The 139,086-nt window shown below is 40.0% G+C and overlaps 5 protein-coding genes and 3 long non-coding RNA genes across 16 annotated transcripts; all 8 read right to left on the bottom strand.

Annotated features, from left to right (window-relative positions):
- Nucleotides 1-1,257: 1,257 nt before the first annotated feature.
- Nucleotides 1,258-19,637, bottom strand: LOC733714 (novel solute carrier family 18 (vesicular monoamine) slca18 protein; the record flags this gene model as incomplete). The annotated part of the gene is given in 14 exon segments (NM_001044491.1): nt 1,258-2,185; nt 3,627-3,760; nt 4,012-4,154; nt 4,638-4,716; nt 6,865-6,960; nt 8,390-8,450; nt 8,546-8,589; nt 9,516-9,605; nt 10,297-10,389; nt 13,812-13,895; nt 15,431-15,489; nt 15,627-15,882; nt 17,154-17,275; nt 19,625-19,637. Coding segments are annotated over 13 exon segments (1,278 nt in total). The 5' UTR covers nt 17,254-17,275; nt 19,625-19,637.
- Nucleotides 19,638-24,040: 4,403 nt separating this feature from the next.
- On the bottom strand, nt 24,041-43,900 carry slc18a2 (solute carrier family 18 member A2). Its single transcript, NM_001005688.1, is given in 15 exon segments — nt 24,041-25,209; nt 25,490-25,623; nt 25,824-26,007; nt 27,090-27,141; nt 27,228-27,306; nt 27,964-28,059; nt 28,897-28,957; nt 29,062-29,105; nt 30,202-30,291; nt 30,998-31,090; nt 33,479-33,562; nt 34,177-34,235; nt 34,473-34,791; nt 37,350-37,486; nt 43,814-43,900. Coding segments are annotated over 14 exon segments (1,455 nt in total). The 5' UTR covers nt 37,465-37,486; nt 43,814-43,900; the 3' UTR covers nt 24,041-25,164.
- A 5,296-nt stretch (nt 43,901-49,196) lies between these two features.
- On the bottom strand, nt 49,197-51,587 carry LOC101731435 (protein kinase C delta type-like). The gene is made up of 6 exons (XM_031898233.1): nt 51,511-51,587; nt 51,053-51,191; nt 50,535-50,726; nt 50,236-50,364; nt 49,715-50,033; nt 49,197-49,539 (listed from the first exon to the last, which is right to left on the bottom strand). Exons 1-5 carry the CDS (start codon nt 51,585-51,587, stop codon nt 49,920-49,922), a joined length of 651 nt encoding a protein of 216 aa, XP_031754093.1. The 3' UTR covers nt 49,197-49,539; nt 49,715-49,919.
- Nucleotides 51,588-60,907: 9,320 nt separating this feature from the next.
- On the bottom strand, nt 60,908-61,836 carry LOC100487547. 2 transcript variants are annotated; one of them, XR_001924267.2, is made up of 3 exons: nt 61,728-61,836; nt 61,518-61,621; nt 60,908-61,405 (listed from the first exon to the last, which is right to left on the bottom strand). It is a non-coding gene; the product is annotated as an uncharacterized LOC100487547 (long non-coding RNA). The 2 variants fall into 2 exon arrangements; XR_001924266.2 differs by having other exon boundaries at nt 60,908-61,621.
- A 10,435-nt stretch (nt 61,837-72,271) lies between these two features.
- On the bottom strand, nt 72,272-88,268 carry slc18a1 (solute carrier family 18 member A1). Of its 2 annotated transcripts, none has more exons than XM_012959124.3 (16): nt 88,088-88,268; nt 85,826-85,927; nt 82,743-82,882; nt 81,756-82,065; nt 80,692-80,750; nt 80,358-80,441; nt 79,514-79,606; nt 79,320-79,409; nt 78,273-78,316; nt 78,120-78,180; nt 77,180-77,275; nt 76,370-76,448; nt 76,227-76,278; nt 75,295-75,478; nt 73,784-73,917; nt 72,272-73,288 (listed from the first exon to the last, which is right to left on the bottom strand). In XM_012959124.3, the coding sequence occupies exons 3-16, from the start codon at nt 82,858-82,860 to the stop codon at nt 73,208-73,210; spliced, it is 1,485 nt and encodes a 494-aa protein (XP_012814578.1). In that variant the 5' UTR covers nt 82,861-82,882; nt 85,826-85,927; nt 88,088-88,268; the 3' UTR covers nt 72,272-73,207.
- A 3,709-nt stretch (nt 88,269-91,977) lies between these two features.
- On the bottom strand, nt 91,978-119,696 carry LOC100495571 (chromaffin granule amine transporter). 7 transcript variants are annotated; one of them, XM_004912544.4, is made up of 18 exons: nt 119,413-119,695; nt 118,874-118,977; nt 108,002-108,056; nt 106,793-106,875; nt 105,916-106,055; nt 105,482-105,743; nt 101,171-101,229; nt 100,338-100,421; nt 100,011-100,103; nt 98,934-99,023; nt 97,691-97,734; nt 97,547-97,607; nt 96,623-96,718; nt 96,189-96,267; nt 96,017-96,068; nt 94,370-94,553; nt 94,033-94,166; nt 91,978-92,832 (listed from the first exon to the last, which is right to left on the bottom strand). In XM_004912544.4, the coding sequence occupies exons 5-18, from the start codon at nt 106,028-106,030 to the stop codon at nt 92,779-92,781; spliced, it is 1,407 nt and encodes a 468-aa protein (XP_004912601.1). In that variant the 5' UTR covers nt 106,031-106,055; nt 106,793-106,875; nt 108,002-108,056; nt 118,874-118,977; nt 119,413-119,695; the 3' UTR covers nt 91,978-92,778. The 7 variants fall into 7 exon arrangements, with proteins under 7 accessions (XP_004912601.1, XP_002932789.2, XP_012814877.1 ...); XM_002932743.5 differs by lacking the exon at nt 118,874-118,977; XM_012959423.2 differs by lacking the exons at nt 118,874-118,977; nt 119,413-119,695 and adding an exon at nt 109,392-109,410.
- A 9,022-nt stretch (nt 119,697-128,718) lies between these two features.
- LOC116409790 lies at nt 128,719-129,588 on the bottom strand. The gene is made up of 3 exons (XR_004222071.1): nt 129,498-129,588; nt 128,895-128,973; nt 128,719-128,773 (listed from the first exon to the last, which is right to left on the bottom strand). It is a non-coding gene; the product is annotated as an uncharacterized LOC116409790 (long non-coding RNA).
- Nucleotides 129,589-130,744: 1,156 nt separating this feature from the next.
- On the bottom strand, nt 130,745-131,934 carry LOC116409791. The gene is made up of 3 exons (XR_004222072.1): nt 131,853-131,934; nt 130,884-130,927; nt 130,745-130,803 (listed from the first exon to the last, which is right to left on the bottom strand). It is a non-coding gene; the product is annotated as an uncharacterized LOC116409791 (long non-coding RNA).
- Nucleotides 131,935-139,086: the final 7,152 nt, after the last annotated feature.

Here is a 139,086-nt window from a genome sequence, read left to right on the forward strand (position 1 = left end):
AGGCCAAGAGCATTCTAGATAACAGGTCCCATACCTGTACAGAGAAAACTAGATTGCATGGATGCTAAGTAAACACAAGGGGCCACTTACTGGGAAATAAATAATTAGAAGGAAATCTGGATACTAAAACTAAATCTAAAGTAAACCTTAACTAAATAAAGTTTTAAGCCTTTTGCTCATTTCATTGATGATAAAAAGGAAGCTAGAAACTCCCGGATATTAGTAAAACAAAGCTCTGTAAACAAACTTCCTATAATACCATGCTCCTGCACCAAGACCGAAGTCAGTGTTTAAGACTATGAGGAAGCTTCCTGCTGATTGGCTCAAATCACACATTTCTAAGTGTGGGGGGGGGGGGGAGCAGGAGAGACTCTGGCACAGGAAAAAAGGAGACAGGAAATCTTGTGTTTCTTTTGATAGAGGACTCTGAGTACTTATGGCTGTATTTACATAGATCTTGATAAAGCTTACTTAGTTTGTACCTTTCCTTCTCCTTTAAAGCCAGGTGAAGCCAAGGTATAATTGACAAGTGTCAGTGGTCCCCAATGATTATCAAACTACATCTGTTGTAGCTATAAGGGCAATGAGCTCTAACACCCTTCTGACTTGCTAATTTGGATGGACAACTCCCTTCTGAATCCTTTTTCTTATCAAAGTAATACAAATCTCATTTTTCTACAGGTTCACTAGAATAAGTTTAACCCTGGAACCATAAGCCAATGCTGTGGGTTCAAGAAACAAGACATTTTCTAACAGGTCAACTTTTTATTTTTTTCATAAATAGAGTTTTCTAAGAACATTTTCAGAAATGATATTTCAAACTTTATATATACACATATTATATTATTATAGAAACAATGATAAGTATTGTAGAAAAATGCAGAAGCAGACCTATAATCTGAGCGGAGTCAAAGGTGGTTTATTTAGCCTGAATACATCAGCAATAAGGACAACATTTCAGTCTCCTTTATCAAGGCTTGATTAAGGCCTGATAAAGGGCCCAGAGGGCCTAAAACATTACCCTTCTCGCCTATGTATAAAGGCTAAATAAACCACCTTTGACACACCTCAAATTATTTATGTGCTTCTGGGTTTTTCTCTACTGATACACTGACCCCTTTGCAAGGGAAGGGTCTTCTGGTAAAGCGCCAAACACTTCTACAAATATGGTAGATCCAGCTCTCCATCATTGTGCCTTGTTTTTATAGTTATATCTGTTCTTTTCACATTTTATATTTTTAAGGACTTGTCACACTTTAACACACAACATTTATATTCCATTGTATAGATAGCAAAGATGGTGGGATCTACTGCCCTGCAAAGCAGGGAGAGCGGGGAAGTAGCAGGTATCAAATCATCACAGCAGGGCAGATGGACAGCAGCAGTGTAGTATACATATGTGATCTGTTATCCGGAAACCTACTTTCCAGAAAGCCCTTTTGCCATAGACACCATTTTAATCAAATAATACAATTTGTTTTTTAAATGATTTCCTTTTTTCTGTAGCAATAAAACAGTACCTTGTATTTGATCCCAATTAAGATATAATGAATCCTTATTGGAGGATACACATATCCAATTCAGTTTAATTCGTGTTTACATTTTTTTTGTGGACTTAACATATGGAAATATAAATTACAGGAAGTTCCCTCATCCAGAAAGGTCCCAAGCATTCTGGATAATAGGTCCCATACCTGTATTAGAATTTCTTATCCCATTTCTTTCACAAAAAGCAGGTTTCCTTTACACTTGGCCACCATGGCGATGACACTAAGTCATTTAAAGAAGAAAAGGTTTAAGCTCCAGAGAAACAAATATTACCCAATTGGGAAAACAAAATTGCACAGGCTAAAATGATCAAACTACAATAGAAACTAACAATTTAGGTTTTTGCACCTTGACAAAGATGATTTCTATCCTAAATAGAACCAAGAGGCTGGTGGCCCGGAACATATGTCCTATGTGTACATAAATAAATAATTACCAAATATGAGTCAGTTTTAAGCTCGTAAGGGATAAAACAAGAGACAAGCAGCAATGCTTCATTTTTCTAAATGAGTATTGTTGTCCATCAGCAGGTTTGTCCTTAGTATAGAGTTAACCCCCTCGCCACTGATGTGTGAGGCACAAATCTGGGAAGCTGTGTTTAGCATGAGTCGGGCTTCTCCTTAAGGCTTAGTAAAGGCTGAAAGACACAATATCCGGTAGCTTAGTACTTAGTGTGATTTACAATAACTAAACAGCCTTGGAAATGTCATGCTTATCTGATAAAATATATACAGGATAGGGTTCTTTCATTCTACAATATTATATAAAAGGATAAATATACACAATAAAGATAACAGGAATGGCTGCAAAAAATAAATCAACAATTTGGGAATAAAACTTTTATTTGTAACCCTATGATACTTTATGAAGGCCTAAAGAGAAAGGACATTATTATAATTCATTTTAGTTTTGGGAGTAAAGGTATCAGACCCCTTATCCAGAAAGTTCAGGATTATGGAAAGACCATCTCCCATAGACTCCATTATAATCAAATAATAAACACTTTTAAAAAGGGTTTCCTTATAAATTGTAATAATAAAACAGTACCTGTATTTGATCCTAACTAAGATATAATTAATCCTTATTGGAGCCAAAACAATTCTAATGGTTTTAATTACTGTTTAAAATTTTTTTTTGTTTTAGCAAACTTAAGGTAGGAAATCCAAATTCTGGAAAAAAACCCTTATCCAGAAAACCCCAGGTCCCAAGCATTCTGGATAACGGGTCCCATACCTGTAATAAAATACAAAAAAATTCACAAATCATTTACCACTCCAGTGATATAGGCAAAACAGGCAACTGCATTGTATATTCCCTAACGGTGGTTGCTTCAGGCCTAGCCTGAGAGTCAGTTAGGGACAGATCCAGGGACAATGCCTATTAGCTCTCCTAGATACTACTGGTATGAGCTCAATAAAAGTAAACACTTCTTTGATGTCCTCACTATTCTTGGAACTGTGGGTGAATCCCTGATTCAGCAATGTTGCTCTAAACTTAGGGTGGCCATACATGGGCCGATTGTAGCTGCCAATATCGGTCCCTTAGACCGATTAGGCAGCTTATCAGCCCGTGTAGGGGCAGCAACGACAGGCATGCCCGACTGATACCTGGCCTGAAATTGGCCAGATATGGATCTGGCAGGTTAAAGGATTTAGTCGGATCGGATTTAGATTTCGTCGGAACCGACTGCGCTTATTGCCATTGCTGTGCCCATTGCCTTGGCGAGGTCGCCAAGCGAGCAGATCTTAACATGTATGGCCACCTTAAGGTTGGCCATGACAAATGGTTGGGCCTAAACTGGGGAGCTTGAGTTATCTGTACAACCACCACTGACCTATGTACTGGATGTGATTGACAGTTTTCCTGTAGATGCACAGAATATCAAGAAAGATAAAGATCTTCCAACCCTACTGTTCAGAGACTGTCTGATACACAATACAGAAAATAGCCATATTGTACATGTCCTGCATCAGTTTAGAAACCTTGCATCTCATCTCCCAGATATGACCAAGACCAATCCAGCTTTTTCCAGCACATGTGACAAGGAAAGGAAGTGTGAAGAAACTTTAATGTCTCACCTTCGTCTCCTCTTTTCCAGGTGGGTTGCGCAGTAGAATGAAGAGAGGCGCAAAAACAAGGTTTATTATACCTAATATAATCATTAACCATTTGAACCCAACAGCCTTGGCAATGGCTCCTCCACATGACGGGCCTAGGAATTGAGTAAAGAAAATAAAATATAAATAGGTAAAGAGCCATGATAACGTCATTAGTACGGTCAGATTTTGTACACATGGTATTATTGTTGGTTGCTCAATAGAACAGTAAATTTCAGCTATATAAATGCACATAAGTTTGAGAGCTCTGGTGTAGAAACCCATATTGGCTGCTCCATGTACAAGTCAGAAGCAAAATGAAATATGCACACGTTAGTACAGAAGGAATATTTAAATGGTTACATACCCAGTGCATAACCAATACACAGAGCAATATCAGAGATGGCGTATATGCCCCCATAGTTAGAAGTGTGCCGTAAGTCTACCAGATGTGCCATGAGTGGCATTACTGATGTCTCCATCATTCCAAAGCCAATTCCCAGTGCAGCGCTAGGTCCAATGAGGTAATAAATATTTAAAGCTAAAGGCATCTAGGATAGAAAATGAGCAACACTTTTCATTAGACATAGCAAGGAATGGCCTAACACATTTCATGACTGAAAGGGCAACTACTCTTTATATTTACTCTTTATTTTTTATTCTAGTGTTGCAGAAAGCTGTATAATGGGAATAAACTGCCACTGCCACTTTAAATGCAGCTTTTAAGGAGAAAGGCTCCATAGTAACAAGAGGGCTGAAGGTGAGCCATTTCCCCATTGGCTTATTTATTATGCATATTAGTACAGTAGGTGAACCCATTTTTATTGATGCTTGTATTTAGGGAATGGTACTTACACATATGACACTGATCCCTAGAATGAGCATTCCAAGCATAATGCATAACCACCTAGTGTAGGAAAGATAATCAGGTGAAACCTTTAATAATAAGATATGGCATAGTAGGGCAGCTCTAACAAAATTAAAATGACTGACCTCCCAATTTTTTGTGCAAGCTCCGCAAATACATTCAGACAAATGAAATATGCGACAATACAGGGTAGAAAACACAGTCCTGGGAAAAAAAATATTGATATAAAGTGTCAAATCATAACCTCAAATAAAAATATTTGAATATTGCTTATCTCTGCAAAAGGAAAAAATTGCAAGAGGGCAATGTGCATTTTCAGTCTTGCATAAGTCTCCATTTTTCTCAGGTTATCCGACTTTTTTTTTTTTACCCATTACGATAATTTATTGTGAAAAATGTATTTATGCAATTCTATACCCACTAGCTCATAAAAAGCAAGCTTGGGTTGGGCAGAAGCGGGAAACCACTTTAAAATACTTCATTAAACCATGATAACTGCCTAAATAACTACCATAAGACCATATGCTGATCTTTACTGGTTGCTGCGTCTGTGTCTTGGCTTGCATATTGTTACTCCAGCAGCTCAGCTGTATTTTTGCTATTGGGATGTACCATTATGCACTGCTAGGCAGTGTGAATTATTTCTGTCAATAAGCTTTTTCCTCCTTGATGGAGAGAGCTTCAGAGGGAACAAGGAAGCCAATTCAACACATTTTTTTCCTAATGCCAGTGGAGCTGTAGCATATGCTATATGCCACTGAATATGTGAATATGCCACTTTAGAAATAAACAGTGAATGTGTTAAATATAGTGCACATAATACTGTTAAAGGGGTTGAATCAACTTTTAGTATGTTATAGAGCAGGGATCCCCAACCTTTCATACCTGTGACCCACATTTAAATGGAAAAAGTGTTGGGGAGCAACCCAAGCATGAATAAGGTTCCTGGGGTAGCAAAGAGAGCTAAAATTGGCTACTTTATAGCCCCTATGTGGACTGGCAGCCTACAGAAGGCTCTGTTTGGCATTATACTTGGTTTTTATGCAACCAAAACTTGTCTCCTAACCAGAAATTCAAAAATAAGCACCTGCTTTGAGGCCACTGGGAGCAACATCCAAGGGGTTGGGAGCAACATGTTACTCACGAACCACTGGTTGTGGATCACTGATGTAGAGAGTGATAGTCTGAGACAATTTGCAGTTGGTCTTTTATTATTTGTAGATTTTTAGTTATTTCATCTTCAGTTTAGCAGCTCTCCAGTTTGGAGTTTCATCAGCTATTTGGTTGCTAGGGTCCAAGTTACCTTAGAAACCAGGGAGTGGTTTGGGCGAGAGACTGGTATATGAATAGGAGAGGGTCTGAATAGTAAACAAAGTTACAAAAAGTAACAACAACAATACAATTGTAGCCTTACAGATCAATAGTTTTTTGGCTGCCGGGGTCAATGACTCAGTTGGAAGAAGGCAGCAAATAATTAAAAAAAACTATAACAAATAAATAATGAAGACCAATCGAAAAGTTGCTTATAATTGGCCATTCTATAAGTCTAAAAGTTAACCTAAAGGTGAACCAACCCCTTTAATGCAATGCTAGGATGCTGGTGATGCCTTCTGCTAAACTGAATGAGTAGGGTAGCATGTCTGGAATTATTCCACACATAAATTAATATATAGGATTCTGCAAATTTAAAATGTATGTTTTAGCTTGACAACAAAGGTATTCCAAACCCTGCAGCTATCTTGTAGCTATCTTGTATTCCTGCCTCACTGTGAAACTTTGTATATTTCTTTGTATATTTTTTGGTTAGAGAGGAATGAAGGAACTGGATAAAAGCCAGAGGGAAGGCTATTGGAACAATAAATGTAGGGGTTACAGTACCAGAAGCATGAATATCTCTCTTGTAAAACCCTTAGCAAGATGAACATGGGCGTGCATTCAGTAAAATACACAGAGAACAAAACTGGAAAACCAATCTTGAATTAAATGGCATGTATTCCTTATGGTTTACCCTATGGTTTAGTCTTATGTGAAGTGAAGGGAGAATGTGGATAGCTACAGACCCCATTAAAACCAGTGTCTGACTGGAGCACCAGGGGCCCACCGGAATTGGTGCCTGGGGCCCCCCATCCCAGTCACAAGCTCACGCACCACCCCCTTTGCAACAAGGGCTCCTGGTGGGGGAGTGGGGAGGGGCAGCGCACATCTTCCATGTATGGGGAGCGGGTTGGGTTGGGTTGGTGGAGGCCGTAGGACCCATCAGGTATTTTCCAAGTGTCCCTTCGGCCCAGTCCGACCCTGATTAAAACACAATGATCCATCTTTTATTGACACACTTAACAGAACAGAACTTACCAAGTTGATATCGGGGGGCACACATGGTTTCCATCATTCTAATAGGTAAAGTTGTCTCCAGCATGCCAAAAGTAAGATTACAGATACAGAGACCCACTACAGAAGAAAGAGTTTATTACACAAATACCTGGTTAATTGGCGCACAACTTAATCTTTATTACTTCTCCCTATGGTGCTTATCAGCTATGGTAACAGGGCAACAGCAACATTAATTTCCCATTCACTCGAATAGCCAAAATATATCTAAAAATTAAATACAAACTTAAAACTCAGTCACACTAATACCCTGAATTCTGTACTTGAGGCGGCACCTATGTTAAGTCAGTAAGTTTTTGTAGTGGCATTGTGTTTCCTAGTAGTGTTATGTTCAGCTTCTACATTGTTAAGTAAGAACTGTTGCATGGAAAATCTTATGTAGGGAGTGATAGGGAATTGTGGAGATGTCTTCCCTTCCAAAGATGTGGAATACTGTATCCAGACATATTAGACATTAGAATACTTGGATAATATAGATATATATATATATATATATATATATCTATATATATAATTTTATCCATATATATCTATCTATCTAATTTTATCCATATCTATCTATATATCTTTATCCATATCTATATATCTATCTATCTATATATCTATCTATCTATATATCTATCTATCTATATATCTTTATCCATATCTATATCTATCTATCTATATATCTATGGATAAAATTATATATATATATATATATATATATAGATATATCTCTGTATATCTCTGTATATCTCTGTATATCTCTGTATATCTCTGTATATCTCTGTATATCTCTGTATATCTCTGTATATCTCTGTATATCTCTGTATATCTCTGTATATCTCTGTATATCTCTGTATATCTCTGTATATCTCTGTATATCTCTGTATATCTCTGTATATCTCTGTATATCTCTGTATATCTCTGTATATCTCTGTATATCTCTGTATATCTCTGTATATCTCTGTATATCTCTGTATATCTCTGTATATCTCTGTATATCTCTGTATATCTCTGTATATCTCTGTATATCTCTGTATATCTCTGTATATCTCTGTATATCTCTGTATATCTCTGTATATCTCTGTATATCTCTGTATATCTCTGTATATCTCTGTATATCTATATATATAGCATGAATTGGCTGTAGTTTTGTATATCTATGCTTTGTTTGCAGGAGCTACAGGGCCAACCAAAAGTATTCATATGCACTACATCACTTTTTTGGCAATTCCATGCTTATTGGTCATCAAACTCTTTAGAAGACTCCTGGCATTTATATTTCAGCTGTTTTATCTCTGTACCCAGGGTTTGCAGGAGAAAGGATACAGTACAGTGATTAGTTTAAGATATTTATAGTCATATCTTGTGACAGAAGATGGATATAAAGGGAAACCTTATTCCCATACAATGTAGGTCTCTATAAAAATATATCACATAAAATAGCTTATGATATAAAGTGTTGGTTAAGTATTCATTCTGGGGGCACAGTTTCCCTTGTTCTCACCTGCTGCCACCAAAATGTAAGGATCCATGAGAAGATTTTTGTAGGGTGTTGCAGGAACATCCTATTTGAAAAGAAAGAATGGTTTAATCTTCCCTGTCTTTCCTTTACCCTTTTATAACCCACTGATAGCAGGTAAGCAAAAATGTAGTTACTTACCACTGTGGAGAATCTTGTAGGTCGAAGTATACAAAGCTGTAGTACTATTAATAAAGAGAAAGTAGGTAGTTATTATATGATAATTGGATACATGTCACAAGAGATAGCTAATAGAACTGCAGGGACAGGTGCCAAAATTTTGTCAAACTAGAGTTAAATAGGTAGCTGTCCCTCTATAAAGAAACACCATAAACCAATACAGAGGCTCCAGTCCTCGTAGCCTAGAATTGTGTGTCTCTATGGAAGGTCCTCAATAAATCAAATAATTTAGCTGGATATGGTGAATCTGCAGGGCAGGTACTTCACAACTGTCTTAAATTGGATTGTAAAACAACAGAACCACCCGCTTAAACTCAGGTTTTTTTTTTTGTTTCTTTTTTTAATAGGCCAGGAATTTGCCTATTGTATTGTATTAGTGATTGAGCTATGAATTATTTCTCAGTACTTGGATACGGATCACCACAATAATATATGTTGTTGACCCACCCTCTATAGGGTTATAGGGCTGTCATGTTTCAAGGTTTTAAATTACATAATGGGTCAAGGGACTACTAACTTTTGAGGAAGTGGCACAAAATGCGCCAAGCGTGTGGTCCGGTGGGATATACATATATATGTTCACTATATTAATTATTTTAGAAGTCCCGGTGGTGCTCCATGTACATAGACTTTTAATGTCCTCTGTTCTAAGGGCATGCAACATTACGGTAGCAAATATGTGACTCCAGTCAGTAGAATTTACAGTGCTTTTGTTCCTAAGGGAAGAGTGTACATGTACTTATATAGTCAGTGGGAAAGCCAAGTTGATAATCAAAGATTAAGTAATAATTCACATGATTCCCAATTAATAGATGGCTTAAAAAAGGCAAAAAGCCCCAAATCTACTTGAGTTATTTCCCTAAGACGCTAAAGTCACTGCGGTATGTTGGTTAGCTTTCTGTTGCCATAAAGTATCAACGTATCTTCTCACCTCCATCAAGAAGAGCCAATGCTGCTATAGCTAGAAATGGAGCAGACTTTCCAACAAACTCATACATGGCAGAACCAAAAGGAGGCCCCGCTGCAAGAAGAGAGACAATATGTAAGAGCTACAATAGAAATATGTATTATGGTGATCCCCACATTTGTAACCATTTTTTTCAGACACATATGCTTTATTACATATATGTCAAACACAAGGCCCGCGGGCCAAATCCGGCCCACCTGGCCATTTTATGTGGCCCTTGGTGAGTGTGTCTGACCATCCAGCCTGATCAATTTCCATTTTCCTCACAAAGTAACTAAGACTAAAGGGTATATTTATCATGCTGTGTAAAAAGTGGAGTGAGGGATTACCAGTAATGTTGCCCAAGGCATCCAATCAGTAATCAGATTTCAACAGTAGCAAAGCATATATTGGCTGCTATGAGCAACATCACCGGTAATGTCTTACTCCACTTTTTATACATTGTGATAAATATACCCCTTAGTAAAATACTAAGTATATTAATAAAAAATTTGGCCCGCGACTAAGCCTGTGTTTTAGATTTCGGCCCCCTTATGTGATTGAGTTTGACACCCCTGCTTTATTAAGACCGAGTGAATACAGGCAGGGCTGTATTCACGGGGGCAGTTGCAGGCCTCTGTGCACCAAAATGGAGACACTTAAGGCAAGTCAAACAAAGTGGGGGTAAAAATGTGGATTACACCGATTTAGAGAGTCTCCTCTGGAATTACAGCTGGACTTAGAGCATTAAGAAAAAATAACTTACCAAGCACCCCAATGGCAACACCACTCAAAGCTATACCCATGGCTTTCCCTCTTTCGGCATCATCTGGAAACACATGTGCCAGCATGCCCAGAGCTGAAGGGACAGATATTTACAATAAAACCAAGAAGCAGGAATAATGTCTATTTGCTGAATATACAGGACTTAAGATACAATAAAGAATTTATTCACACATGAGAATAATTTGATTAATTCTTGATGCTACTCAATGCTCATTTTTGTTCTTGCACACATTTGAATAGACCTTCTGCAATATCATTTTTAATTCTTAACTAGGGTTCACATGCTTATGCTACACGCTTCCAAAATTTCAGATACTTCCACAGGTATCTGCAAACATCCCTGGTATACAATGATTGGGGGGCACAGTTTCAAGATCACAACGATGGCATCATTTACCCCTTTATTTTTATTAGCAATTGCACCCGGCAGTGAGAGAGCCCATTTTGGAAGTGGCACAATCGGGCACTCAGATTCTGCTTTTGTGCTTCCTGTAGTACAGGTATGGGATCCCTTATCCGAAAACCCGATATCCGGAAAGCTCTGAATTACAGAAAGCCTGGCTCCCATAGACCCCATTTTTTTTTGTATATTCTTTATTTTCAGTTTTGTATTTATACAGTACACATCAGAACTGAACCGCTTTTTACTATAGGCGTAATAGATACTTCATATATTGAGATGAGACAAATATGCTTAAATTATTTGCAATCATGCATGATATTATACCAGTTTTCATAATATTCTGCTTTAACAAGATTATTTACAATAGCTTTTTAGTATTTATTATACTTAGTTAAGCTGTGACGGTGTTGTCTCCTGTTGCTGTCATTATTACCCTGTTGTTGTCTGATATGGTACTGAAGGAAAAAAGAATGGTAAGGAGGGGAAGGGAAATAACTTTTTCCAAAAACCAGAGAATGAAAGGGGAGAGAGAATATCCATAATAAGGGGGAGAGAGAATATCCATAATAAGGGGAACAGAACTTGGAAGTGCTCAGTCGCTCAGCCGCTCCGTTGTTAACCTCATATCGTTTCCAGCAGTTAACGTTAGACCTTTTCATGTAAATCTGCTTTTTAGTAGTGCTCCTAGTCCGGTTTCATTCATTTATCTTTATAAGATTCTAGGAACATAACCCATGGGGACCATGTCAAGACAAATTTGTCTGGTGTCCCCTGGACATTACTAAGTAGTTCTTCCATCCGCATTACATTTCCCATCTCTTTAACCCATTAATTTATAGTTGGGGGGATAGTAGATTTCCAGTGGCGTGGTATCACTGTCCTGGCAGCCCCCAAGCAGAAGCCTAAGAGGGACCTTTTATATTTGGTAACTGAACCTGGGAGGATTGAGAGGATGCCTATCAAAGGGTCGGGTTTCAGGTCTAGGCCTGTGCAGGAGTTAATAACCTTAAATATTTGTTCCCAGAATGGGATCAGTACTAAACATTTCCACCAGATGTGCAAAGGGGTCCCTATGTCTATTCCGTATCTCCAGCACTGGTTCGTAACCGTGGGGTAAATCTTATGTAAAATTTCGGGGCATTTGTACCACCTTGAGATTATTTTATAATTTGTCTCTTGAGCTTTGCAAGCTATAAGATGTGTCTGCAGCTCCCCCTCCCACCTCCTAGTGAATTTGGGTAACATAGTAGTTTTGCTAGCGGTAAGTAACTGATATAATATCGAAATTGTATGCTGCACCGGAGTTATTTGTAAGCATAATTCTTCAAAGGGAGTGGGGGGGAGGGCTACACTTTGTTTGTTACCTGGGCCATAGACCCCATTTTAATAAAATAATTCAGATTTTTAAAATTGATTTCCTTTTTCTCTGTAACAATAAAAAACAGCTTTGTATTTAATCACAAATAAGATATAATGTATCCTTACTGGATGTAAAATAATCCTATTGGGTTTAATTAATGTTTTATTGAATTCTTAGTAGACTTAAGGTATGAAGATCCAAATTACAGAAAGACCCCTTATCCGGAATACCCTTGGTCCCGAGCATTCTGGATAACAGGTCCTATACCTGTATCTGAAAAGCCTCTACATCTGCCTCACCATCTCTCTGTTAACCCTTTATTACCAGCTTACCAATTTGCTTCATATGTTATTTTTAAAAATACCCTATAATCATCTGTATTATAATTAACTCTTTGTTGGAAATGCCATCTTTACCCCTAAAATTCCCAGTCACCTACTCATTAATTTCCTATTATTCTGGCAATTTTGTATTATCTTCCCCCCCAATGCCTGTCGTATTTCTTGCCTGTTGACCTCTTTGCACCTCACCAATGAGTTTATTTGCATTAATCATCACATTGGCACTGCTTATGCTAAGCGTTATGTGGCAATAAGTATATAGCTGGCATTGCGTATATCTAGATGTGTCTTCTGTGGGCATTCAACCTGAAGTTGGCATTACATATATATTCCTGTGTTTTTTGTGGATATTACAAATGAAATTGGCACTGTATATTTATATATATATATATATATATTATATATATATATATATATACACATACACACACACACACACACACTGATATGTGTTCTGTGGGCATTAAACACAAAGGTGGCTCTAAATTCTGCTGCATGCAATATTTGTACCACAAAGAGCACCAAGGGCAGTTATCAAACTTGAGATTGGATAATGGTAAGGTGGGACCGGGGGGGAAGCACCTATTGAAGCAGTTGTCTTAGGTGCCAAAATACTTTGGCCCAGCCCTGACCAGCACTTCAGGTTATGTTCCATAATGAAGTAGAAACACAGATCACACAAGCTTTCCAAGTGTGCCTTATACAAATAAACACTGATATATTGTACAAGATTATTTTTTAAGAGTTAATATCCAATGGTAGATTTTTACTTATTTGTTACCTGCTATGGAAAAGCTAATAAACTATAACAAGTGCCATGAGGGACATGTTTAGCTAATGCATAACTGTCTGAAGCATTTCTTTTTCCTTTCATTAACGTCCTAACAAAGGTTCTAAATAACACGCTGTCAGTCCATTATAGTTTTCATGCCTTCAATACCAAATTAGTATTGTTTATACTTCAGTTGTACACAGAAGTCAGAGAAAAAAACAAAGGCAGATACTGCACAGTCGCAAGCATATAAAAGGGGCTAAATATCATCATAAATCATCCATACAATAACTCCCAATATACAGAACTCAGGAGACATGTAAAGGAATGTAAAGGAATTGCATGGTTATCATTCAGACACCTTATATAATTCCTGTCCAGTATTTCACAATTTGAAGGCAGGACCACATAATGTGAAGTAGATTGGCTTGAGGGTGATGGCAAGGCAGTGTGGGCAAGCAGGAGATCTATCTGGGTACGTTTTACTTATTTGAATGGGGCTGTAGTAAAACCGATGTAGAATTTTAAAGTTTACTAATTTATCTCTAGTGAAGATTAAAAACTGGTATGCAGAATCTCAGTATGTCAGATACCCATTATCATAGGTTGAAAATATTACCTGGCACAGCAGTAAAAGATGATCCAATTCCCTGCAACCCCCTGGCCACACAGAGAAAGGCATAGGAATCGGCAAAGGCAAACACTGCAACATACAAAGAGGCATCAATTAGAAATACAGTGCAAGTAAAGGCATCACAGTGAACTTACTGGCCACTAACTCATAACAGCCAATGAAATCAGCACATACTTTATTATTGTTTCATTTTAACACTTAATTCAAAAGGATTATTGATATTTCCCAAATATATACTGAATTCTTGTTTTTGTTAAGTTGTAACATTAAATTAGGCCTGTGTTTTCAGACTCTTAGGGGCACATTTACTAATCCATGAATGTCCGAAAAGCGCCCGAATGCGTTTTTTTTGTAATGATCGGTATTTTGTGACTTTTTCGAGCGCTCAATACGAAAGTCGCGACAATTCGCGAAAGTCGTACTGGCTATGAAAAAGTTGCAACAATTCACGAAATTTGTAATGGCAATGAAAAAGTCGCGACAATTCACAAAAGTCATAATGGCTATGAAAAAGTTGCGAAAATTTGCGAAAGTCGTACTGGCTATGAAAAAGTTGCGACAATTCGCGCAAGTCATAACGGCTAGGAAAAAGTCGCAAAATGTTCGTTTTCCAATCCGAATTTTTCCCATTCGGATTCGTGGATTAGTAAATCAGCCCCTTAGAGGCAGATTTACTAATCCACGAATCCAAATCCCGAAAGGGAAAAAATCGTATTGGAAACAAAAATTTTGCGACCTTTTCGTCGCCGTCGCGATTTTTCGTATTTTGTGCAACTTTTTCGTATCGAACGATAGCAAATGGTGGAAAAACCAATCTGATTTTTTCATGACAGTGCCGAAAAAGTCGCGGAAAATATGCGAAAAAATTGCGCCGGCTACGGAAAAGTCACAAAAATACCGATCATTACGAAAAAACGCATTCGGATGCCTTTGGACCGTTCGTGGATTAGTAAATCTCCCCCGAGTACTAGTTATGGAATAGTTAATGAACTGCTATAATCTGGCACAAGGTCCTATGTATTTAATTGCTACTGCCATTATATTAGAGGAAAACAAATTCACTACTTATAGTAGTACACTTACTTGTGTCAGATCAACCCTTTGGGGCCCATTAACTAAAGTATGAATAAGTACGAATGAAAAAAAATTGTTTTTTTTTTTGCGTTATTTCCACAATATATTCGTTAAACTACATGACGTTTTCGTGCTGTGTGTCAATTTTCGCGTCAAAATCGTATTTTGTCGCAAAGACTACAAACATTTCGGAATACATTCAAATATCGGTAGAGTGCCACTGAGTCCTGTGGAAGGCTTCCAAAACCATACATTGAAGTTTCAAAGCCAAAAAAGGTTATGCACCGTTTCCGATTGTTCGGATACGAAAATTTGTAACTTTTGGATCGTAAGTACGATATTTTCATACGTCTAGAAAAAGAATTTGTGAAATTTTCGATCATCAGAAATTATTGTATTTACTCAGAATTTTTGCCAATCGTACTTTTAAACATCCGAAATTTGGACTTTGATAAATGGGCCCCTTAGAGTTTGTAAATGCCTATTGTAATTATATGTAGGATACCAGGTGTAGATGAGAGCATACTTACTGAGAGTGGAGAGGAACATAATAATAGTGCCACAAAACAATGGGGCATCATATCCAGTTCTGTATGGAAAAGGTACATGAAGGAATTAATGTGGAGGAGACGGAGAGGCTCAATCAGATGTTGCAAGATACATTTAAATGAATATGAAGGATAAATAAAACTAAAAATTCAGCTAAATATGGTTTAATCAAGTTACCTGTTAATAATTTTGCCCACTATGGGGTTTGTCAGAAGCTGCAGCAAGGCTTTAATAGCAAGGAGGAGACCCACTAGCACATTCTCTTCATTTAAATAGTCCTTCTCCTCGTAGCACTGGGTTTGATTTCCAGCACTCTCTGTATTGTTAATGATCGAGTCGCGGTACAATGAAGAACCAGAGGAGTTGTTAAGCAGTACAGTTGTGTTTCTGTTCCCATACTCAGTGTCATAAAGTAAAGCTGGGGCGATTGGAGCTGCAAGAGAGATGCATGTTGGTCTCTTATTTTATTATTATTCTCTTTCATTCGAACTCTGACCCCAACTATAGAATTTTTTCCCCCCCTTCTTTACTTCTCCCTACAAGGGACTTCAAGTTCCAGAATCCATCACTTCACAATGAAACAAGGTGTGGGTAGAGTTGCAGGATTACATTGTGTGTCTAAGGAATGTTGGAAAATTGCTTGAGCGAGTATAAGGGTTTTCTTTACATTTTTGGAATTAGGTATGTCTATGTAGAAAAAAAATACATTTATATGCAGCTTTTCTATATAAACCCAGCTGGATGAGCTCAAGTCAAAAAGGAGGGCATATTTTCCCTTTAATAGATTCGCTAAAAGTAAAAGTAATAGTTAATGACAGGGGTCCCCAACCTTTCTTACTCGTGAGCCACAGTCAAATGTAAAAAGACTTGGGGAGCAACACAAGCACCATAAAAGTTCATGGAGGTGCCAAATAAGGCCTAAGATTGGCTATTAGGGGCCTCTATGCACACTATCAGCTTACAGGGGCTTTATTTGGTAGGAAATCTTGTTTTTATTCAACCAAAACTTGCCCCCAAGTCAGGAATTCAAAAATAACTCCCTGGTTTGGGGGCACTGAGAGCAACATCCAAGGGGTTGGTGAGCAACATGTTGCCCCCGAGCCACTGGTTGGGGATCACTGGTTAATGAGATAAACCCCTATATGTAATAGAGGTCTGCCCAGGTGCAGTAAGCCATAGCAACCAATAATATGTTTGCTTTTAAACAGGTGACCAGTAAATTCTACCTTCTGATTGGTTGCTATGTGTTACTGCTCCTTGGCAATCTTAGTGCTTTTTATTACAAAACCCCCAAAGACATAAGAGCCTATTTACTAATGCAATAAAATAATGTCAAATATTGGCACAGTCCACCATATTGTTCAACTACAATTTATTTAGAATTCCAGCATACACTTATTGTAATTGTAATTAAATGCTAAATTTGAGAGTTTAAAAGCATTGCACCAAAAAAAAGCCTAGTACTAAGGGAGTATTCAAAGCAAGACAGAGCACCCTTATTTCTTGTGTACAATGCAAGGTGAACTGGCGCTAAAGTTCATATATGGATAGAGGCGAGTGGTTTATTCATGGCTGGTTATGAATTGCAACTCTGTGCTCATTTTAGCAGTTATTGTGCCAATAAACTAGTAAATATCACTATAAAATTGCACTTGATTCAGTTATTACAAGACTTGCATATACCTGGAGCACATGGATACATACCTACAATAGTGAAGAGAATGTAATCCATAACCATAGCAACTGCAACCACAAACAGGATTAGCCATCGCGAGTCCCGCCGATATGCGGAGCATCCTGCCATAGTGTTATGGATTTAGGTACTCCTAAAATAAACAAACATATCTTAGCACAAATAAAACCAGCATTCTTTAATAACGTGTTGGTAGTCTATATATATATATATTCATTATTTATATGGTTTTATTTTTAAAGGGAAACTATACCCCCAGACAAAGCACATAGGTAAAACCCTGCTTCATCTAAATAAACCATTTTCATAAATATATACTTTTTTCGTAGTACAGTATGTGCCATTGGGTAATCCTAAATAGATAATTGCCATTTTAAGTACTAAGGGCCGCCCCCTGGGATCATAGGATTCATGTTGCACACAAACAAGCCAAGGCACACATGCATGCTAGGCCTCATCAGCCAATGAATGGGCAGAGTTCTGCCTTTTGCTCCCACACTACTTCCTGTTACAGTCAGAGCTGCATTATTTCCTGTCAGCTGATCTCTGAGGGAGCACACAGCCCATCACTAAATGGCGGCTCAAGGGAAAGGATGTAAAAGGGCAATATTTACTGATATATATGTTCCAGTTTGGCGAGATTTTCTTATTAGTAAAATTATTTAGCAGGCATGGATTTGCAGCGAATTTCTGAGTTTCCACCATTGGCCGATTGTTTTGCGAAACAGCTGAAAAATTTGTCACACGCGCCAAAACAATGCCACTTTTTTTTTTTTTTTTTTGAAGCACAACATTTTTGCCATCATTCACTCATCATTATTTTTAATAGGTCACTTAACATAATATAAACTATCTGTTGGTTACGTATTCATTTTGGGGGATATAGTTTCCCTTTAAAATATCGGGTTTTCTATTCTGCCTATGTTTTGGATAGGGAATGTTGTCTGGTTATTAGGGTCACTGCTTGTAATATATGTAATATATTATTACATAAATGCAACAGCCAAGTTGTATATAAGCCATAGCTGCTGCATCAAACATAAACAGCATGTTCAAATAATAATCCATGCTTTTAATTTATTTAGACACAGAGCCAGTGATGTTTGTTACACAGACAAACCTGGAAGCTGTATAAGCAAATATGACCCATAACATAATACCCATATATACACTTTGGATGCTTTAATTCTCTGAAACAAACAGCTGCCAAAATGTTACGTTCAGCTTAGTTGTAACATTAACCAGTGGCAGAACCAGAGAGACGTTTAAGGCTGATGCCACACGAGGCGTAGGGCTGAAATTTTTTCCGCTTGCCGAAAATTCACAGCCCTACGCCTGCTACTTGTGCCTGCACCCGAATGAATGGGATACGCTCGGGTGCAGGCACATGTAGCCGATATACGCATGAAAACGCGTGAGAATGCAAAGTCTCGCGTTTTCATGCGTATATCGGCTACATGTGCCTGCACCCGAGCGTATCCCATTCATTCGGGTGCAGGCACAAGTAGCAGGCGTAGGGCTGATTTTTCAGCAAGCGTTTTTCCGCTTGCCGAAAAAAATCAGCCCTACGCCGCGTGTGGCGTTTTTATGCTGCATATTTTCTAATTCTCTCAGCGGCTTAAAAACACCCGATATCATCATCCATAGAAATAACTTGAAAAGACTCTAGGCAAACCACACAAAGCGTAAATACGCTAGAAAACGCCTTAGCACGGATTTTTCAAGCGTTGGCTGAAATACGCCAGTATTTGCACAGCAAGCTATTCCTATGTATACACAAAGGCAGCTGCCAGACCTAGCTGAAATACGCAGCGTTTTTTACTATTTTGCACTATTAGCACCATGGAAACGGGATTTGCTACATCACCAGTTCTAGGCTGAAAAACGCCATAGTCTCGGGCTGTGTGGCTTGTGCAGCGTTTTTAGGCTGAGAAAATACGCAGCGTAAAAACGCCACATGTGGCATCAGCCTAACATGTACATTCCAGTTTGGTTGTCACATTATAGCTACGGCCAAAAACATTTTACCATATACATTCAGTTGCGTTAATCCATTAACCACTGCCAGGGCCAGAGAGGTGTTTAACGTGCACATTCAGGTTTGGTTGTTACATAAGACAGAACCACTGAAATACAGTTAGGTTGAATCATTAACCAGAATTAACCCAAACCAGAGATGTTTAACCTGTGTATTCAGGTTTGGTTGTTACATTAGCCAGCCCCAGAATCACTGAAATGGTTTAACATACACATTCAGTTTGGTTGTTATATTAAACAAGCCTGAGAGCACTCTGCTACAGAGCCAAGTGCTATACATCCTATGTGGCTCCCAATCCCAGGCTAGCCCATATCCCAACATACACATTGGCTGAACAGCTAGTTCTAAAACTAGCCAGACTCCCGTTGAGAAAAGCAGAATAAAAGAAGTTTGAGGCTATCAAAGCTATACTGTGCCTAACAAAGATAACAGAGAGCACCTTACCTGATACTCCTAGTGCTTCATTCTGAGCTGCAAAGGAAGGAGGGAAACCTACATACCCAATTACTTACAGCTGAATACTGCCATGCAGAGTAATTACCTGATTGCCTACAGCAGTGTCTGCACATACAGGCATTGCCCTCGCCCCGCTCACAGAACATACAGACGCACGTTGCCCGCAGGCATATTTCTTGTACAAATGCTAGTGAAGTTCTGTAGTAATATTGCAGTTGTCTGTATCCTGCTCCAGGGTGTGAGCCAAATGGATTTTATTTTAAAGGAATACTGTCATCGGAAAACATGTTTTTTTTCTAAATGCATCAGTTAATAGAGCTTTTTTTAATTTTGAAATTTCACACGGGGCTAGCCATATTCTTAATTTCCCAGGGTGTCACAGCCATGTGACCTATGCTCTGATAAACTTCAATCACACTTTACTGCTGCGCTGCAAGTTGGAGTGATATCCCCCCCTCCCAGCAGTTGATCAGCAGAACAATGGGAAGGGAGCAAGATAGCAGCTCCCAGTAGGTATCAGAATAGCACTCAATAGTAAGAAATCCAAGTCGGGCTTGGGACTCCTCCAGTTACATGGGAGTAGGAGAAACAATAGGTTAGCTGAAAGCAGTTCTAATGTGTAGCGCTGGCTCCTTCTGAAAGCTCAGACTCAGGCACAATGCACTGAGATGGCGCCTACACACCAATATTACAGCTAAAATACATTTGTTGGTTCAAGAATAAAATTTTAAATGATAGAGTGTAGATATTAATACTAAATTCATACATGTTAACAGCAATTCTCCATTAAATAATGGAAATAATTTGGTTTTCAAGAATTCAGAAAAGGCAAATGCTTAAAGGTTAAGTTAACATTCAGTATGTGATTGCATTGCATTTGGTCTTCAAATGGAGGTCACTGACCTCCGCACCCAAAAAACTATTGTGTAATGTAAACTATTGTGTTACTATGACACCTACCCTTCTTTAAAGGAGAATGCAAGTCAAAATGTAAAAAGCATACTGCCCACTAGTCCTCCTATTGTTTAGTAAAAACGCCACACTTTTGGCATCAAATATTTACTCAGTCACACTTACTTCACATTTTCTAGAACAGGCAGCCATCTCTAAACAGGTATTCTCCCTTCCTTTCCCTCCTTGCTTCATACTGCACATGTGTTTCATTCCCTCCCCCCCCCCTCTGCCAGATCCGCTTCTGATTGGCTGGTGGGCATGTGTAGCTCAGAACAGGAGACAGGATCAAGTTACACACATGCTCAGAGAATAGGAAGGCTGCCGCTGGCACCTACAGGAAGGGGAGAGAGATTTCAGTGATGTCACTGTAGTCTTCACTCTGCTGTAGGCTGCCAGCACCATATCTCAGAGAAGCAAGCAGGGATCTGGGAATTTAGATATGCAGTAAGTACTTAAAAAGAATGCCTTTAGACTTACTTTTAATTTATATTAACCTTTCATTGTCCTTTAAAAATATCTCCTTGTCTGAAGAAGCTGTAAATAATCAGGTGTTATTGGCCAAAATCACTATTACCCTCTGAATTAGTTATTGTAGAATATTTTATGTGCAGCAAGTCCCTGCGTTCAGAGGCTTGCTTGAGGCACAGGGACATTTAACTGTTATCCCATGGTCCCAACTAACTCATATATAAATCCAAGCCAAGGCTCAGAGACAGCTTCTAAATTTATACTAATATACATATAGGTGCCTACAGGTGTAGTAGACTTTACTCCAAACTCCCAAGGGCGCTATCTTCCCCTGTCTTTGGATCCTCTTCTGTAAGTTCACTGACCCGAGGGAGACATTAGAGGGGAGGTTTAGGATGGGTTAGGACTTACTTCTCCTTTAAAGTGGACCTATCACCCAGACATTAAAAGCTGTATAATAAAAGCCCTTTTCAAATTAAACATGAAACCCAAACTCATTTTTTTTATTAACACATCCATACCCATTATAAAAGCATTTAAAAATCCCAGCTGTCAGTCATATATTGTCTGCCCCGCCTCTATGCCTAAGGCAGTTACTTTCACTTTGAATTCAGTACTTCGTAGATGTTGCTGCACTCCTCTCATTCCCTCTCCCTCCTCACCATCTAATTTTGTAACCAGCGCATAGGCATGAGCATCAGGTCCCCCCATACAGGCACAGAAACAAGATTTTGGCAAGATACAAAGCTTGCCTTCATAACAGTGCCCACAAAATGGCGACTGTCTTCTTGCTGTAATTGTATATTCCAAGGCTAAAGAAAATAAGATAATAATAATTTATAGTGTATGTGAAGTATATTTTACTTGGCAAACACAATAGAAAACCATTTGGAATTATTTCTTAGGGTGACAGGTCCCCTTTAAGGAATACCTTTCATTACTGAGGTGGTTTTTAACCTTGAAACTAGAAGGAGGCTTTGAAGTATAAACCACACACTACAGCAGTGATCCCCAACCAGTGGCCCAGGAGCAACATGTTGCTCCCTAACCCCTTGATTGTTGCTCTCAGTGGCCTCAAAACAGGTGCTTATTTTTGAATTCCCGGCTTGGGGCAAGTTTTGGGTGCATAAAAACCCAGTATAATGCCAAACGGAGCCTTCTGTAGACTGCCAGTCCATATAGGGGCTACCAAATAGGCAATGATTGCTCTTACTGGCGCCCCCAGGAACCTATTTTATGCTTCTGTTGCTCATCAACACTTTTTCCCATTTGAATGTGGCTCACGGGTATAAAAGGTTGGGGATCCCTGCACTACAGAATACAAACCCAAAAAGTAGGTAAAGCACCTCATAGGGTAAAGGCACATAATCCTAAGAAACACCCATTAGGGGTAAAACCCCCATATAATAAGAGGCTCAAATCCAGTGTATCCAGGTGACACCAAGGTGATAAGAATAAATTGCAAAATATTGAAATTCAATGTATATTTATCCTTAAGTAATTAGTTGCAATAAGTTCAAACAGGACATACACCATCCATTATACAATACCCAGTTTTGGCTATTGTAGAAAATGTAACAGTGAAACAGTTTTGAGAATAAACAATAATAATAATGATTTATTAGTGGATGGCAAAGTGCAAATAGTCCGTTAATGAACATATGAGTGAATGGGTTGCTTTGAAATGCCTGAGATATAATCGTTAATTTACTAAACTTTGGTAAAGAACAAAACCTTCAGGCATTATGGATTTATATTTATAATTGTGCCTCTTAGTGATGTGCTTGGTTGGCCCAAAATTCACGGTACCTGCAGGTTTAACCGCCTATCTGGTTGGACCAATTACCTCCGGAGGTAGGTGGAGGGCCAAATCCGCCGTCACCCAGTCCCTTCCATGACCCCTCTGTGCTGTGCCGAGCCCCAAAAGTGACAGGGAGGAGCTTATGTATATACTTGTGCTCATTCCACCCCCTCTGATGATGTCAGAGAAGGGGTGGCCACAGGAATATGACCTGTCAGGATCCCTGTATTTACAATTAGCATTGAAGTATATGATAATTCCTGGATTGAAGATTGGAGCATTCACACAGCACCTGATCTGGGAACTGGCACTTATATTGCAGTGCCACCCACTGTAACCTGCAGCACTAATATCCTCCTATTTGTGTGTGTAAGTTACCCTCACATACAGATTGTAAGCTCTATGGGGCAGGGACCTCCATACTCTTGTCTCTTTGATTCTTAACTCATTGCAACTGTACCTTGTATTTATTTGTATTTATTATTATACTTTGTATTTATCTATTATTATTTTAACCCCTATTAATTTATTGTTCTACTGTACAGCGCTGCGTACATAAGTAGCACTTTATAAATAAAGATATACATACATACATTCAAGATGCTCCCTGCAGTTGCAGCGGTATATGTTTACTGCACATGCAAACAATAGGGTGCATTCACATACTGAGGCCCAGTGAGTAAAGTGCAATTTCGAGTACAATGGCCATGTTTTTTTTCCCACAATGCAGTGTTCCCTCAATTGTGTAATTGTGTGTGCAAGTGGACAATTCTTTTGATGCTACTAAGTCTAATTCACCAAAATAGCCTCACTTCGTCACAAATCAGATGCAGTTGCATCAAATATTTTCAGAGTTTGTCTGCCATCATTTGTGGTGTTTGGCGTGCGAGTGATGTGTGGGGTCAGTTCTTTTGCTGCAACTGAATAGAGACAATTGATGCAGGTCACTGAAGTTTGGAACAGTTCCCTAGGCCCGGCCTTCAGCCTGCATCCTCCCAATCCCACAATTCCCTGCACACATGATGTCAATAAGGAAAGTAACATCCCAGTGCAATGCATTGTGAGTTATATAGTTCCTGTCTGCTGTCTGTAAGTTGTGGAGAGTTGTTACACTTTGTAACATCAATGTTTTAGTCCCTCCTTCCCTGTCAGGATTTCAAATAATGCAGAAAGAGAAGAACTGTTTTGCAGCTGGATTTCAGCATATAAAAATGATATTTATTCATACTTTTCGAAGGAACAGATTACAGTGATAGGTATATTAGGGGTTTCTGTGTTGAATGGTACTTTTTAACAAATTTTGGTTTGAAAGACAGTATAAAACTTTATTTTGATAATGGGAATATTTCTTTTATTTCACATGTACAAACATGTGTACAGAATATGGGAAACGCCAGCACCTACACTGACTAATACTGCCAAACAAATAACATAAAATTAGCACCAATATTGAATAATAACAACAAATAAATAAATCTCTAGCATATGATAAATGGGGCTCCAATAAACTGCGCACTTGTATCACTAGCAGTTTTGTTCATGGAACAGATATTTCATAACCCATTTTCCATTTACACCAAACAGTGGAAAGCACTTTCATTACTTTTCCTCCCCCAGCTGATTGCACTATGATGATGATCTACTGCAGGGGTCCCCAACCTTTCTTACTCGTGAGCCACAGTCAAATGTAGAAAGACTTGGGGAGCAACACAAGCACCATAAAAGTTCATGGAGGAGCCAAATAAGGGCTGTGATTGGCTATTAGGGGCCTCTATGCACGTATTAAATCTTGTTTTTCTTTAACCAAAACTTGCTCCCAAGTCTGGAATTCAAAAATAACTACCTGGTTTGGGGGCACTGGGAGCAACAGCCAAGGGGTTGGTGAGCAACATGTTGCCCCCGAGTTACTGGTTGGGGATCACTGGTCTACTGTATAAGATTACCAAAAAATAGAGGAGGTCCCAATTAAAATAGCTTCCCTCTTTTGGTGAACTAATCTGCACACACTAAAAAAATCTATAGTAAAATCTTAAGCATAGTGCTATTTGCACCTGAGCAAAGAGGTGTCTGGTGGCCCATGACTTGGTGGAACAGACATACCCAGTATGTGCCAGGCCTGAGCCTTATTAAACTAACCACTACTGAATAATAGGTGTCCGTTTTTAGCTTGTCAGTGGTTAAATAAGTCATTGTTTCAGAAAGAAGAATGAGAGTTGTTGGTCAGAAGGGTGTGCTTTTGTTATTCTTAGAGCCAAAGGCCATCTCATCATCAATGACGCCTGTGAGGAACATGTCTGGGAAGTTGTCACAAGTCTTCCTCCTCTTGCTTCTCCTCTGGGTTTAGTACAGGCTGAAAAACACAATATTCTGTAGCTTAGAGCAGAGAGATCTCATTCTGGGCCATTGCTCTTAGGTGATTGCATGAAATTCAGGTATAAGAAGCCCCATTTTTTGCCCCATTTTTACAGATTGGGGGCAGTTTGTTTTTTTTACCTGGAATTTATCTGCTGTCTGAATTTCTTCCATTGGCTTCAATGGCTTACACACATTTTTCTTTACACCTTTTTTCAACATAGTTTTTTGGGCATAAATCTTTGGACAAAATGTATGAAGAAACAGAATGGCCTCACCTTTGTCTCCTCTTTGCCAGGCGGGTTGCGCAGTAGAATGAAGATTGGGGCATAGAGAATGTTTAATAAACCCAATAATATCATTAACCAGGTGAATCCAAGGGCCTTGGCAATGGCTCCTCCACATGAGGGACCTAAAATGGCAGAAAGTTACAAAATATAAGCCCAAAATGTGCCCTGATACCATCATTTGTATGAATCTATATTGACGGCTCCATCTTTAGGTCAGAAAAAGTGGTCCCACAATTAATTATCCTACTTTAACTATAAATATATGCATGTTTAATGAACCTTCAGTAATAACACATAACTGTTTATCTAAATAGTTACATACCCAGTGCATAACCAATACAGAGAGCAATATCAGAGATGGCGTAAATGCCTCCATAGTTAGAAGTGTGCCGTAAATCTACCAGATGTGCCATGAGTGGCATTACTGATGTCTCCATCAATCCAAAGCCAAACCCCAGTGCGGCATCAGGTCCAATCAGTCCAAATATATTCAATGCTAACGGCAGCTAGAATAGAGAATGGGTAAAAGGAATCAGCTTTACAAAAACATTAAAATACCTCATATAGTTTTTTGCTGTCTGTTTTGTATTATTGCTTATTACTACTTTGAAGGAGGGTGAACCCAAAAGTAAGTTACTTGATGGGTGTATATCTGTTGCATAAGTTGCATATTTTCTTCATATAGAATGTTACTGTAAGACAGTCATCACCAACCATTAGCTTGGGGCGACATGTTGCTCCCCAACCCCTTGGATGTTGCTCTCAGTGCCCCCAAACCAGGGAGTTATTTTTGAATTCCTGACTTGGGGGCAAGTTTTAGTTGAATAAAAACAAGATTTCCTACCAAATAAAGCCCCTGTAAGCTGATAGTGTGCATAGAGGCCCCTAATAGCCAATCTTAGCCCTTATTTGGCTCCTCCATGAACTTTTATGGTGCTTGTGTTGCTCCCCAAGTCTTTTTAAATTTGACTGTGGCTCACCAGTTAGAAAGGTTGGGGACCCCTGATGTAAGATATAGCACCAAAATACTTGGATAATATTCACAGATGTACTTTGACAGTATGATGGCCCTATTTTTATTAAATTGAGATTGTGTTTTTCTCCACAATTTAATCAAATCGGGGAGAAAAAACACGTTCTCCAATTTCTTTTAAACAAAAAGAAACTCATTCAAGAGTTTTTCACACATTATTCCAGTTTTTCTCATTCCAGTTTTCCATAATTATAATAAGTTTCATTGTGAGAATTTAAAAAAAAAAAATGCAAATTTAAAAAACTGCTAAATCAACCTCTAAATTTGAAAGCTTGGGTTGGGGACCCCCATTATATATTTATGCTTCTGCATGCCAAAATATTCAGAGTATGGGAAAAGGAGGAGATAAACATGTTGCTATTCTCCCATTCCCTTTCTAGGGAGGCATGTAGGGCCAAACGGAAGCAGTCACTGTTATATCTGTAACTGAAAGTCAGTTCTCTTTGCATGATGTCAGGTTAATAAGTAAAGCCTCGTACATTAGCTGGGTATATAATTAAAAACTCTGAATTTCATTCGTATTATTATGTATAATAAAAAGGAAGTGCTACTTACAAACATGACACCGATTCCTTGAATTATCATTCCAATCATAATGCACAGCCACCTGTTATTAGGAAGACAATCAGATCACTGATTGGATGATAACATGATGTTATAGTAGGGCAGCTTCTAAGCTTTAAAATTGCTCACCTCCCAATTTTTTGTGCAAGCCCCGAAAAGGCATTCAAGCAAATGAAATATGTGATCACAGAGGGAAGGAAAGACAACCCTGTTGAAAAAGAGGAATAAGCAAATTATATTCACATGTTCAAAATGTGCAGCCTTTCCATGATGTCTAATGTAATAATAAGGTTTGGAACAGTTCCCTAAGCCCCGCCCCCTGTTCCCCTGCTGATCTGGCTGACTACTTTGAGACTCAAAATAATGTGACAGTAGTCGAGTCGGCATTCAGCCTGCCTGCAGCCTGCATCCTCCCAATCCCAACATTCCATGCACACATGGTGTTAATAAGGAAATGAACATCACAGTGCAATGTATTGTGGGTTATGTAGTTCCTGCATGCTGTCTGTAAGCCATGGAGAAGTTGTTACAATTTGTAACGTTGGTGTTTTAGTCCCTCCTCCCCAGACAAAATTTCAAATGATGCAGAAAAAGAAGAGCTGTTCAGCAGCTGGAATTCAGCATATAAAAATGGTATTTATTCATACTTTTTAAAGGTCAGATTATAGTGATAGGTATATTTTGGGTTTCTCTATTGTGTGGGGCTCTTTAACATATTTTGGTTCGGAAGCTGAAGTTCCCCTTTAATGAAGCAGTGGGCTTGCTAACATTATTAGAGAGAAGAATTTCACAGTAAAATTAAAACTCAAAACTTATGCCGCCATTACCCATCTCCTGTCGTCACAGTTAACAGATAAGAACATACCAAGTTGATAGCGGGGGGCGCACATGGTTTCCATCATTCTGATGGGTATTGTTGGTTCCAGCATGCCAAAGGTAAGATTAGCAATACAAAGGCCCACTAAGGAAATAAAACAAAAAGATGAGACAAAATATAAATTAAACAGGACATCCAATATTGTGTGAGAGTTTGAAAGTTGCTAGGGAAAGAAGGAGCTATATTCCCTACAGATTTCCTATTGTTTCCTCCTCCCACCCTCATCAATTTTGCATTATCTCCTTATATGTATATAATATATTTATATAAATATTTATATTTAAACAGTATACACACCCTTTTCAGCATAAGGAAGATACATATTAACAGATGATTGTTTCAATTTTTACAGCTGCCTCTGCTTTCTGTAATCAGCTGAGCTAATTAATAGACATAATGAGACCCCTCTGTATAATGAAACCCCTTCCTGCCCTCCACTTGTTGTGACTGTTTTGGCTTACAGATGAACAGAAGTCCATTATGCAGGGGGGGTTATTTTAGCGCTAATAACATAGGCAAAGAGCGACATTTTGTTTTGGGAGGCTACCAACAGAAGGCATTCCACTGAAAAACTTATAATTACTGTATATTCTCAATCAAAGACTGATAAACTATGTTCTCTTCCTCCCACATTTGCTTGCAAGAACCAAGACATTTTGGAAAGTGAAACTAATTTCATTGTCGCTGTTTGCCCTAGATTGTACAACAATAAGCAATATAATATGTTCAGCACAAGCCCTATTGGGTTATATTGCTCCTTTCATTGCTATTTATGCCTTCTTATTGTAGCCGTCCCCTTTTTTTTGCCTGTTGACTTTTGATATATTGTAGAATCATTTATGTATTTTACATTTCAGTGGAATCTCTTTGCTTTCACTAGTTGGCCAAACACACAGCTTTTCTAGAGAAATGTGTTCTCACCTGCAGTCACCATAATGTAAGGATCCAAGACAAGATCTCTGTAGGGTGTGGGAGGAATAGCCTATGTGAGAAGAAAGTGTGTTACAAAGCTGGTCTAATCTCTTTCCTTTGTTCTTTTTGTATACTGCTGATAAAGGTACACGTACTGTAAGTACAGATACTTACCAATGGAGTAAACTTTGTAGGCCGAAGTATGAAAAGCTGGAGTACTAAGGACAAACAGACAAGGTAATGACTATTTGGATTACTGGATACACTTCACAATTCATGTGGCCGCACCATTTGGAAAGAAAAGTATAATCTCCAGGATATTTTGGCTCTTCTTGGGGTAAACCTGCTGGGCAGGTATATAAGAATCTCATTGATTTTTTTGGGGGTGGGACATTCAACACAGACGATTATGTCATTTCACAAATAGGCCAAGAATATTAACATATTGCATATTTTATTGGTGACTGAACTGCAGAAAGTAAATTTTAGATATACTGAACTGAGAAAGAACTCAAACTGAATTTGAGTTCTGTTGTGGAAAAATGTTGCATATTCCCATAAAAACAATCAACGCCCCCCCTTTAGATTATAGGAACGGAGCTTCCATTTAAAGCAGTGTCGGGGGGTTTTTTCACGGTGAGGGCAGTGAGGTTGGGGAATACCCTTCCTAGTGATGGGGTAATGGCAGATTCTGTTAATGCCTATAAGAGGGGCCTGGATGAGTTCTTGAACAAGCATAGTATCCAAGGCTATTGTGATACTAATATCTACAGTCAGTATTAATGTTTGTTTATATAGTTTATGTATGTGAGTGTATAGATTGGTAAGTATAGGTTGTGTGCTGGGTTTACTTGGAAGGGTTGAACTTGATGGACTCTATTCATTTTCAATGAGGCTAAAAAAAACGGGGATATAAAAATATATAGTTGTTAGAAAATATTCCCATTGATTTCTGTGCAACCTGTCCAGCTTTTACTTGCTGTGTTTTCTCTGTTAAGTTGTTTTTCAGGTTGAGGTTTCAAAAAATACAATTTATTCCTGTTTTTCTCAAATTAAGGAAAAAACGCCAACTCCATTTTTGCTGAAAGCACCCCTTGGGGAGCCATTTACTAACAGCTGGATTTTTTTTTTGTAATCACATTTTTTAGCGCTAAAAGTCACCCAAAAAAATCTCAAACCTGTACCATACCTGTAAGAACTTGCCTCCATGACTCCATCATAGGAAGGTGCAACATAGTAAGTTACTATTTGTGTCATTAACCTAAGAAATGAACAGCACTTCATAATGTTGGTTATTGACTTATCTCTTCTTACCTCCATCTAGAAGGGCCAAGACTCCAATGGCCAGAAATGGAGAAGCCTTTCCAACAAACTCATACATGACAGAACCAAAAGGAGCCCCCGCTGCAGAGACAGACAATGTGTAAGAGCTACAATCGATTGAGACTGAAAATTGTGCAGATATAGTAGGAAAGTGTTATCAATTATTCTGTGAACACAATCATTGGGCAGAACATACTTTAAACTGCGCAGAAAGGAATTGGCAAGGGCAGCGGAGTAGGCTTCTTTCTTACTGTAGGATTTGTAAGCTTTGTACCAGCCAAAGAATAAATATGTTTCTGGTGAAGATTAAAATCAGGGATGTACCAAACCCCAGATTTGGTTCTGTATTTAGCCAAACCTGAGCATTTTCAGCAGTATTTAGATTAAGCCAATTCCAAGTGCCTGGCCAAACTGAATCTGAACACGAGGAGGGCAATTTATAAAAAATGTAGTTTTAGTAGTTGAACATTGCTACTAGAACCCTGATTTCTACACGGACTCACCAGCTCAAAGTGCTGAATTTTTATATTTAAGTTTTCAAAATTTTTTAGCATTATAAATCTTGAAAAATGTCCATTTCAGAGACTTGAATTAGTGATTTTTGTCGCAAAAAAAACTCAAACTCACATGACTAGTTCACGTGGCTACAGAAATTGATGGGGGTTTTTAGCACACTGATATTTTTCCCATGGGATTAGGATTTGTATTCGGTTTGGGCGACCTTGCCAAATGAGTGGATCATACAGTGTATGGCCAGCTTTACAGTCTGAGAATTTACAAAACTTACCAAGTATCCCAATGGCAACACCACTCATGGCTATACCCATGGCTTTCCCTCGTTCAGCATCATCTGGAAACACATGTGCCAGCATGCCCATAGCTGAGGGGACAGATATATACAATTAAACAAAGAAACAGGAGTATTATAATAATAATGAGCCTTATAGCATAACCTAGTAGAACCTCATTTTCTTTGCTTGATGATTTGCAACATCCCTTAAGCTTAGCTTCTCCAAAGCCGCCCAGAGCTCACTGAGTATGTGAGTGTCACAGTCACTTCTAACAGATTTCTGTATGATGACCACCTGGATAATAACTTCTATAGAGGTGATGAACCTTTAGGCTGGTTCAATAAGTTCAGTATATAAAAAATGGCATTTCTAGCTATATTCTTTTTTAGTGTTTAGTTCTCCTTCTCCTACAACATTTTCATTTTTTGGTGTTACTGTTCCTTTAAGGTAAATATCACACCATGGGCCTGATTCACTAAAGTGCGATAAAATTTATCACACGGTTAAATTTGTTGCGATAATTAGCGCGCGATTCACTATAGCAATATCACGTGCGTTAAGTCGCCATATCACATGCGTTATTACTTGCGCAACGGCACGCGCTAGTTTTAACGCATGCGTTAATTTCCGCGCTGAAAAGAATACGATCGCATGATTCACTATCACTTAGGCGCGCTAAATATCGCATTAGGCTATGCGAAAATTAACTCCTACTTCAGGCAGGCAAAAAATTATAGAAAAGTACAGTAAATGAGTTTTTGGCAATAAAATATGGACTTACAGTGTTATTTATTCAAGTCTGTGTCTTTTTACTCAATTTTACTAAAGTCTTGGCATGTATGGAATTTCGCTACTAATATACAGTACTATAGCGGTAAAAATTTAGTCGCCAAAATATACAGTACAATAGCGGTGAATATTTTGTCGCGATATTATACAGTACTATAGCGGTGAATCTTTAGTCGCCAAAATATACAGTACTATAGCGGTAAATCTTTAGTCGCACAAAATACATTACTAGGTATAATAATTATAGAAAAGTACAGTAAGTTAGCTTTTGCCAATAAAATATGGACTTACAGTGTTATTTATTCAAGTCTGTGTTTCCCCTAGAGTGACGCAGCCGCCAGTTTGCAGGGAAATGGTCATTTTTAATACAGTAATTTTACGAAAGTATTGGCGTGTATGGCTAACATGGCGTGCGTTCATTTTGTGCGACTATTTATATGCGGCTACAAGTGATGAAATGTTTCGTCAGGCATGGATTTGCAGCAAATTTTTGGATGCGCGGCAAATTTTTCCGCAGCGAATTTTTTCATGCGTTTTGCCATTGGCGGATTGTTTTGCGAAACGCATGAAAAAATTTGCAGCGGTACTTTAGTGAATCAGGCCCCATGTGTTGTTTTTACTCAGTGATGAATAACAATGTGACAAATGTGCCTTAAGGGACAAGGTATAGCTGATAATTACCCTTTGTAGCTCCTTGTAGTCCATGACTCACAGCTAAAATATGTAGATTTTGAATCTCAAGTTTTTTCAAAGTTTCGTGCAAAATTCTCCCAATATGTGAAGCTTTGTTTGGGCAGTAAGATGCACTTCTTTTAAGCTTCCCAACCATACTGTTTCGTGTATGACCACTTTTAATATAGCAGGTAGGCTATCTGTCAGCCACATGTTCCAGTATCTTATCAAGCTATGGGTAAATTTTAGCCATACCTAGGGGCACATTTACTAACCCACGAACGGGCCGAATGCGTCCGATTGTGTTTTTTTCGTAATGATCGGTATTTTGCGATATTTTCGGAAATTATCGCGACTTTTTCGTTACCAATACGATATGCGTGAAAAAACGCGAGTTTTTCGTAGCCATTCCGAAAGTTGCGCAAAATCTGGCGATTTTTTCGTAGCGTTAAAACTTGCGCGAAACGTCGCGCCTTTTAAGTTTTAACGTTACGAAAAAATCGCCAGATTTTGCGCAACTTTCGGAATGGCTACGAAAAACTTGCGTTTTTTCGCGCAAATCGTATTGGTAACGAAAAAGTCGCGATAATTTCCGAAAAGTCGTAAAGGCGTCGAAAAAATCGCAAAAAATACGAAAAAGTCGCAAAATGTTCGTTTTCCAATCGGAATTTTTCCAATTCGGATTCGAATTCGTGTCTTAGTAAATCAGCCCCTTCGTGTCGGACTGGCCTACCACGATACCAGGAAAACTCCCGGTGGGCCCAGGAGTCAGTGGCCCTCTTGCTTCTATCTATTTAGCCAATTTGATGGTCATTCCCTATTTCTGTATGGGAACATGGAAGTTAAATGGATGGAAGAATAGAGTATAGTATGCAGAGAGACTAGGATAATAAATGGTTTGAAGGAGGAGAGGATGAATTAGGAAGAAGTTTTGAGAGCAGGCCCATTGTCCAGGGTTTTCTGGTGGGCCCCTGCCATCTCAGTCCAACACTAGCCATACGTTAGAAATATTTTACCTGACACCATGGTGAAAGAGGATCCAATTCCCTGGAGCCCCCTGGCCACACAAAGAAAGGCATAGGAATTGGCAAAGGCAAACACTGCAAAATACAAAGATGCATCACTAATCAACACATTGCAAGAACATTAGTCAAAGTGAAATTACTGGTCATCAGTTACAAACAGCTAAAGCAGTCTATATGCAGGTCAGTATAAGGAGGAGTGATTATTGAAGTTATAAGCTGTCATTTGGTTTTGAGAATATCCATGTCCATGTAAACTTAAGCGCTTGGGATCAACTTTATTTTTAAGTAATGGTGCGTTCAGTGGTGGGGTGTACAATCACCTGATACCACCCTTTTTCTTGTGAATGTGGGGCGGGCTGTGATTATTTAAACAGTATTGTACTATGGGAGCTCAGTCCCCCTGCAATTGTGCTTTATATATTTTAGTTATCAAGTTATCCTGTTGGCTTCCTATCTTTTTAGAAGGTACCATAAATTCCAATGCCATTAAATTATTAACCCAATGGCAGAAGGAGTAAAGTTTCTCATATAAAAACCTTTCAATGCTAAATAAACTGAGCAGAATATTCTCATGGTAAACAGACTAAGAAAGCTTACATGAAAAAACAAATGATACAGCATGGCTACTTATAGAATATGCATTTGTCACCACATGTTGGGTACAAAGGTTGAGAAGAGAAGATACTTACTAAGAGAGGAGAGGAACACAATGAAGAAGCCACAAAACAGCGGGGCATCATATCCAGTTCTGGGGGGGAGAAGAGTAGAAGTGCATGAAGGAAGTAACTTAGTTCTTTTTTTTAGGTCTATTGTTCAACAGGTATTTAGGTCTATTTATGAACATCTTCTCATCTACATTGATAGAAGAGAAAACATAGAAGGAGACTTTATTGAATGTAGTGTAGTCACATAAGATGCATTTAGTATAAAGAGGATGAATGGTATAGTCTTCAGAATTCAGCTAATTGTTGTTCCACAGATTTACCTGTTAATGAGTTTGCCCACTATGGGGTTTGTCAGAAGCTGCAGTATGGCTTTAATAGCAAGGAGGAGACCAACTCTTACGTTCTGTTCCTTTAAATATTCGGTCCCCTCATAGCACTTCCTTTTATTGCCAGGGCTCTCAGTACTGTTAGTGATCCGGTCATGGTACGGTTCTTTACTCGAGTTGTCAAAGAGTGAAAGATTTGATAAGGAAGAATAGCTGGAAATGGGATAAGCACTGGAGGAACCGGAGGAGTTCTGAAATGTTGTGTTTCCTTTCCCATACTCAATGTCATAAAGAATTGCTGGGGCGATTGGAGCTGCCAAAAAAGAAAATAGGTATTTGTTACTATCTTTCATTCTAACATTGACCCTAATTATCTCCTCTATATCATCATCTGCTTCACTTAAATATTGCCCATTGTCCAGTTGTATCCTGTACTTGTCCTTCTGTTTACTTGTCTGTAATATACCACTCCTCATCAGTTTAAGGCTATGTATTTTATTGTACAGGTATCAGATCCGTTATTGAGAATGCTAGGGACCTGGGGGTTTCTGGATAAACAAATTATTTAAACAGCAATTAAACCCAATAGGATTGTTTTGGCTCCAATAAGGATTAATTATATCTTAGTTGGGATCAAGTACAAGGTACTGTTTTATTATTACAGAGAAAAGGGAATCATTTAACCATTAAATAAACCCAATAGGACTGTTCTGCCCCAATAAGGGGTAATTATATCTTAGTTGGGATCAAGTACAGGTACTGTTTTATTATTACAGAGAAAAGGGAATCATTTAACCATTAAATAAACCCAATAGGACTGTTCTGCCCCAATAAGGGGTAATTATATCTTAGTTGGGATCAAGTACAGGTACTGTTTTATTATTACAGAGAAAAGGGAATCATTTAACCATTAAATAAACCCAATAGGACTGTTCTGCCCCAATAAGGGGTAATTATATCTTAGTTGGGATCAAGTACAGGTACTGTTTTATTATTACAGAGAAAAGGGAATCATTTAACCATTAAATAAACCCAATAGGGCTGTTCTGCCCCCAATAAGGGGTAATTATATCTTAGTTGGGATCAAGTACAGGTACTGTTTTATTATTACAGAGAAAAGGGAATCATTTAACCATTAAATAAACCCAATAGGGCTGTTCTGCCCCCAATAAGGATTAATTATATCTTAGTTGAGATCAAGTACAGGTACTGTTTTATTATTACAGAGATAAAGGAAACCATTTTTAAAAATGTGAATCATTTGATTAAAATGGAGTCTATTGGAGATGACCTTTCCGTGATGCGGAAATTTCTGGATAATGGGTTTCCAGATAAGGGGTCTAATACCTGTATAATATTGGCCTTGCACAAGCTGATGTTTAGCTATACACATGAATGGGCAAAGTTTATCCATTTCATCACATTGCTTTCATTACATTGGTAACAGGGCATCCAGAATTTCCGTCATTTTTCTTATATAATACAGGTATGGGATACATTATCTGGAAACCCTTTATCCAGTAAGTTTCAAATTACGGGAAGGCCTTCTCCCATAAACTCCATTATAATAATAATAATATAATTCACATTTTTAAAAATGATTTCCTTTTTCTCTGTCATAATAAAAAAGTACCTTGTATTTGATCCCAACTAAGATATAATGAAAAAAAATCCTATTGGGTTTAATTGATGTTCAAATTATTTTTTTAGTAGTACAGGTATGGGACCCATTATTCAGAATGCTTGGGACCTGGGGTTTTCCGGATAAGGGGTCTTTCTGTAATGTGGATCTCCTACCTTAAGTCTATTAAAAAAATAATTTAAACATTAAATAAACCCAATAGGATTGTTTTGGCTCCAATAAAGATTAATTATATCTTAGCTGGGATCAAGTACAGGTACTGTTTTATTATTACAGAGAAAAGGGAATCATTTAACCATTAAATAAACCCAATAGGGCTGTTCTGCCCCCAATAAGGGGTAATTATATCTTAGTTGTGATCAAGTACAGATACTGTTTTATTATTACAGAGAAAAGGGAATCATTTAACCATTAAATAAACCCAATAGGACTGTTCTGCCCCCAATAAGGGGTAATTATATCTTAGTTGGGATCAAGTACAGGTACTGTTTTATTATTACAGAGAAAAAGGGAATCATTTAAACATTAAATAAACCCAATAGGGCTGTTCTGCCCCCAATAAGGGGTAATTATATCTTAGTTGGGATCAAGTACAGGTACTGTTTTATTATTACAGAGAAAAAGGGAATCATTTAACCATTAAATAAACCCAATAGGGCTGTTCTGCCCCCAATAAGGGGTAATTATATCTTAGCTGGGATCAAGTACTGTTTTATTATTACAGAGAAAAAGGGAATCATTTTTAAAAATGTGAATTATTTGGTTGAAATGGAGTCTATGGGAGATGGCCTTTCCATAATTTGGAACTTTCTAGATAATGGGTTTTCGGATAAGGGGTCAGATACCTGTATATCCAAATTACAGAAAGACTCCTTATCTGGAAAACCACAGGCATCCTGAGCATTCTGGATAACAGGTCCCATACCTGTATAATTTAGATAACTTGTGCTTGATAGAACTAGGTAAATCAACAGAAACAAAAATGATTTTGTGTACAGGGCTCAGTTGCGTCTCAGTGCTCACCTTGCACACTATAAGCACAACTGACATGGGTGTTTGGTGCAAGTATAGCTAGAGGCAAGCATTATTGCCTAATGAGGGAAAATTCTACCCACACTTTATTATTTAGGGCTCGGCCAGTAGATAATAGATGTCTCCATATAGATATGTGCTTTATGCCGGGTTATATAAACAAGTTGTAAATATACCTAGAGCACATTGCAACATACCTACAATAGTGAACAGCACGCAATCCACAATCATAGCCACTGTGATAACAAACAGGATCGGCCACCGGGAGTCGCACTTCTCCTTCAGACACGGACATGGGCAACATCGTCCCATTGTGTTATGGAAATGGCTGCTCCTACAGGAAACACAAACACATCTTAGCACAATGAAGCCAGGCATTCCTTAATAAAGGGGATTTCTCTCTATATATATTTTTATGAACTGTTGAAACAATTTCATTCATTTGAAACCTCCATGTTAATGAAGATATTTTACGTTCAGTTTATTTCCAGTGCTTTTCCATTTTGACTGTGGTTTTTTTTTTTTTTTTTTTTTTGAGAGCAAACGTTTTCTTTTGCTCTGTAACGTTCTTCATTGGACAAATAGTGCACTGCATATTACATTTAAAAAGTTCATTTTTAGAGGCCTGCATAAAGGTGAAGTATATATAGTAAATAAAGTACCCCCTATTGTAAAATATAGGGATATTATAAGTCACAGAGGAGTTCCTTGACCATATATAATTATACAGGTCATGGAACTCTGAGGTGACTTCTAATATCCTTATATTTTACTTCTTTATTTATTATAATATACAAGTTTCAGTGAATCATGTGACAGAAATTACATCACTAAGCTCCGATTATAACTGATGACATCACTAAGCACAGTTTATAAGGATATCATTTACAGTTTGGTCCCATAGGGAAAGTACCAAAATGTATATTATATAATTATATTTCTTTCTTAACCTTTTTTATTACATCACTGCATACCGGGGTCAAAATGGGACTAATTCTGCCTATGTTTATATGGTATAAGAGGAACCATATTTGAAATCATACCTTATTTCATCAATAAGTGGGCTATTATAGGATATGATATAGATGACCTGTGCTATAGTTTGTTTAGAATGCAGGATCATTTAATTTAATGTGTTTATACCCATGCATACAATGGGTAGTGATGAGCAAAATTTCACCAGGCATGGATTCGCGGGGAATTTCTGCGTTTCACCATGAGCAGATTGTTTCACAAAATGGGTGCAAAAATTTGCCTCACAAAAAAAAATGTGTCACATGTGTCAAAAAAAAATGCCATTTTGCAAATCTTTTCACATTTTTCACTGAAGGGAAACAGGACAGATTTGCTCATCACTAACCTGCTCGGCACCTTAAAAAAAACCCAAAATATCTCACTCCGTTTCTGCACTGTCCTGGAAATCAACTCCTGTTACTGCAAGCTCCGGTTCTGCTGTAATCAGCTGTGATTGGATCTGTCTTCTTGTGGATTCTCCAATCAGAGCACAGCATTCTTGACAGACAGTAAAAGGCACCAATGAAGGCGCAGATGCAGACAGGGCTTGGGAGATATTACAAACTGAAGGCAGTGCAGATTTTTGCTGTAGATTTCATCCCCCTCCCACAGGTACTATACACAGGTACTATACACAGGCACTATACACAGGTACTATACACACAGGTACTATACACAGGTACTATACACAGGTACTATACACACAGGTACTATACACACAGGTACTATACACAGGTACTATACACAGGTACTATACACACAGGTACTATACACAGGTACTATACACACAGGTACTATACACAGGGTACTATACACAGGTACTATACACAGGCACTATACACAGGTACTATACACACAGGTACTATACACACAGGTACTATACACAGGTACTATACACACAGGTACTATACACAGGCACTATACCCAGGCACTATACACAGGTACTATACACACAGGTACTATACACAGGTACTATACACACAGGTACTATACACAGGTACTATACACAGGTACTATACACACAGGTACTATACACAGGTACTATACACACAGGTACTATACACAGGTACTATACCCAGGTACTATACACAGGTACTATACACACAGGTACTATACACAGGTACTATACACACAGGTACTATACACAGGTACTATACACACAGGTACTATACACAGGTACTATACACAGGCACTATACACAGGTACTATACACAGGTACTATACACAGGTACTATACACAGGTACTATACACACAGGTACTATACACAGGTACTATACACAGGTACTATACACAGGTACTATACACAGGGTACTATACACAGGTACTATACACACAGGTACTATACACAGGTACTATACACACAGGTACTATACACAGGGTACTATACACAGGTACTATACACAGGCACTATACACAGGTACTATACACACAGGTACTATACACACAGGTACTATACACAGGTACTATACACACAGGTACTATACACAGGCACTATACCCAGGCACTATACACAGGTACTATACACACAGGTACTATACACAGGTACTATACACACAGGTACTATACACAGGTACTATACACAGGTACTATACACACAGGTACTATACACAGGTACTATACACACAGGTACTATACACAGGTACTATACCCAGGTACTATACACACAGGTACTATACACAGGTACTATACACACAGGTACTATACACAGGTACTATACACACAGGTACTATACACAGGTACTATACACAGGCACTATACACAGGTACTATACACAGGTACTATACACAGGTACTATACACAGGTACTATACACACAGGTACTATACACAGGTACTATACACAGGCACTATACACAGGTACTATACACAGGTACTATACACAGGTACTATACACAGGTACTATACACACAGGTACTATACACAGGTACTATACACAGGTACTATACACAGGTACTATACACAGGTACTATACACACAGGTACTATACACACAGGTACTATACACAGGTACTATACACACAGGTATTATACACAGGTACTATACACAGGTACTATACACACAGGTACTATGCACAGGTACTATACACACAGGTACTATACACACAGGTACTATACACACAGGTACTATACACACAGGTACTATACACACAGGTACTATACACACAGGTACTATACACACAGGTACTATACACACAGGTACTATACACACAGGTACTATACACACAGGTACTATACATTGGTACTATACACACAGGTACTATACACAGGTACTATACACAGGTACTATACACACAGGTACTATACACACAGGTACTATACACACAGGTACTATACACACAGGTACTATACACACAGGTACTATACACACAGGTACTATACACACAGGTACTATACACACAGGTACTATACATTGGTACTATACACAGGTACTATACACAGGTACTATACACACAGGTACTATACACAGGTACTATACACACAGGTACTATACACACAGGTACTATACACACAGGTACTATACACACAGGTACTATACACAGGTACTATACACACAGGTACTATACACAGGTACTATACACACAGGTACTATACACACAGGTACTATACACACAGGTACTATACACAGGTACTATACACACAGGTATTATACACAGGTACTATACACAGGTACTATACACACAGGTACTATGCACAGGTACTATACACACAGGTACTATACATTGGTACTATACACACAGGTACTATACACAGGTACTATACACAGGTACTATACACACAGGTACTATACACACAGGTACTATACACACAGGTACTATACACACAGGTACTATACACACAGGTACTATACACACAGGTACTATACACACAGGTACTATACACACAGGTACTATACATTGGTACTATACACACAGGTACTATACACAGGTACTATACACAGGTACTATACACACAGGTACTATACACACAGGTACTATACACACAGGTACTATACACACAGGTATTATACACAGGTACTATACACACAGGTACTATACACAGGGTACTATACACAGGTACTATACACACAGGTACTATACACAGGTACTATACACACAGGTACTATACACAGGTACTATACACAGGTACTATACACAGGCACAATACACAGGCGCTATACACAGGCACACAGTTAAGCCAGCAGTGAATCCATCAAGTCTCACATTAGCTTTAGGTAAGTCTATATATGGCCCAGCTTTAGCCTCCCCAAACAAAAAAGTCACCATCCTCCAATGGTTACTCCATAGATATGAATAGGAGAAAATGATCCTAATTTCTTTCCAAGCTTGTAAATGCTCCAGTTGGTTAGAATTAGTAATGAATGAAAGAGAAAGTTCTGTATTCTGTATTGCAAATCAAATAAGGGGCTTTATCTATAGATAAATTGGCTTCATGCAGAGACTAGAGTACAATATAAATATATATGGTTCCAGTACAGGCATGGGATCCCTCATCCGGAAACCCGTTATCTACATAGCTCCGAATTACGGAATGCCCATCTCCCATAGACTTCATTTTAATCAAATAATTCAGAAATTTAAAACTGATTTCTTTTTTCTGTGTAATAATAAAACAGTACCTTGTACTAAGATTTAAATAATCCTTATTGGATACAAAACAATCCTATTGGGTTTAATTCATGTTTTATTGATTCTTTAGTAGACTGAAGGTATGGAGATCTAAATTATGGAAAGACCCCTTATCCGGAATACCCTTGGTCCTGAACATTCTGGATAATGGGTCCCATACCTGTATTACATTAATTTAGAAAAATCTGTTTTGCTGCTCTGTACTTTCTGTACATACAGAGAGTAGGCGAATTTGCAAAGTTGCAGTAAAGAAGGAATGCAGTGGGAGGAGATGAGATTATGGCAGATTAGCTAGTGATATATTGTCTATAGTCAGAAAGAGGCTAAACAGGATAGATCTTAACAACCAGTCGTACAACACTTAATAAGAGAGATACCCTCCGTACCTGCCCCTTTCATTCTACCCCCCCCCCCCCCCTTCCTAAAAGGAGGAGATGTGGATCAGATGTTGGTACAAAGAGAAGCCTTCTGGACTTTTGCATTGGACTCCATGTTAATTAGATGTCTATTAGTCTGTTACAGTTTAATTGCTTCATGGATTTATTTTATTTATTTTTTTGCAAAAATAATCATGTTGTACAGGTATCGGACCCCTTATCCGGAAACCCATTATCCAGAAAGTTCCGAATTATGGAAAGGTTTATTTAATGGTTAAATGATTCCCTTTTCTCTGTAATAATAAAACAGTACCTGTACTTGATCCCAACTAAGATATAATTACCCCTTATTGGGGGCAGAACAGCCCTATTGGGTTTATTTAATGGTTAAATGATTCCCTTTTCTCTGTAATAATAAAACAGTACCTGTACTTGATCCCAACTAAGATATAATTACCCCTTATTGGGGGCAGAACAGCCCTATTGGGTTTATTTAATGGTTAAATGATTCCCTTTTCTCTGTAATAATAAAACAGTACCCGTACTTGATCCCAACTAAGATATAATTACCCCTTATTGGGGGCAGAACAGCCCTAGTGGGTTTATTTAATGGTTAAATGATTCCCTTTTCTCTGTAATAATAAAACAGTACCTGTACTTGATCCCAACTAAGGTATAATTACCCCTTATTGGGGGCAGAACAGCCCTATTGGGTTTATTTAATGGTTAAATGATTCCCTTTTCTCTGTAATAATAAAACAGTACCTGTACTTGATCCCAACTAAGATATAATTACCCCTTATTGGGGGCAGAACAGCCCTATTGGGTTTATTTAATGGTTAAATGATTCCCTTTTCTCTGTAATAATAAAACAGTACCTGTACTTGATCCCAACTAAGATATAATTACCCCTTATTGGGGGCAGAACAGCCCTATTGGGTTTATTTAATGGTTAAATGATTCCCTTTTCTCTGTAATAATAAAACAGTACCTGTACTTGATCCCAACTAAGATATAATTAATCCTTATTAGAGGCAAAACAATCCTATTGGGTTTAATTACTGTTTAAATAATGTTTTTAGCAGACATTAGGTAGGAGATCCGAATTACGGAAAGACCCCTTATCTGGAAAACCCCAGCATTCTTTATAATGGGTCCCATAACTGTATATAAATTACTGATAAAATACCTTTTTTTGCCAGTCGTACTTTATGGATTCCATGTGATGCAACTGGACATAAAAATGTATGCTTTAAAGGTTTTCTTTATGCCTTTGTATGCCAAAGTGAAACAACGCAAATTAAAATCTTATTTTCCTGAATCCTTCAAATTAACTATTTTTCTAGCAGTCCCCTACATCTGCTTATTAAGTCCTGCCTCTCATTTCCAGCATCCCACATTGTCCATTATAATTCCAAAATGAGGCTTAATATCCAGAGTGAGGCTTGGCACACAGAAGTCCAAAATCCAAAGGAAAGTGATATTAATATTTACCATTATAACATGTCAGAAGAAATACTTACTACTACCGGCAGGGCTATTAGCTTTACCTTTAATAGAAAAATTAGAGGTAGCGCTAATAGCCCCGCTGGTAGTAAATATTTCTATAATGAGAGTGCTGTGTATGCCGTAAGGGAATGGCTTACCTCCCGTACAAACGCTAGTGACTTTCTGTAGCAATGTTATCGCTGTCTGTGTGTCCTGCTCCAGTTAGTATGAGATGTCAGCCAAATGGATTTCACTGAAAGAGAGAATTCATAAAGAACAATACAGTATCCTTCCCCTGTAAATACTCCCAAAATAGTTTCTTTTTAACAGATAAAGACTGAAATAACCAGTCAGATTGGCCTCCAAAGCTCTGACTCGCTTGTAGAACTGGGTTGTGATGCCTTCAGGCAAAAGCAGATGAAAGGGGGGGGGGGACTCTGATTTTTCACTAAGCATCATGGGTATTGTTTTGGGCGGCCTTGTGGCATTTGGACTAGAGTGTTACATGGCAGCTTAGAATGACTTAAATCTTGGTGCAGGGCCTGTGCTCCTCTGGTTATGCCCCTGCTGATAAGCACATTATGTTTATACCTGCCGGGGTTATGGGTGGATAAAGACTACATGCTGATATAAAGTACTGGGGGGCATGTTTGTAGCCTCAAATTATCACTGCCAAAGGGCTCCTGTCCTCCCAAGCTGGTACAGCACTTCTGTGCTTCAGATCCTTTGGGAGCTCGAACATAGTATCTTGTTAAAAATATTTTCAAGGCATTTGTCATCGTATAGTTTTGGTTTTTGATATAACAGACCCATGATAGCATTAGTAGTGAGATGGTGATTGGCACAGGAACTTGGCTGCAGGTTATCTGGGCATATTCTATTTGTTAAGTCTATTGCAACAGCACAGCCATCGTCATAGGGGTCTCCAAGGCAGCGTGCAAAGTGCAAAACCGGTGCAGTGTGCTTGAATTGATTTGAAGTATTTTTTCCTCTGTAATTTCATCAATAATCCTGAGCTATTTCTTTGTTTAAGGGTAAGGCTTGTATTTATGTCCCTGACTTTGCTAAACAAAGAGGGTTAGGAACGATAAATAAGAGGAATACTTGATTTAGTCAGTAAATGCTTGTGTAGATCAGCTGCCATACTTGTATTTAAACTAAGAATCTGGCCCACAGGTATAGCAGTGTCTTCCCTTCCCTAAACATGGCGGTTAAGCGCAGGGAGCAGGCTCTTCAGGAGTACAAGCGACTTCAGACCAAGGTGGAGAAATACGAGGAAAAAGATAAAACCGGAGCAATGATTGCAAAGCTGCACCAGGTAAGATTTGGAATGGCAAAGGGAACATCCTACAAACATCCTAGGGATATATGATGGGGTCAGTGACAAGGAGTGGTGCCTGACTAGTAATGACTGCAAGTTGAGTGGTTTGCTTAGTACACACCACATATTCTAATAGGGGCTTTTTGTCTATGGTCAGCACGGAGGCCTAACATCATGCCTTCAGAGTGTAAGCTTACAGCATCCATCTGGGGTTTTCCCTGCGATACTGGGAGTGTTGTTTCAGCAGGAATTGGAAGTGTCAGTGGTTACATTATCAAAAAACACAAATGCATACAAAAAAACCCAAAATGTAGAATTGTAACAACGTGTCATTTGTAAATCCAGCCCAGTGCATGATACACATAAATGTTCCAGATAGGTTTGCGAGTCATATCTCATTTATGCTGGAACTGAATCATAGTGATGCATGGTGCCTGGAACCTTATTTTGTGTAGGAGCTAATACCAGTTGTAGCTAATCCAACCCACACCCTTAATATTTGTCAGTAAAACATGGCATTCCATTGTTATTATTGAAATGTATTTATAAAGCACAAACATACACAGCGCTGTACAGTAAATTGGTGTATATGCTAAATATACAGATTGATAGAACAACAGATTAAACAACCACCACAAGAGGTAAAAAGGGCCCTGCCCAAAAGAGCTGGCAATCGTACAATTTTAAATCTACAGTGAGCTTCCCATTGTATAGGACTGACTTCACATTATTATTTCCCTTCTTTTTCTTATTTCTTTATTGTTTTACTGATAAAGAACTGACAAGTTCCTCATTTAATGTGTACTTATAGATGTAGATAGGCAGCCCCCACCCTTATAAACATACCAATTTCACACGCAATTCCAACATTTTTTCAGTACCCGACCTGCTGCAGGACTCTTGTGGGAATTCTGATTGGTGCCAAATTTAAATATATGGGTGAAAACAGTTCATCTTTCATAAGATTTGGGAGACCAAAGACTTAAGGGTGAAGACACACTAAGCCACTAGTAGCAGCTACTTTTTCATGCCTACTAAACCCCAGAAAATGCCTTGCCATAGACTGAGAATTGCCTCTGCTAAAACACACGTAGAGACAGTTATCAGTAAATGATCAGCATTGTCTGTTTCTGTAGCCGTGACAAGTAGCTGTTACTAGTAGCTCCGTGTGTCTTCACCCTAAAAGGACTTCACTATGGGGCCCAGTGTAAGCTCCAGTGAGCAAGACCTTGTATTCCATTCCACTGGTCAGATAGAGCTGTGGGTGTGATGACTTTGAGTAACAGGCTTCCTGCTACTCAGAACCATTGCTGGGCTGACTTATCTGGAGTCAGCAGGATATTTTAAAGATATTTACTAGCTCTTTTACCTACAGACTTAGGTAGTAACCCAGCCATGTTGTACTGGAAATTAACCAGCTATCAGCTGTGGTTTCCAACTCTGGTAGGACACGTTTCTGAAGGAACATAAATAAAGGGACCAGAAATATACAATACAGGCTTACACTTTAGACATTGCAGCCCCATCATTTTGAAGGGTCCAAGTGTCACGTGTGTGTGTGTGTAAATTACCGGGGATCTTTGAACCAGCATAGGATTTGTAGCCCTTCCCCAAACATCCCCTTAGTGAATGCAAAATGAACGGCTCCTCCTTGGGTAATCCAACAAAAGACAATGGCTCATTCCTCATCTCTGTGGGGAGCCTACTTTTGTTTGCTACTGGTGTGAAACTACAAAGTCTGAGAGCCTGATTCTAAACTCTCATGAATTAGCATCTCTAATAACGTTTTGTTTGGTACGAGTAACGATTACACACTTGTTAGAGAGCGAGCAGATATCACTGGGGCGGGCGTATAGACAACTCACACAAAGAGGGATCCGTATTTCTATCAATAAAAAGTAAAATCCTTATCGAATCATTGGACTCAATGGGGGACAAATGGGATTTCCAATGGAAAATCAGTATCTAGATCATGATTAACCCAAAGTCAGCAGGGAGCAATGATTTGATGAAGTACAGCCTGTGGGTCATTTAAGTTCTGGCTTTGCATATGATAAGTATGTGACCATACATGGGTCAAAATTGGCTTCAACTCAGCTGACCATATTGGCCCATGTACAGGTTCAATAAACTGCCAACATGCAGTCCATAGACCAGTGCAGGTTATGTATGTGCCGTGTATGTATGTATGTGATATGTTATATGATTCCATGCATGTGCAGGGCATATCTGTGATATGATTCCATGTATGTGCAGGGCATATCTGTGATATGATTCCATGTATGTGCAGGGCCTATCCCTGATATGATTCCATGTATGTGCTGGGCCTATCTGTGATACGATTCCATGGATGTGCAGGGCCTATCTGTTATATGATTCCATGTATGTGCTGGGCCTATCTGTTATATGATTCTATGGATGTGCAGGGCATATCTGTGATATGATTCCATGTATGTGCAGGGCCTATCCATGATATGATTCCATGTATGTGCAGGGCATATCTGTGATATGATTCCATGTATGTGCAGGGCCTATCCATGATATGATTCCATGTATGTGCTGGGCCTATCTGTTATATGATTCTATGGATGTGCAGGGCCTATCTGTGATGTGATTCCATGTATGTGCTGGGCCTATCTGTTATATGATTCTATGGATGTGCAGGGCCTATCTGTGATGTGATTCCATGTATGTGCTGGGCCTATCTGTTATATGATTCTATGGATGTGCAGGGCATATCTGTTATATGATTCCATGTATGTGCAGGGCCTATCTGGCCTCTTTAGTTATTGGTTCCAGGGTACAAGCAAATAAACCTCGGTTTTTATTCTTCCATAATATAAAATAAAGTTTGAGAATTATTTCTCTCCTTATAAATGTTCTATTCCAGCTGCTACTATAATTACTCTCTCGGAGTTGGCTGAATTGGCACATGGTATACATGTGAGCAGTAACGCCACGTCAAGGCTTCAACCGTGTTACTGTCCATTCACACACCTATTGCAGCAAATGGCTCACCCTATATACACTTGCTGCAATAGTTCCCTATCTGGCCAGGCAGCGGCTGAAATAAGCCGTAATGGGACCCTTTCCTCCTCAGTTCAGACTGGGAGGTGTCAGGAACAAACGTTCCCCATTGGGAAATCTACAATAATACACACACTCTTGCATTCACATTCTCTCACTGATTCACTCACTATCTTCTCTTTTTCTGTGGCAAATCCCATGGTCAGTTGGGACTGGGATTCCACTGCTTTACTAACTATATCACTTCCCCCCATAGTCCCCTATCAGTAAGGAGTTAGGATGAGATACGTGGCTTGGGCCCTGGATTACGGACACTGTTATATAGTAATAGAGGGCGAGCGTGTCCGGCAGATTAAATTTACCTAACATCTAGATGATCCAGAAGAAGGCGAAAAACCCCATCGGTAGCCAATTTGCTTCAGATGGGGGGAAAATTCCTTCTTGACTCCAAAACGGCAATCGGACAAGTCCCTGGATCAACAGAGCGCTGACTACTAATACCATAGCCTTTTATTATCTAAAAGGCCTGGCTATGGGACATGAGGGTTATGATGGGCCTATTTATCCTGCTAATATATGATTGATGGCGGGGAGGGGAAGGAGGGAGTAGTGGCTAGGCAGCATTTGGGGACAGCTCTGCCTAGTCTCTTCTTATTCCTTGGTCCTAAACCCTGACAATCCCTAAACCCTACACCAATCACACTCATAACTCTGATGGGCTTATTTTTATTTTTTGAAAAAGGGGCCTACAGCTGCAGCTCAATCTGCTGCATTATTACTCCCTCCTACTGGGTTAAAGAGGCACAAGATACAGACGCCTCATATAGATTTTTCTACATTTTATTACTGATCTAAATTCAACTTGCAGCCAATCAGAAGGGGAACTATGTTCACCTTCTAATTTGGTGCAGGGGGGATCCCTACTTGCATTCACGCACATTCACTTCCATTCACACTTATTATTATCATCTATCCCTTGTCCCACTACTGCCAAATCCTGTATCCCCTTTTAGATAACCCTTATAGTACCCCTATACCATAATAATATATCCCTTACCCCACATCACATCCTGTATCCCTTTTCCTATAACCCTTATAGCACCCGTATCCCATATATCCTAATCCCATATCCCCATATCCCACAATTATAAGCAAATATATATATATTTTTTTTTTTTTTTTTTTGAGAAAAGTGAAAGAAGAAAATGGTAAAAGAAAAGAAAGGCAGAGGAGAGAAGATAAGAAAGAATCCTATGATATAACTTACCATACAAAGTCTAAACACATGACAGAGGAAAATAGTAAAATAATGGAGGAAGACAGAAAAGCAAGAAAGCTTACATTCTTAATCCTATACTTACCTTACTTACCTTACATATAAAGAACTTATAAAAAATATACTGAACGATGGTAATTAACAGTGCGCTGTATGTTCAGTATAAAGTTTTACCCTTATCCATGGGTCTGTTGATAAAAGAAAATCCAGCTGGCAGCTCTTCTTTACTTGTGCTGTTTTCTCCCACGATGTCTTGTGTGCTAAAGAAATGCAAAAGAAAAGAGTTCATCATCCATAGCACAAGCACACTAGCAATCTGCCCCAGTGTCAGTACTAAAAGCCCATTAACACCTCAACAGCTTAACGTGTATTATTCCTTCTATGTGTCCTCTCCTATTCTATCTTATCGTTCCCATTTTCATTAATTTCACTCACCACTTTGACTCGAGTTGCATCTTCTTCTGTCGGTTAAGGATCCCATGTGGCATTGATGTTGTTGGGTTCACAGGCAGACTCTTGCAGTAGACAGTTGATGGCAGATGTGATGTTCATAGATGGAATTTGCCGTGGATGGTATGTTGCCCTGATCACTTGTTGCACAGAGAGTTTGATGTTAGGCCACATGAGCACAGAAAATACTTTACTCCTGCCAATTCCAGTTGGAATCCACATCGGAGAGGTCTTCCACCTTATCTAGCTTGGAGGTCTCAGCGCTGAATCTTGGTTGGATCACTTTTAGTTTATCAACTGGGGGCTATAAAACAACAAAAAAGCAGAACACTTTGTTGCAATATAATATTTACTTTTAAGACTGAACATAAAATATATACTAAAATACACCTTTCCTTTTTAAGACTGCCACTCTCTACTGGATAAATAAAATAAAACTGAGGAGTGGCACTGCAGGGCAAATGTGGGGGGAAGCGTACCATTGCTTGGGGTATGTATGTACTTACAATTTTGGGCTTGAAAGGTGTCGGCATGGTTCTGCTCTCCAGCTCACTCCAGTTGACTCCTCCATAGAATGGGTGCCCCCTGATGTTTCCATTCACTCCTAAGCGTTTGTTTTTGTCCATCTCCAGAAGCTAAAGAAAAGACATGAACATTTATCTGAATATAATAGATCATTTGAAGTCACGGAATCTAATCTCTGACCCCCATGTACCCCAGATTTTAAAAGTGACGGGTGCAAAAGTAGCAAGTAGCACAATGATACAATGATTTCACTTGCCAGTGTGTAATTGTTCCTACTGACCTTTGGCAGAAGGTCCAGCATTTCCTGGCTCATGTGACTTGGGAAATCCAGCTTTGTCCGCTTAATTTCAAAAAACTCCCGAGCAGGAACAAGTGATGGGATAAACGGCTGCCTGCCAGTGGCCATTTCGTACATGATGACACCGAATGACCACCAGTCCACTCCAGCGTCGTACTTCTCCAATGACAAGATCTTCAGAAAAAAAAGAACTAATTAACTCTGAGATTACATTGGGTAATAGAAACAGTTACATTAAATAAAATGAAAATCTAGTGTAACTGCAAAGGGGAATATGCACTTTGCTAAATGAAAGCCAGTAACCTAGGGGATATATAAAAGGTAAAGGTCTCTGCCCCTTTACATAGTCTGACTGATCTGAGCATTTGTTCCCTTTCTTGTTTATATTATCAAAATGTTCCATTGTAAAAAGGACAAAGAAAAGCTAAAGTCCATGAAAGAAACAGGCAAAGAGATGTAATAGCACTGTGTATAAATTGCATTACAAAGGATTTTCTGACCTCCGGCGCGCGGTATCCGGGTGTTCCTCCCAATCCACTGATCTCCTTTCCGGCGAACATTTCTTCAGCAGCGAGGCCGAAGTCGCAGATCTTGATGTGTCCGTCGTTATCCACCAAGATGTTTTCCGGCTTGAGATCACTGCAACATATTATTATTATTAACATTTATTTATAAAGCGCCAACATATTCCGCAGCGCTGTACAATAAGTGGGATGTGTTGGGAACAATGAATGTAGGAAATACTGCAACTGAGTAGAGTTCTGGGAATGATGGTCAGGGGTGTTGGAATAAATAAATGAAAAGGCAACTAAAATATATATTTTTAGTATAAGATAACCTAGAAACAATGAAGCTAAGTATTAAGAAAAAAAATGAACAGATAAAATGTATTAAAAACAAATTGTACAGTAAAGATGGATTATAGATGCACTGCAAGTTGTAATGAGATTGTACTGACCGATGAATGATGCCATTGGAGTGCAGAAACTGGAGGGCAATCACCATCTCTGCAGTGTAGAACCTGTAAAAGATCATCTCTGTATCATTCACATTTCATATAAATGTATGTGTATATTTATTTATATAGCACTACCTGTACATGCATATATATAAGTTCTAAGATCAAAAACTGATATTAAAAAAGAAACATCACTTTTGATACAAAACTTACTGGTGGGTAGCAGTAGAGTTACAATCCTTAGTAAATTAGATTGCTAACTTTTTTCTAAATGCCATGCCACCATCTAACCAGTTACATCTTCACATTTGAATATACTGCACATAAGGAAAGATGTAGAAAGATCCTTGGGGCAGTGCAGTTTTTTCCAAAGAGAAGGATCGGCCTGGGGCAATAAGTAAGCAGCTTAATTTTTTTTGGGGGGGGGATACCTAACATATAGGCACCACCTAGTGGATTAGACTTTTTGTGCCTGGTTCTGCTGCAGTCATGCACAAAAAATGTGCTCTCTTACTCCCAAGCTCCTCTGCTTATTCCTCAGCCTTGTGGGTACATTTGCACAACCTGGGTACTTACATCTTCATTTGGGGGTCATTTGGGCAAATTAGCCCATGAATAGTAACCCATCGCAACCACTCAAATAGTTGCATTCATTGTTCTACCTGCAGCTGGCAAACAAGCCAATCACTGATTGGTTGCTAAGGGTAACTGCCCATGTGCAAATTTGCCCAGAGTTGATAAATGAGCCCAGTCTGTATCATAAACTTTCTCTCTTACTCTATATTCCTTTATAGTAAGAATTTTATCCCTTACTTGATGGTCTTCATTGATAGATTTCCTTGATTGGTAATTATCCTGTGCAGCGTTCCCCCGCCGGCATACTCGAGCACGAAGAAGGCACGAACCTGGTTAGAGAGACAAATGAGAAAATGGTGAGACATAGGAATACATGAGCCAGAACTGACCAGCAAAGCAGGGAGAATTCAAACATGAAATAGTTATGAAAGAATATTAAGTTAGTTTCATGGGCTCTGCCCTCCAGTATGGATCTATTCTCATGTTACTAAATACAAATGGAGTCGGTATGTGATTGTATTAGGGTTGTCAGCGTGTGATTCTTTGTCCTAATAGCTATACAGGTATAGGACCCATTATCTAGAATGCTTGGGACCAAGGGTATCCCGGATAAGGGGTCTTTCCGTAATTTGGATCTCTATACCTTGTCTACTAAAAAATCAATAAAACATTTATTAAACCCAATAGGAATGTTTTGCATCCAATGACGATTAATTATACCTTAGTTGGGATCAATTACAAGGTACTTTTTTATTATTACGGAGAAAAAGGAAATCAGTTTTAAAATTCGGAATTATTTGATTAAAATGGAGTCTATGGGAGACGGGCTTTCCGCAATTTGGAGCTTTCTGGATAATGGGTTTCCGGATAAGGGATCCCATGCCTGTACAAGGAAACCTCACAACAACACTGAGTGCGGTTCTGGCATGTGCCAAGTGCCGTGTGTTGCCTGACTGCAGTTGCAGGAAGGGTGAGGACAGACTATTTCTGCATCTTGTAAATCATATGGATTATGGGTACAATTTGCCAAGTATGAGTACTACAACCGCTGACACCAGCACTGCTGTTCTGTTTCTCTACACTGAAATCATCTGTCCCTATAAGAGCCACAGAGTTTGCCCCACACATAAGTACAATGACAACTAGAAAGGGAAGTTTGAGAACAAACTTTATTTTGGGTTGAAAAACGTGAAGTCACTGAATGAAATCTGATCTGTTGTTGGCTCCGCCCACTTTTTCTAACCTTGGACCCACAGTTATATAGTAAAAACCACTGTGCAAAGTTTGGGGACTCTGGCTTTAATAGTGTCTGAATGGCAGCAATTTAAATTTCCCCACTGAAAGTCAATGAGTGACACCTGGTTGGAGGTTGGTGGTCCCGCCCTCTTTTTCTAACCTGGAACTGCAGTTACCCAGTGACTAACTCTGCGAAGTTTAGGGACCCTGGGATTAATAGTTACAGAACGGCAGCAGTTTAAATATAAACCAATAAACGTCAATTGTGATTGGTGGTTGGTGCCCCGCCCACTTTTTCTAACCTTGAGTCGAAGTCACCCAGTGACAAACAGTGGGCACCCCGGCATAAATAGTGTGAGAATAGCAGCATTTTATATTTAAACCAATAAAATTAAATGAATGAAATCCGATTGGCTGTTAGTGGCCCAACCCACTTTTCCTATTTTTGAACTGCAGTCCCCCAGTGACCAACTTTGCAAAATTTGGGGACTCAGGCATAAAAATTGTGAGACTGACAGCAATTTACACTTCACCATTGAAAGTAAATAGGTGAAATGTGATTGGCTGTTGGTGGCTCCGCCCACTTATTCTAACCCTGAATATGTAGTCATCCAGTGACTGACCCGGTGTTATTACTGTGACAATGGCAGCAAGTCAATAGGTAAAATCTGATTGGCTGTTCACAGCTCCACCCACTTTTGGGCATCCAACAATCATTATATTTTCATTCAGGCTGAGCCCATGACTATGTGATTCAAGTTTGGGGAGTGTAGCCTCAAAGCTGTAAGACTGGCAGCAGTTTCAATTTCCCCATAAAGTCAATGGGTGGAATTTGATTGGCTGTTGTTGGCCCCTCCCACTTTGGGGTCATCTAACAAATGTGGCTGTTTCATTCGGGGTGACCCCATGATTATGTTATTCAAGTTTGGGGGGTGTAGCTTCAAAGCTGTAAGAGTGGCAGCAGTTTGAAAATCTTCCCTGTCAAAGTCAATGGGAAAATTGGGGGGTTCGGAGCGGCGCCACAAAAAGACGTTGGGCGGGATCGCTTAGAAAGCACAAGCAACCTGCTCCGCTATAGGGCGAAGAAGTGTGGGGAGTTTGGGTGTTGTACCCCTAAAACTGTAGGAGGAGTAGCGTTTAGACAATAGGGGGCGCTAAGAATAAGAAGCAGAAGAATCAGCTGAAGTGGAAGAACAGTCTGTGGGTTTCAGCCCAACACAATGAAGATACGGCTGCTCTGTATATTGCACTGTAACCCAAACCCAGTGTTGGAAAGGCACAGGCTCTACAACTGCTTGAAAAATTATACATTTCTCACATGCATTTATAGTACAGGTATGGGATCCCTTATCCAGAAACCCATTATCCAGAAAGTTCCAAATCACGGAAAGGCCAATTCCCATAGACTCCATTATAAGCAAATAATACTAATTTTAAAAATAATTAATATTATTGTAATAATAAAACAGTACCTTGTACTTGATCCCAACTAAGATATAATTACCCCTTATTGGGGGCAGAACAGCCCTATTGGGTTTATTTAATGGTTAAATGATTCCCTTTTCTCTGTAATAATAAAACAGTACCTGTACTTGATCCCAACTAAGATATAATTACCCCTTATTGGGGGCAGAACAGCCCTATTGGGTTTATTTAATGGTTAAATTATTCCCTTTTCTCTGTAATAATAAAACAGTACCTGTACTTGATCCCAACTAAGATATAATTACCCCTTATTGGGGGCAGAACAGCCCTATTGGGTTTATTTAATGGTTAAATGATTCCCTTTTCTCTGTAATAATAAAACAGTACCTGTACTTGATCCCAACTAAGATATAATTACCCCTTATTGGGGGCAGAACAGCCCTATTGGGTTTATTTAATGGTTAAATGATTCCCTTTTCTCTGTAATAATAAAACAGTACCTGTACTTGATCCCAACTAAGATATAATTACCCCTTATTGGGGGCAGAACAGCCCTATTGGGTTTATTTAATGGTTAAATTATTCCCTTTTCTCTGTAATAATAAAACAGTACCTGTACTTGATCCCAACTAAGATATAATTAATCCTTATTGGAGGCAAAACAATCCTATTGGGTTTATTTAATATTTAATTGAATTTTAGCAGACTTAAGTTATGGAGATCCAAATTACGGAAAGATCCCTTATGCAGAAAACCCCAGGTCCCAAGTATTCTGGATAAAAGGTCCCATACCTGTACAGGTATATGACCTGTTATCCAGAATGCTTGGGACCAGGGGTATTCCAGATAAGGGGTCTTTCCGTAATTTGGATCTTCATACCTTAAGTCTACTAAAAAATCAATAATACATGAATTAAACCCAATAGGATTGTTTTGCATCCAGTAAAGATTATTTATATCTTAGTTGGATGAAATACAAAGCTGTGTTTTATTTTTACAGAGAAAAAGGAAAACAATTTAAAAAATCTGAAGTATTTGATTAAAATGGAGTCTATGGGAGACAGGCTTTCCCTAATTTGGAGCTTTCTGGATATCGGGTTTCCGGATAAGGGGTCCCATACCTGTACTAGATTTAATGGATGTGTAAATACTGCAGGGGCTTCTTCAGAGAGCCCAGAGTAGCCCAAAGGACTGTGTGTAAAGAAGTGTCAGAGAGAAAATAATACCTAGGTTTATAAAGCTTGGGGAGCGACATAATTATATGTATACAGGTATGGAACCCATTATCCAGAATGCTCGGGACCTGGGGTTTTCCGGATAAGGGGTCTTTCCATAATTTGGATCTCCTACCTAAAGTATGTTAAAAACACTATTTAAACATAAATAAGGATTAATTATATCTTAGTTGGGATCAAGTACAGGTACTGTTTTATTATTACAGAGAAAAGGGAATCATTTAACCATTAAATAAACCCAATAGGGCTGTTCTGCCCCCAATAAGGGGTAATTATATCTTAGTTGGGATCAAGTACAGGTACTGTTTTATTATTACAGAGAAAAGGGAATCATTTAACCATTAAATAAACCCAATAGGGCTGTTCTGCCCCCAATAAGGGGTAATTATATCTTAGTTGGGATCAAGTACAGGTACTGTACTTTATTTATTATTACAGAGAAAAAGGAAATAATTTTTAAAAATGTGAATTATTTGATTAAAATGGAGTCTATGGGAGATAGCCTTTCCATAATTCTGAACTTTGTGGATAATGGGTTTCCGGATAAGGGGTCCGATACCTGTATAAGGTGAGCACTGGATATGCTAAAGGCATTGGGCTGACCTAAGAAGGAAATGCCATTAATAAAACAGATTATGGGGCGATGTGTCCCCCCGTGTGTAATTGTGTAGATTGTACAGTGCTGCGTACCCTTGTGGCGCTATAAATAAAGTTATACATACAGACAGACATACAATACAAACAGAGTTCTGTACCTCGGACTGGAATGTGGCATGGGAGTGGCACAGAAAGGGGCAGCCTCTGGCGATCTTCAAGAGCCGGGCCTCCATCCTGATGCACTCGTAGTTGCTCCTGCTTGGCTTCTTGGGCACCATCTTAATTGCCACGAGTTGTTTAGTTGGTGTAAATGATGCCAACATTACCTAAGAACAGAGAGAAGAGATTAAATATTACAGTGACTTGAACAGCAGTTTTATAGCAGATAACAAAAGAGATTTCCATATTGGGAGGCCCCTCACTCACCTTTCCGCCGCTGCCTTCTCCCAGCTGTCGGTGGAACTTGTAGCTCTGTATGCCCAGGGGGGCTGGCCTAGTCACATCCACACGGGATTTCTTCTGTGCACTTTCACCTTGTGGGATCAAACAAAATCAGTCAAAAGCTACTATCAAAATATTTTATACATAGCACATTCCCATAAATATATCCATCTATGTATCTCATTGGCCATTAATCTTAGCTAGGGCAAAATAACAAACATCCCAGTTAACTGTATAACAGCAAATAAATACTAAAACAATATATTTCTAAAATATTCCCCTTGCCTTCCAACAGATCTTCTGGGCTCCTTGGTCTTTTCTTCTCCACGGTGGTTTCCTGCTCCTCTCTCCTTCCATCACTGCTGCTCTGAAGAATTTTATTATCTTCTGTGCTGGATTTCTTCACAGTTTCTGGTGTTTCATCTTCTTCCGGCTTCCTCTTCTTGCTCTCAGGTTTTCTGGTCTCATCTGAGAGGCTTTCCTTTTTATTCTCTGGTTGTTCTTCTTCCGTCCTTTTCCTTTTTTTGGTCTCCCCTTCAGGGGGCTTCACCCCTACACAAGGACTCTTCTTCATATTTGCATCAAAGCTGGTCTTCTCTTCTTCATGGGGTTTGTCTGTTGGAAAGACTTCTCCATCTTGAATCTTCGCCTTCTTCTCCAGGCAGCCTTTATCCTGTAGATCTTCTCTCTCATCTGGAGTCCGCCTCCTTTTTCTTCTCTCCTCCATCTTCACCTTCCTCCTTCTTCTGCCTGTATATAAATCCTGTCGTTTTATCCAAAATTCGTATTCTGCGGTTGAAAGCTCTGTCACTCTCTCTCTCTCTCCTCTTCACCGTCCAAATGACAGTTGGCCAAACATGTAGACTAAGGCAGGGGTGTCATGTGACAACCAACAGTTATCCGGGTGCAGCCAGCATTGTGATAAGCAGCCGACAGCACTAGTATGAGCCATTAGCACAAATCTAGAAACACTCACAACAGAAATCAGAGCAATGTTTATATCTCAGGGTAGATCATAAGGTCTTTTGAACAGGGCCCTCGTTACCTTTTCTTTTGGTTATTGGTTGTTCTTGTATGTATTCGTGCATGTTTAATGTATACACCCATTCATTGTACAATGCTATGAACATGTTGCTGCTTTATAAATACATGTTAATAAGAACTTGACCTTTAAACATTAGGTGAATGTTGCAAGATGCATCCTATATAAAGAATGAGGGTGGATGCGTGAATATTCTTTAAAGAAATACAGAAATCATTCTCTAAGGGCAATGGCATGAGGGATTCTGGGCTTGGCCATCACATTTTATAGTAGCCCAGGAGACAGTCACAGGGCAATTTTGGGTGTTTTTTGGTATTATATGTTTAGTGTATTAAAAGCACCCAAAATCACCATTAGTCCATATTACATTAAAAATAATATGCCAATAATAATAAATATGTACATTTGATCAAGTATTCATGGATATGTGTATAGTGGCACACACAGATGGTGAGCTAAATTGGTTGCTCAGTGTGTGTGGTGGGGAGATGGCATTGGCACATGGGGGGCAGCAAGGGCCCTTGAGATCATATTCCCCAGTGGGCCCAAGGTACCCCAGCTGGCAGAGGGTGGGGAGCAGGTTATGGATCACTGTGCACCAGGCCCCTCCAAAGATTTGCCACTGAGCTGTACTAATAGCAAACAGAGCTTTTTAATCTGATTTGCCACATACAGTAAGTACCAGGTGATGTTCTAGTGGTGCTTCTGTATAGTGTTGGTGTGGGTGGCAGCCAGAGTATATAGGACAGCAGAAAGTGCCTCTTTCCATTGAGCAGTACATGGATCCTTACAGATGGCTGACTCTCCAGGGGGTTCACCTGTGGGATGAATTGGAACGCCAACTTGGGCCGGGCCTGGCGCCCAATATCCATGCTCAACCTCTTGCACATGAATGGAAATCAAATCCCATGAACTATATTCCAACATCTAGTGGAAAGCCCTCTCAGAGGAGTAGAAGGTTTTGGGATTAGAGGTTGGACAGACAGTCCTCAATACTTTTCATATAGTCTATAGCAGTTAAAGGGGTAGTTCACATTTAAATCAACTTTTTAGTTGGGCTTTTTTTTAATACTTTTTTATAAATATTTGTCTCTTCTGCATCTTTGCAGGTTTCAAATGGGAGTCACAGACCCCTGCAACTACAAAAAACCTATTGCTCTGCGAGGCAGCATTGTTATTGTTACTTTTATTACTTATCTTTCTATTCAGACCTCTTCTATTCATCTTCCTGGCTCTCATTCACACCACTGCCTGGCTGCTAAAGTACATTCGACCACATGAATAGCTGCTGACATTCCAATTTAACCAAAAGTTAATTTAAAGGCAAACTTCTCCTTTAGAAGCTTTCATTGTTTTAATGGAGGAGAAATATATCCACTATCTTTATTTTTTCCACTCTACACTGAAACATCACTGGATACATAAAAGATAAAGGGTAGTAGTAGGGGGGGAGCCTGCAGGGCAGTGAGAGAAATAGGGCAGTTGTTGCCTGTAACTGAGCAGTGCTACAGGGTGGTTATGGGGGCCATAGTGCCGCAAAAGGTACAGGGAGATAGGGGATAGGGGATTATAGCAGCAGGGTAATTATGGGGGTTAATTATGGGGGGAATAGATTAGGAAAAGGCACGGGGTAGTTATGGGGCACTGCAAGGTACTACAGGGTAATTATGGGGACCACAGAGCAGCAGAAGGTACATGGTAGTTATGGGGGGGAAACAGAGCACAGCTATTACAGGGTAGTTTTGGGAGCACAGAGCAGCAGTAAGAGGTACTACGGGAGGGGGGGCATAGAGCAGCAAAAGGTACAGGGTATTTATGGGGGTTTAGAGCAGTAAGAGCTGCTACCTGATAGTTATGGGGTGACCATAGAGCAGCAAAATGTACAGGGTAGATATGGGGGGCATATGGCAATGAGAGATAGAGAACAGGGTGAGGGTCCTGTAATCAAGCAGCGAGAGGTACAGGGTAGTTATGGGGGGCATATGGCAGTGAGAGATAGAGAACAGGGTGAGGGTCCTGTAATCAAGCAGCGAGAGGTACAGGGTAGTTATGGGGGGCATATGGCAGTGAGAGGTAGAGAACAGGGTGAGAGTCCTGTAATCAAGCAGCGAGAGGTACAGGGTAGTTATGGGGGGCATATGGCAATGAGAGATAGAGAACAGGGTGAGGGTCCTGTAATCAAGCAGCAAGAGGTACAGGGTAGTTATGGGGGGCATATGGCAGTGAGATGTAGAGAACAGGGTGAGAGTCCTGTAATCAAGCAGCAAGATGTACAGGGTAGTTATGGGGGGCAAAGAGCACTAAGATAAAGTTTTGGGGGATACAGTACTGGTAGTGCTGATAGATGCTCTGAATGAAAAAGGATCAGGTAAAAGAAATAGTATTTATTATAATTTAAACCAATGCATAATATATTTAAGTTAAAAATACAAACATAACAAAATATTCAATACTGACGGCTGTGTACATCATTTTGCCATTCCATATAACCAATAACACTTTTTATACTATAACATGAGTTCAGCCATGTTTGCCAGGAAGTATTTCCTTGCATCCTATTGGCTGGCTAAGTTGCCTCGATGCAGGGAGCTGGTAATTGGGAGCAAGTTGGAGTCACTTGTATGTGCAGCAGCATTAACCAAAATTTCTGCCACAAACATCTGCCCATGATTTTCTTGGCAGTGTCCGTCTTCCTATCCCGGTGTAAATAGCTGAATCCATGTCCCTCACATTCTATACCCACAGCCAGGGCATCACTTTCCTTTCCTGGATCCGCCGAGATCCTGCTAGTCCTGTTCATGGGAGAGCAGCAATGCATTTTCTCCATCCATCTTGGTGCATCTTGGATACCAGCCTAGTTCCTTCCTGCGCACCCTTTATAGTATTCCCTATACTGGAGACTTGTCCCAGATCTCATCATACTTTATGGATTCCTCTGACCTGTGCAGCCATTTCCTGGTTCCTTTAGCACCACGGGCCTTTCCTGGTTTCTCAGAACACCACGAGTTCTCCATTGAGTCATCCATTTATTGCACAGACCTGCGTCCTGGTTCCTGTGTCAGTATTTCAGGTCTGTCCAGGTTTCTCAAGGCACCATACCGATACCTCTGAATTTCAAGGGCTGCTCCTGGATCCTCTCTGAGAACATTGTAGCGCCATCCTGGTTCCCCTCAGAGAATCTCTCTGTGAAGTGCAAGTGCCGGATGATTTTGGGCAGAGTGTTTAATCTCCACAAGACACAGCTCAGTGGAAGGGTCCCCTTTGGTTGCGGGGCCTGATGACCAGTCCGGGAAAGATTATTCTTTGAGGGTGCTGAGTGGAACCATCTAGAGGAACTTGAGATCTACAAAGGGAAAGAATGGGACCAAATTAATTTAATCTGAAATGTAACTCCCATAACCCACCTTATCTTGCCCCGTTCCATGTCCTATTGCTGTGCTTATAACTGTACCTACCTACATGTGCTTTGCTTCCCAGTAGATGTGGTGCCAGACCCCGCAGCTTTGTGTGCCAGTTTGGAGACCAGGTCTTTGAGCCGATGCCACTGGGAGACCTCTGCCTGTGGGGACAGAGCGAGTAGTGAGACCCACACTGATAGACACCATAGAGAATGACTGTGACTGTGTGGCATCGTACAATTAGACAGCTCTGTTTGTAGGACTCACCTTAAGGTTCGGGGGGCTATTTTGTCTGGCTTCTTCCTGCAGGTTTGGAACACTAACAAAGTGAGGATCTCTTTTATCTGCCGAGGCTAGACACCAGGCTGTAAAGAGCAGAGCTTTAGTTATTTCTGCTTGACTGTTGCCTTATGAGATTATAATAGGATACAGACAGAAGATGTATTCCTTATACAGATGGTTGTTCATCTTGTGGTGCCAAGAATCGTGCTGTTGTACCTCAAACCTTTAAACTGCTTGTTGTGGGGACACATTAGTCCAGGCGTCCCCAACCTTTCTTACTCGTGAGCCATAGTCTAATGTAGTGTAGGAAGGTAGTGCTGGGTCCCCTCAGTCATATCATAGGTCCTACAGTAGTCTTTTTTGGGTATAGGCCCAAACTCCTGCACCAGTCCAGAACACTCTGGGGACTCTCAGTAGATGACGCCATCTTGTTTCCCTTTCTGTGCAAATCCTATGGCACGAGGATGGTCTCTGAGCACTTTGGCACCCCTAATAAAAGTAAGAGACTGGGACTAGGAATGCGTAGGCCTTCAGGCAGGGGAAGTGTCAGGGCAGTTAGTGAGAAAGCTTTCCCCTGCGAACCTTCCCCAAAGGTTAGGGAGAATAAGAGCTCAGGAAGCTGCACGTGGGCAGCACAAGAAGAAGCTGTCCTTTGGAACAGACTGGTACAGGGAAGGCAGATGCTGTACCTGGAGAGACAGAGATCCTTCCTCCTTACTGGAGGAACAAACACCTGCAGGGAGATCCCATCTGAGTAGCTAAAGGGGCTAATAGTTGCACTACAGGTCTGTATGTGCTGGACTCTGTGTAAAGTATCCACAGAGAGTTCTGGAGTATAACAGTAAGTGACAGTAATAAAGGAGCGCTCGAAGATTTACAGTATATAGACTGTTCTCTTTGGACTGATCTAAAGAACTAACAGTTAGTGAGACAGCTTGCGCTGGCAGAGCTAGTTAGTAAGGCCCTTATTGCCATTGTTAGAAGTGTTACATGTATTAGCTTTCCCTTTATTTTGGATAAAATGTTATTCCGTTTATTGCGTACTGTGTGTGCATTATCATTGTTCCTAGTGGGGCCACCCTTAGGTGCACTCCCGGATCCCACTAGGTTGAGGCACTGCGCTAATAAGTATCAGGTACCCAGTCTCTCCCAATACCACTGCAGAGTGATTCAGGTTTGTCCCGTGCCATCAGGTAAGCGCCACACACCAGGTAAGGGCTAAGATTGGCTATTAGGGGCCTCTATGCACCCTATCAGCTTACAGGGGCTTTATTTGGTAGTAAACCTTGTTTTTATTCAACCAAAACTTGCCCCCAAGTCATGGATTCAAAAATAACTACCTGGTTTGGGGGCACTGAGAGCAACATTCAAGGGGTTGGGGAGCAACATGTTGCCCCTGAGTTACTGGTTGGGGATCAATGCATTAGTCCTTCACATTCCTCCAGTAGATTAATGGGAGCAGAATATATCATTGCAAGACTGATACAGTGACTTATCTCCCTCCCAGTGCTTTGCTAAGAAACAAACCACCTGCCGGCCCAGTGTAAATGAAAGAACTGTAATCATAAATAAAAAAGGATCAAGATTTACCATAATTTACTCAACTCTGACTGGACCTGAAATGGGCTGAGGGGCAGCCAGGTGAGCTTTGATCTGTCATGTCTTGCATCTGGGGATCTTCTGAGCAGGCCAGTTAAACCAGGTAAATACCAGTCCTTATGGAAGTGAGGCTTCATTATCCTGCCATTCCAGCTGGGGGCTATGGGTAATTACACTACAGGGAGACAATGTCTGGAAAAGAAAAACTGCCTCGTTATCTTGACCGTTTGATAAACAGAAATATAAATTGCTGGCATAAAGGGAAACATTTTGGAGGTAAAACTGTCATAACAAAATTCAGTTGTGGAGCCCTGCTGGCACGTAAAACCCAGGGGGGCGTTTACTAAGGTTCTTTTTTTTCATTTTTTATTTGTATTTTTTTTTAACACAAAAGAACATTTTTTTCCCCGCAGTTTTTTTTGTTTGTGCTTTTTCTAAAAGGCTGTTTTAAGAAATTACTTGGCATTCGTGGTTTTAGAGAAAATTGTTTTTTAATGGTTCCCAAAACCTCTAAAACCACGAAAATGAGAATGCTGATAAATAGGCCTCCAAGAATTGAATCTATTGTTATCTTCAGACAAACGTTTAATGACCAGATTTCATTCTTTGATTGATCCAAACAGACCAACATTTTCAAATGTTCTCAAAAAGCTGGTATGGGGGTGTCTTTCTGGTCATTCTTTGGATATAGAAGACTTCAAAATCATATGTAACCATCCAATAGCAATATCTGTACTAGTGATTTGCCGGGCATGGATTCCCGTCGAATTTCCTGCGGAAAATTAGTTGCGCGACAAAATATTGTTTTTGACACGCATCAAAAAAAATGACATGCACTGAATTTTTTTTTGACACAAAACATTTTTCACCGTTTCACAAATTTTCTGCCATTTCTCGAATCTTTTGAAAGATTTGTGAGTTTTTCGGTGAGTTTTCCCTGGGCATGTGATGTCAATAAGGAAAACAACAGCACAGTGTTGTGAATTAGTATTGTGAATGATGTAGTTCCTGCATGCTGTCTCTAAACTGTGGAGAAAGTGTTACACTTTGTAACATCAGTGTTTTAGTCCCTCCTCCCCTGCCAGGATTTCAAATGATGCTGAAAGAGAAGAACTGTTTTGCAGCTGGATTTCAGCATATAAAAATGGTATTTATTCCTACTTTTTGAAGAAAAAGGTTACAGTGATAGGTAGGGATGCACCAAATCCAGGATTCGGGCTTTTTTGGCAGGGTTCGGTTTTGGCCGAATCCATGGTCCTGGCCGAACCGAATCCCAATTAGTATAAATCTAACTAGCATTTGGAAGGGTTAAATGTTAGGGGGAAAAAAAATTTCACCACGTGCACAGCATATTAGCATCTGCTAATTAGGATTCAGTTCGGTATCCGGCCGAATCCATCGGGGTGGATTTGGGGGTTCGGCCGAACAAAAAAAAACGGGTTCGGTGCATCCCTAGTGATAGGTATATTAGGGGGCACATTTACTAATCCACGAACGTCCGAAAAACGTCCGAATGCGTTTTTTTCGTAATGATCGGTATTTTGCGACTTTTTCGCGAATTGTGGCGAATTTTTCGAGCGCTCAATACGAAAAAGCCGCGGCAATTCGCAAAAGTCGTAATGGCTATGCAAAAGTCGCGAAAATTTACGAAAGTCGTAATGGCTATGAAAAAGTCGCGACAATTTACGAAAATCATAATGGCTATGAAAAAGTCGCGACAATTCACGAAATTTGTAATGGCTATGAAAAAGTCGCAACAATTCGCGCAAGTCGTAACGGCTACAAAAAAGTCGCGAAGGTGACGGAAAAAATCGCAAAAATACGAAAAAGTCGCAAAATGTTCGTTTCCAATCCGATTTTTTCCCATTCGGGATTCGGATTCGTAAATCAGCCCCTAGGGGTTTCTGTGTTGTGTGGGGCTCTTCAAGTCCTGTATTAGGAGAAAGTACCTTATACAGGTATCGGACCCCTTATCCGGAAACCTATTATCCAGAAAGCTCAGAATTACGGAAAGCCTGTCTCCCATAGACTCCATTATAATCTAATAGTTCAGAATTGTAAAACTGATTTCCTTTTTCTATGTAGAAATAAAACGGTACCTTGGAATTGATCCCAACTAAGATATAATTACCCCTTATTGGGGCAGAACAGCCCTATTGGGTTTATTTAATGGTTAAATGATTCCCTTTTCTCTGTAATAATAAAACAGTACCTTGGAATTGATCCCAACTAAGATATAATTACCCCTTATTGGGGGCAGAACAGCCCTATTGGGTTTATTTAATGGTTAAATGATTCCCTTTTCTCTGTAATAATAAAACAGTACCTGTACTTGATACCAACTAAGGTATAATTACCCCTTATTGGGGGCAGAACAATCCTATTGGGTTTATTTAATGGTTAAATGATTCCCTTTTATCTGTAATAATAAAACAGTACCTGTAATCGATCCCAACTAAGATATAAATAATCCTTATTGGATGCAAAACAATCCTATTGGGTTTAATTAATGTTTTATTAATTTTTTAGTAGACTTAAGGTATGGAGATCCAAATTACGGAAAGATCCCTTATCCGGAATGCCCTTGGTCCCGAGCATTCTGGATAATGGGTCCTATACCTGTACATCCAAATACAATTGAAAGGATAGTTAACTCTTCCAACACCCAAATTACTAAATCAAATCACAGAGACATAGAATATTTAATGTCCTTCCCATTCCAGATTCCTTTTAATAAATACATGTGACTAGTGATGAGTAAATCTTTTCTGCAGGCATGGATTCGCGCCAAACTTTGGGGTTTCGCCTTTGGCAGGTTTTTTCGTGAAACAGATGCAAAAATTCAAAGTGCGTAAAAAAATTGTGTGCGTCAAAAAAAATATTGTCGCCCACCGTCAAAATAACGTGAAAAATTTTTTTGACGCACATCATTTTCGCCATTTCACAAATTTTCCGCAGCTTTGCGCATTTTCTCAAACACTTGCAAATTTTCTGGTGAAGCAAAACGGGACAGATTCACTCGCCAATACATGTGACATTGCACACAACTCTCCATTGACCTTTCCGATATCACCTTCAACTATATTTTATAAAGAAGAGTTGAGTGCACTGGTTTGAACTTTATTTTCTATAATGCAGATATAATCACATAATAATAAACATTATTCGTTTTTGGGGTTAGTGATGTGTTAGTCACATGATCAGACGCTGGGTCTTGCAAGCCCAAGGCTCCTGGTGCAACTGGATGGAATTGTTGTCTGCAGGGTCAGACTGGGGGGTGCAGGGCCCACCAGAACTCCCGCCCCTGAGGCCCTGCAGGTGCTCTTGCTGGCCACGTCCCCTAACCACCCACCCTCGCAGGGGCCCCCCTAACCCCCCCGTAGCGGCTCACAACCGGTGTCCTCCCCTGACCACGCGTAAATTTAATGCATCAGGGGAGGAACGGTCGGGCAGAGGGAGCGCAGCAAGGGTCGGGTCGGGGCCACCGGGATTTTTCCCAGTGTCCCGGCGGCCCAGTCCGACCCTGGTTGTCTGTCTTCATTGCATACTGGGGAAAAAAGTGAAGCAAACAAACAGGTTTTGCCTGTATACGCATAATAAATGTGGGCTGCTTGTCCATTGAATTCCCCCAGGCATTTTAACCTCTTGAGTTTGGTTTCCTGAATGAGTTTTTCATTATTCCATCTATATACAGTCTTTTCTAGTGTATAATTCTACCATGTCAAAAACCCTCCTGTCTGCCCCAGTATTAGTGGATTAAATAGGAGATGTACCTGCATGATGCCCATCGCCACATTATTCCTATAATCACCTTCCGCCCAAGCCTTGTTTGGCAGAAGTGCAGGAATCAATATGGGCACAATGCAGCATTCACATCCTTAAGCAGTTGGCATAAAACCTTATATATTATACTGATATCAAATGTGTTCTCAGTAAAATAAAGCATCTATTCCAGGGGTCTCAAACTCGCGGCCCGCGGGCCATTTGCGGCCCTCGGTACAATATTTTGTGGCCCGCACCAACGCCTTCTCAAAAACAATGAATGGATCGCGATTTTATTGCGATTCAAGGGATAATGCAAGGCACGGCGGGCGGGAGCTGCTGATTGCGGAAATGACGTTATGCCATCATAACAGTTATTATGGGAAGACGTTCTGTGTGCACAATTAGCTGCTAAGGAGCTAATTGTGCACACAGAACATCTTCCCATAATAACTGTTATGATGGCATAACGTCATTTCCGCAATCAACAGCTCCCGCCCGCCGTGCCTTGCATCATCCCTTGAAAGCCAATTTTTTGTGAAATCCCTTATGCGGCCCAGCCTCATCCTGACTTTGCCTCCTGCGGCCCCCAGGTAAATTGAGTTTGAGCCCCCTGATCTATTCGATAATCTTTGAAGCTATAGAACTTTGCCTCAAGCACCACTATATTAGAGGCAACTTGAAGAGGAGATTTCTCTTTTTGTACCAGCAATGCTGCCCCAAGCAATGTTGGACTGTCCAACCAGGATACCAGGAAAACTCCCAGTGGGCCCAGGAGTCAGTGGGACCTCTTGCTTCTAACTATTTAGCTTATTTCATGGTCATTCCCTATTTCTGTATGGGAACAAGGAAGCTTGATAGATGGAAGGATAGGATATAGTATGTAGGAAAAAGAGACTAGGATAATAAAGTTTGGGGGAGGATAGGAGGAATTAAAGTTTTGAGAGTGGGCCCATGGTCCAGAGTTTTCCAGTGGGCCCCTGCCATCTCAGTCCGACACTGTCCCCAAGCCCACAAGAGGTATGTGCGGGATGGAAGGTGAGGGGTGAAGGCATTGGCACTAGTGCCGCAGGTTCCTGCTAAACATGGAGTACTTGGGGGCGTGTTTACTAAGATGAATAGATGAATGAAGAGATGTTACTCAAATGTTACTGGTAATTGTTTGCGATGGGCAACATCAGGGATCCCCAACCTTTCTTACTCGTGAGCCACAGTCAAATATAAAAAGCCTTGGAGAGCAACACAAGCAGCATAAAAAATTATGGGGGTGCCAAATAAGGGCTAAGATTGGCTTATAATGGAGTCTATGGGAGATGGCCTTCCCATATTTTGGAACTGTCTGGAAAACAGGTTTCCGGAAAGTCATCCCCAGATTTTCCTTTGTTAAACATTTCAGTTTGTAATCCATGGCCATGTAAATACTGCTTTGTAATTTTTATGGTAACAAATATATCTAGTTGTTATAGCAGGGATGAATGATCCTGAGGAGCGTTAGAGTTCAGTGCTTTTACTGGGCTTTATTACCCCCCAAGCAGAAAGACATTCCACTGCTCAAACACATTCTGATAAAATCACACGTCAATCTGCTTTGAAAAATGTGTCTATTCATTCAAATTTTTGATTGTCAATGAAATGTTTTGTTGAGAGAGTTGAATTGCTGGGAATCCCTTAGGATTCTCCAGTTTGTAAATGTTACTCTTAGTTGGTAAGTAACCTGTTGGGTTTTTATAGGGGAAGGCACTGCAAAACTATGATAATATGCATATTCAGGCATAGGGGCAGATTTATCAAAATGTGAGTTTAGCGCTTAATACATAAAAACTCTCCCACGTTCTATTCATTCTAACTTTCACCTATTGATAAATACACTCCTAAAAATGCCATAGGAATAAATAGAATGTGGGAGAGTTTTTATTTATTAAACTCACATTTTGATAAATCTGCCCCATAGTGTGTCCCTACTTCTCAGAGATTTGCCTCAGGCACAGGCAGTTTTTTTGTTCATGGGAACAAGTAGATGACGCAGAAACCAAACTTTGACTTGCTTGACCTTGGACCATAGAGGTGAGGGATCTTATGCTTGAGACCCTGGTTTGATTCCCTGTGACCCTGGACAAGTCACTTGATCTCCTGGTGTCCCAGTAATACATAGTGCACATATAATGGCTGCCTTGCTTGCTGTATAGCTGTTTGAATCCCATGGGAGAAAAGCGTTATATAAATGATTCCCTTTAGTATTGTAGCAGATCATACTGTTGCATCTAATACATAAGGAATAACTTTCTTTCCAAGAGGACAAGGGTACAGCTTTCTGTCCCAAAGGCTTCAATCAGGTCCGTCCATTATTTTTTTTCAAATGCCCATAGTGAGACTTAGAAGAACAAGATGTCTTACTATCTCACTTGTTAGCAGCAGATTCCAAAGGAATGTACCAATAAAACAAAACAAACACTTTGGGGGGGGGGGGGTGCATTTATTAACATTCAAATTTTCGTGCTTTTAGAGTTTTTCGAAACCACGACTAAGCTAATTTCCACAAACATCAGTCATTTATGAAAAGATCCAAATTGAAAAAGCACGAATGAAAAAAGATGCGAAAACCATAACTTTTTTTCGTATTGTTGCACAAATACCAGGGTCAGCAAACCCCCGAAAACCTCAAACCACAAAGCAAAGAAAGATCTTCCAGTTGTAAAAAGGGACACCTGCCATTGACTTTTACATGATCTTGACAGGTGTTTTTTTATTTTCCGATTTGTTGCGGTTTCGTGACATCATAAATTGTGAAAAAATTGCCATTTTTTACATGAAAATTTAAGTTTTAGCTCAAAAAAAATCTTGAAAGAAAATCGAACGTTAGTAAATGCCCCCTTCAGAGGCACATTTATCAACATTCAAATTGAAAACCACAAATGTCCAGTCATGTATTAAAAGATCCAAATTAAAAAAGCACAAGCTAATTAAAATATGGAACGAAAATTAAGAGAACACGAAAACCATACATTTTTTGCAGTATTTACGTTTTCCTGCAAATCTTCATGGACTCTCAAACAAAACTATAACAAAAAACCTCTAAAAAGCACAAATTAAATAAAGATTGTTACAATTTGCCTAGGACAACTCCCATTGGCTTCTACATGCCTCGCCTCCACAACGTTTAGATGGTGACGTTTTGTATTCGTGTTTATGTTGGTTTTGATGCATAATAAATTGCAAAAAAAATATTTTTTACACAAAAATAAGACAACATGAATCATAAAAAAAAATTAATCTTAGTAAATGTCCCATTAATCTATCCTAAAATGAAAGAGTGAATGGCTTAGGTGCAGAGGGCAAAAAAACGAGTGTAAATCCTGCAACCATTATGGCCTATTGCTGCAATGACTCCTGTAATTACTCCTGCACTAAAGAATGTGGTTATTCCAGCACCTCAGGGTTGGGGCTCTTTGCCATTTTTGTGACTTTATCAGCATTATATCAGAGACCCAAGGCTGTAAGAGAACTATTCCACCCAGAGAATGCTCCCAGCTCTGCTTACTAGAAAAGCAAAACATCCAGAAAATGTGACAAAGTCCATAAAATCTATAACTGGAGCTACAGCTAAACAGACTTTTGGAAAGTTACAAAAGGTATTTGTAGAGAGCCTACTAAAGCGAAGGCAGAAGATCTCAAACTAAAGGGCCAGCTCTCTTGGGTGGCAGTTATGATAGGGGGCTCAGCATGAAGCTAATTAGTGTGAGATTTAGGGAGAAAGTGACTATTTTCACCTTTAGATACATCTAAGATCCAAGCTTGAAAGTTAATTGAGGGATCTAGGAAGATATATTTTTGCCCTAGATATTCTGGCAGGGTCGGACTGGGGGGTGAAGGGCCCACCGGGGCTTCCACCCCAGGGGCCCTGCAGGTGCCCCCGCCGGCTGTGTCCCCTAATTCCCTCCTCCCCACCCCCTTTCAGGGGCCCCCCTCGAAGGGCCCCTCCCCCGACGTCCTCCCCCGAACGCGCGTAATTTAACGCGTCGGGGCAGGAGCGGTCGGGCAGGGGGAGCACAGGTAAGGGTCAGGTCATGCAGACATCAATTAGAAATGATGGCAAATGATGACAATTATCAATTTAAAGTGCATATTATCTCTAGTGATGAGCGAATCTCCGTTCCGTTTTGCTAAAAAATGCGAGAAGCAGGAAAATTCGCAAAATGGCTAAAAATCTGCTAAAAACGTGTTTGCCGCGTGACTTTTTTTTGTCAAACGTGTCTGTTTTTGACACAACAGTGCCTGATTTGACGAAACCACAACTTTGTTTTTGCAAATTTTTGCGTAAGTTTTGCAAAACTGCATTTAATATATATTGCTATGTGTATTTAGGTATTAAACATCAACTATTTTTATTAAAGTAGATCTCATGATGGAGGCCAATTGGCAAGAGTAGATCACAGAGTGACAAAGTCTGGGTACCTCTGGCTTAGAGCCATTCAATGAAGGTCATCATCCGCACTTACACTTACCCATGGGTGCAAGCGATGGAGCTATCAAGCAGCAATATTGTGACCCTTAGGATCCATCCACGAAGCACCTGTACCCATGGGATTTGTTGTGTAAGCTTCTCACTGCAAGTGAAAATCAGATGCAAGATGTACAGCACATGAGGAAGCCCTATACTTCCATAGGCAAGCATTATTATGGCTCCAATGCAAGTTGTGCCCCCAAGTGCTCTCTATCTTCCATGTCTATGTGACATGCAAGCTAAGCAGTATTCATGGGGACATCTATGTGCCACTCACTAAAAGCCTTCTCTGATTGCAATAATACAAAACCCAGGCAGAGCTACATTCAGAGAAAGATACAGCTTTGTGTAATTCAGTAACAACTGCAGAGAAGAACTGCTGTAGGTAGGTAGGTAGACTGAAGAAGGGCAAGATACAGTGGGGTTGGACTATTACCTAACCTGTGGCTCCCAGCACCAAATAATGGAGCTTTGTTTTAACGGCTGAAGGGCCAGACATTGCACTGTCCTATGATATATAGATAACAGGACCTTGCAAACGTTTGTATTGCCCCCAGGTCCCTTGGCCACTAAAGACACACTACAAGGTCAGTTTATCAATTTTCAGTTTTCCTGAAAAAAATTGATCATGATAAGATTATTAAAAAAAAAACCTCAAACTCGGAAATTTCATATTTGTAAAAAAACTTAATTTCAAATTTCCGTGACCGGAGGCATCTGGAAAGCAGCATAAATACATATAAACTGTTTACCTTATACAAGAATATTGAGGAAGACATGAGGGGTTGCATATGTTCCTGTATCAGACCAGAACAATAAATATTCTATTTTCTTTTCATGATTTTTTTTCCATTGACTTCACCAGGATATTTTCTTTCAAATGTTCCAGATTTTTTGTTCTATTGATGAATCTTGAAATTTTAGTTTGGAAAATTCATAATTAAAAAAACGACTTATGAATGCTAGTTTTTTCCTGCAATGTTCTCAAATGCCGGAAAAAAATATGATGTCTAAATATATATATGCAGGTATGGGATCCATTATCCAGAAACCCATTATGGAGAAAGTGCTGAATTATGGCAAGGCCGTCTCCCATAGATTCCATTTTAAGCAAATAAATCAAATTTTTAAAAATAATTCTAAGAACAATGCATATTCTATTTGTTTTCTATCAGAATCACAGCATAGAGGAAGGAAGTCTCTGAAACTCTTACACACATATCCCAGAATGAATCTCTGTGAATTCCTGCTGAATTACTTCTGAATTTATTACCAAACCTTTATTTTCCAATTAGCTTATTAAACATGTATCCCTTGTAAGACAATTCATATCCCCTGTTCTGTTTCTCATCAAACTGGGGAAAGTACGTCCATTCCTCCTTCTCAGCAGGCAGATTGCATATACACAGGCACAGCAGAAACAGTGAGGGCCCTGAATGTGCCAGTGCAGTATTTAGTAAATTCCCCTAATAGGTGTCCATTTTAACCTGTTGTCAGTGGTACAAAAAAACTGACAAGCTGTGATCCTATCATTTTGCTTTAATCTGACTAAGGCCAGAAGACTTTGTTCTTGTTATTCCTGGAGCCACGGGCAATCTCCTTGTCACTCGTGACTATCAGCCACTTTGGTGGGAAGAGGTTTTGATTCTTCCTGCTCTTGCGTCTCCTCTTGGCTGAGTACAGGCTGAAAAACACAATATTCTGTAACTTAGAGCAGAGGAAGAGTGTATAGAGTAATGTGCTACATAAGAACAAAACAGCCTTTGTAAATGGCCATGGTATAATTAAAACATAAAATCAATGTATAATGCAGCTTATTTTGTCTTCATGCTGAAAGTGATGGTCAGTTTCCCTGCAGATAAACAGTACAGCAAAATAGATTATTTTGGATCTGCTGCCATTTGCCCCTGTTCAGAGACCTCCAGATGGAGACAGGTCACCTGAAGGAAGAACTGCCCTTGAAAAATATATATCACCGACGTCTTCTGCATCTGCAGCCAATGAAACATTCCCCTCTGTTAGTTTTGAAGCCTTAATTTGCAAGCAGTTTACAATCTAAGTGACTCAATGCAAGTTCTACCAACTATGACTTATAAAAGGCAAGCCAGCATTTTTCGCAACACACACAATCAAAAGCATGTGAAATGACAAGGGGTGTAAAGAAACAGAGTTGTCTCACCATTGTCTCCTCCTTGCCTGGTGGGTTGCGCAGTAGAATGAAGAGAGGGGCATAAACAAGGTTTATTATACCTAATATCACCATTAACCAGGTGAATCCAATGGCCTTGGCAATGGCGCCTCCACATGATGGGCCTAAGGCATCAGAAAACAAAAATTAAAACCCCAGATAAAGAGCCCTGACACCACCATAATTAACATTTTGATCATATAACATTATTGTATTTCTTTTACATGCTTAATATAATAGCAAAGTTTTATAGGTATGGGACCTGTTATCCAGAATGCTCAGGACCTGTGGTTTTCTGGATAAGGGGACTTTCCGTAATTTGGATCTCCGTACTAAAAAATCATTTAAACATGAATTAAACCCAATAGGATTGTTTTGCCTCCAATAAGGATTAATTATACTTTAGTTGGGATCAAGTACAAGGTACTGTTTTATTATTATTATTATTACTGAGAAAAAGGAAATCATTTTTAAAAATTCCAATTATTTGATCAATATGGAGTCTACATAAGATGGTCTTTTCGTAATTCAGAGCTTTCTGAATAACAGATCCCACACCTGTATAAATGTTTTTAAACAATAAATTCCGAATATAATAAGCCGGAACGCAGCCCTAAGATATGAAATGTTTGGGTTCTATACAGGCTATTGCATCTTACTAGACAGTGGATGTTTGTTGGTTCCAACACTGATGTCAGTACCAATATTAGAACGCATAAGGATTTACGACCAAAAGTGCACTGAGCAAAGTATAATTTTGAGCAAAAGCTGCATTTTTTCGCCCACGATACAGCACCGGGTGGCGGATTCTGTTTCAGCTGGCCCACCCCTGTTCTTTCTCAAAATAACCACTTTATTTAGTTTAGTAAGTGCATTTAAAATTCGGGGATATGTAATAAAATTATGCTGGCAAGCATCCTACAGTACATTTCACTGCTTCTCTATTTTGCCATATTGGACAGGTCAAAGCCCTTCACTGTGGAGCTAACATGTCATCTACATCAGCAGTCCCCAGCTTTTTTGCACCAAGGACCGGTTTCAAACAAGACAATTTTTCCAAGGACCGGCGGGGTGGATGACACGCATTTCAAGCGCATAATAAAACACAATTAATTAGATATATAGCTGCATTGCTATGTGTAGGCTGATCGTATATAATTTCTAAGGGGCCCCATGGGCTACAGGGGCTTCTAGATGAAAGATATGTGGCTACTGGCCTAAGTAGTGATTCCTTTTCTACATTTCTAAGAACAGTCTCAGGTTTGGTGGATTGTTAGCTGTAAAGTCTCCGGACTGGCAGAATCCACCACGTGTCGTGAAACCACAGCCAGGATCAGAGGCGGCCCAGGGAAACACAGCACATGGCCTGCCATTGGTCCGTGGCCCAGTGGTTGGGGAACCCTGATCTACATGATCCCCAGTAACAGTGCAGCACCAGCAACAAAAGTTTTTTTTTTTTTTTTAATTATAACACCTAACTGAACTTCTAAATAGTTACATACCCAGCGCATAACCAATACACAGAGCAATATCGGAGATGGCATAGATGGCCCCATAGTTTGAAGTGTGCCGTATATCGACCAGGTGGGCCATCATCGGAAACATTGATGTCTCAAATAATCCAAAGCCAATTCCCACTCCAGCTTGAGGTGCAATCAGTCCAAAAATATTTCTTGCTAAAGGCAACTACGAGAAAAAAATGGATAATGCAATTAACATAAAAAAACAGAATATACCTTACAGTTATCTCTGTATCCATATGATGTGTTCCGGGATGTAATTGTAATGGGATGCCACAAGGTTAGCTGGATTTTATATTGGCATATACGGCGACTGCTTTATACTTGATTTACAGGTAAGAGTCTTTTATCCATAAACCCATTTTCCAGAAAGCTCAGAATTATGGTAAGGCTCCATTTTAATCAAATAATTTCATTTTGTTAACTAATTTTCTTTGTCTCTGTAATAATCAAACAGTACCTTATACTTGATCCCAACAGGTACCAGACCTGTATTATTTGGAATAGACTTTAATGGTGCCCATTTGTGTGTAACTAATTACGGCTGTATACAGATATTTACATGTACAGTGACCAAGAGCCCTGAACCTAATAATAATAACGATATATCTTCTTCTTTCGTTATATTATTTCTGACTAGTAAATTGAAGGCAGATGAACGCTAAAGTTATTAAATTGTTGTTAATAATGTTTATTGGTGAGGGCAATTGTGCATTTATATACCTTTTTATTGTAGGTTCAATATACATTTCTCTATTTAACTGTATTAATGAAGATAAATACGTTGTGCTTTGGTGCACTCCAAACTACGCCAGATGCACAAAAATGCCTGTGTGTAAAGGCCGTGAAGGAGCTCTGAATTTCATTTATATTGCCAATTATAATACACCTAATAAGCAGGGAATGGTACTTACACACAGGACACTGATTCCTAGAGCCATCATTCCAATCATAATGCATAGCCACCTGGAGTAAGGAAGGAAACCAGGTCACTCATTGGATAAATGGATAATAACTCACAGAAGGGCAGCTCTTATAACAGACTAAAATTACTCACCTCCCGATTTTATGAGCAAACCCCGCGAAAAGATTGAGGCAAATGAAATATGCAAGCATACAGGGAAGAAAAGCCAGTCCTGTTAAAGATATACAAACAAAGTGATTGCAAATATTGCTTGCCTTAGCAAAGAACAACATTTAGGAGCAGATTTCTCAAAATGTGAGTTTACAGCTTAATACATAAAAACCCACCCACGTTCTATTCATTCCTATGGGGTTTTAAGAAGCGCATTTATCAATGGGTGAACTTTTACACCCTATTGATAAAAATCCCATAGGAATGAATAGAACGTGGGTGAGTTTTTATGTAGTAAGCTCTAAACCAGGGGTCCCCAACCTTTCTTACTCGTGAGCCACAGTCAAATGTAAAAAGACTTGGAGAGCAACACAAGCACCATAAAAGTTCATGGAGGAGCCAAATAAGGGCTGTGATTGGCTATTAGGGGCCTCTATGCACACTATCAGCTTACAGGGGCTTTATTTGGTAGGAAATCTTGTTTTTATTCAACCAAAACTTGTTGTGTCCAACAAATCATCACAACATGGGATATAAATTGTTCAATTTGAATGTTACGTGTTGGTACCACTTCTAAAGAGTTAACAGTAACTAAGAAATCATCCCTTCAGAGCTCAAACTGTAAATTTTGAATTTGAGGAGGAATTTAAGCTGGTTTATCCCATGGTTTAGACTCCTGTAAGGTGCTGGGAGTGGCTGGATAGCTCTGCATATACCAACTCTTTATTTAAGCATATTCACATGCCATAATGATCCATCTTGCATTACTACATGTAACAGACCAAAACTTACCAAGCTGATAGGGAGGGGAGCACATGGTTTCCATCATTCTTATTGGTATAGTTGGTTCCATTATGCCAAAGGAAAAATTACAAATACAGAGACCCACTAGGGAAGAAAGAACAACAGGGGTCGTTACTCAGACTTACTCAATGGATACAAATATGCACAATCATTTCATTGGCTTTGATCTATACTGCTCTCCCTCCCTCTAGGGTGGCAAAGAAGTCCTAGAGCTCAGCTTCCCAGCCTTAAAATTGTCAGCTGTGCCTTTTCTATCTTTTGTTGGTTTCAAAATGGTGATAGCAATGCACATGAGCACATAAATAAATAACTTTTATTATACAGCAATATTCTAAGACAACTGACAATGGGACTATAAATAGTAGAAGGCCAGAATGGAATTCAATCAATAAAACTGGAGCTTCAAGGAAGTGCTCTTAAGATATTAATAACTACATTCATATTATCAAGACCTGGATCCCTCTAATTCAGGGGCCCCAACCTTTCTTACTCGTGAGCCACAGTCAAATGTAAAAAGACTTGGAGAGCAACACAAGCACCATAAAAGTTCATGGAGGAGCCAAATAAGGGCTGTGATTGGCTATTAGGGGCCTCTATGCACACTATCAGTGTACAGGGGGCTTTATTTGGTAGTAAATCTTGGTTTTATTCAACCAAAACTTGCCCCCAAGTCAGGAATTCAAAAATAACTCCCTGGTTTGGGGGCACTGAGAGCAACATCCAAGGGGTTGGGGAGCAACATGTTGCCCCCGAGCCACTGGTTGGGGATCATTGTTCTAATTCATGACTTTTTTCTTGTTCATGTATCTAAGCCTCAAATGTCTCTCTCATTTTTCATATAGGCTCATATAACATTATACTCCACAGTAAGTCAATGCTATCTTCATCTTGTCAAACACAAATCTTTGCTGGAGAAACTTGTTCTCACCTGCAGCCACCACAATGTATGGATCCGTGAGGAGAACCCTGTAGGGTGTTTCAGGTACACTCTAGGCGAAAAGAAAGAGAATTATAAATCTCCACGTTCCTATAAACTTTTGTAACTCACTAATAGCATATACACATCAATGCAGATTCTTACCAATGGGGAAAACTTTGTAGGCTTAAGTACACAACACTGGAGTGCTAGGAATAAAGAGAAAGGGTAATGTTATTATAGTTATAATACTCAGTCACACTGTTTGCTGGAAGATAATCTCTAGTGATAAATGCACTAAAGATTTAGGGCTCTGGCACACGGGGAGATTAGTCGCCCGCGACAAAAAGCACAACATTTTTGCCGTTTAGAGAATTTTTTAGAAGATTCGCAAATTTTTTGGCGAAGCAAAATGGCACAGATTCGCTCATCACTACTCCCTATACATCTTTTGGTGCAAAGATTTAATTCTGTTAGGCTTCTAGGTTATTGATAAATTAGATAAGTATGCAGTAGTCTAGGGGCATTTCATCGTACCCAATCATAAAAATGTATATATATACTGTATATACAGTATATATGCATAAGTGTATATATATATATATGCCCACATAGAAAATGAGGATGACCAGATTTCAGGTTAATGATCCAATGTTGAGAAAGAATTCATTGATATGGTGAAACACCTTATCTAGAAAATCTCTGGTGGTGAGAAAAACAAATCTAGATAGAGAGTCAAGGCTAGGGCCCTGCTAGAAGAACCATTAGTAAAACTGGATGATATGCTGCTGATATGTATAATATAATATCAAATACTGTCTGATATATTTATCCTTATAATACATGCTGCATAAGGATCTCCTTGCATTCATCTAGTAAATACCTGCTGCAACTACATAACCAAGTAAATTTATTTAATAAGCAAGGTAACTCAAAAAAAGAAGCTTTTGGTCCTTGCTGAACTGTAGTATCTGGAGTTAAATATGATAGAAGTGCAGACAACCCTTGGGCTCACTACGGTGATATTTCACTCCTGAAAAAACGATAACATCTCCTGTGCTGGCACATTCACTTGATTCCTATGGACATTAATCGGTTGCTTTGAAAGAACATGAAAGCAAAACAGCTAAATTGATTCTTGCCCAATTAGCCAAAGGAGCAAATAGTGCTATGTTGGTTAGCTTCCCTGTAAGAACTGAAGTATTTTCTTACCTCCATCAAGAAGAGCTAATGCAGCTATAACCAGAAATGGAGAAGATTTTCCAACAAATTCATACATGGCAGACCCAAAGGGAGGTCCAGCTGTGGAGACAGACAGTGGATAAGAGAGTGAGTATCTTCTTGGTATTGATTAGCTTTTTTTGAAAATTACAGCTGGACCCTCAGACCTGAGAGCTTAAACTTACCGAGCACCCCAATGGCAACACCACTCATGGCTAAACCCATGGCTTTTCCTCTTTCGACATCATCCGGAAACACTTGTGCCAGCGTGCCCAGAGCTGAGGGGACAGATATATACAATTAAACAAAGAAACAAAAATGTGTCAGATTGTTGGAAAAAACGTGTTTGTGTCCATAATTTCTTTGTTTATTTTTGATGCTAGTCAGTGTTTGTTTTATTGCTTGGACACCTTTGAATGACTGCAGTCTAATATGTTTATCATTATTTTTATTCTAGCCATGCTTCTCATAGTACATACTACTTATAAAGTTACAGGTAGCTCTACAGGTGTTTGTAACATTATTTTCCTACATAGTTTTACTTTACACAGCACTATAGGCTTCACCACCACCGCTTGTTTCATCACCATTTGGGGTATCTTGTATTTTCTAATTTAGTTGGAGTGATGCTTTTCCGTTTGATTACAACTGATTTTCTATTATATGTATTTCCCTTTCCAGATTATAGTAGCTCTATAAGGAAAGAAGTTTTAGAAATCTTTCAGTGCAATTGTGTTGTGTCATTGTGTTTTCTCCATTGAGAAGTAGAAACTTAAGCCTTATCATGCCTCACCAGGTTTGTAAGTGAGCCTCACAAACAAAAACAAAAAGTTGTCTTTCCTAAGACTAAAGTCCCATGCTTGATTTTTACATTGATTATCTGCTGTGGAAAAGCTCCTAATATATTATAACGCACTTCAAAAATGTCTCCTACAGTAGGAATCACTAGATAATAAGGTATATATAAAAAAAAGTTCACTCATCCCTACTTTTGTTTAAAACTGTAGTAAGAGGTTCAAGATATTTTACCCGGCACCATGGTGAAGGATGATCCAATTCCCTGGAACCCCCTGGCCACACAAAGAAGGGCATATGAGTTGGCAAAGGCAAACACTGCAAAATACAAAGATGCGTCAGTGTAAGAAAATTCATGGCATTACTGCCCAAAAACTCATAACCGCCAATGCTGCACGGGTTATAGGTCAGCCGATGCGATGCTATAATAATAAAAAAATACACGTTTAAATACTGTTATTACTTAAATTCATTTAAGAAGAAGAGCTTTCTCATTTAGACTTTGTATATGAGTGTTTGAATTAATTCCCACCATGTGGGACACAGGTGGAGATGAGAAGATACTTACAAAGAGTGGAGACGACCACAATTACGAAGCCAAAAAACATTGGGGCATCATATCCAATCCTGGGGGGGAAAAGAGTAAAAGTATATGAAGGAAGTAACTTAAATGTGTTTCTTTTTTTAACTTATGTCAAAAACAGAAAAACTCATTTCTAAATAATGAAGAAGATCCATCCACAGAACCTGATATTTTGGCCTAGTACTTCATTTCTTAAAAGAGCTGTAAAACAAGGGGCTACAGAAGCCCAATAATACAAACTCAACTGACTACAATGAAGACCCAACCCAAACTGCTTAGGGAGCAAAGGAAGGAAGTCGGGTTGTCTAGATAGAAGACTCAACCAAAGGAAAATGAAAATGTGGTGTAGCCCAAAAATACAGAGTCAACTGCTTAGGGAGCAAAGGAACACAGATAGAAGACCCAACCAAAAAGAAAATTAAATGTGGTGTAGCCCAAAAATACAGACTCAACTGCTTTGTCTAGCAAAGGACGTTGGGTTGTCTAGATAGAAGACTCAACCAAAGGAAAATGAAAATGTGGAGTAGCCCAAAAATACAGACTCAACTGCTTTGTCTAGATAGAAGACTCAACCAAAAAGAAATTAAATGTGGTGTAGCCCAAAAATACAGACTCAACTGCTTAGGGGGCAAAGGACATCAGGGTTGTCTAGATAGAAGACCCAAGCAAAGGAAAATGAAAATGTGGTGTACCCCCAAAAATACAGACTCAACTGCTTTGTCTAGCAAAGGACGTTGGGTTGTCTAGATAGAAGACTCAACCAAAGGAAAATGAAAATGTGGAGTAGCCCAAAAATACAGACTCAACTGCTTTGTCTAGATAGAAGACTCAACCAAAAAGAAATTAAATGTGGTGTAGCCCAAAAATACAGACTCAACTGCTTAGGGAGCAAAGGAAGTCGGGTTGTCCTAGATAGAAGACCCAACCAAAAAGAAAATGAAATGTGGTGTAGGCTGATAGAATGCTTTTAGTATAAAAGTTATGATTTATACAAGCTCTCCAAAATTCAGCTAGAATATATATTTTCAAATCTAATTTGTTGGCTTTACCTGGTAACGAGTTTACCCACAATGGGGTTAAACAGAAGCTGAAGAAAGGCTTTAATTGCAAGGAGAAGACCCACTCGCACATTCTCTTCGTTTAAAAAGTCCTTCCCCTCATAGCAGTTCTTTTTATCTCCAGGACTTTCAGTAATATTAATGATCTGGTCATGGTAAGGTCCTTTTCTTGAGTCTTCAAGGTGTGAAAGATTAAAAATGGAATCATAGTTGGAGACAGGATACTGACCGGAGGAGTTCTTAAATGTTCTGTTTCCTCTCCCATACTCAATGTGATAAAGTAAAGCTGGGGCGATTGGAGCTGCAAGAAATACACATGTTAGTCTGTGATTATTCATATGATTATGATTTCATTCTACCATTGAATCTAATTATCTCCTGTATATCCTCATCATCTATCTTACTGTCTCTAGATTGTCATGTTATATAATGGCCCTTGTTCATCACATTTCCTACTTCTTTTGAGGTGCCTTCTCATTCTTCATTTTCTCTTTTCTGACATTTTAAATAACCAACAAGTCATGGGGTTGATCAGCTGGATAATATTGGATTGTATGGTTGGATTGATATCCAGGTGTATGCTTTTACCGTTTCAGGTCAGCCAATGGCCAGAGAAATATGTTGTCATAGCAATACAAACAATACCCCTAGCTGGTGGGGCCCACACTTGCATGTATGACAGGTATTTGTACTGGGGCCTGATTCAGCTACAATCCATAGATGGTAATAGAAAAGCCATAGATTGATTCTGTTGTACTGAAAGTCCTAGCAGTAACGGCCTAATATTTTCTTTGCCAATGTAATTATTAAGAACGTAAAGGTTTCTTTACTAATGTAGGCACCACAAGGTTTGTGCCATGTAATGAAGGTGCAGCTGTTTAGTAACATTTAGGTGCAACTTAAACTCTATTAAATTGCATTTTATGCAGAGTTACAGTATACAAGCCATACATAGGCCTACAATACATGGAAACATACCAATAATAGTGAACAGAATGCAATCCACAAACATAACCACTGCAACCACCAACAGGATCGGAGCCCGGGACTCCCATGTTTTCTTCAACCACTGACAACATGGGGAACATCTTGCCATTGTGTTATGGAACCGATTACGCCTAAACATGTAAACATAAACAATTCTTAGCACAAAGAACCCAGGCATTTAAATAAGATATTAAAAAATACAAATGAGGAAAATGAGGACTAATTGCAGACTGTATTAGAATACTATTGTCTACATCGACACTAAGGTTATTTTAACTAGGGATGCACCAAATGCCGGATTCGGTTCCGGATTCGAGCCAAATCCAGGCTTTTTTTTGAAGGATTCGGTTTTGGACCGAATCAACGGTCCCGGCGATTTTTAACCGACCCGATTCAGATTCGATTTAGGATTCAGTTCGGGATTCGGCACAATCCGTCGGGGTAAAGTGAACTATCCATTAAATGGATAGTAGAAAAAGTAGAAAAATGTTTCCTGCTTTTCTAACTTTTGATCATTTTGATAACACTTATGTTTCAAAGAAAGATTTCCAGTTCCAGTGCATTTTTTTCATAGTTATCAAGAATTTCAACATTTTTTCATGGCATCTGGTTACATTGACCATAATGTGTGTTGTGGGACAGGGACTGAATATTGGAATGGAGAACAATTCCTTCCTTCTTTCCTTCCTTCCTTCCTTCCTTCCATGCATCCTTCCTTCCTTCCATCCTTCCTTCCTTCTTTCCTTCCTTCCTTCCTTCCATCCTTCCTTCCTTCCTTCCTTCCTTCCTTCCTTCCTTCCTTACTTCCTTCCATCCATCCTTCCATCCTTCCTTCCTTCCTTCCTTTCCTTTTGTTTACCTTTCTTTCTTTCTTCCCTCAAACTGTATGTATGTTTTGTCAGGTGTAAATAAACCCTATCATAAGTTTGTATTATATCTCATACAGGAAAAAGTATACAAATACGATTTCTAAAGTAGCAGGATTTGGAGCCCAAAACCATTGTGCACAAACATTTATCTGGAGTTTCCTAAACATTATGTATATTACAGTTACATTAATATTTGTATATTTTGGGTCATAAACCTTACTGCTATTTTTGAAATAGTATTTTATACCCACAGGCACACATTCATATATATGCTCCATTTAGTATTCATAAAGCACACTATTGCTCAAATCACTCCCACTGCAGTTTAAATAATGTATGTAATAGAAAGACTGGTAGAACCTGTGAAACTGACCTTTCCCAATCACTGCAAGGGGCTGTTTAATTTGTTTGTAGAACTGAGTTTGGGTGCCTAAAGGCAAATTTTTCCGCAGCAAATTTTTTCATGCGTTTCGCAAAACAATCCACCAGTGGCAAAACGCATAAAAAAATTCGCCACGCGAAAATTCCCCGCACATCCAAATAGTGACACAGGCTTCAAAAAATAATAGTCGCGGGCAACAATTTTTTTGCCCGCACAACATTTTTGCCGTTTCAGGGATCTTTCAAAATTAGTACGTAGCGTATTTTCTGCCGAGTGTGATAACTCTAGCACTTCTTTTTTTTTCTTACTTATATTTTTATTGGTTTTTGGGGGGGGGGTTTGCAAATAAACATTTATACAGCACCTCTCTAGCACTCTGTGCTCTCCCAGGGCAAAATGTCGCCAGTTTTATGCTGCCGATTGTCACGTGCGTAATGTCGCGACCATTAGCGCATGCGATAAATAGCGTGCATGCGAAAAATACCGCCACGCAATTTATCACGACAAAAATATCGCATGACATACCGTGCGTAAAATAGCGCAGGTATGCTTATAGTGAATCGTGCGAAAAGTCGCGAAAATTAAGACGCGATAAAAATTTTAACGCACGCTATAAATAGCGCACGTTTTACTCTCACTTTAGTGAATCGGGCCCAATGTCTCTACCCTAATGTCTCTATAGTAGTAGTTCTACCTAAAATTATCCTAAAATGAACGAATGAATGGATACATAAGGGCTTCTGTAAAAGGTGGGAGGTCACTATAGGGAGAAGACAGGATGTCAAGGTTGATTTTAGCATAATCTTATTTTATAAAAGTAATCTCTAAATTTTAATACCAACCAGTAGGATACAATTATAGGGGGTGGCTGTTTTAATTCAGTAACATTGATCTACCTTATTTCTTCTTCTCCTTTTTAATTTATCTATTTTCAATTCTAAGGAGCCTTGGATCTGTGTTTTTTTAGGCAAGGTAGTTCTCTCAATAGAAGTAGGGAAGGTAATATACAAGACCACAGTCCTTGGCTTCCTGTCTTCTGCCTCTTGTGAGTTCCCAGGGATTATATAGCAATATCAATGAGACAGCAGCTTTGGGAGACTTCTGCACTCTCTAATTTTTACATTTCTCAACCTCTATAATAAAATCCAAAGATCCATATACAGGTATCGGACCCCTTATCCGGAAACCCATTATCCAGAAAGCTCCGAATTACGGAAAGCCCGTCTCCCATAGACTCCATTTTAATCAAATAATTCAAAATTTTAAAACTGATTTCCTTTTTCTACGTAGAAATAAAACAGTAGCTTTTACTTGATCCCAACTAAGATATAATGAATCCTTATTGGATGCAAAACAATCCTATTGGGTTTAATTAATGTTTTATTGATTTTTTAGTAGACTTAAGGTATTGAAATCCAAATTACGGAAAGACCCCTTATCCGGAATACCCTTGGTCCCAAGCATTCTGGATAATGGGTCCTATACCTGTACAACAATTCCTAAAGTAGCAGGATTTGGAGCCAAAACCACTGCTCATCACCCAAACAAATCTGGACTTTCCTGAATATTATATATATTATAGTTTCATTAACATTTGTTATATTTTTGGTTAGAAACCTTACTCTTATTTCTGCAATATTATGTTATACACACTGAATATATACATACATACATACTGTAGTCATAATCACATAAAGTCTTTATTAAGTTCTATGTGACATAACTCTTAGTTCTTTTTCTGCGAAGTTCTTCCCTAAAAAGGCTCATTTGTCTTTCATACTTTCTTAAATCAAATATTAGACAGGGATATATTAAAGCCTTACCTCCTGTACTAATGTTGGTGAATTTCTGTGTCCCGATCCAGTTAGTATGAGATGTGCAGCCAAATGGATTTCATCATGTAACCCTGTCAGGTGTCTGTATCACTGGAACAGAGTATTCATAAAGCGCAACATGTGTCTTCCCCTCAAATTACCCTCAAAGTGGTTTGAATAATGTTAATAATGTAGAAATACTGAAAGAACCAGTCAAACTGACCTTTCCCAATCAGTGCAAGGGGCTGTTTAATTTGCTTGTAGAACTGGGTTTGGGCGCCTTAAGGCTAAAGCTGCCGACAGGGAAACTGGGGTATTCTATGGTGTTTTTGTGCTTCAAAATATATGTTTTAATGTAATTCAGGGCTGTACGAAACATATTGTAGGCATAGTGGGTCCTTGTCCTGCCCAAGTCACAAACCAATGACAGCTCCTGGGCCACTACTAATGTATATGGGTGCCCGGCTGTTCCACCTAATACATAAATAATACTTTCCATTTCAAGGGAAAAGTTCATTTTGTTGTAGCAGTTGCGCCTTCTCGTATTGCTGTCATAGTGAAACAGTCTTTTGAGAATAAAATGGAATAATATTTTGTATTTTATGCTAAAATGGATAAATGAGTAAATGCCTGAGGGCTGCTGTAAATGGCTGGAGATATAAGTGCTAAGTCACTAGAGTGGGGCAAGGTTCATAGAGCAAAAGAAAGCCACATGGTTCCTTTTTCCCTTCCTCCCTCCCCACAGGCAGAGGTTCCCAATGAGGTGGAAAAATGCAATGGGGTGTTGGGTGGAGTAGGGGTAAGGGTGATGGACCCTTAAGGTTGCAGCCCAGTGGGCCCTGGACACCCCAGTCTAACACTGGTGGATGTAACTGTGGATGTTAGGTGTAGAGAGCACATTGCATTAAAAGAAAACTATACCCCCAAACAATGTAGATCTGTATAAAAATACTGTATATTGCATAAACAAGCTCATAACTAAATAAAAATAACCCATTTTCATAAAAATAATAATTTATGCCAGGGGGTAAACCTAAATAGAAAATTGCTATTTTAAGAACAAAGGGCCTGCTCCAGGTATCTTATGATTAACAGTGCACACATGCAGTACATGCTAGGCCCCATCAGCCAATTAATGGACAGAGTTCTGCCTTTTGCTCCCACACTACTTCCTGTTACAGTTAGAGCTGCATTATTTCCTGTCAGCTGATCTCTGAGGGAGCTCACAGCCATCACTAAATGGCGGCTCAAGGGAAAAAGGGCAATATTTACTGATACATATATTTCAGTTTGGTGAGATTCTTAAATAGGCCACTTAATACGATATAAAATCTGTTGGTTAAGTATTCATTCTGGGGGTACAGTATTTCTTAAAGTGAGTGGCTCAGCAAAAGCTATAAGACCAGCAGGTGTTTGTAGCTCGTCCTCCCCATCTGGATTGTGCCATGCACTGGCCAACTTATATATAAGTACATTTAAGAAGTACAGGTATGGGATCCCTTATCCGGAAACCCGTTATCCAGAAAGTTCCAAATTTCGGAAAGGCCATCTCCCATAGACTCCATTATAAACAAATAACTGATTTCCCTTTTCTCTGTAATAATAAAACAGAACCTTGTGCTTGATCCCAACTAAGATATAATTACCCCTTATTGGGGGCAGAACAGCCCTATTGGGTTTATTTAATGGTTAAATGATTCCCTTTTCTCTGTAATAATAAAACAGTACCTGTACTTGATCCCAACTAAGATATAATTACCCCTTATTGGGGGCAGAACAGCCCTATTGGGTTTATTTAATGGTTAAATGATTCCCTTTTCTCTGTAATAATAAAACAGTACCTGTACTTGATCCCAACTAAGATATAATTACCCCTTATTGGGGGCAGAACAGCCCTATTGGGTTTATTTAATGGTTAAATGATTCCCTTTTCTCTGTAATAATAAAACAGTACCTGTACTTGATCCCAACTAAGATATAATTAATCCTTATTGGAGGCAGAACAATCCTATTGGGTTTATCCAAATTACGGAAAGATCCCTTCTCCCGAAATCCCCCGGTCCCCAGCATTGTGGATAACAGGTCCCATACCTGTAAATCTATATACATATATGGGTATGATCTGAAGTATACTATTATTCCTGTGTGACATTCACTTGCAAATTCTTTCTCTGTTCCATACACACTTATTCCCTCCTCATTTACACTCACTTTAGACAGGGAGAATAAGAAGCAATCTATGGGCCTTACATAGTAGTAGAAATGGCTTACCTCCTGTTTGAATTGATCCAGTTCTATAGCAATACTGCATTTGTCCGTATGGTACCCCAGTTAGCATGCCATCTAAAGCCACATAGATCTGATTTTAAACCAAAAGTCTTACTGAACTTATAGTACAGGTAGTTAGAAAGTACAATCCACCTTCTTTCCCACCAGTAAGGCAAGTTACAGAGAACCAGGCAGACTGGATTTCCTGATGACTCTGCAAGCAGTTTTACATTTCTCATAGATTTTTCAAATTTTTTACAATTAGAAGGAATAAGCCCAAGTGATGTAAAACAGTGGTGTTGGGTTATTGGGGTATGTGTTTGTGGTGAATAGGAGGCAATCATTTAAATAGGATAAAACAATTCTAATATAGGCATGGGACCTGTTATCCAGAATGAGGGGACATGCCATTTTCTGGATAAGGGATCTTTCTGTAATTTGGATCTCCATACAATAAGTCTACTAAAATTATCAACATTAATTAAACCCAATAGGGCTGTTCTGCCTCCAATAAGGATTAATTAGATCTTAGTTGGGATCAAGTACAAGGTACTGTTTTATTATTACAAATGAAAAGGAAATCATTTTTAAAAATTTGATTTATTTGATTATAATGGAGTCTACAGGAGATTGCCTTCCCGTAATTCATGGATAAGGGATTTACAGATAATGGATAATTTGTAACATGTATGTAACCCTTTCTTGGCCCACTCACTTATTCTGGGCTGTATATAGGCTTTAGAACAGAAGATCTGGGTTCCCTTTGCAGGTAAAATGTACTGGGACTGGGATTTCCCCACTGAGGAGCACTCCTCAAGGGGATTTCCACTAGGAAATAATCACACACAGTTTGCAGCAAATATCAACTTTATATAATGAAGTGAAAATGAAATAGCATTAACATGCAAACAGTAGTAGCCCTGCTTTGGAAACCTGTGGGATATACCCATGAGTTAATGCAAAGTCTCGCGTTTGCATGCGTATATCGGCTACATGTGCCTGCACCCGAGCGTATCTCATTCATTCGGGTGCAGGCACATGTAGGAGGTGTAGGGCGGAATTTTCAGCAAGCGCTTTTATGCTTGCCGAAAATATCCGCCCTACGCCTCGTGTGGCATAAGCCTAAAGCTGGAACAGCTGTTTCAGCCACTGCTCACTCGAATTCAGTCTCAACTGCTTGCAAACAGGGGATTCCTTTTCCCCAACTTCACTAGAGCTGGAGGCAGCCTCTAGGGTACTCGCTTTACTGGGGCCCTGTTGATCCCAGGCTCAGTAGACTTCCACCTGGGTCAGCAGATGCGGCCAAAGGGGAAAACCCATCCCCCTGCTAAGCTATATCAGAGTGCCAAGGGAGTGGTCTCCCAGTTAACCCATAAGACACATAGGCAAACTCTAAACTGATACATGGGTCTTTGCCCAGTAACAGCACAAACCATGGAAATTTGCAGGCCTGGTTATATTGGCCTCAACCCCCAGCAACGCCTGGTAGGTCATGTGTCACATAAGACTCTTCTCACTCAAGGTGGGCCCCCGTTACTGTTGGAGGAAGGGTTAACCAGGGTCAGACTGGGCCGGTGAGACACTAGGAAAAAGTCCAGTGGGCCCAATGGCCCTGTCAACCCAGGCTTACCCACACTAACACGGCAGTAGTGTACACAACACCCAGAGATATCACTGCCTGCCTTGGTGCCGATCCCCAGCTCTAGGTAAAGCTCAAGAGGTGTATTTCTCCAGGAATCTATCAATTCCTGACCATGACCATTTGATTTCCTATTCTGGCAGCAGTGACATTGCAGGATACTTACCCTTAATAGCCTCCTTGTTGGAGCCTCTGCCTGCTCTACTAACTACCCTGATCCTGCCTCATTCTTAGAGTGAGCTATTACAAAACTATCATAGCAATTTTCCTATTGGAAGCTACCTCTGTTATTGGCCCTATCAGCACTACATCACTCCCTCCTGCTAGTGTATAGACCAAAAGAGGCCAAGCACATGGGAGCTGTGCTGCCCCAGCAGTTAATAGTTGTGTATTAGCTTTAAATATCATGGTTTAAATGCCAATACATTGTTATACTGCCACCTAGTGACCAAGGTCATATTGCAAGATGTTTATTTCTAAGTCTGTAGACCAAGGGTGCCCAGACTTTGTCACCCTGTGATCTACTCTTGCCACCTGGCCTCCATAATGAGATATATATAGCAATATATAAATGCAGTGCCAAATTCACATTTAATGCCCACATAACATTATTCAAGTGCCAACTTCAAGTTTAATGTAAAGGGATTGTAGCAGTTTTTACTTCCCTTCTTCATGGCCCACTTTGTAGTCTGCTCACAGAAACATATATAAAGTGGGAACAGATATATACAGTGGCCCGGTGGGGACAACCTTCTATACTGGGATGAAACTACTGTACAAAGACGGATGGCTTGAGCAGCTGCACTGAAAAGCTCCAGTATGCTTGGGGGGAAAGTGGCGGAATGTCATCCCACTGCATTCCACCTCGAGGTCTACCAGAAACTTTAAAGTGATCTACTGGTAAACCGCTATCTACCTTTTGATCACCCCTGCTGTTGACTTTCCCATTCCCCTTCCTTTTATGTGATGTCAGTTCTTCCCATCATTCCTTTCCTGTTCCTACTTTCCACGTGTGAGGAGCTACTCCAGGGATTAGGAAAGGAATATTCTTTTTGACCTCTGGCATTTGTTCATCCACTCCAACATTTGTATATCCAATCCAGCAATTATACATCTGCTCCAAATAAAGAACCTTTGTGGATTCCACATTTGAGTTCTGCTATCTGGCAAAGATTGCCCACAGTGGTTGTGCCCAGCTCCATACAGGCCCAGGGAGAGAGGTCTCAGGGGAAACTCAGCCATTATCACAGCAGTTGGAGTCAGAATAGGAGCTTCTGTCTTTATAAACTAGGGATTTATGGTGGCCATACACAGGTCAATTTTTAGACCAATTTGGCAGCTTATCTGCCCATGTATAGGCACCAACGACGGGTTTCCCCGACTGAAATTGCCCAGATCTCTATCGGGCAGGTTTGATTTTGCCATCGAATCGGGCACCGCAGCGGCTTGTTGATGCGGCCCCCGAACCGACTGTGCCTATACTCGCCTTTTTCGATCATTTGGCCCGATATCACCCACCCGTAGGCAGGGCCACCATCAGAAATCACGGGGCCCCTCACAAAAAATTTTTCTGGGCCCCCCTCCCACAAATAGAAAGGACTCACAGACATGAGAGATTGGTAGCCAGCAGGCCCCCCCTAGTACATTGGTAGCCTGCAGTGCCCCCCCTAGTACATTGGTAGCCAGTAGTGCCCCCCCCTAGTACATTGGTAGCCAGCAGGCCCCCCCCTAGTACATTGGTAGCCAGCAGTGCCCCCCCTAGTACATTGGTAGCCAGCAGTGCCCCCCCTAGTACATTAGTAGCCAGCAGGCCCCCCCCCCTAGTACATTGGTAGCCAGCAGTGTCCCCCTAGTACATTGGTAGCCAGCAGTGTCCCCCCCTAGTACATTAGTAGCCAGTAGCGACCAATAAGATTACCCCTGACCACCAATGACAGGGCCCGGAATTGATTAAAGGGGGCCCGAGCTACTAAGAAAACTGTAGCACCGCCGGGCCCCCTTTTAAAGTTAAAATCGTCCGGGCCCGGGACAACTGTACCCCCTGTGCCCCCCTGATGGCGGCCCTGCCCGTAGGTGGGGATATTGGGAGAAGATCCGCTCTCTTGTGGACCTGTGGCCAGTGTATGGCCACCTTTAGTTCCTCTCCAAACCATGATTCAGCTCACCCATAGCTGGCCAAGCCAATACTCCTTATCCCCCTGCAATTCTAATATAAATGATTCCTCAGTTGCTTTTTTGAAAAACTCTCACCAGGTTTTAGTTGGTAACCTGTTATATTTATTTTTTTAAAAACCAACATAACTCAGGAATGAGCCATTTTCTCTTACAGAGAGCTTTGAAATGTTTGTAGCAGAAACACAACTCTGAAGCTTTTCTGAGAAATAATTACTTTACATGGAGACATTTATCACATTTGTTTTAACTAGCCGCAAAGCTCATACAGTTGTTTTCTGTCATTATCATGTATGTTTTGTTTTTTATTTTTTTATTAATGTTTAGATATGACAATATTGTTTTTAACCCTGAAGTATGAGAATGGTGTAGCTGTTTAGTCTATTCTAGCACTTACAGCACTAAAGTACTATGTACATACAGTATAAGTCTTGCACTCAGTGGCATCTTCAGGTCATTTGTATAAACCCCACAGTATCCAACAACAGGCTCCATTATATAGATAGGGAATTACAGTAAATGATAAGTACGGCAAGTTACACAGACATTAGTAGTTTCATGAAACCAATGTGAAAACAGATCTTCCGATATTCAGAGAGCTCGGAATTGTCTACTTTTTTGCTTTTAAAGGGGAACTCCACCCAAACACAACGTAAGCTTTTTTAAAAGTAAACATATTTTTGCAATATACATTAAGAATAGCGAGAATAGCCTTTAGGATGGTTATCCCTATGTTGTACCAAATACACGTACAATAGTTTTATGGTTATGTATTCATGGATAATACTGTAGGTAACCAAATGCAAATGCTCGGTGGGTGTTGCTGGCCAGAGTGATGTGCCTTCAGAGGTAGAGTGTGAACCACGTTCAATAAGTTGTGAGACTATTGGTCATCAGACTTGGCTTCCTCAGGCGTGTTTTCCTGGTTTAAAATAGGCTTAAAGAAACAATAGTATTCAAGTTAGATAAGTGAAGGTGCACAGTGCTCTGCTTACAACTGTATCGAACATAATCTGATTTTCATTTCCTTAACAGCATATTAGCAAGCCCCCTGCTCCCAGCAGAAGGACCATACCAAAGCTTTAAAAGACCAACCCAACCCTTTCATCCTCATGTTACTGGCAAGCTTCTAGACTAGTTAGAAGAGAATGAGAGAAGGAAAGGGATGACCCGCCGGCATGTAGTTGACCAGAATAATTACTTTACATGGAGACATTTATCACATTTGTTTTAACTAGCCTCAAAGCTCATACAGTTGTTTTCTGTCATTATCATATATGTTTTGTTTTTTCTTTTTTTGGAAATGTTTAGATATTACGATATTGTTTTTAACCCTGAGGTATGAGAATGGTGTAGCTGTTCAGTCTATTCTAACACTGGCAGCAGTATAGAAAGTACTATGTACATACAGTATAAGTCTTGCACTCAGTGGCATCTTTGAGAATTTAATAAAATGTAACAGTAGTGAACTGTCCTGAGCCTGCCTTCAGTCTGTAAGGAAAACCATTGTAATTATGATTCAGTTTTCCCATTTTTCTCAACAACTCTAGGTCAGCACTAAGCGGGACACAGCAAGCTTGTATTCCTAAAAGGGGAGGGTAATACACCTGACAATGTTGCAGAAAATGCCAACAAGAATGAAACCTCCACAGGTAAAAACACAGAAAATAGCATTAAATAATTATACGCTTTCTTCAGCTCATATCATAGCCAGACCCCAGGGCCCAGAGGCAAAAAAAAAGCCCTAGGTTATTTTTTGGGGGGAAAAAGGCAAAGGCTGTAAGGTTTAGGCATAAGACAGGGATCTCCAACCTTTTGTACTTGTGAGCCATGGTAAAAAGATCTGGGGAGCAAAGTGAGCATTAAAAATGCTCATGGGATGCCAAATAAGGGCTGTGATTGGCTATTTGGTAGCCCCTATGTGGACGGCAGCCTACAGGAGGCTCTGTTTATAGTAAAACTGTGTCTCGGTGCTTCCAAAACTTGCCTCCAAGTCAGGAATTCAGAAATAAGCCCCTGCTTTGAGGCCACTGGGAGCAACATCCAAGGGGCTGGTGAGTAGGAGCGGGCTGAGAATGTCATTGGCTATAGTTTAGCTACTTCAAGTACATTTAAATACAGACAGCAGAGTACTCACCTTTTTCTCATCTTTTCCACTGACATTACGTAGCAGGATGAAGAGAGGGGCATAAATAATTAGTAACACGCATAATATGACCATTACCCAGGTGAATCCGATGGCACTTGCAATGGCTCCGCCAAATAATGGGCCTAAGGAGTCACAACAAAAACATACAGGCAGGTTAATTGGCATCTGAAACAAATGAGACCATACAGTTTGTGATAGGGAGCTTAGATAGTAAACACCATTGAAGCAGGGACTCATGTGATAACCCAACAGAATATGTTGGTGCTACATATAAATAATGATAAGAATAAACCATAAGTTGTAGAATTTATTTTTTATTCCTTACCTATAGCAAATCCAAGACAGAAAGCTGCATCTGTTATGGCATATATCCCACCATAGACTGATGTGTGACGTAGATCAATCAGATACGCCATCAATGGCATTATTGATGCTCCCACTAAGGCAGTACCGATTCCAAGCACAATGGAAGGTCCAATGAGTCCAAAGATATTGGCAGCTAAAGGAAACTAGGACAGAAAAGAAAGGTTAGCATGTACACCTATTGCAAACTGGAACTAGACATTTGTATTAGATGGGTAATGACCTTTTTCCATTACAATGAATACAGTATGGCACGTTATCTTGTGTTGGTGCCAGTGCTTCCCAAACTGTGCGGCTGCCACCCCAAGGGGGACCCAGAATAATAGCCAAATGGTGGTCCAACTGGCTGAAATTCCAACTTGAACATCAGTTAATTGAGATCTAAAAAGAACATTATTTGCTGTCCAGTATATTATTGGATCTTTGGCTGAATGTCTGATAACAACGAATTTGCCAAAAATTACAGTTTGCACACTACACTTGGAGTAGCAATTGACCCTTTATGTAAGAAGGAATTAGACCAATGGGAATTGATTACATGTTCTCTATATACAATATATATTATTGCCACGCAATCCTGCCATTTCATAAAGGTTTTTGTGAATGTTGCTATTTTAGAGTTTCATTACAACCCCCTCCCAAAGGATAATAGTTTAACCCTATTTTGGCTGGTATGAGGCCAATATCCAGGTAGATGGTACACACATGACACATGCAGGATGGGCCTTCGCTAGAGGAAAGAGTGTACTTGAGAGATGTTGCAGAACTACACCTCACCACTGTCAAAGGTAGTAGTAATAAGAATAACAAGTAATAAAATGCCAGAGGTTCTTTGCAGATAACTGGAACTTGAACTTGACCCTTATGCAGGGTAAGTACTCATAGCAATGAGGTATTACAGCAGAACATCAGGTGCAGTCAATACTAAGGCAGAGTGTTGTAGCACCACTGTGGAGACCAATGTGGGAAAGTAGATAGAAGTCCCAAGGGTTTCCACCTTAGGATCAGTACATCCGACTTGAATCAGGGAGCTATACCTGAATTCCCTGTTGCCCCTTTACTAAGGCAACAGAGCCTTGGGAGTACTACTCCCACTAAGTTCTCCTTGTTGGAGCACACAACTGCTCTTTCTATGTAATCCTGAACTATTTCACGTTCCTAGAATGTGCTCTCACAAATATATACCCTGCACACTGACTTACCCTTATTCACGGGGTCCCTGCTCCTGGACTTTTATTTTTAGAGCTATGGCTTTCCTAGGGCTCGATGCTTCTGGGCCCAGTTGGTCCAGGCTCCCTGGAAAACAACCTCCTGCTGGAAAGGGGAAGGGCAGAGAGGAAGTGCCCACCCTTGGCCTGACACTATATACAGTGTGCAGGATGCGCTCATCCTATCTAAGGGCCAATAAATGCACATATGTAAATAGCAAAAGTGGTAACATATAATTCTGCATAGTAACAGCAAACTAGGACGTAATAGGGGATAAAACCATAGGCACTGTTAACCCTATGGGTCCCTACAATAGTCAAACAAAATCATGCCATAGGCAGCACAAGGCAAGTATATTCCTCATCACAGAATATGCACAATAAGGAGCACCAGTACTCACACATATAATCCCGATTCCTTGAATAATAAATCCAAGCATAAGGCATAGCCACCTGGGGTGTGAAACAAACAGGTCAGTTATAGGATCTTTAATATCCACCAGCCTTTATATTTGCTCTCCTTCATCTATCGCAGAAGGGCCGGCGCCTCTTATTGTTTTCCTTTTCACTCACCTCCCCCATTTTAAGGACAGAATCGCAAAACCATTGAGAGTCAAAATGGTTGTGAGCATAGCTGGAACGAACGCCAGACCTAAAGAGAGAATATTTACAAAGTATGAACATTAAAGGCAAAGTACAGAGTAATCTGCATCTTATACTGGAACTAAGGAGGGCAAGTAAGAGGAATGTATTCCATCAGGTTTGAGAGTCTTGAAACTCTACCATTTACCATGGTCAGTTGGAATGTAAGAAGTTAATTTACCTTTTCTGCCAGTATTAGTCGGTCATTAGTCAGTCAGTACTTGGTCAGATTTTATGACTGAATACCTAGGATACTTGTCTGAAACCATTATTTGTATTTGCTGTCTATAATTACCATCTCTAAATATCATATACAAAATGTATTATTTTTAAAACCTGCCATTAGTAGACTGTGCACAACTTACCAAGCTGATAGCTGGGGGCACACATGTGTTCCATCATTCTTATAGGTACAATCGCTTGCAGTAAACTAGAATGTAATTTAGTGAGGAAGTAACCCACTAAGGACAAAAAGAATAACATCTTATATAAGATCATGGTATGGCTTTGTTCATACTGGTGTCTTTCTAAACAGACATGGGAGAGGAGGTTTCCCTAACTGGCCCATGGATCATGTGTCCAGTTTCTGTCCATTGGTTCTATAAGGGAATGAAAAACATGGATTTTTCCTTTTGGTTTCCACACTGGGAACCTGGAGTGTAAGGCCCCAATATCAAGCTGTGAACCCTTATGAGACCTGCACCCCTTAGAGAAGTCAGGGGAACAGGGACCCCATAAACAAGATAAAGGCCGTGGATAGCAGCTTCTGTCTTAACACACTCATGGGAGTTGTGAGTTAGACAGGTCTCACAGCATTTGGCTTCACCGAAAAGTGGTAGTGTTGTGTGCTCCAAGGCAACACTTGGTGGAAGAACCTCCACTTGGGAGACTTCTGCTTGAGGGAATCCAAGGTGTAACTGAAAGCCTTTACCAATCCTATGAATACTTTGTAAGACTGCTGACCCTTTGCTATACCACACACCATTATGCTTATTTATGTTATATATTTTTGGATTTATTGATTTCTTTGAGATTAAAATATTATATGTGCACCATCAGAATGCTAAGACGACTTCCGGAAAGTATTTGAAAGGCTTTACCCTATCCCTTACAGGTGTGCGTCAACTCAAAGTGGAATAACTGCCTGATCATGCCTTTTAACCTAGTCACATAAAACAGACATGACGTGTGACTATTTATTAATTCAGATGAACACTGATTAATTTGCAACCAACATATAACCCAAAACAGCAGACATTCTCTAAATATCCCAGTTTAAATGGCATTACCAACGGTCACCAAAATATAAGGATCCGCAAGTAGAGTCAGATATGGTGTTGCAGGAATGCTCTATGGTAAAGAAGAAAAAGTATTAGAAAGACCCAATCTTTTCTTTGTCTTTCTGAACCTGAGTATGCATGTACAGTACTTACTCCTGGGGAAAACTTTGATGGCCTAAGTATACACAGCCGGAGGGCTAAAGACAAAGCAGAAAAGCAATACGTTATTGACTCAAAGTGCTGCAATTATCAGGTGCAGGAAGTTTACTGTTGATAGGAAAATTGTCAGACCTATTGGTGGACCTAGTGATGCTTATGCACATGCGTAGATATCTTGTCATCATGCCCAAACAAACACCACATTGTGACAACACTATTAGTGATGAGCAAATCTGTCCTGTTTCGATTCGCCGAAATATTTCAAAATGGCCAAAAATTTGCACATGGTGTAAAATGATGTGCGTTTGGTGTAGTGAGAGTCAAAAAAATTAATACGTACGGCAAAAAAATGACATGCATGACAATTTGTTTTGACATGCACCATTTTTTGACGCGCGCTACAATTTTATTTCATGCACGTAAAAACAATCTGCCAATAGCGAATCACGGAAATTTGCCGCAAATCCGCGCCTGGCAAAAAATTTAGCTCATCACTAATTACTATGTTAAACTCAAAATAAAAGGATTCCAGAAGCATGGGTTTAATGCCCAATCGTATTTTTTGTTTCACTGTAAAGTTTCAGTGTGCGCTATTTCATTGGTTTAGCAACTTCTTCTCTGTCCCTGACTATTCTGATTGCTGACAGCCTTGGTTTGTGCCTGACTCTTGGACTCTATGCTTATCTATTCTGATACATTATGATTGGACTTCTGTTTATTCTACAGGTTCCCCAGTTTCCAAAAGTGTCCTCCCAACCTACAGGTCCCAACGGCCTTTTAGCCTTAATGCTTATCTTTCATAACAAGTACTTCCAGGAGTCTACACACGTGGGGACGCCGCAGAGGGGGACGCACAGACACCGTGCAGTGAGGGAGCGCTGGGAAATCATCGGTGGCGGTAAGAAATCCCAGACTAGGGGTTGGCAACAGAGGTACCTGCCTGGCGCCCCTTCACTGTTGCACCCTGCCTACCCCTAGTTCTGGCCCTGATGTTATGCATGCAATACTCCATAACCACAAAACCAATCAGATAAGCACATATACAAGTAAGTGTTCATCCAAAATTCACTCTACGTGACCCTCAGGCCAGGTTTGGCTTTCAAGTTTATCTAAAAGGTATCCTCTGCTAATCTCACCTTAAATGAGCTTATACCACTGACAGAGAAGAATATTAATCCTAATGATTTGATGGTACAATCCTTATTATAACAATAAAAAAAATGTATATCACATGTACCTCCATCCAGCAGAGTCACAGCGGCTAAAACATAGAATGGAGAGGACTTCCCAAAAGACCCATTCATAAGAGATCCAAAGGGAGCACCAACTGCAGCAGGAGAATGAAAGTTATTTGTATACCCTGTACATATATAAATAAAAATATTTAAAAGCTGGCAATGGGATGCCTTACATGGTTGGAGCAAGTTTCCCCAGCCATTATCCCAGTCACAAAGTGCACTTTTTTTCAGCAGGGCAGTGCAAAGTCCAAATCTATTAAATGTGTAATTATATGTGCAATCCTTATGCAGTGTTTATTAATTGCTGCCACTGAACAAGAAATAAGCGTATATTGCATATTTGCCTTTTAATTTTCATTTTTCTTGCTTTTATTGTCTGTAAGAAATGTCCCCATCTTATTAACCTTGAGCACAGTGCCTGTAGGCCAAGTAAAGTTAAAATCACTAGGGGGTGCCAAGTTGTTGGGCTTGCCTGTTACCCCAGGCTGGTATCTTTAAAAAAAATGCACCCGTCTAGGGTATTATTTAAGGGGTACTGCGCCACAGTCTTCCTCCTCTCATCCTCTTTACTTGGGGAGGGCAAATGTGCAGTACAGAATTTTTCCAAAGATTTCTATACTGTGTATGCTTTCTATAGAGAATGCCTGGGAGAAGAAAGAAGTTGGTGGCCAGGTACCCCACAAGCAGTAACCCAAAGTGGTGCATCGTTTGCACCCATGATTTCAGAAGTTCTTTTTGTAACTTATATTTTTATTGAGTTTTAACAATGTTGATCGTACAATAACAGTGATAAGAAAAAGACATTTTGGGCAGGGCCCTCTTCACCTCTTGTATCGGTTATTGATTGCTTTATATGTTACTCTGTATGTCCAATGTATGTAACCCACTTATTGTACAGCGCTGCGGAATATGTTGGCGCTTTATAAATAAATGTTAATAATAATAATAATATATATAATAACAGTGCTGCATGGTATGGTTATTAAAGGTATATGTACCACAGTGATGTATTCCATGATAATGATTTCAGAGGTTCTGAGCAATACTGAGTGACAGTAGGATCTCACTGTACTTACGTAGGATCCCAACTGTCAATCCACTGGTAGAAATTGCCATGGCTTTTGCTCTTTCTTCATCATCTGGGAAAGTATTTGCCAACAAAGCCAAACCTGACAGAAATATACTTACAGTTATGACAGAACTAATTGTATAGAAATCATACATTTTACAAAGAAGTGTTGCAGTTTATGAGAGTAATTGCTACTATTGTGGGTAGCACTATGCAAATCGACACCTGTGTGGAACTGGCCTAAAAGTAACAATATGGCCTTGCTTTTTGTTCTTTGTGCTAAGTTGTATCAGATATATAGAGGTATATTACAAAAAAATAATATATATATTACCTGGTATAATCGTTAAGGATGATCCAATACCCTGCAAGCCCCTGGCCACACAAAGAAAAACGTACTGTTCGCCAAAAGCATACACTGCAAAATAAATCAATACATCCCTAGTATATACAGTATATATAGTAAATACCGTACCCCCTATTGTAAAATATAAGGATATTATAAGTCACCAGGGAGTTTCATGACCATATCAAGGCACAACAAGGCCAAAGGCTAAGTGCTTTTATACAGAGAGAGAGCGAAACAGAGATAAAGGGTTAGTAAATATGCCACTGGCATGATCAAATAGACGGCTACTTGGGGCAGGGTAATACTGAATTACTAAGACGCTTCTTCATCAGATACTAAAGCAAAAAAATGCGGAGCACCACTAAAAATAAAACCAGTCTTTTATTGCATATTTCTTAAGAGGTACACGTACATTCCTTAACAGGACTTTGGAGCTTGACGCGTTTCGTGGCGTCCAGCCACTTCCTCAGAAGCTTCTGATGGAAGTGGCTGGACAAGAACAAGAAAAAGAGGCCATTGGGAGAGAACTCCCAGCCTCAAGGCTCAATATGGAGGATGATGAAAACGTTGGTTCCGCCACAGGATGAAAATACTGCGATTGTATAAATGGTTACAGTAAAATCTATGGGGTTTGAACTGTGGAACTTCTGCTGTTGTGGAATTACACGTGCACGGGTCTTAATGTTCTAGTAATATAGAATGTTTCAGCCATACTGAGGCAGGTGAAGCCCAAAAGAGAAGTTGCAAGGAGATAGAGAGTGAGGTTATGGCGCAGGAGAGGTTTGTGTGCATTTGTTATAGGGACACATTATACTAACTCAAAGTCGAGAAGAACACAACCGCAAATCCAACCAGCAATGGCGCATCGTATCCAAACCTAAAGAAAATTGATCAGTTATTTTTAAATTGGAATAAATAGCAGCACCTTTCCTCCTGGGCTAACTAAAGCCCAAGCTCCATTCAGTTTAGTACAGTCTTATAGGGAACTTTTCAATCAAATCTCCACATAAGAAAGCTCTGGAGAATATTTATTATAACTTATTTAAGTCTGTTAGAGAATTTAATAATTCTACATAGAGCAATCATAAGGAAATCCCACTTAGCAATCATAAGGAAATCCCTTAGACTTTTTGAAAAGTAAACATAATTTCAAGCAACTTTGCAATATACATACATTAATCTGATCTGGCTGACTACTTTGAGACTCAAATAGAAGGTAACAGTAGTCGCCTGCCTTCAGCCTGCATCCTCCCAATCCCACAATTCCCTGCACACATGATGTCAATAAGCGAAGGAACATTGCTTTGCAATGCATTGTGGGTTATGTGGTTCCTGCTGTCTGTAAGCTGCAGAGAAGTTGTTACAATTTGTAACATCAATGTTTTAGTCCCTCTGGCAGGCAGAAAGTACAGGACCTCATTGCAGCCTGTGTCTTTTGCTGCTCGCAAATTTGTGTTTCTGGGAGGCAAGCAAGTTAAGGGAACTCACAGGGGCCAGTAGTAGTATTACCAGGGCCGGTCCTAGGCCGATTGAACCAATTGCACCCAATCGGGCCCCGCGCCAATGGGGGCCCCACCGTGATTCACTTCTCTCTTTAAAGGGGGCCCGGCCGTGATAAATTTTTTTACCCCAGCCCCCTTTAAAAATGACGGGCCCTTTCATTGGTGGTCAGCGGGTAAATTGATTGGTCGCTCCTCGTGCGTACATGTGACGTTAGTACGCATGGGGTGCAACCTTTACAAGTGAGGATGTGAGCCGGAGGATGCAAGCAGCGAACACAGCAGGGAGCTGGAGGAGGAGCAGGTTGAAGCATGTGGATGCTGGGGAGGACGCTCTGGGGGGAGCTAGAGGATGCCTGAGGGAGAGCTGGAGGAGGCCTGGGGGAGTTGGGGGATGCTGGGGGGAGAGTTAGGGGATGCTGGGGGGGAGAGTTGGGGGAGCTGGAGGACACCTGGGGGAGAGTTGAAGGATGCTGGGGGGGAGAGTTGGGGAAGCTGGGGGGAGAATTGAGGGAGGTGGAGGATGCTGGGGGGAGAGTTGGGGGATGCTGGAGGGGAGAGTTGGGGGAGCTGGAGGATGCTGGGGGGAGAGTTGGGGATGCTGGGGGGGAGAGTTGGGGGAGCTGGAGGACGCCTGGGGGAGAGTTGGAGGATGCTGGGGGGAGAGTTGGGGGAGCTGGAGGACACCTGGGGGAGAGTTGAGGGAGCTGGAGGATGTTGGGGGATGCTGCGGGGAAGAGTTGAGGGAGCTGGAGGACGCTGGGGGGAGAGTTGGGGGATGCTGGGAGGGAGAGTTTGGGGAGCTGGAGGATGCTTGGGGGAGAGTTGAGGGAGCTGGAGGATGCTGGGGGGAGAGTTGGGGAGCTGGAGGATGCCTGGGGGAGAGTTGAAGGAGCTGGAGGATGCTGGGCGGAGAGTTGGGGGAGCTGGAGGATGCTAGGGGGAGAGATGGGGGATACTGGGGGGAGAGTTGGGGGAGCTGGAGGATGCTTGGGGGAGAGTTGAGGATGCTGGGGGGGGAGAGTTGGGGGAGCTGGAGGACGCCTGGGGGAGAGTTGAAGGAGCTGGAGGATGCTGGGCGGAGAGTTGGGGGAGCTGGAGGATGCTAGGGGGAGAGATGGGGGATACTGGGGGGAGAGTTGGGGGAGCTGGAGGATGCTTGGGGGAGAGTTGAGGGAGCTTGAGAATGCTGGGGGGGAGAGTTGGGGGAGCTGGAGGACGCCTGGGGGAGAGCTGGAGGATGCTGGGGGAGAGTTGGGGGAGCTGGAGGATGCCCTGGGGAGAGCTGGAGGATGCTGGGGGGAGAGTTGGGGGAGCTGGAGGATGCTTGGGGGGAAGCTGCAGGATGCTTGGGGGGGAGCTGGAAGACGCTAGGGGGAGAGTTGGAGGATGCTGGGGGGGGGGCTGGAGGATGTAGGGGGGAGTGGGGGAGCAGGAAGGAGTGGGGTGTTTTAGGGGTGTGGCCCTGGCTACCAATGTTTTAGGGGGGGGCCTGGCTACCAATGTCTGTGTCCTTTCTACTGATGGGAGAGGTCACCGGGGAGGGGCCATTGGGGGCAGGGTGTGGGAGGAGGGGGGCCCAGAAAATTTTGTTTGCTAAGTTTGCTCATAGCCTTTACAGAGAGATACAATAAAACTATGGCAGCATAGGGATTCCCCTGTACTAAGCACAATTGAGCAGGAACAGCCCCCTAAGCTTGCTCCATATGATGGCTACATGAAAGCTGGTCAGTGCTAGTGTTGAGTCAGGGAATGGGATTACACTGCAGGGCAAATTGCATTCTTTCCATGGGCGTGGCAAAAAAAATTTTGCCGCTCGCAGCAAAGAGATAGAGAGGTATCAGAGAGGACAGGGCCAAACTGCGAGCAGGAATTGGGGTGATAACAAATTTACTGCAAAATACATTGCCAGAAAATGTGTAATACTGGCACCAGTAAAATACCAGCCAGGTGGCAACCCTAGGTGGGAGGTGGCCAGTCCCCCCTTCTCCCTCAGGAATACACCACTGCCAAAGAGAGTTGGAATCTCATCAGCGCTGTACCCAGAATGCACCGGACCCCCCTCCAAAAAAATGTTTAGAGGTACCTAGATGCCGCCCCCCCCCCCCACCCACCTGCGCGCTAATGCTATCTGCACTTAATATTAAGCAGCGGGTGAGCATAACTAGGCCGACTAGAGCAGCTATAGAGGAAGCAGGCCCCGCGGTCCAGCCCATCATTTCTCTGTATCAAAATGTAATTTGCACATGATTCTTAAGGTGAAAAAAATCTTTGTATGTAAGATAAGAGCAAGATGGCCGATATTATTGCTTCATTTACCAACAAGGGCTAGAGCACTAAGGATTGCAAGCTTAAAAGGGTTAGTTCACCTAGAAGTAAACATTCAGTATGTTATAGAATGGACAACATTTTATAGCTTTTCAGTTGGTCTTCATTTTTTATTTTTTTCATAATTATTTTTCATCTTCGTAATAAATATGTTGCTAATTGACGTTAGGTAACTATGGGGCACAGTGGGATATTTTTAAGAAGGTTTACAACCCCTTGAACGGCACAACACAGAGGTAACGACGTGTACAGGATTCTTTATGTATTACTCCCTCTAAACATGGGTATATACATTCAGATAAATCATACAATATACTGTATATACTCAAGTATAAGCCTAGTTTTTCAGCACCCAAAATGTGCTAAAAAAGTGGCCCTCGGCTTATACTCGAGTCGGGTGCCATGGGTCCCTCCAGACTAGCACCCTCTGTCCTCTGTGTGCAAATTAGGCCCCCCGCAAGCAGACCCTCCAGTGCCCTGGCCCGCTCCCAAATTCATCTTCCTCGACCATCCTCACCTGTCCCATTCTGCACTAGACATTGCACTTTATATTCTATATAAAAACTATATATAGTTTTGAAGGATTTTAACTCTTTGTGTTTTAGCTTGGTTGCTGATTGAACTACAGGTATGGGATCCCTTATCCGGAAACCTGATATCCAGAAAGCTCCGAATTATGGAATGCCCGTCTCCCATAGACCACATTTTAATCAAATAATTCAGATTTTGAAAATGCTTTGTATTTGATCCAACTAAGATATAATTAATCCTTACCAGCTGTAAAATAATCCAATCGCGTTTAATGAATGTTTTATTGATTTCTTAGTAGACTTAAGGTATGAAGATCCCAATTACGGAAAGACCTCTTATCCCGAATACCCTTGGTCCCGAGCATTCTGGATAACAGGTCCTATACCTGTACTCTTAAGGTATCATTGTTGATACCATATTGTTTTTGTTGACCCTCTTCTCCACTTACAGAGCTAGTTTACCGTTTTTCTTTGAAATAAAATATAAAACATATACCCCACTGATGCCTCATTTAATGTACTTTTATTGGTATTTATTTTGATTATTGAAACTTAGCAGTAGCGGCTGCATTTCCCACCCTAGGCTTATACTCGAGTCAAAACCTTTTTCCAGTTTTCTTAGGTGAAATCAGGTACCTCGGCTTATATTCGGATCGGCTTATACTCGAGTATATACGGTATCCAGAATAGCAGTTAAGGCAGTGTTGTCTGGTAGTTATAATGCATCTCATAACCTGGTGCCTTTTATTAATCTAGGGCTAGATGAACCTACCTGTTGGTCAGTACTCCCACTATGGGGTTTGCCACCATTTGCAGCATGCCCTTAAATGCAAGGAGTAGACCTATCCAAAATTCCTGTCCATCTGAATTTTCTTTCCCCTTAGTGTAGCATTCACCATCCTGTGTCCCATTGGCATTCTGTAATTGGTAAATCCCTTTACTTGAGTTATCAGGGAGCAAAGTGGAGGTATAGTTCGATACAACAGAGGAGTTGGATGTGTTTTTTCCAATAAGTAAAGTTGGAAGGATTGGGGCTGCCAGAGAAAGAAGCATTAGTCAATGACCTGTGTTTGGTTGCAATTGTCTTACTAACGCCTGTGTTTCTAGCGGCCCATAGGCTGCAAAATCTATTATTTACTATAAAATATTTAACAGCTGACAGACAATAAAAGGTTTTCTGTTCACTTTTAAAGCATGCAGACCTACCAATAACGGTGTTAATTATGCAGTCCACAAACAGAGCCACCGTCACCACAATAAGAATCAGTATCCGGGATTCACGCGTCTTCTGTAGCCACTGACGAAAGGAGAATTGTGCCATGGTGTTGTGTCATGTACTACTGGCTCTGGAGAGGCATTAGAAGGTCAAATGAAATGTGAAAATGAACATGAATAGGTAATATTTTAGCACAAAGACTCTAACAGCCATAACATACCCATAGGGGGGTAAAGGTTTTGCTAACTTTTAATTCCTTAAGTGCAGAAAGGTAAGAAAAAAAGGGGGGAGCACTCACCAGGATAGCAGGCTGTATTGAACTGTGCGGAGCTACCACGCTTCCCAACACCCCCGACAGGGCAGAATTCCAATAGAACAAACAGTAATGGAAGCGGAACGCCGGACACATATTTATTTGTATTGCGTTAAAAACATAGGAGAATAGCGTCCATATCCTTACAGCCTAACGCGTTTCGTGGCCAGCATGCCACTTCATCAGAAGCTGAATTTACAATCCAAACACCCACCAGTATTTATCCAATTAACCCCATCAGAGGATACACCCACCTAGACCACATTAACCCCCTATATACCTAAACAGTGGTCAGTAAGTGATAGCTTAATTTAAAAACACACATATAAGAGCAATAGGATAAGGAAATAAATGTACAAGCACAGAAATCCAAGATGGCCATCACTTACTCTGGAGATCTCACACAAGTCTCATTTACTCCTCATTCTCACAATATTTTCCTCAAATGTCTCAAATAACAAGCAAATAGCTACTGAAGTAGCTAATTTAATTAACCCTGCAACTGCCATACTTACACTACAAATGGACATTAATACACGGACAGACCAACCTACCTCACAGTCTGACCAAATTACAGAAATAGAGGATTTCTTCTTTAGAAGATAATTCTTCTTCCTTTTCCAATAAACTTCAACTTCTGGAAAAGAAAGTTAAAGAGTTGGAAGCAAAAAATGAGGACTTGGAAAACAGGTCCAGAAGAAATCATTTACGTGTTATAGGTATTCCTGAACTATACCAGCAACACTCACTCTCTCAGCTACTGCCTCAATGGTTACCTAAGGCTTTAGGGTTACAACATGACATTCCCATACTAAAAACTGAAAGAGCTCATAGAGTTGCTTCCATCCCTGAGAATAATATTCAGAAATCCAGAACTGTCCTTGTGAGATTCCTAGACTGTGCTGATAAAATCAACATTTTGCAAAAGTATAGAAAATTCCAGAAAGCTGTCATTGGAGAACAACAAAATCCTGATATTTCAAGGTTTCTCTCCTACTCTATCCAAACAAAGACAAAACTTTTCAAGAGTCTGCCAGAAACTATTCCTGCTTAATGTAGCGCAGTGGTTCTCAACCTCCCTAATGCCGCGACCCTTTAATACAGTTCCTCATGTTTTGGTGACCCCCAACCATAAAATTATTCAAAATACAAACTGGACTATTAATTGGGGCTACTCCATGGATTGTGAACTAAGGTTTTGGATACATTTAATAATATATTACATGTGGCAGGAATATTCCTGTTTGCAAATGTTCCACTAGGTGTCACTACACGGGTGGGTATTTAAGGGATCTGGATCTCTATAGTGGGTTATCACTTGGGGAAGGGCAGATTATTGTCTCTAAATGTTTGATCCTGCTGTGTGTGTGTGTGTGTGTGTGTGTGAAGCACAGCAATAACATTCTGGAAACGCCCTGCTGTCCTTATACAGGTATTGTTGCTCCATCTTTATTCGGATATATATATATAGTGGCGGTTGAGGAGGCCGGTTACATACCCGTTTTCCCCTCTATATTCCAGATTATAGATTATTCAATTTATCAGCCTTAACCTCTTTATAATAGAGTGGATCTCTGAATATAGTAAATATAGCAATATACTCTTTGGAATTAACTACAGACTCTCATGAAAATATTCTGGAACTAATATATAAACCATTCAAAAACCAGCCCCCTTGAAACTAAAGAAAACCCAATATACAGGGACACGTTTGCGGCATGGAGAATACTACACAAACTCTATAAATCTAATCAACCCCTTACCAGCTATAAGAAACTTGAGCCTCCCATGTTTAGCCTTTCCTCCAATGTCCACTTCCTGGAAGAAAAAAAAAGGTATTCACTATTTGCAAGATATTTCTTCTCCTACAAAAGAAAATATTCTACAATGAGAAGAATTTAGTGCCAAATGGAAAATCTCTAACAAGGAGAAATTATTTTATCTTCAACTCAACCGTTACAAACTCTTTAGTTTCTTCTATTATTCACTTTGACAAACTAATATCCTCTGAAATTTGGAGAGCACAAAACTACAGACTGATCCATTTGGCTTACAAAGGGTTGAATTTTCATTCAAAAAATGATAAATACCTCAATAAATGTCATAAATATAATTTTCCTTCCCCTAACTTTTTTCATCTATTTTGGGAATGCCCAATAATTAAGACATTTTGTAAAGAGATTAAAGATAATTTGAACATAAACTTTCACTCACAACTCTCTTTATCTCCATATTTTATTCCCCTGAATATAAATAATGATACTGAGTTAAGTATTATCACACGCAAATCTAAAGACTGGAGTTTCTCACATATTCTGAATTTGATCAAATTGACTTTAGCCACAGTTGGAAGAACCATATTAAAAAAACGGATTGAGTCCTCCTCCCCCTCTATTGAAGTTTCAGAGGAACTAAATAATCTTTCTACAAATGAAGTCATTCATTACAGATTCGATAATCCATTCATTCGTATTATACAAGTATGGGATCCCTTATCCAGAAACCCATTATCCAGAAAGCTCCGAATTACGGAAAGCCCGTCTCCCATTGACTCCATTTTAATGAAATAATTCAGAATTTTAAAACTGATTTCCTTTTTCTCCGTAATAATAAAACAGTACCTTGTACTTGTTATATCTATCACAACTTAGGTATAATTACCCCTTATTGGGGCAGAACAGCCCTATTGGGTTTATTTAATGGTTAAATGATTCCCTTTTCTCTGTAATAATAAAACAGTACCTGTACTTGATCCCAACTAAGATATAATTACCCCTTATTGGGGGCAGAACAGCCCTATTGGGTTTATTTAATGGTTAAATGATTCCCTTTTCTCTGTAATAATAAAACAGTACCTGTACTTGATCCCAACTAAGATATAATTACCCCTTATTGGGGGCAGAACAGCCCTATTGGGTTTATTTAATGGTTAAATGATTCCCTTTTCTCTGTAATAATAAAACAGTACCTGTACTTGATCCCAACTAAGATATAATTACCCCTTATTGGGGGCAGAACAGCCCTATTGGGTTTATTTAAAGGAGAATGCAAGTCAAAATTTAAAAAGCATACTGCCCAATAGTCCTCCTATTGTTTAGGAAAAACGCCACACTTTTGGCTCACCTAATCAAATATATACTTATTCACACTTACTTCACTTTTTTTAGAACAGGCAGCCATCTCTAAAAAGGTATTCTCCCTTCCTTTCCCTCCTTGCTTCATACTGCACATGTGTTTCATTCCCTCCCCCCTCCCCTCTGCCAGATCCGCTTCTGATTGGCTGGTGGGCATGTGTAGCTCAGAACAGGAGACAGGATCAAGTTACACACATGCTCAGAGAATAGGAAGGCTGCCGCTGGCAGCCTACAGGAAGGGGAGAGAGATTTCAGTGATGTCACTGTAGTCTTCACTCTGCTGTAGGCTGCCAGCACCATATCTCAGAGAAGCAAGCAGGGATCTGGGAAATTAGATATGCAGTAAGTACTTAAAAAGAATGCCTTTAGACTTACTTTTAATTTATATTAACCTTTCATTGTCCTTTAATGGTTAAATGATTCCCTTTTCTCTCTAATAATAAAACAGTACCTGTACTTGATCCCAACTAAGATATAATTACCCCTTATTGGGGGCAGAACAGCCCTATTGGGTTTATTTAATGGTTAAATGATTCCCTTTTCTCTGTAATAATAAAACAGTACCTGTACTTGATCCCAACTAAGATATAATTACCCCTTATTGGGGGCAGAACAGCCCTATTGGGTTTATTTAATGGTTAAATGATTCCTTTTTCTCTCTAATAATAAAACAGTACCTGTACTTGATCCCAACTAAGATATAATTACCCCTTATTGGGGGCAGAACAGCCCTATTGGGTTTATTTAATGGTTAAATGATTCCCTTTTCTCTCTAATAATAAAACAGTACCTGTACTTGATCCCAACTAAGATATAATTACCCCTTATTGGGGGCAGAACAGCCCTATTGGGTTTATTTAATGGTTAAATGATTCCCTTTTCTCTGTAATAATAAAACAGTACCTGTACTTGATCCCAACTAAGATATAATTACCCCTTATTGGGGGCAGAACAGCCCTATTGGGTTTATTTAATGGTTAAATGATTCCCTTTTCTCTGTAATAATAAAACAGTACCTGTACTTGATCCCAACTAAGATATAATTACCCCTTATTGGGGGCAGAACAGCCCTATTGGGTTTATTTAATGGTTAAATGATTCCCTTTTCTCTGTAATAATAAAACAGTACCTGTAATTGATCCCAACTAAGATATAATTAATCCTTATTTGATGCAAAACAATCCCATTGGGTTTAATTACTGTTTTATTGATTCTTTAGCAGACTTAAGTTATGGAGATCCAAATTACGGAAAGACCCCTTATCCGGAATACACTTGGTCCCGAGCATTCTGGATAATGGGTCCTATACCTGTACTTCATCCTAGCCATATTAACACATTTTTACTGAACTCATAATTAATGTTATACTTTGTATTTCTATAATTAGTTTTATTTAGTTTATAACTGTTAATTAGTGATGGACAAATTATTCACCGGGCATGGATTTGTGGCGAATTTCTGCCTTTTGCCATTGGCGGATTATTTCGCGAAACAGGCATCAAAATTTGTCAAGGAAACATTCACCAGCATCAAAAACATGACGTACAGCATCTTCGCCGCTTCGCAAATTTTTTGCCGTTTCGTGAATCTTTTGCAAGCGAAGCAAAACGCTCATCACTACTGTTAATCTATTCTGTGTCACTACTTACTTTTTTTGCTCTTGATTTATTGATTGAGACTTTTCTTGTTCACCTGTATGTTCTTCTTGAATATTAATAAAATAGAATAGTTTTTTTTCTTGCTTCGAATGAATAAGTAAATGGGTATTGTGTAGCACCAAACGCATTGGTGTCAGTGGGCACTTATTCCTTCTCCAAATGCATTAGAGTCAAAGGCCTTTTTTCTCAAATTTTGTTTTCTCCAAATGCATTAGAGTCAAAGGGCCTGATTCACTAAAGTGCGATAAAAATTATCGCACGCTTTTTTGCGTTAAATTTGTCGCGATAACTAGCATGCGATTCACCATTGTATTATCGCGTGCGATAAGTCGCCATATCGATAATTTCCGCGCTGAAAAGAATACGATCGCATGATTCACTATAACTTAGGCGCGCTAAATATCGCATTCGGCTATGCGAAAATTAACCCCTACTACAGGCAGGCGAAAAATTATACAAAAGTACAGTAAATGAGTTTTTGGCAATAAAATATGGACTTACAGTGTTATTTATTCAAGTATGTGTCTTTTTACTCAATTTTACTCAAGTCTTGGCATGTATGGAATTTCGCTACTAATATACAGTACTATAGCAGTGAATATTTTGTCGCGATAATATACAGTACTATAGCGGTGAATATTTTGTCGCGATAATATACAGTACTATAGCGGTGAATATTTTGTCGCGATAATATACAGTACTATAGCGGTGAATATTTTGTCGCGATAATATACAGTACTATAGCGGTGAATATTTTGTCGCGATAATATACAGTACTATAGCGGTGAATATTTTGTTGCGATAATATACAGTACTATAGTGGTGAATATTTTGTCGCGATAATATACTGTACTGTAGCGGTGAATATTTTGTTGCGATAATATACAGTACTATAGTGGTGAATATTTTGTTGCGATAATATACAGTACTATAGTGGTGAATATTTTGTTGCGATAATATACAGTACTATAGCGATGAATATTTTGTTGCGATAATATACAGTACTATAGCGGTGAATATTTTGTTGCGATAATATACAGTACTATAGTGGTGAATATTTTGTCGCGATAATATACTGTACTGTAGCGGTGAATATTTTGTTGCGATAATATACAGTACTATAGCGGTGAATATTTTGTTGCGATAATATACAGTACTATAGCGGTGAATATTTTGTTGCGATAATATACAGTACTATAGTGGTGAATATTTTGTCGCGATAATATACTGTACTGTAGCGGTGAATATTTTGTTGCGATAATATACAGTACTACAGTGGTGAATATTTTGTCGCATTAATATACAGTACTATAGCGGTGAATATTTTGTCGCGATAATATACTGTACTGTAGCGGTGAATATTTTGTCGCGCAAAATACATTACTATGTATATTTTGGCGATTTTTTTTGTCGCGATTTTGTAATCTCGCGACATGCGGACATTTTGTGGCGATTTTGTAATCTTGTGACATGTGCGACTTGGGGTCATTTTGTGTCATTGAGCCTGCAGCCACACTACAGAGAGGACCATGCCTGGGGTTTCTGATCTGCTACCAGGGGAGAGGCGCTATATTATCAGCGTGCTCCTGCGCTCAGAGGAAGAGGGCAATCCTGGGCGAGCTAAGAGAGGGTTTGCTCGCCGGGTTTGCCCTTGATGTGGACCCCCACCAGCTCCAGCGTCTGTGGTCCGACCTGAAGCGCAGGAGCCCAGAACTGGTCGCTGAAATTGCGGAAGGTAATTATTGTACTTTATTATGCTGTTACAGTATACGTTCAGTAAAAGATTTAGCAAGTAATTTGAACTAAAGGTACAAATGTAAGAAATGTCAGGGATGATGAAAGTAACATAGTAACATAGTAAGTTGGGTTGTAAAAAGACATACGTCTATCACGTTCAACCATAATGCCAGTGAGGAACTGAAACGTTGCTCACAATAAACCTCTGAATATTATTTCACATCTTTGTGACTCCTTGTGAAAATCCTGTGTGTGCCGTCACCCCATGCCTGTCTAGATTTTGTTTTGCCACAGGCACCCAGGTATTATTGTTCCTTATGGTGTGCAGCTTCCCAGCACTTCTTATTGTATATATATATATATATATATATATATACACACACATCTATTTTCAAATACATATGCATAAATAAGTTTAAAGCAGGGGGGAAGCAGCAGGGAGCGGCCCATAGTGTGAGTCATTTGGGGGAGGGCCACAAATGTTTTAGGGGGCCCTGGCTAACAATGTCTGTGTGTCCTTTGTATTGATGTGAGGGTTCACAGGGGGAGGGGCCATTGGGGGCGTGGGAGGAGGGGTAGCCCAAAAAATGTTGTTGTGAGGGGCCTCGTTATTTATGATGGTGGCCCTCTGTGTATGAATGTATATATATATATATATATAATATATTACACAAAATAACATCTTGCAATACTATCTCACAGAACTTCAGCTGGCGCCTCCTCCCCAGGCCCAACCCCAGGCCCTCCAGGCTCCTGTGGCCCAGCAGGCTCCTCCGGCCCCCGAGGCCCGAATTCCTGCGGCCCCCGAGGCCCGACAACTGGCCCCAGAGGCCCGAATTCCTCCAGCCCCCGAGGCCCGACAACTGGCCCCAGAGGCCCAAGGAGCTGACCAGGCCCCAGGACCAAGCCAGGCCCCAGGACCCAGCAAGGCCCCTGAGGCCCCAGGACTGAGCCAGGCCCCCGAGTCCCCAGAGGCTGAGGAGGCAGAGGAGGCCCCCGAGGCCGAGGAGGCCATGGAGGCCCCGGACACCCCCCCTTTACTCCTCCCCCAGTTTGACCCCATTTTCCCTGGCCCTTTGGTTCCCCCCCAGCCCCCCGGATCCCAGCCACCAGTTTCTCCTGCCGACGAAGGCCCAGCACATCGGTCCATGCAGGAGGACCTGGACAATATGAAGGCCTAGCTGGCCCAGCTCCGGGGGGAAGTTGCCCAACTCAGGAGGGACATGGAGGACCTCAAGAGCAGCAAGCCCTAAATTTTTTCCCCCCCCCCAGTAAAATTTTATATTTTTCTACTTTTGAACTGAGTAATGTCTACTTATTTTGCCTTCCTAGATATGGTATTCTATACTTTCATGTAGTTTCCCCTACACTCTTACATTTATCAGTAACAGCATCAATATGCTATATGGGTTAAATGTTTGCAAATATTCTGCCAACAATTTAGTCTTTAGCCCATTTTGCTGAATAGTAAAACTTGCGTTAATTAGTACGTAGCGTATTTTCTGGCGAGTGGGATAACTGCCAATCCAATGTTTTGTTGCCAGAATAATTGCAATATTATATTTGTGCCCACAACATATTTGCCATTTATTCTGTGTCTAAAATCTCCCAATTAATTTAAGCCACTTTAGCAAACGGACCCCTAAGTATTTGCCTAAATATTCATAAATGCCCCCCCCCCCCCCATTTTATTATCTCTAGCACTTCTTTTTTACTTACTTACTTAGATTTTTATTGGTTTTTGGGTTTTTTTTTTCCAAATAAACATTTATGCAGCACCTCTCTAGCACTCTGTGCTCTCCCAGGGCAAAATGTCGCCAGTTTTATGCTGCCGGTTGTCACTTGCGTAATGTCGCGACAATTAGCGCATGCGATAAATAGCGTGCATGCGGAAAATACCACGCATGCTATTTATCGCGACAAACCTATCACATAAAATACCGCGCGTAAAAAAGCGCAAGTATGCTTATAGTGAATCATGCGAAAAGTCGCGAAAATTAAGACGCGATAAAATTTTTAACGCACGCTATAAATAGCGCACGTTTTATCGCACTTTAGTGAATCGGGCCCAAAGGCTTTTTTTTCTTACCCCAAATGCATTAGGGTCAATGGCTTTTTTTCTTACCCCAAACGCATTGGAATCAACGGGGGTTTCTTTTCTCAGGTTTTTTCCTGAAAACTTCTGTATGGGACTTTTGAAGTCATGACAAAATGAATGTTGACATAAGTTTAAGCAGAGAAAACAAGTGTTTCGCATATGAAAGGAGTTTTATTATGTTTTATTTGCAGATCTATTACCCTGTCTTGTTTGCAGCTCCGAAGGCATGTTTGTTTTATACTTTTTTTGCAGAACTGAAAAAAATACAATGTTTTTTGCTGGATTTGTTTATAACATATGTTATATAAGTGCATGTGGTTTATGTTTTGTCTTTGTATTGCAAACTGGCGTACCTAATTACATTTCCTTGATCCTTTATCTTTCAGATGTAGAAATGGAAGTATCTGTGGTGATATCTTTATCCATAAATAACTGGCCTGACTTGTTGCTGCCCAATTGGGTTGAAGTGTCTACAAGTGACAGATGGATATTGATGGATACTATATGTGCGTCATTTCGGAATATTTCTGCTGGCCGAACTACATTCTCAAATGTCCTCTTCAGTGACGGATACAACAGTCGCCCCAGGGACATATGCCCTTCAACCCAGACTGGGTCCTCATCAAATGGCATGTCACTGAGGCCCTCCAGCCATGCTTGGAAGGACTGTACCAAGTGCTGCTGATCACCAAGACTGCTGTGAAAGTTGAAGGTTTTATTATTTCACTTCAAGAACTGCCATTTGCTTTGGGGGTTTAGGGTAAGTGTAGACATAATAACTCCCCTTTCCTTGTACCACCCAAGTCCCAGGGACCTTGGGATTCAGTGTTATGGCAGTAGGTCCCCATTGGGTGATGACTACAAGGATTATCATGCTTACTTGGGCTATGCTAATAGGCTCCAAGCCAGATAAAGGAATGAAGAGCCCTGATTACTATGCAGAGCAACAGAAATAAAGGCTTTGAGACTGTGTGGCTGTATGTTTGTTTTGGATTTCTGCCTGCAAGTTGGCATGGATTTTCCAATGGCGTGGCAATCATTTTACATGATTATTTCATGACTTGTGATGAAAAGCAGGGGTCCCCAACCGCCAGGCCGCAGACCAGTGCCGGGCCGTGGGCTGCTTTCCACTTGGCCACAGGGAGCGGTGCGTGTATAAAAGCGCGAATGAACATGCCACACGTATAAAGGCACGAATGAACGCATTGCGTGCAAGACCGACGCGAATGAACACAAATCACTTTTTTAAATAAAATAATTACATTTACATTAAATGTGTACTAAGTATATACTATGCGCTGACTAGTTTATTGTGTTTTATTATGTGCCTGAAATGCACGCTGTGCGCAACCCCCCCTCCTCCCCGCCCCACTGGTCCTTGGCAAAATTTTCCTGCTTGATACTGGTCCTTGGTGCAAAAAAGGTTGGGGACCACTGTGTTAAAGGGAGCTCATTTTTTATTATCTATGGTTTTTGAATTATTTAGGATCTTTTTTTCAGCAGATCTCCGGTTTGGAATCTGGTTGTCGGAATAGAAAAGCAAATAATTCAAAAAATAAAAAATGAAGAACTGAAAAGTTGCCAAGAATTGGTCATTCTATAACATACTAAATGTTAACTTAAATATAGAATAGATTCATTTAGTCTCATATTTAGAGAAACTGTCCATCAATAAGAATTATATTTTATTTTTATGTGTTATTATTAGCGATGAGTGAATTTTTTCGCCAGACATGGATTTGCTGCAATTTCCAAATTTCACCATTGGCAAATTGTTTTGCAAAACTTCTGCGAAAATTTCCAGTGAAAAAAATGCATGTCAAAATGGACACGGTCGCATTAAAAAAGGCGCAGTCACGGCACAAAACGAAACGGGACAGATTCACTCATTACTAGTTGTTATTTTAGTAAAAGGCTTTTGATTGGCTACCAGCTGGTGCCTTTACTATAGGCGCACCAACAGGTGGGACAAGAAATATTATACATTGATTACTGATAGTGAGAACTTTATACAAGCATGAAAATTGGGAGAAGCTTCCTCGAATGCACCTGGGTTTGTGGGTAAAAATTTAGCTAGGTTAGTTACGGGTTTCATATAATAAATCATGGCAGGTTTAGTGATTTTTCTTATATTATACATATTGGTTAGATGCGGTAGATGCTGCATAAAAGCATGTACTATACATATAGCCTTCGTTTAACCTGTACTAACTCTTACTGTAACATAATCCCAATTATTATTTATTGTAGGAATGCTAGAGGGGTTAATATAGCCTTGGATGAAGTACCATAGGTTTATTATTACATTTAGCAGAGATATGAGGAATTTCGGACTGGACCGGGTATATACCTAAGAAAGAAGCCTGGGGTGCACACACAAAGGTGATAATTAAGGATTTGGTGGAAGTAACATGAGCAAGCTTTGATAATATGGTGATACCCTATGAAGAAGACTTAAAGACCATTACAAGGCAAGTTAAAGAGTGAAGGAAGACTGAAAAAATGATGGCAAAGACAATTATTAATAACAAAGAAAAGCAACTCAGGTAAGCTCTTGAAGAAGGAAGAATTAGAACAAGAAACAAGATGGACAGATCACAACAATTCTATCCATATGGTTATCTGGAGTCAAAGCTGACTTGACAGAACCTAACAAGAATCCATAATCTATCCATGAAACTATTAAATTCATTTAGACAACTGGTCCCAATAGTACTTGGAGGTAAAACTCTTGTATTTTTTTACAAATCTACAAACAGTATTAAACTGTTGTTATCGTTCCAGAACAGGCTACCTAATAGCATCTACATATGAAAAACATAGTTCCATATTAGAGTTGCCACCTGGCCAGACCGTGAAAATGGTACTAAGTCTAAAGTTATTAAGGGACGACTATAACCCAAAATCCTTCAGGCAGGATCAGCTTCACCTGTGCGTGCTCAGGTCCGGAAATCTAACAGAATTGTATTAATGGTTTAATTCTCCTCCACAGATCTCACCACACTTCATGATCATTTTCTGTTAGGACAGGTTAGTTTGTTTGTAAGAATGCCAGTGGCAGGGAGGGGGTTAAGTGGAGAAACCAGAACAGCATTCCAGTCCAGTATAATGGACAGATCATCAGTCAACTTGTAACTCAAGTTGAAGTGACACTTTTTTCATAGAATAATGATGTGGGTTAACAGTCCCTATGGATGGAAATCCCCTACATATTGCTATTTGCCTAGTTGCTAGGAAGTTATATCGGTACCTTGATATCTAAGTTACCTAAATGGGATATCTTTGCTATTAGCTTACTGAGCCAGTGGCCACTTCATGTCTCACTTTAATATTGTGATTGGGAGTCCCCAGTTCTTCCTCTTTGGCCTCCATCTTCTGACCCAGGTGGATGTGTCTTGGGAGTCTGGTGTCAATAAGGACCAGTAAAGAGTCCTGCCCTAGAGGGGTGATACTTCTAGAGAAAGTCTGCGAAACCAGGACCCCATAACAACATTTAGTCAGATGTAGGACAAGCTTTGTCAGAGTACATTTTAGGAAGGTAAGACACAGAGACATGTGCTGCACCTTAGGACTAACAGCTGGAGGCAAATCTCCTGAGGCATAACTGGCCTAAAGTGAAGGGACCACAGTGCTAAATGGATTCAAGCTTAGTATATCACTCCCTGTACTATTCAACTGGAGGGAATCTGGACCCTTAGTTAGTAAATGAAAGGTATATCTTAAGCCTACCAAGCTTCCCGACATTGGTGTCACATTGCTAAGCTCTGCCTTGATTATATCTGACAACAATTCTACCTCAAGGATCTGTGAATACTAAACCTGCTTGCACTTAGTACCCTGTCCCGTAGGTAGTAAATGACCTGTAACATATCCACGAGTCAAGGACAAACAACGACACATATAAGGAAATGAGATAAGTGCTGCTTTGCCAGGCCAGGAATAAAAGCATCAGCTATAATGGTGCATTTAATAAGGCCTCAAAAATATCCAAAGTAGATTAATATCAACCTCATTTCCCAGAGTTTTGCTGTCACTCGCAATTTCCCCCTTGGTGGGCCAGTGGCAAAACTCTCATTTCTCCTTCATTGACTTGAATAGTATTCACCTGGATCCTGTTGATGCATTCAGGGGGGGGGGGGGTCAGTGATTAATTGCATAGAAACACTCAATGCCCCCAGGCCCCAGAATTATAGCAGTGTGCAATTCATATTTTCAGTTTGGCAGCTTCTTTAAGTAGGAATAATGCCCGTATAGCTTATTGCTCTTCAGAGCCAACTGATTTAGCTATTGGCCTCAGGCAAGTCAATACCCCAGGCCCAGGACCAATACAGATCATAACAAAATACATAGAGAATGGCTGTTACTAAACCAGCATATAATCAGACCCAGAAAGTGTAACATGAGCATATTGCGAGAGACTAGTTCCATGCAACTTATAACTAAAATAGACTTCAACTAGGAGAAGCATTAACAAGTAAAATGCAGTATGATAATAACAGCCCTGTATTCTGGCTTATAGAATATAAAGATAAAATCAATAGTGTTACCTTGCCGGAAGCTCCTGGAACTCTATGCTGGGCTGCTAAGGCACGGAGTGGGACAGGAACCTTCCTATTGCACACAGCTAAAGGCTCCGAGTGAAGAATCACCTGATTACCATCCATTAGTATGCACGCAAACAGGAATTACAACTGAAAGTGCTCAGAGGCAAGCTCAATAACTGTTTAAGAGCCTTCTAGTATTAGGCTGCAACAAAAAAAATAGTTGGAACCTTTTAAACAATTTGTCAGGGAGGCAGTTGGCTCTGATGCTTCATTTAAAGCATTTCCCCAGCACTGAGGGAAAAAGTGAAAGGAGGCCAAAAAGTTAAGGTATTAGTTAAATTCTTAACTGATCGTTCCTATGCTAAGTGACACCTCCCTCACCTCTCTGTAAATATAAAGATGGGTGTAGGAGCTATATACAACATGGCCACCACTTGCCTGATGTTAGAACAAGTAAGGGGAGAAAAGACCTCATGGGCCCAAAGCTCAGTTTCTAGACTGTTTGGTTAACTGACCTAATGATTCCTGTAGGCTAAAAAGAAAATCAATGCATGTAGTGGAAGACAGTCCAAAAGATTGTGTGAAGGTGATGGGTTTGGATAAGTTTCTTCTGATGAGATGTCGGAGATGATAAACCACTTAGGGGGAGATTTACTAATCCACGAATTTGAATCCCGAATGGGAAAAATTCGGATTGGAAAATTTCTGAAGATCGCAAATATCCCGAAAATGCTTCCGAAAAAATCGTATTAGTCACGATAATATCGTATTGGCGATCCGAAAGTCATGAAATTTTCGTATCGAACCATTGTAAACAGCGGTAAAACCTTTCCGATTTCTTCGCGCAAGCGTACGAAAAAGTTGCGCAGTGTACAAAAAAGTTGTGCGGACGCCCGAAAAATTCAGCGAAAATACGCTCTGAGTGTTCGTGCTTTTGTAAATGTGCCCCTTAGTGTTGACATGAAGTTGTCCAATAACAGAACATTTCCACAAAACAATTGCACTTGCAATATGGCGCTACTGCAAAACCTTGGTATAAATTTATATGTGTCCCAATACATAATTTTATCTTTAAACAGCAACTAAAGCACCAAAACAGATTAGAAATGCTATAACCATCTGCATAGTATTTACCATTCCAGGACATTCAGCTCTAAAGGTAAGGGCCTATAGAGTGGTTCAGTTGCCTGTGACAGATCTCTGCTACCGTGGGTAACTAACTGCTCCAAAATGGCCTTCCACTGACAACAATATGTTTTGCCCCTGGAAAGCCCTTCACGTGGCTTCAGTATTCCAAAGTCACGCAAAGTTTCCTTCTGCAGCAACTGTGCAACCTCGGAAAACCAAAGTGATATGAAGGGCTTTCCACCGGCGACTTCTATTGCTGCCGGTGGAAAGCCATGTCGAAGCAGTTAGTTGCTTGTGATAGCAGAGATCTATCACATGCAACTGAATGATTCCATGGGTCCTTACCCTAAAGCTCCGATTCCAGCAAGGCAATCGATGTGTGTTACTTTTAAATAGATTGCTTAACATAAACCAGAAAAGAACAAGAATAAGAATAATAAAAGTGGGCAGAAGCTTAATGGTCAACATGTAGTCAGTTTCTAAAGGTCTAAGGAGTTGTGGGAAAGGTGTGCGTCCAATTATTCCAGACATTGTTGAATTTAGGAATAGAGTTATTGTGTATGGCCGATAGGTACTCCATCCGTTTGATATCCTCAGTTTTGTCCTATAGTTCGGCTTCAGAGGGTGTCCCTTGTGGTATCTGTTTGAGACTTGAGTCTCCGGGCTGCTGAGAGGATATGGTTCATGAGCCGTTGATGTTTTATGAATGTGAAAACAGGTTTCCCCAGAAGATCCAGGGGTTCAGTTCAATATCAGTTTGCAAGAGCTTTTGTAGCAGCCTCTGTATCAGTTAGCAGTAGTAGTGATGCACAAAATTTTTCGCCAGGCATGGATTCACAGCAAAAATCATTGGCTGAGTTTTTCCCGAAACGGGCAAAAAAAATTTGCACTGCAAAAAAAGTCACGCTCGTCAAAAAAAATTGTCACCCATCGCTTTTTTTGCATGAAAACATATACAATAACTGTTGGGTGATTCCTTACCTATAGCAAATCCAAGGCACAAAGCTACATCAGTTATGGCATATACCCCACCATAGACTGATGTGAGATCAATAAGATACGCCATTAGTGGCATTACTGATGACTCCACCAAGGCAGCACCGATTCCTAGCAAAATGGCAGGTCCAATGGGTTCAGTTATGGTTCCAGGTAAAGGAGCTGGGGCAGAGAAGAAAGGTTAGCCTTGTAATTATTTACACATAAAGCAAATTTAAAAGGGGGCATTTGGGTTTAGAGTGCTCATAATGTCCTGCATTTGTATAACACTATCACAGCTTTCTTCCACTGAAATGTGTGACACGTTGTAATATTGTGCTCAGTGGCGCCACTGGAGTCACTTCATTCCAAAGCAAATTTGTGCCATATGCTTCTAATCATCAGGGGGAGGTATGAGGAGAATGTCTATTTGTTCTAAAGAGCAACCAGGTAGAAGGTCAGTAGGTAGGGTAGCCACCGGGCCGGTATTTGAGTGGCTCGGCCAGTAAATCACCAGCTAGGCTGTAAAGAGGTGAACTAAAGAATGTATTAATTGTATTAATGTAAATAGTTAAAGCAATGTGCAGGGCCAGTCAGCAGGAGGCATCAAGTCTGCACAGAACCTCCTACACTTTTTTCATGTCAATTCTTTCCACACAAATTGCACTACTTTTGGGCCTCCTTGCCTCTTGCAATAAGACATTCAAAGACTCTCCAGGCCTTTAAATTCTCACTTAACAAAAAACAAACTTCTCAGACGCCCCTTCTTAATCCCCTACTCTTCTCCTATAAATCCTGAAAACTTATTTACTGGTCAACACAAATGAAGAGCTGTTCCTGCACACCTTGTCTGGGTCCCCTTCAATTTAGGGTTTCCACCCTCGCTGCGCCCTAATACTCTGCAGATGTACAGACACATTCATGCCACACAGAATGCTAAAATGGTTTCAGGAATGTCTCTCTTTTTGTTAAGTAACAAGTCCAGTTGCTTTAGATTTATTTATACAGGTAAAGGATCCCTTATTCGGAAACCCATTATCCAGAAAGTTCCGAATTACGGAAAGGCCATCTCCCATAGACTTCATTATAAGCAAATAATTCAATTCAAATATTATTACAGAGAAAAAGGAAATCATTTTAAAAAATGTGAATTATTTGATTAAATAGTGTCTATGGGAGATGGCCTTTCCATCATTCGGAACTTTGTGGATAATGGGTTTCTGGATAAGGGGTCTGATACCTGTATAACAATTTGAACGATACAAACTATTTGAGCATTAGCTGAGAAGAAGTGGAAAGCTGGCAAGGCAAGAGAATACCAGCACATTGACCCAAAGTATACGGGGTTATAAAGGACTGACTAACAGATTCATTGGTAGAACTATTCTTACTCCAGGGCCCACAGAGAATTTTTGCAGGGTAGCTTCTTCTCATATGAGAGATTATGTATAGAATTCATAATATCTACTACATCATTCGCACTAGTCACTGCAGGTAGGTATGAGTACGTCATGTCATCCTAGTTATCCCATGCTTTGTGTTAGTGTAAGGTGTTTGTGGGTCTCCTTCAACCGGATCACTTCCTGTGTCTGGGCTGATTGTACACTAAGCAGACACAATACATTCTGCCCAGACACAGGAAGTGATCCGGTTGAAGGAGACCCACAAACACCTCACACTAACACAAAGCACCCCCAAAGTTGAGAACAGGAGGCCAGAAAAATGGAGAGAGGCTGGTGAGACGCAAATGTGCCACCCCCTTGGAGCAAGGGCACCCCGGGAACAGTAAGTATCCTTACACGATCTGTGAAGGTTGTCCCTTTTGATACAACCATACAGTCCAATCCAATAGTTGAATATCTATTGTGACATTCTTATTTGGGTATTTATAGTGTGCCTTAGATGAAGGTACCTGTAAAATAGTCATGTCAAACCAGGGGCGATTCTGGACATAACGCCGCCTGAGGCGGCTCCTTGATGCTGCCTGCCCCCCCCACCCCCCCCCCCGCTCCCCAGCGCTTACCTTCTTTGCGCAGGAGCGGGTCCGGGGGCGGTGAGATCGCTAATGCAAAGAGCGCAATTGCGCTCTCTGCACTAGAAGAGCCGAAAACCGGAAATTCGGCTCTTAAAGTTACCAGGAGCGGCTTTTTGCCGCCCCTGGTAAATGGGGCACTTCTGCCGCCTGAGGCGAGTTTCGTACTCAGTGGGTAAAAGTCAGGGAGTTCACTGAGACACAAAGGAGAAGAAATAGTTTACCATAAAAGGGGGTAAACAAATATTTTTACTACTTTCTATTTCTAGTTTCTATTTTGACCAATTTTATATTGATAACGGCAATTCCAACATAAATACCACAATAAAAATCATATGAAATATGCATTCGGAACTATAGAACTTATACATTGGAGACCACATTTTTTTTCAAGTATAAGAAGGGTCTGGGGGCCACCAAGAAACACAGGGCTTCCCAGGACCCCACCATATAGGCAGTAAGGATCTTGTCTGCATTATCCAGAGATGGGGGTATGACTAAATAAATAAATACAAAGTGCTTAACCAGCCATATAGGAAGGTGATTTATCAGTTTTCGAATAGTAGTAAAAAAAAATCGCAATTAAACTCAATTGACACAATTTTTTTTCTCAAGTGTTAGCATACAGTATATAGGAAAAAACTGAAATAACAAAAATGTCATAGCAACTTGAAAAACAAAATAACTTGTATATTAAAAATACATCTCCCATTGGTTTTTGGACTTCTGGATTAATAATTAAATGAAATTTCAGAATATTTGAACATGAGACAATTTCATGATCTTGAATTTTAATAAATAGGCCAATTTAGCCATTACCTCAAAAAATAGTGAGTTTACAGTATACCTTCCATTGACTTCCATAGAATCTTGCCTGTTTCATCGGCTGACCTTTATCTTTGGATTTTTATTTTTTTTTTAGATTTTTTTAATGAATAAATCTTGAAATTATAAAAACTTACATTTGAAAAAAAAAACGTGTGGCTTTTTTAACTTCAGTTTCCTGAATTTTAATTAAAAGAGCCATTAATGCCTGCAGGGACTGGGCAGTGTCTTCTAAATATATAGGTCGTATCTGTTCGACCCGTGTCTTTTTTTTTGGTGCCGCATCTTTTTTTTGTTGTCTGCGCCTATTTTGACACAACCGCGACCAATTTGACTGTGACTTTTTTTAACGTGCAACGAATTTTTGTGCGGCAAATTTTTATGGAAGCTCTGCAAATCAATTCACCAATGACGAAATGTGGAAATTCGCAGCGAATCATGGCTGGCAAAAATATTTGCTCATCACTACTCTTCAACCACATTGGACATATTCCCCAATGGCTGCAATTATTCTTGAGAAATGTAACATTGCTGCCCAAGAACAGATGATTAGGTATTTTTGCATGCAAACATGCAGCAGGAGGTGTTTGTGGGTATTTCTGTTACTTGACACTCGTTGTACAAATACACTCTGACAAACATGTGAATTTAGACCCGGGGCAAAACCTGCTTTTACATGGCACTAGGAGAATTAAGACCATACACTTTGGGGCTCATTTACTAGAGTTCATGTAGAAGTCAATGGCAAAGGTCCCTTCCCTTTCCTTGAAGTTCTTTCTTTTGTCTTGAAACTTTCAAGATTTCGCAGGGTTAGGTCCAAAAATCACGGCTTTTTCGAATTGTCGACAATTTTAAAAAGTCAAGTTTTTTACAACTTTTCCTTGCAACTTTTTTTTAGTATATATCAGATATTTGGGGAAATGAATTTAGTCGAATTTAAAAATAAAAGAGTTATGGCGTTTTAGTAAATATGCCCCTAGATGTCATTTTTCAATAGCTTATTATGAGAAGTCATTTATGAATTCATTATAAACAGTTGCATGGGATTGTGGGATTGGGAGGATGCAGGCTGAAGGCAGGCTGAGGGCAGTCGACTACTGTTACATTTTATTTGGGTTTCAAAGTAGCCAGCCAGATCAGCAGGGGAACTGGGCGGGGCTTAGGGAACTGCTCAAAACCATATTATTACATTTAAATAATGAAAAAGCTGCAGATTTTTAATTTATGTATATTGCAAAGTTGCTTGTAATTATGTTTAAAGTTTAATTTGTGTTTGGATGGAGTTCCCCTTTAGGTTGGGCTAAAAAAAGACCAATGTTCATCAAGTTCAACCCCTACAAACGAACCCCTGTGCACATATATACACTTATACAGTATATACTTATACAGACCTATCTATACACTCACATATATAAACTATATACCAATATCTATACTAATTGTAGATTTTAGAAGTATGAATAGTACCAGCTGTATTTAATTTTCACTATGCTGTACAATTACTTTATTTGCAGTCACTACTGCACTACTGAAGTTAGGGTGTTTAAACATAATACCTATTACATTTTATTGCTGCCTGATTTGTATAAAGACATACAGTAAGGCTTTTGTGCCTCCTGCCTAAGGACAGCAGCCATAGCAATATAAAGTCAGACTCCCTCCCCCCTGGTGTCACCTTCTTTCAGCTTGTAGACCTGGTCTAACCAGGGAAGTGTGCATAAATATATATATTTATTGGCTTGTACACAGGGACACCGTGGGTCATTCACTTGGGATAGCGCACTGCATTGGTCTCTTATCCTAGCAAAGAAAGGGGGGAAACCATACTGGAGGAACCCAAAAGGCATGAGGTAAGGGCCATATCTTAATCATAGCCAATCAGTAATTTGTTAAATTTGTTTCCTAGCTGCCACTCAAAGTGCTTGGTTACTAGGGGGTACTTATTAGCCTTGGCATTTGAGGAAAGACCACCACGGTTGTATTGTTTTGCCATACTTTTTGCAGAACTAGAAACCCCATATTGTGCTGGTATGTAGTGATGAGTGACGTTTTTCACCAGGCATGGATTCATACTGGATTTCTGTGTTTCGCCATTGTTAAAATGGGCACAAAAATTATGTGTGGGAAAATTTTGTTGCGTGCCTCCGCACGACGTGTCATTTTTCGTGTTTCGCAAATTTTTTGCCGTTATGCGATTTTTTTTTTCACTCACTTTTTCACAGTTTCGCAAATTTTACGGCAAAGTGAAATGGGACAGATTCACTCATTGCTACTGCTATGTTGTTAAAGGGGAAGCTCTAACCAGGGTCTGTGTGTTCAATCACAAAATCCTTCTCCCTTTATTTCCCAAACTATACGTTAAATGCTCTCTATGACCCTCCCATCTGTTGATGTTCCTTTTTTACAGATTTTTGTTACAATGCAACATATTACCATTTGTAGGGGATTCCACAAACATTCTAATACCATCCATCTTTGGGTAATGACTTCATCCAAACCATATGTTGCTATATATCTATACCAGGGATCCCCAACCTTTCTTAATCGTGAGCCAAAGTCAAATGTAAAAAGACTTGGGGAGCAACACAAGCACCATAAAAGTTCATGGAGGAGCCAAATAAGGGCTGTGATTGGCTATTAGGGGCCTCTATGCACACTATCAGCTTACAGGGGCTTTATTTGGTAGGAAATCTTGTTTTAACCAAAACTTGCCCCCAAGTCAGGAATTCAAAAATAACTCCCTGGTTTGGGGGCACTGAGAGCAACATCCAAGGGGTTGGGGAGCAACATGTTGCCCCCGAGTTACTGGTTGGGGATCACTATAGTCATATAAATGGGACAGTAACTTGGTAGTTCTTGCAGTGTATGTTAGTGATGTAGTATCAGTTCTCATATAGGGATATTGTTGTTACCAGACATGAGATTACTGAGCGCTGGAAGTGACTTTCTCAGTGTCAGAGTCAGTGGCTTTGTCTTTTTTTCTTGCGGGAAACAAAAATATTCTAGTAACTGTTGTCTGAGAGTCGAATTTGCTCAGAGAGAAGAAAGATCTGGTCTGTACTGAGCACTCTAGTTTTAGGATAGCCTGAAAGATATAGAAGTTTTTTAGATGAGTTCTTAAAGGGGTGGTTCAACTTTCTGAAAAACTTTTCAATTGGTCTTCATTACTTATTTTTTATAGTTTTGAAATGATTTGCCTTCTTTTTCTGACTCTTCCCAGCTTTCAAATAGGGGTCAGTGACCCCGGCAGCCAAAAAAACTATTGCTCTGTGAGGCTACAATTTTATTGGATAGCTTATTTTTCTATTTGGGTCCTCTCCTATTCATAAATGTCTCGTATTCAAACCACATTCTGGTTACTAAGGTAATTTGGACCCTAGCAACCGGATAGATGCTGAAACTCCAAATTGGAGAGCTGATGAACAACAAGTGAAATAATTAGAAAACTAAAAAATAATAAAACATGAAGACCAATTGCAAATTGTTTTAGAATATTACTCTCTACATCATACTAAAGCAACCCCTAAAGTTGATAGAACACACCTGCGCCATCCCTAACCCACCCTAATACAATTCAAGACTGCCCAGGCTGCCACCCTCCTATGGCCCGCCTTTAGAGGCAATTGGTTGGCATAAACACCCCTGACCAATTGGTCCTGTGGGTTTTAGACCAACTCGAGCATCACTAATACAGACTTAAACCCAATAAACCCAATAGGACTGTTCTGCCCCCAATAAGGGGTAATTATATCTTAGTTGGGATCAAGTACAGGTACTGTTTTATTATTACAGAGAAAAGGGAATCATTTAACCATTAAATAAACCCAATAGGGCTGTTCTGCCCCCAATAAGGGGTAATTATATCTTAGTTGGGATCAAGTACAGGTACTGTTTTATTATTACAGAGAAAAGGGAATCATTTAACCATTAAATAAACCCAATAGGGCTGTTCTGCCCCCAATAAGGGGTAATTATATCTTAGTTGGGATCAAGTACAGGTACTGTTTTATTATTACAGAGAAAAGGGAATCATTTAACCATTAAATAAACCCAATAGGGCTGTTCTGCCCCCAATAAGGGGTAATTATATCTTAGTTGGGATCAAGTACAGGTACTGTTTTATTATTACAGAGAAAAGGGGAATCATTTTTAAAAACTTGAATTATTTGATTAAAATGGAGTCTATGGGAGATGACTTTCTCATAAATCAGAGCTTTCTGGATTACAGATTTCCGGATAATGGACCCCATACCTATACAGAGGGAAAAAAATCTTGTGTATTTTATAATTGCACCTCAGGGACAAGCCCGTTCTAAATGATAGTGACAGAGTATGTATTGCTTTATACTCACACACATCAGGCTGATTCCCAGTAGGACCATTCCTAGAAGGCTGCAGCGACACCTGGAGCAGAGAAAGTCAACTGGAGTCACACGCAGACTGGTGTAAAAGTGAACAACTTACAATAACCAGTCCATTAACCCTTTGTATCAAGAAGCCCCCATGGAATAACTACATACAGTACCTCCCCAATTTTTGTCCCAGGAATCCACAGAGGATTGAGCATAGGAGGTAAGCAACACTCTGCGGCAAGAAAGCCAAACCTGAAACAAAGGAAATGATTTAACGGGGAACTCCGGCTTCTGAACCAAAATTAGTCAAAGAGCCCAACACTATGCAGAAAACCCTAATATACCTATCACTGTAATCCGTTCCTTCAAAAAGTATGAATAAATACCATCTTTATATGCTGAAATCCAGCTGCAAAACAGTTTTTCTATTTCTGCATCATTTAAAAGCCTGGCAGGGGAGGAGGGACTAAACATTTATTTTGCAAAATGTAACAAATTCTCCACAGGTTACAAGCAGGCAGGAACTACATAACCCACAATGCATTGCACTGTGATGTTCCTTTTCTTAATGACATCACGTGTGCAGGGAATTGTGGGATTGGGAGGATGCAGGCTGACAATGTCACACAAACTTGAAAGTATAATATGGAATCTCCATTTGCAACGTGGGTTACGCCAGCAGGGATTCCTGAGGGTGCATAAAAGGTTGCCTGATATATATAAGGATGGAGTGTATTCCTACTGAGTGATATAAGGCCATTCCGGCAGGAACATACCAATTTGCCTGTTAGTAGAACACATTGTTTTCCTCATCCAGGCGGGAACAGAAGATTCCAGGACACCAATAACCAAGTTAGTTACACAGAGAGTACCTGAAATGCAAAGCAAATGCTGTTTAAATATAATTGTATAGATATTGATAAATGTAAAGAGGAATGAACCCCAAACTTTATTTTATTTATTGGCCCCAAATCCAATTTGAAAACCATTTAAATTGTACTTACAGAAAGAGACTGACAGAAAAGTCATTAATATTGACATTAAAGTAACCAAACATCTAAAATGGCTGCACACAAACATAGTGTAGGCAAAGTTTGCCCTAGTTATATAACTTGGAAAGGAGCCACATCTGAATTCAAGCCAAATAGGTAAGAGGATCTCATCATCAACGAGCTGATGCGGTCCCCGATCCGACTAGATTTTCTAACCTGCCCGATCGATATATGGCCGATTTCGGGCCAGATGTCGGTCGGTCAGGCCCGTCGGTAGTCCCCATACACGGGCCAATTAGCTGCCGAATCGGTCTAAGGGACCGATATCGCCAGCTAGAATCGGCCCGTGTATGGGGACCTTTAGGTAGTAAAACTGTTTGGTAACTCCGACTATAGAAATGGTTATAGACAGAGAAATCTAGGCCAAAGACACACACATCTGTTGGGTGGCCATAAAGCATGGCCAGTTTGCTGATGTTTAGTCTAAAGGAATATTTTGCGGTCCATCGTATATATTAATATATATATATATATCGCTTGGGGCTCTGCCAGTCTATTGACTACCCATTGGCTAGGCAAAACACCAGTTAGCATGGTTTTGTCTCCTTTCACCTGGTTAGGAAAATCCCTAGGCATAGGTACTGATCCCAGTAACAGATTTACACTGCTGCAACCCAGTTGTTCAGTTGCCATGTTCTCCATGAGCAGCTTGTAACTAATGGGTTCAGTAGTTACAAGGCTTCTCTTTCCCTACACACTCCAGAATTTTGGGTCCACCAATCATGCATCAGCTTTAGTCCATCTGTCTGTATCTCATATGATTTTACCCTTAGAAATCAATGAGGTCTTGCCAATAAGAGCTTACTTCTAGTGAATGGCATTAGCTACATATCTAACAGTTTTCTAAATGCAGCCCCTGCTACATTCACAGAGTAGGGATAATTGCCCTCTCTATATTACAGCTGCAATATGGCTGTTCTATGGTTATCTCACAGCCCACTATGGCCCTGAAGACAATGTTTATCTTACCAGCTGCTACTAATATATAAGGGTCCTTCAGAAGTGTAAAATAAGACGTGGAGGTGATTGTCTAAAAGAAAATTGAACAGTATATTAGAAACTTTGTTGTTAGTATCACCTTGCACACTATACATTCATATGTCTACTTACCGGTGGGGCAAATTGTGCTGGCCTTAGAATATATATCTGGAGAGCTGAGAGTGGAGAGAAGGGGATATTCATGTCATCACACAATGTAGATAAACATGAAACACACAAATATAATATCAGTAACTTATTGATATCAAACCAATCACAATGCAGGCATTGATCACCTGGTATCAGATTTCAGTTTATACTCCTCTTATGGAGCCTGTGCAAGAGTGCTCAGAGTGCTCTTTTATGCAGTGTTGAAATTCACATCCCTTTTTTCCTGGTGTTTAAGATATTAGCAGTTTTTAAACACTACCACCTGCTGGTCGTTTTGTCTGACTGTTTGGCGTCAGGAAACAATTAAAGGGGAACGCCACCCAAACACAACTTGAACTTTTTTAAAAAGTAAACATAATTTCAAGCAAATTTGCAATATACATTAGTTCAAAAATCTGCAGCCTTTTCATAAATTTTAATGTAATGATATGGTTTGGAACAGTTCCCTAAGCCCCGCCCCCTGTTCCCCTGCTGATCTGGCTGACTGCTATGAGTCTCAAAAAATATGTAATAGTAGTCGCCTGTCCTCAGCCTGCATCCCTCCCAATCCCACAATTCCCTGCACATGTGAATTCCATAAAAAAAGGAACATCTCAGTGCAATGCATTGTGGGTTATGTAGTTCCTGCATGCTGTGTGGAGAAGTTGTTACAATTTGTAACATCAATGTTTTAGTCCCTCCTCCCCTGCCAGGATTTCAAATGATGCAGAAAGAGTAGAACTGTTTTGCACCTGGATTTCAGCATATACAAATGGTATTTATACTTTTTGAATTAACAGATAACAGGGATTTCTGTGTTGTGTGGGGCACTGAAAACTACCATTTAAATTTAGTCTACTAAGAAATCTTGCAAGAAACTATTTTTAACGTCAGAGATAGGTTTGTTCGTATCTAATAATTATACATTAAGCAGGAAACAAATCCTCTTACCTCCCTCCAGAACAATAAAAAATGCAAGCAGTAGGAAGGGAGAGGTTTTTCCCCCAGACTCATACATGGCAGAACCAAGGGGAAGTCCAACTGCAGGGAAAAAAGACAGATTTCATGTCATCCAAAGTAAATACTGAACTACTCCTCGTCATTTATTGATGTAGTGCCAGCGAGTTACGCAGCTCTTTGCATTCATTTATAATGAACAGGGGCCAAGGACTACACAGTAAATCATAGGATCAGAGAGCCTTACTCACAAGAGCTTGCAATCTACAGTAAGGAAGATCAGGAAGATGAAAACAGTTGATAATTTATGATAAGTTGATGTCTGATTAAAATGCATTGAATGTGTTTCCCTAAACTGGTCATTAGTGATCATTTGAAGGTTTGGAAGGAAGGGGAGGGTCTGATAACTCATGGCAGGAAGTTTCAGAGGCAGGCAGAAGCTTGAGAGAAGTCTTGCAGTCTGTAATGGGATGAAGTGATGAGAGGAGAAGAGAGGAGAAGGTCAGCAGCAGAGTGTAGGTTCTGTGAAGAAGTGTATTTTCAGATAAGATCTGAGATATGGGTGGGCTTCATTTTTAAAGACACAGTATACACCCCTACTTTGGGACCACTGTTTTAATTAAATATCTGTGGTTTCTGTTATTTCTGGCACTCAACAAGAATATGAGGCCAGTTTCACTTTAGCACTTCCTGTCACTTACTGATCCTAAAAAATTTCAAAGGATCTGATAAAACTAATTACCAGTCCACTAAGAAGCCCCTGATGATGAACTGCTCAAAGACTGCTGCTTAGAGAAGGGAGGGAGATAGGCAGTTCTGAAAAAAATGTCAAAAAGGAAGGTAGGGGGATTCAGCAAGTGTTTGGATGTGTGGGGTAAAACACAGACTGCAAATAATATGCTATTGTAGGTAAATATAATACTGTATTATTATTTAAAATAATGCCTTTGTAACCTAGCAACAAGCATGGGGCAAATATTGTTTAGTTATATGATTATGTATACCTGATTTCATTTATAAAGCTCTCTGTTGTCATGCACATAAAAATACCCACCAAAGGCAAAGGGAAAATTGTATGTGTGGAACTTGTATGAAATTTTCAGTGTAACTATCCCTTAATACAAATCAATATTTGAGCAGTTTACTACTAATATAATTTGAAAAGAACATCGCCACTTGCTGGTCATTTTGTCCAACTGGCTACAGTCTGAGAAAAGCAACAAAGTAGGGCACATTCACAATGCCCCACATAGCGTGCAAACTGCAAAAAAGGCCACAATTGGCTATTTTTTTGCACTTTGCCCACAGAATAAGACATTGTGCAAATAGCTGCAGGGCTCTGGGACTGAAGAGAGAATCTAATGTGGCCTGCGCTATATTCAAAAGGGGGGGGGGGTGGGGTTGGGCACACAGGTGTATTTTCCATTACTTGTGACTATCCCTCCTTTTCTTCTGCAAAAACAGCAGATCTGTTGTGTTGTTGCAGGTATTAGGTTATTTATATCAGAGCAAATTCTATCCTTATAATCAGTACTTAGTGATGTCATCAGTAATATGATTATTAGTTAAGTCCTTTGGAAAAATATAATAAATATTATTTATTATTATTTGTTGTAAAATATTAGGGTATAAGAAGTCACCTTGGAGTTCCATCTTGTGGACTTGGCCTTCAGCCTTTATAGGGTTATGGAACTCTTTAGTGAATTATAATATCCTTATTATTTACAATAGAGGATACATTATTCACTATGTATTCTCAGTGGACACAAATATAATAAGCAAACATAACAGTTTATTCTATAATCAGACACACATTTAACAGAGAGTATTGCACTATACTTACCAAGTTGCCCCATAGCAACCCCTCCAATTGCTATTCCCATAACTTGTCCTCTTTTAATGTCATCTGTATATTCATTTGCAACTAAGCCCATACCTGAAAGGGACATTTATACTTTTGAATAACATACAGAACGTACAGTAAGAGGGGGTAAGTACAAAATTATTATAGGGCAATATTATTGAAATCCAGGGTTCTTTTTTGAGAAGAAACAGTTAGGGAACTGCTTTCATTAGTAGAAGAAAACAAATATCAGCCAGTGCTATGTAGCTATACTGAGAGAAGCTAAAATGGCACACGCAAGCCCTCTATTGTGAAAAATGAATGGCTTCAGTGGTACATCAATGGGTTAAAAAAATTACTGCTCGGGAGAAGAGTACCAAAACCTTACACTGAAGGATGATGTGTACTAGAAACACTCTATACCAGTGCTGTCCAACTTCTGAGGTGCCAAGGGCCGGAATTTCTCTCACATACATAGCGGAGGGCCGCTAATGGAAGCCGGTTTTGGCCACTCCCCCATTTTAAACCACACCTGCTTTAAACCACACCCATTTTATCACAATGGTCACTGCAGGGATATCAACCATCATTCATATGTTAAAGAATTATATTATGTCATATTAAGACACACCCTTAAATCCATATGCCTCCTCCCCTGTGGATAGCACAGCAACCCCCAGCATATAATTACACACCTTAGGGACCATTTAATGGCTATTTCCAACTGCTAACAAACTCCCAGAACAAACACCTGCTAGGTTCACCTCCCACAGGCAGCATAGGGCAGGCAGAGTATGGCACACACAGGCAGCACTCTGCCTACCCTATGCTGCCTATACACAGGCAGCATAGTCCAGGCAGTACATACAATGTCTGAGGTGTGAAGAGGTGAACAATGTGGGTGATTACAGCCTGAGCCCGCGGGCCGCCAGTTGGACAGCACTGCTCTATACCATAATAATGGTGTCCTGTGATCAAACCATATCTTTATATAAATCTGAAGACAAAAACATTTTGTCATGGGTCCCCTATTATAGCTGGTACCTGCAACAGAAGAGAAGGATGATCCCATGCCCTGCATTACTCTGGCAAAAACAAGGGATGGCTGAGAACATGTGAAAGCAAATGCTGAAAGAGAGAGGAAGAGAGAGATGATTTATCACTGCATGATTGCTTGATACCTCCTAACAGTTCATCATTTTATAATTGGAATCAGTAGAGGGGGCTATAGCAAAGGTATTTAAGACAGATTTGGTTAGTTTTCTTGTTCACCATTCTAATCCCAGGTTAATGCCAGTTCTTATGCAGTGGTATGGCCATTGCATGCCTTATAAGAAAATGATTGAATAAAATAAGCACCAGGCTTTGCTTTGCTTGACATTACTTGCTGAGAACAGACTTATCTTACACAAGTGCTCATATTCATTTTTTTTAACTTCACATTTCAGACATAGTCATGTACAAGGTATGAGCAACCTTGAGGGATAAGAAGTTGTCTCCTAGATGCATGTTCTCTGCAATAGCATTTTCTTTAATCAGCAATAGAAAAAGCCTTTTGGGGACCCTTGTGCTAAAAATGGTTTGGGCTATGGTTTTTATACAGTCAGCAAAAGCCTCTAGCTCAGGGGTCCCCAACCTTTAATACAGACAAGCAATTTTTAAATATAAACAAATCTGAGGAACAACGCAAGCATCAAAAAGGTTCCTAAGGCTTGACTGGTTGCTAATTTGGTAGCCCAGTGTGTATTGGCACACTACAAGAGGCTCCTCTGTTTGGCAGTACCCATGGTCTTTATGCCTCCAAAACTTGCCTCCAAGTCAAATTCAAAAATAAGCATCCACTTTGAGGCCCCTGGGATCAACAGATAAGAGGGTTAGCGAGCAACATGTGGCTTGCAAGCCACTGGTTGGGGATCATTGCGCTAGCTTCTACACCCCAGTGCCACCTTGTTCCTAGTGCTATAGGCCTGCCTGCACTTCACTCCACCTTTACTTTGGAACCATACCCCCAAGATATTCTATTGTTAGGTGATAACAGAAGGCAGGACAGTGTCTGGCAAGCTATTGATTACCAGACATTTTGTTTCCAACCCAAGGTCAAACAAGACAATGTGGTATAGTATGGCAATTAACTTGAATTTGCTTTAGAAAGAACATACTTTAATAATCTTGATTGATTATAAATGTGGTTCTTAAACTTTGGGCCTGATTCACTAAAGGGCGATAAAACGTGCGCTATTTTTAGTGTGCGCTAAAATGTTTACCGCGTCTTAATTTTGGCGATTTTTCACACGATTCACTATAAGCATACTTGCGCTTTTTTACGCGTGATATTGCATGCGTTATTTAACTCGCGAATACTATTTCAATGCGGTATTTGCCGGTACATGCGCTAAATTACGCGAATAGTCGCCGCATATGAATGATAGCATAGAAATAGTGTATAAAAATTGTTGCCGCATATAAATAGTGTATATAAATATTAGCCACATATAAATGGTAGCATATAAATGGTATCATATAAATAGTAGATGCTCATAAATAGTAGCCACTAGTGATGAGCAAATGTGTTCTGGTTTCTTTAGTGAAAAATTAGCAAATCTTTCGAAAGATCCACGAAACGGCAAAAATGTTGTGCGGGCAAAAAAATTGTTGCCCGTGACTATTATTTTTTGACGCTTGTATCAATTTTTGGATGTGCGGTGAATTTTTGCGTGGCGAATTTTTTCATGCGTTTTGCCATTGGCGGATTGTTTTGCGAAACGCATGAAAAAATCAGCCGCGAAAAAATTCAACGCACGTCCAAAAATTTGCTGCGAATCCATGCCTGGCGAAACATTTCATCACTTGTAGCCAAATATAAATAGTCGCGCAAATGAACGCACGCCATGTTAGCCATACACGCCAATACTTGCGGAAAATTACTGTATTAAAAATGAACATTTCCCTGCAAACTGGCGGCTGCGTCACTCTAGGGGAAACACAGACTTGAATAAATAACACTGTAAGTCCATATTTTATTGCAAAAACTCATTTACTGTACTTTTCTATAATTTTTCGCCTGCCTGTAGTAGGTGTTAATTTTCGCATAGCCGAATGCGATATTTAGCGCGCAAAAGTTATAGTGAATCATGCGATCGTATTCTTTTAAGTGCGGAAATTAACGCATGCGGTAAAACTAGCGCGAGAAATACCCCATGCGAAAATAATAGTATGGTGAATCGCGCGCAAATTATCGCGTCTTTTTTACCGCAAAAAAGCGTGCAGTCATTTTTATCGCACTTTAGTGAATCAGGCCCTATATGTCTCTCATAATAAAAAGTAACCCTTTTGCACTCACTGAGAGTAGACAGAAAAGAGAGGATAACTCCACAAAACACCGGGGTATTATATCCAGTCCTAGGGAAAAGAAACATTTTTATTAAGTTACGGGACACTGTTTAGCAACAACACACACACACCTATAAAATTAATATAAATAATATATATTTAACTGATAAAGTTAAATTGATAAAGCTAAAGAAATCTATATATTTGGAATAAATACCAACAGATAATGTAATAGTAAGTAACTCAGTAAGTAACTTATTAAATAATCTTAGCAAATTGCCATATACTGTATATATATTGGTAAGTTTTACATCTATTAACTTGAGCCACCATTTAGTAATGGACTGTGTGCTCCCTCAGAGATCAGCTGACAGGAAATAATACAACTTTAATTGTAACAGGAAGTAGTGTGAGAGCAAAAGGCACAGCTCTGTCCATTTAGTGGCTGATGTGGCCTAATATGTATGTGTTTGGTTTGTGTGTGAGCCCAGTGAATTGTACAAGCCAGGGAAATGGCCATAAAATGAAAGTGTTTCTATTTTGGATTATCCAGTGACACACACTACTGGAAAAGTATATTTTTATAAAAATTGATTTAGACGAAGAAGAGTTTTACATATGGGCCGTCTTATGCAATGTATTTCTATAGAGAACTGTAATGTTCAGGGTATCAGAAAAGGTCAATGGCTATAAACACAAAGAAAATGCAACAAAAATTACTTGCATTTGTGGATTCATCAAATCCAGGTTTGGCAGGGGATTCAAACTCTCACACAATGCAGTGGAAAAATTATCTGCTTCCTACATCCCTAATATATGTGAGGGTTTAAAATTCTTCCCTTTCTGCACCTCAGAACTCTGTGGTTGGGAGGTAACAAAGCAAAGTAATAATCATGAACCAGCTTTACACCTACAGTATGTACAGTAAGTGCAGGGTCTTGTTACACCTAAATATGAAAAATGTATGGGTTCTGAATGAGTCATGAGATCCCACAAACACAAAAACAAACAATCTGCCGCTTATCTAAAATCCATTATTCATTTTCCCTCTTTCTATAGATGGAGCTGTAGGGGATCAGAGAACCCTGTCCCCTGTTTCTCAGTCTGTGATCTCATCCAGCCTAGCTACAGCCTGGGGAGGGATCCGGCTGGCTGCCCCAGTGCACGTCTGGGAGAGGTGTGCCTAAGCTTTGGAGCCAAAAATCTAGGGGCAGGCCCAGCAGTTTATGAAGGGAGCCCCTGCTGTTGTTTGCCAGTTCAGAGATAGAGACAGAGTGAGCAGTTAGCACAAACAGTGTGTGTTCAGACTGGAAAGGATAAAAGTCTGCTGGGCTGCCTGGGAATATAAAATCCTCTGTGGAACTCTGTGTGTGTGTCCCCTGGAGGAACAGGTATTGCCTGCTACGTGGGAGCAGCCACCCCTTTCAACAGGGAAGGTACTCTGGGGCAGGTAGTGCTACCTGGGGGGACTAAAGAGCTCTTGGGGAAGGGACTGAACTGATTTAAGGGTTGGGGGTCTATCCGGATCTAAAGTGAGCTGGGCAAGTACAGAGACTGTGCCAGTGTGGATAGCCCTCCCAAGTTTCCTCAGGAAAGGATTATCAGTCACCTAAAAGCTGTTCTACTGTTTATGTCCAAAAGTTATATAAAGTTTAATATTGCTGCAAACCATGTGTGATTATTTCCTAGTGGAAATCCCCTAGAGGTGTGTTCCTCAGTGTCCACTAGGTGGAGGCACTGCGCTGTTCCCAGTTCCCAGTATCAATATTCTTTGAGAACACGCAGCTCCTGTGAAAATACAGCCCATATTAAGTGAATGTGCCAAGAAAGGGTTACAGAGCATATCCATTGAAAAGCCTTACTTGTCAATCATCAGGCCCACTAAAGGGTTCACCAAGAGCTGCACAAGGGCTTTGACTGAGAGGAGTAAATCCCCCCCATGGTTCTCTGTGAGCTGGTTGTATCTGTGTAGCAGCCTTCTGTCTGATTCTGGATCTTCTCCTGATATGAGCTTCCATTAAAGCTGGTGATGTTCTCTGATACCCCAAGGCTCAG

Source organism: Xenopus tropicalis, chromosome 3 (genome assembly GCF_000004195.4).
Source record: "Xenopus tropicalis strain Nigerian chromosome 3, UCB_Xtro_10.0, whole genome shotgun sequence".
Classification (NCBI taxonomy): domain Eukaryota; kingdom Metazoa; phylum Chordata; class Amphibia; order Anura; family Pipidae; genus Xenopus; species Xenopus tropicalis.

Excerpts from the sequence above, each read along its gene's own strand:
- LOC101731435 (XM_031898233.1), bottom strand. The coding sequence starts at position 51,587 with ATGATCTTTTACAGGTTCTACACTGCAGAGATGGTGATTGCCCTCCAG. Across the intron at positions 50,727-51,052 it reads CCGGATACCGCGCGCCGGAG|ATCTTGTCATTGGAGAAGTA; the intron begins GTCAGAAAATCC and ends TTTTTTCTGAAG. Across the intron at positions 50,034-50,235 it reads CACCTTTCAAGCCCAAAATT|CCCCCAGTTGATAAACTAAA; the intron begins GTAAGTACATAC and ends GTTGTTTTATAG.
- slc18a1 (XM_012959124.3), bottom strand. The coding sequence starts at position 82,860 with ATGGCAAGATGTTCCCCATGTTGTCAGTGGTTGAAGAAAACATGGGAG. Across the intron at positions 80,751-81,755 it reads GTGGGTAAACTCGTTACCAG|GATTGGATATGATGCCCCAA; the intron begins GTAAAGCCAACA and ends TTTCCCCCCCAG. Across the intron at positions 78,181-78,272 it reads CTACAAAGTTTTCCCCATTG|AGTGTACCTGAAACACCCTA; the intron begins GTAAGAATCTGC and ends CTTTTCGCCTAG.
- LOC100495571 (XM_004912545.4), bottom strand. The coding sequence starts at position 106,030 with ATGGCACAATTCTCCTTTCGTCAGTGGCTACAGAAGACGCGTGAATCC. Across the intron at positions 94,167-94,369 it reads CTGTCTTGGATTTGCTATAG|GCCCATTATTTGGCGGAGCC; the intron begins GTAAGGAATAAA and ends GTGACTCCTTAG. Across the intron at positions 92,833-94,032 it reads GTGGAAAAGATGAGAAAAAG|CCTATTTTAAACCAGGAAAA; the intron begins GTGAGTACTCTG and ends TGTTTCTTTAAG.